The sequence below is a fragment of the Myxine glutinosa genome, chromosome 1, assembly GCF_964187855.1.
Source record: "Myxine glutinosa chromosome 1, kmMyxGlut1.1, whole genome shotgun sequence".
Taxonomy (NCBI): domain Eukaryota; kingdom Metazoa; phylum Chordata; class Myxini; order Myxiniformes; family Myxinidae; genus Myxine; species Myxine glutinosa.
The window spans coordinates 144454355-144598533 of NC_136261.1; the positions used below are offsets into that span (position 1 = coordinate 144454355).

The 144179-nt window shown below is 42.8% G+C and overlaps 3 protein-coding genes across 7 annotated transcripts in view; all 3 read left to right on the forward strand.

Annotated features, from left to right (window-relative positions):
* Positions 1-15265, forward strand: part of LOC137429171 (trans-1,2-dihydrobenzene-1,2-diol dehydrogenase-like) — an 80199-nt gene extending 64934 nt beyond the window's left edge. The window contains exons 3-7 of the mRNA XM_078777839.1: positions 2025-2188; positions 6905-7157; positions 12610-12734; positions 12879-13029; positions 14579-15265. Of these exons, the coding sequence (XP_078633965.1) occupies positions 2025-2188; positions 6905-7157; positions 12610-12734; positions 12879-13029; positions 14579-14700 (815 nt within the window). The 3' untranslated portion in view covers positions 14701-15265. The remainder of the gene's footprint in view (positions 1-2024; positions 2189-6904; positions 7158-12609; positions 12735-12878; positions 13030-14578) is intronic.
* A 10577-nt stretch (positions 15266-25842) lies between these two features.
* Positions 25843-98923, forward strand: LOC144892242 (trans-1,2-dihydrobenzene-1,2-diol dehydrogenase-like). Of its 2 annotated transcripts, XM_078777859.1 has the most exons (7): positions 25855-26075; positions 69170-69281; positions 79635-79798; positions 84498-84750; positions 96267-96391; positions 96536-96686; positions 98238-98923. In XM_078777859.1, exons 1-7 carry the CDS (start codon positions 25980-25982, stop codon positions 98357-98359), a joined length of 1023 nt encoding a protein of 340 aa, XP_078633985.1. In that variant the 5' UTR covers positions 25855-25979; the 3' UTR covers positions 98360-98923. The 2 variants fall into 2 exon arrangements, with proteins under 2 accessions (XP_078633977.1, XP_078633985.1); XM_078777851.1 differs by lacking the exons at positions 69170-69281; positions 79635-79798; positions 84498-84750; ... (1 more) ...; positions 96536-96686; positions 98238-98923 and adding an exon at positions 48662-50136 and having other exon boundaries at positions 25843-26075.
* An 11074-nt stretch (positions 98924-109997) lies between these two features.
* NAT10 (N-acetyltransferase 10) overlaps positions 109998-144179 on the forward strand; it is a 268591-nt gene continuing 234409 nt past the window's right edge. Inside the window, exons 1-4 of one of the 4 annotated variants that reach the window (XM_078777865.1) lie at positions 109998-110087; positions 113028-113056; positions 115389-115512; positions 118689-118780. In XM_078777865.1, the coding sequence (XP_078633991.1) occupies positions 115405-115512; positions 118689-118780 (200 nt within the window). In that variant the 5' untranslated portion in view covers positions 109998-110087; positions 113028-113056; positions 115389-115404. Of the gene's footprint in view, positions 110088-110209; positions 110229-112606; positions 113057-115388; positions 115513-118688; positions 118781-144179 lie in introns of those variants that run through there. The other 3 variants (XM_078777875.1, XM_078777870.1, XM_078777872.1) reach the window with 3 other exon arrangements.

Consider the following 144179-nt stretch of genomic DNA (forward strand, 5'->3'; position numbering starts at 1 on the left):
AGTGATGACGTCATGTATCGCCTGCAAATGAAATTGGAAAGGAGTGGTGTACAACAAGAAAACAAACGGAATGAAAACTAAGTACTCCCTTTCGGCATGTGTCATTGCTGGACCCTTTGGCGCGTGTTCCCGCCGGGACCCTTTAGCACGTGTTACAGCCAGGATCCTTTGGAGAGTGTCAACGCAGGGACCCTTAAGCACGTGTCACCGCCGGGACCCTTTGGTGTGTGTCATCGCCGGGACCCTTTGGCGTGTGTCATCGCCGGGACCCTTTGGCGTGTGTCATCGCCGGGACCCTTTGGCGTGTGTCAACGCCGGGACCCTTTGGAGCGTGTCAACGCCGGGACCCTTTGGAGCGTGTCAACGCCGGGACCCTTTGGAGCGTGTCAACGCCGGGACCCTTTGGAGCGTGTCAACGCCGGGACCCTTTGGAGCGTGTCAACGCCGGGACCCTTTGGAGCGTGTCAACGCCGGGACCCTTTGGAGCGTGTCAACGCCGGGACCCTTTGGAGCGTGTCAACGCCGGGACCCTTTGGAGCGTGTCAACGCCGGGACCCTTTGGAGCGTGTCAACGCCGGGACCCTTTGGAGCGTGTCAACGCCGGGACCCTTTGGAGCGTGTCAACGCCGGGACCCTTTGGAGCGTGTCAACGCCGGGACCCTTTGGAGCGTGTCAACGCCGGGACCCTTTGGAGCGTGTCAACGCCGGGACCCTTTGGAGCGTGTCAACGCCGGGACCCTTTGGAGCGTGTCAACGCCGGGACCCTTTGGAGCGTGTCAACGCCGGGACCCTTTGGAGCGTGTCAACGCCGGGACCCTTTGGAGCGTGTCAACGCCGGGACCCTTTGGAGCGTGTCAACGCCGGGACCCTTTGGAGCGTGTCAACGCCGGGACCCTTTGGAGCGTATCAACGCCGGGACCCTTTGGAGCGTGTCAACGCCGGGACCCTTTGGAGCGTGTCAACGCCGGGACCCTTTGGAGCGTGTCAACGCCGGGACCCTTTGGAGCGTGTCAACGCCGGGACCCTTTGGAGCGTGTCAACGCCGGGACCCTTTGGAGCGTGTCAACGCCGGGACCCTTTGGAGCGTGTCAACGCCGGGACCCTTTGGAGCGTGTCAACGCCGGGACCCTTTGGAGCGTGTCAACGCCGGGACCCTTTGGAGCGTGTCAACGCCGGGACCCTTTGGAGCGTGTCAACGCCGGGACCCTTTGGAGCGTGTCAACGCCGGGACCCTTTGGAGCGTGTCAACGCCGGGACCCTTTGGAGCGTGTCAACGCCCGGACCCTTTGGAGCGTGTCAACGCCGGGACCCTTTGGAGCGTGTCAACGCCGGGACCCTTTGGAGCGTGTCAACGCCGGGACCCTTTGGAGCGTGTCAACGCCTGGACCCTTTGCAGCGTGTCAACGCCGGGACCCTTTGGAGCGTGTCAACGCCGGGACCCTTTGGAGCGTGTCAACGCCGGGACCCTGTGGAGCGTGTCAACGCCGGGACCCTTTGGAGCGTGTCAACGACGGGACCCTTTGGAGCGTGTCAACGCCGGGACCCTTTGGAGCGTGTCAACGCCGGGACCCTTTGGAGCGTGTCAACGCCGGGACCCTTTGGAGCGTGTCAACGCCGGGACCCTTTGGAGCGTTTCAACGCCGGGACCCTTTGGAGCGTGTCAACGCCGGGACCCTTTGGAGCGTGTCAACGCCGGGACCCTTTGGCACCCAGCGATGATGTCATGCAGTGCCTGGAGATGGAATAGGAAAGGAGAGGTGTACAAAATGAAATGAAGGAGGTATTTGTAAAACCTTTGAGAGACATAATATGAAAATGAATAAATTTAAATGACAAATTGATCTGAACCAGCTTGCAGTCATGCTATGATGATGCATACACTCAAATCACAATGTCAAACATGTTTTGCTTTTTCTTGGTTACAGTTGTTTTTGCCGATTCTGCTAATGTCACTGCTGGAGTAACGAAACAAAAAAAGAAGCCATTCTTGTGTTTTGTTTTTTTTGTTTTTTTGTTTTCTGCAGATGTGATTTACATTGGGGTTATCCACCCGAAGCATCTTTCTGTAGGCCTGCAGATGCTTGCTGGAAATAAGCCAGTGCTGTGTGAAAAGCCATTCACCATGAACGTGTGTGAGACACAAGAGCTCATCAATGCTGCACAGGCACGAGGCCTGTTCCTTATGGAGGTGCTTCAAGTTTCGTCTGTCTTTTTGTATTCAGTTTGTCAAAGTTATGCCTCCAAACTGTTGTTGTACACTTACAACTACAGTATATCATGTCCGATCAAGATCGACCCGATGATGATGATGATGATGATGATGATGATGATGATGATGATGATGATGATGATGATGATGATGATGATTATGTGAACTATATCTAAAAACTTTATCTAACTCCATTTTTTTTTTTTAATGAGCTAAAATATTGAAGTGTATCACACGAAGGCCAGTCCAGTAAAGGCAAAGCGTTTAATCACTGTTCAACACTCGCGCGCCAAGCCAGTCGCCATCGCGGAATCGGGCCACTCTTGACTCGATGCTACCCTGATTGAGCTTCAACATACCCCCCTTGAATGTTTGTACAGAACGTTCAACCAATCCATTGGACACACAGCTCCGAGCAAACGCCTTCATTCACACTATTCCAGGGTGTGTCTCATGGAGCATTTCCAGCATTCTAGATCTCCCTGGAGGGGGCACCCCGACACTGCTACTCTACAAGATCACATCATCTTGAATGCTCAGTTCAGATTTACGCAGTGAATATGCCTGGAGCTTTGTATCTGTCGAGACAGGCCAACCATTGGTTATGCAGTGATGCACACGTGACAAAATAGGGTCCTGATTCGTCCACTGATGAATCTCTTCAACCGTTACTGGCGAAGAATTTAAGAATTCCATGAGGAGCACAGAATTTTCTGGAGTGGGTACCCATTTGGGGCTATCCTGTAAAGGCAAACGACTCAAAGCATCAGCATGCCCCAAATCCTTGCCAGGCCTGTACGTGAATGTGCAGTCGTTCGCTGCCAGAATTAGCACCCAACGTTGTATCCTTGAAGAAGCTAATACAGGAACTCCTTTGGTAGCACTGAATAAGGTCTGCAGTGGCTTGTGATCATTGGTGATTTCAAAATGCCGAGCATAAAGGTACGAGTGGAATTTTTTAACCCCAAAAACCACCGCCAGGCCCTCTTTCTCAAGTTGGGAGCATTTTTTTTTTCAGCTGCTGCCAAGCTGTGCGAAGCAAAAGCGACTGGTTTTTCTGTTCCATCTGGCATATGATGGGAACACTGCCCCAACGCCATATGGTGAAACATCACATGCGAGTAGTAGGTCTTTCTTGGTGGCATCATGCCCAAGAACCTTGGAAGAACTTAACAGTTGCTTGGAAGCCCTGAACGAATCATCTTGCTCTGCACTCCACTTCCAAATGGCTTTTTTATTTGGCATAGCAGGAGTGGTGCAAGTACTGTTGACAGGTTGGTTAGAAACTGCCCATAATAATTCAAAAGGCCCAGGTATGACTTCAGTTCAGACATTCCTGGGAACTGGTTCTTTCAACATTGCCCAAACCTTGCTAACTACAGGGTGCAGCCCTTCTGCATCGATCCTCTAGCCCAGATACTGCACCTTCTTGGCCTGAAAAACACATTTTTTCTTGTGCGCAGTCACCCCTGCCTCTGACAGCCTCCGAAGCACTGCCTCCAGATTTTTCACATGGTCAGCCTCTGTCTCCCCTGAAATTAAAATGTCATCAATATAGACACAAACGTGTGGAATTCCCTGTCAGAGTGTCCATACTGCGCTGGAAGATGGAAGGTGATGAGGAGATCCCCAGCGGGAAGTGGGCATATCTGAAAAGGCCGCAGTGAGTATTTATGGTTGTGCAATCCTTTGATGCCTCATCCAAAGGTATTTGCAAGTAAGCACTGTTGAGATCAATTTTTGTGAAAGTCTGTCCTCCATTTAAGGTGGCATACAAATCCTCAATCCACAGAATCGGATAACTGTCTTGTCTTGCTGCTTGATTTACAGTAAGCTTTTAATCATAACCACATATGTGGACTTGGCCATCACCTTTTAAGACAGCACTATTGGAGCTGCCCAGTCTGAGAACTCTACTGGTTCTAAAATTCCTTCTTTCTGAAGGCGTTTCAGCTCAGTCTACCTCCCCCTTCATGGCATAGGGCACCGGCCATGGTTTGAAAAATTTTGGCTGAGATAATGGATCCATATGAATTTTGCAGTCGTGTTCTTCACTCTGCCAATTCCGCACTGAAAAACTTCTGGGTATTGATCCACCACGGGCTTGTGGAATGCTGATATCCCAATGTGACAAATCTCGGCCCAATTCAGCTTGAACACTCTCAGCCAGTCCCGCCCCACGAGACTTGGACAGATACCATCCACTGTCATGAGAGGTACAGTGGATCTCTGGCCACGGTATTGAACATCAACATCAATAGATCCAACCTCTTTGATCAGCTCCCCGGTGTAAGTGCGTAGAACAGCCCCGGATTTGTGCACCACTGGAGCTTGAAACCAAATGTCTTTGAAAGACTTGGCACTCATCACTGAAATGGAGGCTCCGGTATCAATTTGCATTTTAACAATTTTCCCAACGATGACAAAATCTGCTACCAGGGGGAGAATTCCCCTATTTCCAGAACTGACATTACACATGCAATAAACGTCGTCCGAAACCTCCCCATCCTTGACTTCAGAATCATGTTGCACCACATTTGTTTCATGATGCCCTTCCTGTTTCCCAATTGGCTTCCAGGACCTCTTCCTTCTACAAGCTTTAGCAATATGCCCCACAAGGCGACAGTAATTGCACTCGGAATCCTTAAACCGACATTCATCGGGCGAATGAAATGTACTGGAACAGCGGGCACATCAGGTGAAATTTCCCTTTGAACGTTGGCCCATGCTCATGTCGGATGACCCCATTAGACCGGTTGCCTGTGCTGGTTGTACTCCTGAACTGTTTGTACTGGTGGTTGTAGGCCTGAACTTTATGTACCTTTCCTTCCCACACTTGGGGGGGGGGGGGGGGGGAACAGAAGCATTTATTGCCTCAATATCTGTTGCATTTTTAGTAGCAACCTCCAAGCGATGTCCATTGCTTTTCTGAAATCTAAATCCCTTTCTGACAGTAACATCCATTGAATGCTTTCATCTTGGACCCCGCACACCAGTCTATCCCTGCGCATTTCTTCCAGTGTCCCCCCAAACTCGCAGAACTCCAACACGAGCCTCATATCATCAACAAAAGCTGTGATTGATTGTCCCGGTTTCCGAAACATCGAATTGAATTTGAATCTTTGTACAATTGGAGACGGTTTGGGATGAAGGTGTTCATGCATTAGTTCACAGAGTTCTTCGAAGGTTTTGTCAGACGGTTTGGCAGGTGACACACGACTACGCATGAGGCCATACGTTTGAGATCCACAAACACTGAGTAAAACAGCCCGTCGTTTGCCGGCATCTTCCATATCATTAGCGATGAAATACGGGCCGAGCCTCTCAATGTATCGGGCCCAGTCGTCAGCATCTGCATTGAATTCATTCATCTTGCCGAATTGCGCCATGATTCACCCCGAAATAATTCATAGAAAGTTCATGCACTTGCCGATTTATCCTCGTCGCCAACTGAAGTGTATCACACGAAGGCCAGTCCAGTAAAGGCAAAGCGTTCAGTCTCGCCAAAAACGACATAGCATGAGGTTTCAAAAAGTTGTGGACGACTTATGGCAAAAGTTGGTGGATGAGTTGGGTAAGTGACAAGAACAAGCAAATTAGATTTTGGTTCAGGTCTGAATCCAGATCCGGTCTATCATTGGGATACAAAGCGTAATCTATTCAGCCTGGTAAAGGTATGCGCTCCAGCAAGTACTCTTCTCTTTTTCTTTTTTTTGTATACAAGATTGCATACAAAAACATTAATCACAAAAAGACAAACTGACACATAAAACATGAGATAAAGGGAGCGGGAGACCAGATGGGGAAAGAGAGGGAAGCACACAAATACAACATTTGAGAGCAGGGACATCGGGAGATCTGTGGGAGGGAGAGGGCTTGTGGGGAGGAGGCGTGGCAAGTGGGTGGGGGTGGGAGAGGTAAAAAAAACACATGGACACTGCAAGGACTTCCAGGACAGAAGTCGGAATTTCAAAAAAGTGGATTTGGGGTGAATTAACAGGGGGTAGAAAAGATCAAGGTTTTGGATGGGGGAAGATAAGAGATGGTGGTGAACACCTGTTTTAAAGACCTGGAGGGAGGGGTGGGATTGAAGGGAGTGGGGGAGTTTGTTCCAGAGGCAGGAGAAAAGAGGAATGAAAGAGTGAAGGTGAATAGAGAATCTTGATTTTGGCAGTTTCACCAGAAGAGGGTTGCAGGCAAATCTTGTGCGACCTGCAGGAATATTAGGGGGCCAGAGCACAGAGAGAGCTGGGGGAGCAAGGCCCAAGAGGAGTCGGTAGAAGACAGAAAGACCACCAACCTGCCTGCGGTGAGTGAGTGAAAGGCCCTCACAATGAGCTTCATCGCAGGAGATTCCAATGATTCTGAAGGCTGTGGATTCAACAGCGTGAAGCCGAGCGAGGTGTGAGGCAGGAGCACCGGCCCAGAGGGGAGAGCAGTATTCCATTGAGCTGCGGATGAAAGCCTGGTATGTGGTGAGGAGCTCAGGTGTGCCAAGGAAGGACTTTGCACGACGGAGGATGCCCAGTTGGCGACTGGCTTTGGAGGCCAGCTTGGAAATGTGGTTAGGTTATTCTAGTTAAGTTAAGTATGCAGTTAAGTTAAAATTCTAGTCAAGTATGCAAATGTTGCAGAATGTTTTTTAACTCCTCACACCTCTTCCTCACCTTTCTTTATGCACCATGTTTGCTGCAGGCTATGTGGACTCGTTTCTTTCCAGTCTACCAAGAGATATGCTCAGCACTCAAACGTGATGAGATGCAAGATGTCAGACTTGTTCGTGCTGAATTTGGTGCGAATCTTACAAATGTGCCAAGATGCATACAAAAGGAGCTCGGAGGTGGTGCTGTACTAGACATCGGAATTTACTGCCTGCAGCTCATCTCGATGGTCTACAAGGGAGAAAAACCTGAAGAAATTCATAGTACTGGCAATTTAAGCGATAAAGGTATGATTATCTCTTTTCTTTTTTCAAAAAGGTTGTGTTTTCACTCTTGTCTGTTTCTCTTTGGGCAGGATATATCAAAAAGCTGTGGATGGATTTAGCTGAAATTTGGTGGACAGGTTGGGTGTGTGACAGAGCCAAAATTATTAGATTTTGATGAAGATCTGGATCCAGTTCCGGATACTGGAAGTTTTAAGTGATTCTTCACCATTTTATTCATCGGGCTAAACATTATGTATCGCACGATAAATCCAACAGTCATGGACAGATTCAGACTAAACTTAGTGGAGGTTGGGTGTGTGACACGGACGAAGTGATTCTATTTTGGTGAAGATCTGGATCCAGATCCGGATACTGGAATTTTAAGTGATTCTTCAACACTGAGAGACAGAGCTAAAAATGATACATTGCATGATATATCAAAATTTTGGATGGATTCGGACTAAATTTATTGAAATGGTTGGGTGTGTGACAAGGATGAATTGATTCTATTTTGGTGAAGATCTGGATCCAGATCCGGATACTGGAATTTTAAGTGATTCTTTAAAACTGAGAGACAGAGCTAAAAATGATATCTTGCATGATATATCAAAATTTTGGATGGATTCGGACTAAATTTATTGAAATGGTTGGGTGTGTGACGAGGATGAATTGATTCGATTTTGATGAAGATCTGAAACCGGATACGAGAATTTTTAATTTTAAAGTGATTCTTCATCATTGATATGAGAGATGGGGCCAAAAACTATATATATTTTAGAACATGATATTTCAAAAAGTTGTGGACGAGTTATGACAAAACTTGGTTGATTAGTTAGTTAGGCAACAGGAACGAGCCAATTGGATTTTGGTTCAGGTCTGGATTCAGATCTGGCATATCAGTGGGATACAAAATGTAAACTAATGAGATTACCGAAATAATACAAAATGCACAATTTTTTTTAAATAAATGCGTGTAAGACAATATGTATTTATGTACTTGTATATACATGTACAGTGCTCTGCCAGGATAAAAATGATCACCCCTGATTGTAAACGAGCTTTGTTTTGATAACGTGTGAAATGAACACAATCATATTGACTACATAAATCGGTATCATGTAGCATGACCTTTGGCCTCATAGAGTACTTGAACCTTTGAATGCATATAATATAATCAGTTGTATATTCTGTATGACAGCCTGATCCAAATTTTGCTAAATGTGGAGTATTTTGTTGCAGCTCTTGTGTACAACCAGAAACCATCTTTATATATATATATATATACCGGTATATATATATATATATATATATATATATATATATATATATATATATATATATATATATATATATATATATATATATATATATATATATATATATATATATATATATATATACATATATATATACATATATATATACATATATAAATTGTTACGGTTTTTAGAACCTTCACATGTAAATGTAGTAGTAAATTCCCTTATAAATGACCCCTGTGTACATGTCCCCTTAATTGGCTGTTAATTAAAGATTGCACCTTCGTTAGTCCATGTACAAACACGTAGGACACTTTAGGATCTCTCTCTAGTTATATCGTTATTATTTGTTCCAGGTAAGGCTGTGTTTCCAATAGTTGACTCGACGTTGCATCAATCAAATAAGAAAGATCCCCTTTCAATTTTCCCCAATCGTCTCCCGCTCTTCAAGTGCAGTAGCGGTAAGGCAGCGTTCGCTGCCAGTAACAGTTGGGCTGTTTTCTTCGCCACCAAAACTCCATTGCCCACGAGGCCAGGATCGGAGAAGAAGAGGGAGGAGCCGCCAGAGCACGGGTGTGGCACCACCTCGTCATCAAAGGTGGAGTCAGAGAGCCCTTAATGACCAACCAGGGCTCGGTGGGCATGGCTTGATAGGGCGTGGCAAGAAACATCTAGAGAGTTTGAGAGGGTTCCAAGGGCGTGGTTATAAAACCCTTGGCGCGAGGCCCCCACCAGAGAGACGCGGGAGAGGTTCATGAGTGAGGGGGCACGAACAGAGTTTGACAGAGAAGGTACGAGTTAGAGAGTCGGTGAGAAGGCAGGAGAGACGAGCTACGCGGAGCTGCTGCAGGAAGCCCCTGCCGTGTAAGCTGTATACGTGGGGCCGCCGGCTGCTCGCTCCGAACTGTGAACCTGGAGCGGACCTCTCTGCTGCGCATTTGCCCGGACCTTCCTGCCCTGTTGTCCCACCTGAACCTTCTCCTTCCAGCCATTCATTCCTGCCTGCAATTCCCTATTCGTGTGAGTCTGTCTGTATTGTCCTGTGGGTATAAGTAAGCCTGTTTAAGAATTGCACTGTCTTCTTCTTCTTCTGTATATTGCTTTCGTTTCTCCTTTGGTTTTGTATAGTAGTTAATAAATACCTGTTCCTCCTTATTCTTTGGTTTTCATCTACGTTGCATCAATCAAATAAGATAGATCCCCTTTCAATTTTCCCCAATCGTCTCCCGCTCTTCAAGTGCAGTAGCCCCCCCCCCCCCCCTTGCTAAGGGGAGTGCCGTACTCCGATTCCGTAACAATATATATATTTTTTTTTTTTCATAGAAGCCATATATATCTTGTGTATTGCCAGAAGTCGGCTTTGCTATAGCTCCTCAATCATATATTCAGATTTTTTTGATAGCGGTCATGTCACGACTCTACAGCTGCACACATGAAAGAAGATGAAGAAGCCCACTTTGTCTCTTCCAGATAGAGGTGGTTCTGGATGTATGATAGCATGTTGCACCATCTTCCTGAAGGAAATGTGTTCCATATTGGGAAATGCTTTTCTGGTATTATGGTAGGAAGATTTCTTGTATACCTGCAAATGCAGTGCCCTCCATAAGTTTGGGAACAATGAAATCAAATTTGTTTTGACAGTTTGACATTGGGGATGCATTGCAATATCAATCCTGCATCCCCGGACATGTAATGGTGGTGTATCGATGCAGTGCATGCTTTTCCTCCCTCCCACAGGGTTCTTTTTGTTTCCCCAAAAGAAATGACATGTCCTGGGTTGCCATGTAAATACAAATAGTGTCGTGTAAATAATGCTCCCAACCGTCAATGTATAGTTTGCGAATTAATTCCGCAATTCGGTTAATTGTGGGTGCGAATCTGTTAGGCAGAATGGAAGAAATTTGAACAGTGAAGTTGCTGTATACTCAATAAATTTGGATTTGAGATCAAAATATGAATATGAGGCAAGAGTACAGAAAGTTAGCTTTTATTTCTTGGGATTTCTATGCATATATGTTTTATCATTTGAGAACAATGGCACTTTTTATATTCATTCTTCCCATTTTAGGCAAGCATAAGCATAAGAATTGGAACAGATTAACTTTAAGTAAATTATAGTCGTATAAAAGTTCGTATTTGGTTGCACAACCCTTGCATGCAATAACTGCATCATGCCTAATTACATGCCCAGACCAGGAATCGAACTCAGGTCCTCTGGATTCCTGGTCTCAGCATGTAATTTTCCCACATATATCAATTTAATTATTTAATCCTGTTCATTAATCTAATTGCTTCACTACGCCCCCATTGGTGTTTATAATAGAGGACATGGATTTGACCCCCCCCCCCCCCTCCACCCCGTTGGAGAAAGACCCTGTTGTGTTCAGGCCATTTGTGCCCCTATGGTTGGCAGCGAGTGCCCCGGAAGCATTGATGGAAAAAGAGTGGCAATCATATGTGTGGGAAAATTTCATGCTCAGTCAGGGTCGCTCAGATAACTCAGATGGCAGAGCACTGGTACGGTTTTCCAGAGGACCTTGGTTTGATTCCTTGTCTGGGCCTGTAATTTTCCCACATACAGCAATTTAATTATTTGAACCTGTTCATTCATCTAATTACTTTGGTAAAGGTTTATCTTGGTTTCATCTGTTCATGAAACTTTGTTCCAGAACTCTACTTGTGCACATCTCATCGGTTTCTTGCCAAATTCGAATCTAGCCTTTCTATTTTTGGTGCTCATGAGATGTTTGCATCTTGCAGTGTAGCATTTATTATTCTGCTGTCAAATTCCTCTGTTAACAGTCGATTGTGATATTTTCACCTCTGTACTCTGGAGGTTGTTGGTGATGTCACTGAGAGTTGTTTTATGGTTTTTTCTTCACAGCTCTGATTATTTTTCGGTCATCAACTGCAGTTGTTTTCCTTGATTGACATGGCCGTTGTCTATGGCTAAGTACACAAGTGGTTTCGATCTTCTTAAATATATCCCAAATTGCTGTATTTGCTATGCCCAATTTTTGTGCTGTAGTTCTAATTGAATTCTTCTGTTCTTTCAGCTTCCAAATTGCTTGCTTTTCTTGCACATAAATAACAAAATATAAGAGGAGACATTCTGTACTCTTGCCTCGTTTTCATTTTTGATGTCAATTCCAAATATATTGAGTATATAGCAATAATAGCAAATTTGACTTCACTGTTCCAGTGCTTATAGAGCGCACTGTATGTATGTATATATGTATGAATGATCGTTTTAAAGGCCATTTTCCCTGCCAGAGCGGGGGTTAGCCTTGCGGGCCCCATGACAATCATGGTTCCCTGTTTTGAGGCAATGTTTTTATGGGCAGATGCCCTTCCTGACGCCAACCCTTAGTCGCCTCTTACAATGCGCAGGGATACGGTGTACCTATTCTAAACCGGGGTACACACCGGGATCATTCATCCCAGCAAGCTGGTACTCAATTTGCCGACCTCGGAAGGATGACAGGCTGAGTCAACCCCCCTGGTGTTAATTCAGCGATCGACCGGGATTCGAATGCAGGATCCTAGGATCCCAAGCCGGAACCCTAACCGCTAAGCCAACACCAGGCATGTAAAAGAAGGTGGAGCGAGTGGAGTCGGACAAGAAGCATAGTTGCTTTGCGGTCTGGAACAAACATTGGCGAGCAAGAGTCACGAGTGAACTTTGCGTTTCCCAGGAAAGGGATTCCTGCAACAGAGTTGTTATCGCTGTGACAGATTAACCTGCAGGTCAGGTTTTCTGATTGATTCCGAAGAGAATCATTGAAGGGCCGTTACGTCTCGAGAACGGGCCGTTGGCCATTTTGACTCACGCGCTTTTCCGTGTCGAGCAAGGTTTCTTTGCTTCGTCAGCCGTTTTCACCACTTTCAGACGTATCTGGTGTGTGTGTGCAACGTGGCTTTTGAAGAATAATTTGCGGATTGGATTAATTTGAAGATTAATATTTGTATATATATATATATATATATATACACACACAAATACTTGTGTGTGTATATATATATATATACACACACATATACACACACACACACACCTTTCTATGTTTGTATATTCCTCATTATACTTTTATCTTTTAGCATGTTGCAGCCGATGACTTTTTGAATGCCCCATGTAAGTGATTGCATAACTTTTTGTGCAGGAAAATGTATTATATTAATTCACAGCTTTGATAAAAACTGTCTTTCTGTTTCAGGCGTGGATGAGACTGTGACTGTAGTTTTGAAATATTCTGGAAACCGGTTGGGGATTTTTACTTGCAGCCTTCTTGTGCCACTCTCTAATGAAGGTTTCATCTTCAGTACAAAAGGCCATATAAAGGTATTTGTTCACTTTTGATTCTTCTTTCTATCCTCCATGATGTTTAACGTGCATTGTCATTGTTCCTGATGAATCTGCTCATCGCTTTAGTATAATTATATTGCATCACACAGCATTATTGTCTTTACTTCCTGAATGATGCAGATTCCTGCACCAATATGGTGTCCAACAAAAATGGAAACCAGTTGGGGAAATATGGAGTTTCCTTTGCCACCTATTTCTGCAGCAACAAACTTTACGAATGGGTCAGGAATGCGTTATGAGGCAGATGAGGTCAGACGCTGCCTTTTGAAAGGTACTTTATCATAATTATATTTACTTGTATAAACAGATTGACCAAAATAATCTACCTTAATAAAATTTTAAATTATCAACTGAAACGCACTCAATGGAGGTTCTGATTCCCAGAGGGGGCTAACCTATACTGCCCCTGGGCCACGTGTGAGTAAATGCAGTCCTGTACAAATTTTCCTTTCACTTTTCCTTGAGTTTAAAGTTAAACTTGCCCGAGATATTCACAAAAAGAAGCTCTTTGGCAGATTTGGTGATTCTGTTACCCTCATACAGTAATTCTGCCAACAAACAAACAAGAAGACGTCATGTGGAGCACGATACTTGCAAACCCCCCCCCCCCCCCCCAAGAAAAAAAATTCCATTGATACAGCAAATTGTCCATTTCATCTAGATTAAAATTGACAATCTTGATCAATGCTCGGGTCAATAGGAAGAAAAGTGACGATTTTTTTCAGATGAAAAATGATGATTTTGGAAGGTTGACCTTGAGTTGACCTTTGACCTTTTCACCTCAAAAATTGTGAGTTTCCCTATTTAGTGACTCAATGTGCAAATGCTGTTCAATCTTCAAGTCAATCGGATGAAAATTGAGGATTTTTGAAACTTGGCCTATGTTGACCGTTTTGGCCTATGTTGACCTCAAAAATAGCTGGTGGTTGAATTCAGTGACCATATATGCAAATCTTCTAAGAATTTCGAGTCAATCGGATGAAAATTAATGATTTTAGAAATTTGGCCTATGTAGACCTTTTGGCCTATGCTCACCTCAAAAATACGAGGTGGTTGAATTCAGTGACCAAATATGCAAGTTCTCTTCAAATTTAAAGTCAATTAGATGAAAATTGAGGATTTTAGAAATATGGCCTATGTTGACCTTTTGGCCTATGTTGACCTCAAACATACTTGGTGGTTGAATTCAGTGACCAGATATGCAAGTCCTCTTCTAATTTCAAGTCCATCAGATGAAAATTGAGGATTTTAGAAATTTGGCAAAGTTGGTGACCTTTGGCCTATGTTGACCTTTTAACCTTTTGACCCCAAAAACAATTGGCCTCTTACTTATGACGAACTATACCATTTAGTGAAGTTTCGTGACGATCGGTTTAGAATTGTGACCTGTAGGCCGGTGACAGACAAACAAACAGACAGACAGAACCACAAACGCAACCGACCAATATACGAGAAAAATCTTCGATTTTGCAAGTAATAAACACATATGGGAAGACTGCAGTACTCCTGCACTGAGCACAAATAGATTTACCCCTTGCCCCTAACTTTATTCACCATGATTATAACACTGGGGGGGCTAAATGCTTGGGGATCTCATCACATGAATGGTACAATTTATGATAATTTTGAATGCATTAGGAGGCGGCTAAGGCCAGGTGCTGTCTTTTTGAAAGTCTCATCAACAGATAACGAACAGACTGACCAAAATGCTCAACAATATTAAAATTGCAAAATTTGGATCATGCATTCAAACATAAATGACAAATTTTAGTTTTAGTTTATTTTGCAGTGTTTTTTTTGTTTCTACACTATATTTTCAGGACTCAAGGAAAGCCCCACCATGCCGCTGGCTGAGAGTGAATTGCTGAGCAGCATCATGACGAAGGTTTTGACACAGTTGGGTGTCTCGGAGGCGTCTCCCTCCAAGGCCTCAACCGTGTGATACCGGACGCTGTCTGTTTTCTCTTGTTGAGACTAGTCATCTTCAGGGCTACGTAGGGGGGTGCCTGTTCTTTTGAGCCTGTACACAGGTTTTGTGTTTTGAGCCACACCCTTTTACAGGCATCTGTCCTTCATCTTTGCCTTCTTTTTTTGCAAAGTTCTTTAACCTCTTAGATTTGAGTAAATAGTTATGAGTATGTTTTATAAAGAATCATGCTTTCTTGTAGTATCCTTAAATGTTAGCCTGCTTTGGATTGATATATAAGTGCAAGTTAGATTTTAAACAAACATTTTGAAAGTATTGTCTCAAACTTCCGAATTATGCTGTTCAATACGTGTTTTATTATTACTATTTCTGTTTTGCCTTCCTTCTACATGTCTGACTTCTCCACTTGAATCATTCTTCTTTTATTTTTTTTAATCTGTTAGTAGATTTGTGCCGAAAAAGGTGAATGTGATGCTTCTCATAGTGCATTTTTGCCATTCTTCATCTCATCCTTACTCCATGGTTTAAACTGTTCTACACAAATGCTGTTAACATACAATAAAAATACATGTGAACATTGCATACTGGTCCTTCATTTTTGAGAGTTTCCCATGATAATATCTTGTGGAGCTCTTTTTTTCTGTCTGTCTCTGTCTGTCTTTCTGTCAGTCTCTGTCTGTATTTCTGTCTCTCTGTCTGTCTGTCTTTCTCTGTCTATGACTATCTCTATCTACTCTATCTACTCTATCTCTATCTCTATCTCTACTCTATCTACTCTATCTACTCTATCTACTCTACTCTATCTCTATCTACTCTATCTCTCTCTCTCTCCCTCTGGCTCTCGCTCTCGCTCTCCCTCTCGCTCTCTCCCTCTTTCTGTCTCCCTCTTTCTGTTTCTTTCTCTCTCTCTCTCTCTCTCTCTCTCTCTCTCTCTCTCTCTCTCTCTCTCTCTCTCTCTCTCTCCCTCTCTCTCTCTCTGTCGCTCTGTCGCTCTGTCGCTCTGTTGCTCTCGCTCTCTCCCTCTTTCTGTCTCTCCCTCTTTCTGTCTCTCCCTCTTTCTTTCTGTCGCTCTCTCTCTCTCTCTCTCTCTCCCTCTCTCTCTCTCTGTCGCTCTGTCGCTCTGTCGCTCTGTTGCTCTCGCTCTCTCCCTCTTTCTGTCTCTCCCTCTTTCTGTCTCTCCCTCTTTCTTTCTGTCGCTCTCTCTCTCTCTCTCTCTCTCTCTCTCTCTCTCTCTCTCTCTCTCTCTCTCTCTCTCTCTCTCTCTCTCTCTCTCTCTCTCTCTATCTATCTGTGTCTCTCTCTGCCTATCTATATGTGTCTCTCTCTGCCTATCTATATGTGTCTCTCCCTGCCTATCTATATGTGTCTCTCTCTGCCTATCTATATGTGTCTCTCTCTGCCTATCTATATGTGTCTCTCTCTGCCTATCTATATGTGTCTCTCTCTGCCTATCTAGATGTGTCTCTCTCTGCCTATCTATATGTGTCTCTCTCTATGTCTCTATGTCTCTGTCTATCATAAAAAGGATTGCTGTATCTTCTTCCTTCCTCCAAGTAGCATGTCCTTTCCCAGTCAATATTTGAGGCATTTGAAATTCCACTTTGTGTCTATGCTGTGATTTATGACCTAATTGCCTACACTAGCCTCTCATTAATACCTACCCACCCGCCACAATATTCTGCCCCATTTTTGAGTGTCGTAGATTGCTCATTTGCTAGTTGCCTGCCATCCAGCTGTATATTCCTGCACTTGATCCCCAATGGGGTTTAATTCATTTGACCAAAGCTAGGATTCTGGTGCAATGTGAGGGCATAAATAATGCCATTCAGAAAATGTTACTCTTCCAAAGGGATGCAAGTCTGACTGTTGATTTGCATTTAGATAATGGATGTTAAGGAGGTCATGGCAGCTTTTGAAGAGTAGATCTGGTGAGAAGAATAAAGCTTGGCCATAATCTCTTTGTGTTAGCTGTTTAGTGATTTTGCCTAACCTGCAGTAGGATGTGGCCATGGTATGACACAAGTGATCAAATGGTCTTAATCACTGCCTTAACTTTTGATCGTGATTTCACAAAGTCTCACCTGCTTCATAACTTCCACCACCGAAGGTGGACAGCGGTCGTTTTCACACTTGTCTGTCTGTTTTTCTTTGAACAGGATATCTCAAAAGGTTATGGGCGGATTCAGATGAAATTTCGTGGATGGGTTGGGTGTGTGATAAAGACTAATTGATTAGATTTTGGTGAATATCCGGATCCGGATCTAGATACGAGAATTTACCTGCTCCATTACCTCTGCCACCAAACGTGGATGGAGGTTATGTTTTCACCTGCCATTTTGCTCGTTTGTGAGTAGGATATCTCTAAAGTTATGGACAGATTCGGCCAAAATTGGGTAGACAGGTTGGGGATGTGACGAGGATGAATTGAGTCAATTTTGTTGAATATCCTAATCTTACCCCGGTGTACAAACTATCCATTGGACTCTATCCTCACCTGAGTTTTTGTTGTTTTGTCTTGTTTTGTCTTGACCCTGCTTTGGTGATCGGACCGGATAGTATCAGTGCCCATGTTCTCAAATCCTGCTCTACCGTTCATGCCTCCCATCTATCTGCCCAATTCATTTTGTCCTCTTTTAGCTGCTTCCCCTCTGCATGGTTGCCACCAATCATCACTCCCATCCACAGCAAAGTTGCAAAAACCGATCTCACCATCTATAGGCCAGTGAGCTTACTTCCAATTGCAAGCAAGTCTTATAATCCATCATGCTTCTGATGTCATTTTCCTGTTTTCAAACAACCTGATCTCTGACCATCAATGTGGATCCTATCCCAGTCACTTCACTCTGGACATACTTTTGCTCATCTCTCAGCAATGCATGGAGGTCTTCAATGTCATACAAGAGGATAGGGTTGTCTCCATGGACATATCTTTGGCATTTGACAGTGTGGCATCCTGATTTGCTTGCAAAGCTCTCTGCTTATGGCATAGAAGGCCACCTTCATTCCTGGATTTTTACTTCCTCCACTCAGACAGTCAACGTCTTATAAATGGAACCCTCTCCTCTCATCCAGTGGAAGCTGGAATTCCCCAAGGCAGTGTTTTTTGGCCAATACTTGTTCCTCATTTTTATAAATGGCCTTTTGGAAAATTATCTTCCTTTTCCAGACTCCACATTGTATCGTACAGTACACCCATTCCTCTTCTAGGCAGACAACAGCTACATCTTTCTGCTGATCATGAAATGATTAAACTCTGTTCTGATAAATAGAACATGTCCTTCAATCCTGGAAAAGCAAAGAGCATTACTCCATTGAGCTATGGACAAAAGCCTTGTAGACTGAGAGGTCTGTTTTACCAAGGAAAGACCTGGATCAATCGTGTGTGCCCAGCCTGTGGCAGGTGTTGAAGGCGAGCTTTGCTGTGTCGTCGGCCTAAGAAAGGTCATGACTGATGGTGAGGCTAGGAAGTTAAGGAGGCTGAACCTCTTCCCGTGGATGACCAAGGAAATACATGGGTAGGTTCATTGAATGATGCTTTACTTTCCTAGTGCTCCGGGAGGATTATTCATTGAAGAATCGGAGGTTCCCCCGGAAGGCCAACCACATAGCAAAGCTCACCTTCAAAGCCAGCCACAGGATGGGCATACTCTATCGGTCCAGGTCTTTCCTTGGTAAAACAGAACTGCAGTCCACAAGGCCTTTGTCCATAGCTCAACGGAGTAAAGCTCTTTGCTATTCGATGGAATTCCAATAACACATGTTTATTGGATTCTATGGAATCCAAACTTCTCAAAATATCCTGTGACCTCCTGTGATGAGGCCGAAGCACAGGTTATGTTGCCCTCATATGTCAGTAGTGTGTGTTTTCTACTTTCATCATTCTCTATCACCCCTTCAGTCCTCTGACCCTCCCGATCTACTACAGTTTGCACATGTTCTTCCAGTAACTCGCTCATGCTTAAACTTGTAACACCCAGACTACAAACCTCAACTCTTTCATTCCTCACTTCTCCCACATGTGGAACTACATTTCAGAGGCTGTTCAGTCATACATTTCCATCCAGGACATCAAGTAATCAGTACACCATAATCTCTTATCATCCCCAAATCATATCATCCCAAGACCCATGATCTTTATTACCTCTATTAAACATTCTTATCCCAACCATGTTACTTGCTACTTCCAGTATTTCCTCCCCTCCTAATACTTCCATCTCGATTCAAATGTCAGGCCTGGGCAGCCAGTTCATAATAAAAGTGAATCAATAATACATGCGCTGAGTTACCATCCACAACTTAATGGGAAATGGTGTGAGGACGAGAGATATTTGTTATGATGAAAGTCACTTCTATTCTGTATAATCAAGCACATGGTTCTCATCCCTTATGAGATTTATTTTGATGGTCTTGCCAGATTGATGCTTAGGGCTATATTTGTACGTGTCTTCCATTCCATGATTAATTTCCCACCCTTTGACTTGGGGATGGTTTTGACATTTAAAACTGTCATTTCTGACATGAAGACTTCCTTTAGGAGATAGTTATGAAACAAAGCAACAAAAGTATCCTCTCACTAATTTATACAGGCTCTTTTGATTATATTCATGGTAATGCAAATGTGCGCAATTATTACAATTGGTAAAGGATGTCAATATTGGATTAATGTGAGGGTTCTCTGTTGGCACCCAGAATGGAAGGTTTTCTTTGCCTTGATTCTCTTGTTTTCTTGAAGTTCTCTTGAAGAGGTTATATACAGTGTTTTGATATGGAGGAACGAAGAGGTTCTCTTGTTGAGACTGGTCATCTTCAGGGCTAGTGCGTGCGTGCCTATTCTTTTGATCCTGCCCTTGCGCAAGCCGTTTATCTTTCTCTTTGTCTTTGTTTGCAAAATTCTGAAGCTTTGACATTGGAAAGCTAAAGTGAATTTTTTTTCAAAGTTGTCACACAAATCACATTTTTGTTTAGAAAGATATCAATAACACCAGACTTGCCTTCAGACAAGTTTGAAGTGTTCTTTAAAGACAATATGTGGTCTTCAATTGGTTCTCAATCGGTGTTCTTTAAAGTACAATGAGTGTCAGCCACGGTGTTTGAACAAAACTAAATTTTTGTTTTGTGTATACATTAATACGTTTTCTGCCTTCTAATTATCGGAATATTTTTTGAGCAACATCAAAATAATAAATCGTTTTACCAAAAGAAATGTACGTTATGAAACTTACAAAATATTTTAGCTGGTTCACTGTGACCAAAGCAGTTTTTTGAAAGTTCCATCCACACCCTCATTCGACTTTAGTGCGAATTAAAAGTTCTCGTTTCTTTACCATTCAGCTAATCCAATGATCCAATAATTAATCCAAGAGATATTTGCTTGGTAGAGCGTTTTTGACGTTACAGCATCTTCGGAAGCTGTTGTGTGCAGTTCACAGTTGCAATGCAGAAATGTGTTGATTTCATGAAATAACGAGTACTTAAGCTTGTATGAAGGAAAACAATAATTATGGTACAATCTTATGTTAATAATAATAATAATAATAATACATTTATTTTATATGGCGCTTTTCAAGAAGCCCAAAGACGCTTTGACAGAGTACAAAAAACAAGTGCAAAAAGACAAAAATCAATAGGTAAATAATCAAAGCAAAAGGAAGGAGTAGGAGAAGAGATAGTCAGGGGTTAAATGCTGTGGGTTAAATGTTGAATGCAGTGTTGAACAGGTGGGTCTCGAGTGATGTTTTGAATGTGGTGAGTGAGGAGGAGTCTCTGATGGTGTGAGGTAGTGAGTTCCAGAGGGTGGGAGCAGCGATGGAGAAGGCCCTGTCCCCCCAGGATCTGAATTTGGTCCGGATGGGGGGGGGGGGGTCAGGAGGTTGGTACCAGCAGAGCGGAGGTTGCGGGTGGGAGTGTGTCTGGAGAGGAGGTCAGCCAGGTCGGATGGGGCCAGGTTATGGAGGGCTTTGTCGGTCAAGAGGAGGATTTTGTACTGGATTCTCTGGGGGATGGGGAGCCAGTGAAGCTTGTAAAGGACGGGGGTGATGTGGTCACGGGTCCGGGAATGGGTGAGTAGACGGGCAGCGGAGTTCTGAATGTATTGGAGTTTATTGGTGATTATTGAGGGTGAACCATAGAGGAGGCTGTTGCAGTAGTCCAGACGGGAGGTGATGAAGGCGTGGATGAGGGTTTCTGCAGCCGTGGAGGAGAGGGATGGACGGAGACGGGCGATGTTTTTCAGGTGAAAGAAGGCTGTCTTTGTGATCTGTTTAGTGTATTTGTCGAAGGAGAGGGTTTGGTCAAAGATGATGCGAAGATTCCGGATGTGAGGGGAGGTGGATACTGGGAAACCGTCGATGTTGAGGGCAAAGTTATGGGTGGATTTGGTGAGCGGTTTTTGGGCCAATGATGATTATTTCAGATTTATCATAGTTAAGTTTGAGGAAGTTGATTTGAAGCCAGGATTTTATTTCAGTGATGCAGTTTGTCAGGATAGAGTGGGTGGCGGTGGAGATGGACTTGGTGGAGATGAAAAGCTGGATGTCATCGGCGAAGCAGTGGAATTGGAGACCATGACGGCGGATTAAGTGACCAAGGGGGGACAGGTACAGGATGAAGAGGAGGGGGCCAAGAACTGAACCTTGGGGGACACCTTGGGGGAGGGGAGCAGTGGGGGATTTGCAGTTATTGATGGAGATGAACTGGCGTCTGTCAGAGAGGTATGATTTGATCCAAGAGAGGGCAGTGCCGGTAATGTTAAAGGTGGTTTCAAGTCGGGTGAGGAGGATGGTGTGATCGATGGTGTCAAAGGCGGCGCTGAGGTCGAGGAGGATGAGAATGTTGAGGTTGCCAGCGTCAGAGGAGAGGAGAAGGTCGTTGGTGATTTTGAGGAGAGCAGTTTCAGTACTGTGGTTGGAGCGGAATCCGGATTGGAATGTTTCATACAGATTATTGGCAGAGAGGTGATGTTTGAGTTGAGTGGCTACAGCGCGTTCCAAAACTTTTGACAGAAAGGGTAGGTTGGAGATGTCTCTCTGAATATTCAGAGACAATACTATTGTAGTTCAGGCATTTTGTGAAAAATATTTGGTCAACCTTGAACAAATTGCAACTAAAAGTATCTCTGCTGTTTTATACTGCTGAATATGTCCTCCATCAAGTATAAATGATCTTGAGGGAACCTCAAAGGGAAGAAAATGGTGAAATTCACTGGAATATGTCCGCACACAAAAAATGTCATTTTTCCACATTTGAGCATTCTTTAATTAAATAACTGACCAAATACAGCACTGGAGTATCAGGAGGAACCCAAATAGACAAAGATGGAGTCATCAGGACGAACCTGGATAAGATTCTGGTTTTGATTGCTTCGACTCTACCCTTAAACTCTCTCTTCAAACATGTTAAACTCTCTCTTTAAACATGTTAAACTCTCTCTTTAAACATGTTAAACCCTCTCTTTAAACATGTTAAACTCTCTCTTTAAACATGTTAAACCCTCTCTTTAAACATGTTAAACTCTCTCTTTAAACATGTTAAACCCTCTCTTTAAACATGTTAAACTGTCTCTTTAAACATGTTAAACCCTCTCTGAAGGTCTCACTAGACTGTTAGATACTGATTTTTTTTTTTTTTGAAACTGTTGGCAGGCAGTTCGGGTTTGAAAGACTAACATACACTCACATCCGATAGTTGAAAAATGTAATACTATAAGATAACGAAATAAAAAGCAATACTGAGATACATACTGTGTACATACTATTCTTGACATAACAAAAGTCAATAAGTTTGGAATGATGCTTGTATATTTATATTATAAATGATGAAATAAAATACTGAAGTCTATTTGTAATTATTATGTATTACCATTGAACAAACTAGATCAGGGGTTCATTACCTTTTTTGAGTCATGGACCCCTTTGAGAATCTGGTGAAAGCTAAGGACCCCTCCCCAGAAAAATGCACATGAGCACATAAACACAAAATTTTGCATACAATAAATACATTTTATTGCTTAGGAAAATTATTTCCTTCACATACCGTCATAATCAGAATAAAAAAAACAATCTTTACAAAGAATATATCTCACTTTTTTTCATGCAAAAATCAATGACCGTTCCCTGAATAAAATGAAATATATCCAAATTGTGCAAATTAAACAAAAAATAAACTTCAATTCTGCTCAAAAGTACATTTCAGTGAGAAGGCTGTTGTTGTTTGGCTTCAATAAGAAGATGAAATTGGGGAGTGGTCTTTGACAAGGCAACACGCATGTCATGTTTGACATCCAATCGATTTCTACTTTTCGTTTTTATGGTAACAAGTGCTGAAAATCATGACTCGCAAAAATATGTGGTTGCAAACGGAATCAGAGCTCCCACAGCTCGCTTTGCCAGACGAGGGTGGGCTTGTGTCAAGGAACACCAAAATTCTCCAAGACTCTTCGAGTTCAACTCATGTCGTATCATTTCCTTTGTCCTCAGGTCAATGAGGTCATCTTTGGCAAGGTCTGCATCAAATACAGGTTACAGTGCATTCAGAAAGTATTCAGACCCCTTCACTTTTTTCACATTTTGTTATGTTGCAGCCTTATGCTGAAATCGTTTAAATTCATTTTTTCCCTCATCAATCTAATCTCAATACCCAATAACGACAAAGAGAAAACAGGATTTTGGAAAGTTTTGCAAATTCATTAAAAAGAAAAAACTGAAATATCACATTGACATAAGTATTCATACCCTTTGCTATGACACTTGAAATTTAGCTCCAGTGCCTCCCATTTCTCTTGATCATCTTTGAGATGTTTCTACACCTTGATTGGAGTCCACCTTGATTGGACATGATTTGGAAAGGCACACACCTGTCTATAAGGTCTCACAGCTGACGATGCATATCATAGCAAAAACCACGCCATGAGGTTGAAGGAAATGCCTGCAGAGCTCAGAGACAGGATTGTGTGGAGGCACAGATCTGGGGAAGCCTACAAATTTTTTTTTGCTGCATTGAAGGTTCCCAAGAGCACAGTGGCCTCCATAATTCTTAAATGGAAGAAGTTTGGAACAACCAGGACTCTTCCTAGAGCTGGCCGCCCGGCCAAAATGAGCAATCGGGGGAGAAGGGCCTTGGTAAGAGAGGTGACCAAGAACCCGATGGTCACTCTGGCTGAGCTCCAGAGATCCTGCGTGGAGATGGGAGGAACTTCCAGAAGGACAACCATCACTGCAACACTCCACCGATCTGGGCTTCATGGCAGAGTGGCCAGACTGAAGCCAAACAGTTCAATCTTGGTTTCATCAGACCATAGAATCTTGTTTCTCACAGTCTGAGAGTCCTTTTGGTGCGTTTTTGCAAGCTCAAAGGGGGCTTTCATGTGTCTTTCACTGAGGAGAGGCTTCCGTCTGGCATGGATCCCTGTTCATTTTCAACTCGGAAGCAATAAGGCGTCCAAACAAGTCATCCACCTGAACCACGAAATCAAATTTCTTCTGGGTCCATATGAGGTGTACTGATTGATTAATCAACAAGTCCAGAACAGTGCCATGTTCAGCAAGGCCTTCATCACCGCTGTCGGTCTCTCTCTTTCTCTCTCTCTCTCTCTCTTTCTCTTTCTCTTTCTCTTTCTCTTTCTCTTTCTCTTTCTCTTTCTCTTTCTCTTTCTCTTTCTCTTTCTCTTTCTCTTTCTCTCTCTCTCGTTCCTTTTGTCCTCATGTCCTGATCCATTCAATGTACAAGCTCTTCAATGCGCCTCGACTATGTATACAAAAAGTAAACCAGAAAGAATCTGAAAATGCAAAGCCCGTCCGCGTCCGTTTGTATTCAGTCGTCTTATTGTTGTTCTTCTGCATGCTCAAAATATCGAAAACGGTTTAAAAGAAAATACAAAATGAAAATTGATGATTTTATGCAGCCTTGACCTTTGAGCTTAATATCTAAAAAAAATAAGCTTCCAGCTACTGATTGGTGAACCTATTCTGTGACCCAATATGGAAATTCTTGAAATTTCAGGTCAATTGGACGAAAATTGATGATTTTATGCAACCTTGACCTTTGACCATTTGATCTAAAAACAAACAGTCGACTTAAAAAGTGCAGATTACTCCACTTGTACTAGTACTTACTTCACGTGTTTACATTTGTGAACCAATTCAGTGATCCGATACGCAAATTCTTCAAATTACAGGTCAATCGTGTGAAAGTTGGTGACTTTATGCAACCTTGACCTTTTGATCTAAAAACAATGTTTGTAGCTTTTGATTGGTGAATGACTTCAGTGACCCAATATGCAAATTCTTTAAATTTCAGGTCAATGGGGTGAAAATTGGCAATTTTACGCAACCTTAACCTTTGACCTTTTGATGAAAAAAAAAACAATCAGCTTCTAGCTTTTGATTGGTGAAGTAATTCAGCGATCCAATATGCAAATTCTTAAGATTTCAGATCAATCAAATGAAAATTGACGATTTTATGTGATGCTGACCTTTAACCTTTTGACCTTTTGACAAAATAATAAATTTGTCTTCTCCATATTCTTATATTAAAGCTTCGGTGAAAATTAAATGACAAAACTCAAATGGTGAATTGAAATTGCAGGTCATTTGGTTGAAAATTGATGATTTTATTTGACGCTGACCTTTGACCTTTTGACCAAATTATTAATTTGCCTTCTCCCTACCTTCTTTATAAATCTTTGGTGAAAAGTTGATGTCAAAACTCAAATGGTAAATTTAAATTTCAGGACATTTGGATGAAGCATGATGATTTTATGTGACGCTGATCTTTAACCTCTTGACCTTTTGACAAAATTATTAATTTGCCTTCTCTGTATTATCATCATAAAGCTTCGGTGAAAAATTGATGACAAAACTCAAATGGTAAAAAGTTACGGCCCAGACAGACACACAGAAGTGATTGCAAAACCCCGTCTCCTGTCGTGCATGAAAATCTCATTCTTTTGGTGCCCTTCTTCCCTCCCCCCGCCGAAGTTTTGGGACTCGTACAAATTTGTTAAACTTTCCTTAAGAGATAAAGTGATTTTATATAGATCGAGAGTCGGACTCTACCGACATAGAATATGAGAAATCATGCCACTGGAGGTACACAGTCTCCAAGAACGCCTTCAACTTATTTGAAGAAGATTCTGCAATGCTGTTAGGTGACGTGATTGACAGGACAGGAGGCGGGACAATCTGAGGCACGCCCCTGTTTTCACATGGCCTGTCCTATAAACTCGAGAGAACAGAAAGACGATCTCGTCATTCAACGTTCACGTCGTCTCTGCAGAGCAATAATACGTTTGTAAAACGATGCCGGGCCCGACAAGATGGGGTGTTTGTGGTGCGGGGAAAATTAGCCATGACTTCACAACCGTGCTGAGAACCATGTCCGCAGATGAGCACCAGGTAATCGGAAACCCCGAGTTACTTACTCCACTTGTTCACTCAACTCAACGGGACCGAAGCTAGACAATGAATTGTGAAGTTACACGTTGCAATATCAAGTCTATTTGCATGATTCATGAGTGATAAACTTGTAATGCTGCCAGGACATTAAATATCGTGCGCAGACCAAAGGTATTTATTTGCCAAACTTTTAAACAGCTGAACATGATATAAAAATGATGTTATCTCGAAAATGTAACCACAGGATACAATTGACGCACTCGATAAGTTTCAGGTCCACTGCAATTTATATGTATACGGTATACTGGTATATATGTATGTATGTATGTATGTATGTATGTATGTATGTATGTATGTAGGTACGTATGTATGTCTGTATGTATGTATATTTATATATGTTTGTATATGTATGTGTGTATATGTTTGTGAATATGTTTGTATAGATGTATGCATATGCATGTATGTATGTATGTATATGCATGTATAAATGTATATGTATGTATGTATGTATATATATATTTGTGTATATGTATGTATGTGTATGTATGAATATATCTATTTATATATGTATATATACATATATGTATGTGTATATGTGTGTATATATATGTATGTGTATCAAATTAATTGTTTGAATTATGATTGGTGTAAACAATGCCAAAACAGCAACTCAGGTACAGTCATTTATCTATATATCTACATATCTGGGCAGTATCTGTGTTGTCACTGAACTACTCTCTGGAACTTTTGTTTCTGTGGTTGTGAAGTGTTTTTAATAACGTGGTGGTGCGGTTCTGAATTATGTCGTGGTGCGGTGTTTTGAATTACGTGGTGGTGAGGTGTTTTAAATTATGTGGTGGTGAGGTGTTTTAAATTATGTGGTGGTGAGGTGTTTTTAATTATGTGGTGGTGAGGTGATTTAAATTATGTGGTGGTGAGGTGTTTTAAATTATGTGGTGGTGAGGTGTTTTAAATTATGTGGTGGTGAGGTGTTTTAAATTATGTGGTGGTGAGGTGTTTTAAATTATGTGGTGGTGAGGTGTTTTAAATTATGTGGTGGTGAGATGTTTTAAATTATGTGGTGGTGAGGTGTTTTAAATTATGTGGTGGTGAGGTGTTTTAAATTATGTGGTGGTGAGGTGTTTTAAATTATGTGGTGGTGAGGTGTTTTAAATTATGTGGTGGTGAGGTGATTTAAATTATGTGGTGGTGAGGTGTTTTAAATTATGTGGTGGTGAGGTGTTTTAAATTATGTGGTGGTGAGGTGTTTTAAATTATGTGGTGGTGAGGTGTTTTAAATTATGTGGTGGTGAGGTGTTTTAAATTATGTGGTGGTGAGATGTTTTAAATTATGTGGTGGTGAGGTGTTTTACATTATGTGGTGGTGAGGTGTTTTAAATTATGTGGTGGTGAGGTTTTAAATTATGTGGTGGTGAGGTGTTTTAAATTATGTGGTGGTGAGGTGTTTTAAATTATGTGGTGGTGAGGTGTTTTAAATTATGTGGTGGTGAGGTGTTTTAAATTATGTGGTGGTGAGGTGTTTTAAATTATGTGGTGGTGAGGTGCTTAAAATTACGTGGTGGTGAGGTGTTTTAAATTACGTGATGGTGAGGTGTTTTAAATTATGTGGTGGTGAGGTGTTTTAAATTATGTGGTGGTGAGGTGTTTTGAATTACGTGGTGGTGAGGTATAATCGTGTCTGCTGGTTAATGGTTCAAATCCAGTAGTGGACTGAATCGGTAATTGCCTGAGAAACATAACGGCAGCAACGACAATAAATCTCACCACCTGCCTCTCCCCCCCTTTGCCCGATTCGAACCTTTAGCCGATTCAAACGTTTACCGGATTCGAGTCTTTAGCCAATTCAAACGTTTACCGGATTCGAGTCATTTAGCCGATTCAAACGTTTACCGGATTCGAGTCTTTAGCCGATTCAAACGTTTACCAGATTCGAGCCTTTAGCCGATTCAAACGTTTACCAGATTCGAGCCTTTAGCCGATTCAAACGTTTACCAGATTCGAGCCTTCAGCCGATTCAAACGTTTACCAGATTCGAGCCTTTAGCCGATTCAAACGTTTACCAGATTCGAGCCTTCAGCCGATTCAAACGTTTACCGGATTCGAGTCATTTAGCCAATTCAAACGTTTACCGGATTCGAGTCATTTAGCCGATTCAAACGTTTACCGGATTCGAGTCTTTAGCCGATTCAAACGTTTCCCAGATTTGAGCCTTTAGCCGATTCAAACGTTTACCAGATTCGAGCCTTCAGCCGATTCAAACGTTTACCAGATTCGAGCCTTTAGCCGATTCAAACGTTTACCGGATTCGAGTCATTTAGCCGATTCAAACGTTTACCAGATTCGAGCCTTTAGCCGATTCAAACGTTTACCAGATTCGAGCCTTTAGCCGATTTAAACGTTTACCATATTCGAGCCTTTAGCCAATTCAAACGTTTACCAGATTCGAGTCATTTAGCCGATTCAAACGTTTACCATATTCGAGCCTTTCGCCGATTCAAACGTTTACCGGATTCGAGTCTTTAGCCGATTCAAACGTTTACCATGTTCGAGTCTTTAGCCAATTCAAACGTTTCCCGGATTCGAGTCTTTAGCTGATTCAAACGTTTACCATATTCAAGCCTTTAGCCGATTCAAACGTTTACCGGATTCGAGTCTTTAGCCAATTCAAACGTTTACCGGATTCGAGTCTTTAGCCGATTCAAACGTTTACCAGATTCGAGTTATTTAGCCGATTGAAACGTTTACCGGATTTGAGCCTTTAGCCGATTCAAACGTTTATCATATTCGAGTCTTTAGCCGATTCAAACGTTTACCGGATTCGAGTCTTTAGCCGATTCCAACGTTTATCGGATTCGAGCCTTTAGCCGATTCAAACGTTTACCATATTCGAGCCATTACCCGATTCAAACGTTTACCATATTCGAGCCTTTAGCCGATTCAAACGTTTACCAGATTCGAGCCTTTAGCCGATTCAAACGTTTACCAGATTCGAGCCTTCAGCCGATTCAAACGTTTACCAGATTCGAGCCTTTAGCCGATTCAAACGTTTACCAGATTCGAGCCTTCAGCCGATTCAAACGTTTACCGGATTCGAGTCATTTAGCCAATTCAAACGTTTACCGGATTCGAGTCATTTAGCCGATTCAAACGTTTACCGGATTCGAGTCTTTAGCCGATTCAAACGTTTCCCAGATTTGAGCCTTTAGCCGATTCAAACGTTTACCAGATTCGAGCCTTCAGCCGATTCAAACGTTTACCAGATTCGAGCCTTTAGCCGATTCAAACGTTTACCGGATTCGAGTCATTTAGCCGATTCAAACGTTTACCAGATTCGAGCCTTTAGCCGATTCAAACGTTTACCAGATTCGAGCCTTTAGCCGATTTAAACGTTTACCATATTCGAGCCTTTAGCCAATTCAAACGTTTACCAGATTCGAGTCATTTAGCCGATTCAAACGTTTACCATATTCGAGCCTTTAGCCAATTCAAACGTTTACCATGTTCGAGTCTTTAGCCAATTCAAACGTTTCCCGGATTCGAGTCTTTAGCTGATTCAAACGTTTACCATATTCAAGCCTTTAGCCGATTCAAACGTTTACCGGATTCGAGTCTTTAGCCAATTCAAACGTTTACCGGATTCGAGTCTTTAGCCGATTCAAACGTTTACCAGATTCGAGTTATTTAGCCGATTGAAACGTTTACCGGATTTGAGCCTTTAGCCGATTCAAACGTTTATCATATTCGAGTCTTTAGCCGATTCAAACGTTTACCGGATTCGAGTCTTTAGCCGATTCCAACGTTTATCGGATTCGAGCCTTTAGCCGATTCAAACGTTTACCATATTCGAGCCATTACCCGATTCAAACGTTTACCATATTCGAGTCTTTGGCCGATTCAAACGTTTACCAGATTCGAGCCTTTAGCCGATTCAAGCGTTTACCATATTCGAGTCTTTAGCCGATTCAAACGTTTACCAGATTCGACCCTTTAGCCGATTCAAACGTTTACCAGATTTGAGCCTTTAGCCGATTCAAGCGTTTACCATATTCGAGTCTTTAGCCGATTCAAACGTTTACCAGATTTGAGCTTTTAGCCGATTCAAACGTTTACCATATTCGAGCCTTTAGCCGATTCAAGCGTTTACCATATTCGAGCTTTTAGCCGATTCAAACGTTTACCAGATTCGAGCCTTTAGCCGATTCAAACGTTTACCATATTCGAGTCTTTGGCCGATTCAAACGTTTACCATATTCGAGTCTTTAGCCGATTCAAACGTTTCCCAGATTTGAGCCTTAAGCCGATTCAAACGTTTACCAGATTCGAGTCTTTAGCCGATTCAAACGTTAACCGGATTCGAGTCTTTAGCCGATTCAAAAGTTTAAAGGATTCAAGTCTTTAGCCGATTCAAATGTTGACCATATTCGAGTCTTTCGCCCAGTCAAACGTTTACCATTTTTGAGTCTTTAGCCGATTCAAACGTTTACCGGATTCGAGTCTTTAGCCGATTCAAACGTTTACCATATTCGAGTCTTTAGCCGGTTCAAACGTTTACCATATTCGAGCCTTTAGCCGATTCAAACGTTTACCGGATTCGAGTCTTTAGCCGATTCAAACGTTTACCATATTCGAGCCTTTAGCCGATTCAAACGTTTACCGGATTCGAGTCTTTAGCCGATTCAAACGTTTACCAGATTCGAGCCTTCAGCCGATTCAAACGTTTACCAGATTCGAGTCATTTAGCCGATTGAAACGTTTACCGGATTTGAGCCTTTAGCCGATTCAAACGTTTCCCAGATTCGAGCCTTTAGCCTATTCAAACGTTTACCGGATTCGAGTCATTTAGCTGATTGAAACGTTTACCGGATTTGAGCCTTTAGCCGATTCAAACGTTTCCCAGATTCGAGCCTTTAGCCTATTCAAACGTTTACCGGATTCGAGTCTTCAGCCGATTCAAACGTTTACCGAATTCGAGCGTTTAGCTGATTCAAACGTTTACCAGATTTGAGCCTTTATCCGATTCAAACGTTTACCATGTTCGAGCCTTTAGTCGATTGAAACGTTTACCGGATTCGAGTCTTTAGCCGATTGAAACGTTTACCGGATTCGAGCCTTTCGTCGATTGAAACGTTTACCGGATTCAAACCATTACTGCATTCGAACGATTAACCGATTCAGTCCATAACTGGATTCGAACTATTGCCCTATTCGTGTCTAACATTATGTTACTCAGGCCTTTACAGGATTCGAACCATTATCGGATTACCATAGTCCATAATTTACCATATTTACGCATTCACATACTCCTTTTGTACACAGAAATCCACAACATCCCCAATTTTTGTAATGGTTCAACCCTCACTTTGAATCGGGTAAAAGGACATCTTCTAACTTCACGGACAACTGTGCAGGTGATAGAAATAGGACTTTGGAAAAAAGTTAATTCGGATGTAAAGAGTCTGAAAACATCAACATGACACATCAACACGAAGCACGGAGTTTAAACTGTAAAAAGTGGTTCTGAAAGTTGCTTTTCGTGATCTAACGAGTTCGTTGCATTATACTTTGTACACAATACAAACAAATGGAGCATTAAAACAGTTGCTTGAGGGTGTCATTTGGCACCCCATCCACTGCGCGCCTGGTGTGGTCGCCCCCTCCGCCCCTCCCCAAGCCCACAATCACTACACCACTGTGTGTGTGTGTGTGTGTGTGTGTGTGTGTGTGTGTGTGTGTGTGTGTGTGTGTGTGTGTGTGTGTGTGTGTGTGTGTGTGTGTGTGTGTGTGTGTGTGTGTGTGTGTGTGTGTGTGTGTGTGTATATATATATATATATATATATATATATATATATATATATATATAATATAATATATATATATATATATTGTTGCGGATTTGGGGTCGGCGCTCCCCTTACCAAGAAGGGATTAATCCCCTTGTCTTTTAAGCTGGCCATCCCCCGATCCTGGAAGCTATAACGCTCCTTTACCGTCGAGATTGGCCAGGGTGATTGGTCAATGGAGTCCCAAATACCTGAGTGCCAATCCGTCCGCAAAGCAGGGAGATAACTCCTGCTCGGACCGCGGACAAGATGGAAATTGCCGAGCGGTTTAGCAATCCGAAGCCCGAGCCATTAACAAAAGACTAACCGATCCTGAACGGTTCTGAACTCGTGCCACAGGCACTCAATTGAAAGAAAGGACGGAGGAGAGGATCGAATGGAGAGGAAACCAAAAGGTAAGAAAGAAAAAATATGATTTATTACAACAACCAAAGAAGAGGAAAAGAAAGGGAAAGAATATACAGGAAGAAGAAGAAGCAGACACAGGGCAACCTTAACTATACAATCTTACTTAACCCCAGGATGAACAGACAGACTTACATGGGAGATGGTAATCGGTAGGGGAGGAAGGTCCAAGCAGATGGTTTCAGGCGAAGGGATCCCGTCCAGGCTCCGAGTCCGCGGCAAAGAACGGCCGGCAGCTCCACGTGTCGTTTGCGCACGACCGGACCTTTTCATATGCCAGGGCTGGACTGTTGCGTACGTAATATGTGCGCCTGCTGCCTCTCTCTCTCTCAATGTTCATACGTGCCTTTCAAACGAGATCATCAATCACCAGGTGTGCTCCGCGCAGTCCGTAATATTCGAGCTCTCCCCGCCAAGTCCGTACAAGCGATCAATCCCTCGGCGCAGTCCGTTCAACAACGTGACAATCAATCGAGCAGTATTTACACAATCTACACATTTATCAAAACCGTCGCTATGTCCCGTCCCCCATATCTCCCTCTAGTTCCAAATTCATCATCAATCCCCCCTAAGGAGGAAGAGACGGAATAACAACTGTCACCCCCACATCATGATGTGTCTCACCATTCCAAACATTTGCACAAAACATGGTGTGGAGTTATACCACCTTGGTGAGTGGATGCGGATGGTGCGAAGAGACTTTCATCCTAGCTATACTTCTAAATGACATTAACACACTTTACTCTCCCCGGGGTCTTTCCCTGCCAACCCATTGGCCATCTTACACTATGCGGTTCTAAAAACCAATTCCCATTGAACATACTGTGGTGCTCACCAATTTGGGGTCTCACTCCCCCGATTCTACTCCCTGTGCCCTCGCACAATTTCAGGGCTGGGTCGTGTGGCTCCCCTAGCAGGTCTGCTCACCTGCACACCTCCGCCACTGTACGTCACCACCCGAGCTTACCTGCTCCTCACCCTAACCTACCTGGGGAAGGCCCTCTGGCTCCCTTACCCCCTTGGTGCCCTCTCTGGCGTCGGGCTACCCGGGTCCATCCTCCGGATCCTCGGGCCCCATTGAACACTAACTCTGAACTGGCTCCCAGAGCTGACCTGCGGCCTCACCTGGCCGACAGACTAACAGTGGCGGAGTGCCCATTCAACCATTCTTACTAACAGGCCACACGCCCAGCCATTTCATTTCACTTACGCACCAATCAAGCAGTACTCTGCTACTTTCAGCACCACAGATGTCAATATCCACCAAATTTACCTACTCCCTCTACCTACTTTTAAACTACCCTGCCTGGGTATTCGTGAAGGGGGTCCATCCTTCCCCCACTCACCCTTTCGCACCATACACTCCACTCCACGTATTTCACACTCCCACTCCACACCATCCATTCCAGACCATTTATTCCAGACCTTTTTTTTTCCATCCAACCATTCTCACTTGCCACCATGCAAGTCAGTCACTCGATGCACAATCACACCTTTCACAATACTCTGCTCAAGACACTTTCTACACACACACACACACAGCATTCACGAGCAATGCCTCTTTTCAACAAGCTCACCACAAAGAATTTCCATACCAATTCCTCATTTCATTACTCTCACTACAAACACACTGCATCATCTAATCTACCTGGTTTCCCCTCTAACTTAGTGCTCCCCTGTCACCCCTTATACTATTGCACATCCCACGTCGTTATCAACCATCTAATCTGCCCACGTCCCCACTACAGGTATAATGTCACTACTTAAATGTACAGTTACCTATGGTCATTTCCTAGATCCCTAATCATTATCCAAGCCCTCCCTGGCTAGGTTTTCACCGCCATACCCCATAAAACTATAGCTCCTCTGCCCAAAGAGATGTAGTGAATGGTAAAACTACCATCCATCTACATCAGATACCATTTGCCATTATCACTATCACTATCCGTTCACTGTACTATGAGCCTCGGTGCGTCAATGCATTTTCAAAGCTCGGCTTTGCAAAGCCGCATGGTGCATACGGGTGGTCTGTCTCCTGCAGGTTGGGTCCATCCGGCATTCGGATTCAGGGGAGGAGGTTTTGTCGGGCCAAGGCTCCAAGCACCATCCCTACGCAGGGCCTTTCGCTCCCATGCGCGGTGGCCCAGCCTTGCCTGGCCGGAGTGCCGCCACCACAAGGGGGCGCTGCTCGGACCCCTCCTACCTACCCTCGAAGTGGGCCGCCCACTTTGCCTGGCAAAGCGCGGAATCGACCGTACAGGGCGGAGCCCGGCGCGTCTCGCGCACAGCGGTTCTTGAGAAACCGCCACGGCTACGACCTCCGCCGGTCCCCACAGCACACAAAGCCCGTCACACCCCGAGAGCTCGCGTCGGCTAAACGTCGGCTTAAACGCTAACCCGGTCAACGTCGATGCTCGGATTGCATTCTCACACCAGGCGTGTTTTTGTTACACATTCTCGTGCGCCAACGCCTTTCGTACATCCCACGCATTCCCCTCGCGCATCCATTCTCGTCGCACACTCTGTTATCACACACTCTGTTATCACACACTCCTCTGTTACACACCTCGTAACACTCCCGGGTGTGCACTTCTGCATCCACCTACTCAGCGCACACCTACCCACGGGTGTGCAATCCCCCATCGCACACCCAATCACGTGCTCCACAACCAACCCAGGTGTGCACCCTCGCATACTCGCCACAACCAACTCAGGTGTGCATTCTCGCACACTCACCACAACCAACTTGCACTCCGTGTCACTCTCACCCTCACGATCACGCTCCGATGTGCATTCACGCTCGCACTCGGTAACACACTTGCGCTCTGGCGCCGTTCACACACGCGTGCCATTTCCATTCACTTAGCGCACCACAGACCTTCCACAACCGCCCGGGTTACGCTGGGATCCCAAGCGCGCGAAAATTCTTTTTGCGCTAAACACCTTCCCACAAAATCTTTTCGCACCGTATACAGCCCGACTCGCCTTGGTGCTTCTTCTTCCTTGCTCCAACACCTGCAAACTTTCATTGGGGTTAAGCACGGCATCACAATGTGAATACAGACTTTGCGTGCATTCCATTTCTTCCTCCCGCGAGTGCTTTTCTAAGTCCGTCTCTTCCGCCCCAATTTCCACTATTGGTTCGATTTCTTTCTTTTCGACGACCGCTGCCGCTAATAAAATTTTCTCTACTTCGGCGGTCGCTGGCTTTCCCATACCCCGGGTCGCGATTTCTATACCCGTCCACGTGACTTCGCTTATCTCAACTTCGCTCAACCCGCGCTCCTCGAGTCGCGCTACCTCGTCGCGTACAAATGCGACCTCCTCGCTCAACCTGTGGTTAGCCTCCCTCTCCCATTCCCTTGTTTCATATCTGGCTTGCCCCTCGCCAGTCCCTCATTTACTCCCCGGGCTTGGCCATTTATGTCCTCCAATTGGTCCCCTACTTTGCCCTCTAATCCTACCAATTTGACTTCTTGGCCCCCAATTTGGCTTCCCAATTGCTCCCCCATTCTATTTTCCATTTCCTCACTATTAGCCCTCATTTCTCCCATTTCCTTACTCAATCCCCCAACTTGGCTTCCCAATCGCTCACTATTCCTTTCCATCATTTGTTCCATTTCTCTGCTGGATTTTTCAGCCATTTTTGCCATATACCCCATCATCTGCACCATGAAAAGGTCCATATTCACTGGCGCCGCGGACTCGGCTACCGCGGCCATGTGCACGGCGCCGCCATTTTGTGTGCCTGCAACCCCCTCTACCACACCTTCATTATCCTCCTCCATTACTCCCACCTCTTCCCTGGGGTCCTGGGTTGACTCTAAACCTTCTGCTATCTACCCTACTGGCATCCGATCGCCTTGACTATCCATAGCACGATTTTAATTTGGTTTTTAATAAAAATTTCGGCCGCTCGTAATTTTGACAAAAAAAATATTTTAATATAAAAAATTTGGTTCGGGCCCAATCCCACTCCTGACACCAATTGTTGCGGATTCGGGGTCGGCGCTCCCCTTACCAAGGGGGGGGGGTTAATCCCCTTGTCTTTTAAGCTGGCCTTCCCCCAATCCTGGAAGCTATAACGCTCCTTTACGGTCGAGATTGGCCAGGGTGATTGGTCAATGGAGTTCCAAATACCTGAGTGCCAATCCGACCACAAAGCAGGGAGATAACTCCCGCTCGGACCGTGGACAAGATGGAAATTGCCGAGCTCGTCAGTCCATAACTTCTTTGGTTTTCTTTTACTTTTATTAAATATTTGTTGGCAGGCTAACATTAAAGTATCACCCTTTTTATTTTTTAAAGGAACAACCCAAGCAAATCTACTTCTCAAATCAATAACGGTTAAAGCATACCAGTATCCCTTATCATTATTTAGTTCGATTAAATCAGCGGACCATATGTGGTCAGTGTCTTTGGAATAAACCTTCCTTCTTTTAAACTTGGTGATTATAGGTTTGTGTAATTCTTCAGCCAAAAGCTCCTCAGTCTTGATGACATCATTAGAGCCTAATAGTTTTTTGAGGAATAACCAAGACCAAGTTTCAATTTAACACTTATCATTTTTTTTTACAATAAACCTATCAACTTTCTCTCTCAACGTAGGATTTCGTATCAAAGGCAAATTATACAACATTTCTCTGTCTGCTTCATGTTTTTCATCCAATGTAGTGGTATTTCCATAAGCAATTTCATGTTTCATACACACTTCATCAACCCTATTTATAGGTTTAGACCAAGGTTTAGGATTGTCAGCCTCATCTAATCTTTTATCCAAGTTTGTTCCTGGACCACAGAAAGAATACCCTGGAAGGTGTAATTCCCCTGGAATTCCAGTTGTTGTAAATTTACTTCCTGACAGAAACTTTTGTATGTCTCCTCCACTTTTAGGAGAGATGAATTGGCACTTTTTAGAGCCACACACTTCACATATTCCTTTTTGATAAACTCTATTATTTTTAGCTTTAACATAAGATATATTTTTAGATTTAGTTTTCTTTTTACATTTGAGACAATAACTCATTTATTTATCAGAAAAATTCTGACAGAGTATCAAAACCTTTTTGGTTTTTAACATATACATTTCAATCTTTATTTTTAAAACATAAAGAATCCTAAGGAATGCCTTCACTCTCTCCTCCATTTATTTACAAATAAAACTAACTAAAGTCAATAACACCAACATCATCAACCACATAATCTTTGTCTTCTTCATGTAAATCTCCTCGCTGAACTCATCTCAACCATTTTTAAAATCATTATCTTAGTAAGAGTCGTTAATTCTTTATTTTCCTCTTCGGTGCATTGAGATTGATTTATTTGCTGTAATAACACTCAATCTTTTACGAATCTCACTGATTTCCATCTTTTTATATTTTTCCTCCCTCTCTCTTTGCTCACTCTCCTCCTTCTCTCTTTTCTCCCTTTCCTCCCTCTCTTCCCTCTCTCTTTTCTCCCTTTCCTCCCTCTCCTTTTTCTCTCTTTCCTCCTTCTCCTTTTTCTCCCTTTCCTCCTTCTCCTTTTTCTCCCTTTCCTCCTTCTCCTTTTTCTCCCTTTCATCCTTCTCCTTTTTCTTCCTTTCATCCTTCTCCTTTTTCTCCCTCTCCTCCTTCTCCTTTTTCTCCCTCTCCTCCTTCTCCTTTTTCTCCCTTTCCTCCCTCTCCTCCTTCTCCTTTTTCTCCCTCCCCTCCTTCTCCTTTTTCTCCCTTTCCTCCTTCTCCTCCTTCTCTCTTTCCCCCTTCTCCTCCTTCTCTCTTTCCTCCTTCTCTTCTTCAACTCCTTCCCTTGCTACCCTTGAGTTTGAACCCCAAAGAATATTATACATATACTCATCTGGATTTTGAGATATTCTTGTATCAATAATTATTTTTCTCATAATAGGATACCAATAAGATTTGTTGATGATTTATAAAAGTTTTATATTTCATAACTTTGAGAAGTTCATTTTTATTTAATATTTTAAACAAGTCTCTATTTGTGGGTTTAGCAATATCAGTATAACGCCAGTTTTTTATGACAAAAATCCCATGTATATGCTCCAAATCATAAGGTATGTAATACCGAGCACCCTTTTCTTGTAGGTATCCTTGAATACAAAAATTATAATTCTCTTGTAGTCTTCTTCCTGCCATTTATGTATCAGAAATATATGTGAGATTAATATTATGACAGGTAATACCACCCCATCTTCCCACTACCAAATCGGTTTGTATTCCTCGGCTTTCTATCCTTATCTCATTACCTTCCTTCTTTGTCATGCTAACCATCGCTATACTATCATATATTTTTCTTTTCTTAAAATCATGTATTTGTTGTTTACTAATTGTACTTCCACATAAATCCTTATCCTCACCAAGCGGATAATATTCTTCTTTATGAGACTGATTAAAATCATGTAGGTCTTCTAAGTTTATTGAAAAGGACCAATTATACCCTAAATCAGGCATATCATACCCCCATTTATTAATTCGCATATTAACTATATGTCCTTCTTTATAAAATTCAATTGTAAGCAGATAGTTAAATTTAATGAGGAAAGGTGTATGGTCAGTGTTGTGGTTGTGAATTTTACTTGTTTAACAAAACGTGCTGTTTTATTTAAAGATATATATTGTGATAAATCACTGAATCTAATCAAGTCATTCGCATCTGTAGGGTTTGGATAATTGATTAATTTATAAGTATTCTTCATATTAATATTTTTACTTATACTATATTTTTGTCGTTCAGCCTGTGCCTTTGTATAATAATTTGATAAATCAATATCCTGAGAGGATTCTCCAAAGATAGAACCATGTTTTCTGACATGTCATTTATATTAGATTTAAAATGATATCATAAAAATTTTCATTATTGTTGAGTTGAAATAATACATAAAAACATAATTGACCACAACATTTAGAATTAATTTCTTGAACTTGAAATGTTTGATAAACACCATTCTGTAAGAATTGTATTACTTCAACAGGCGGTGGCATACCATAACTATCAAAATAATATTTATCCTGACTATTATGAATATAAACTATATAATTATCTATAATACTATAATAATATAACCTGACTAAAATATTTATCCCAACCCTGGTGTTGGGCTAGCGGCTAGGGTGCCGGCTTAGGATCCAAGGATCCTGGATTTGAATCCCGGTCGATCGCTGAATTAATGCCAGGGGGGTTGAATCAGCCTGTCATCCTTCCGAGGTCGGCTAATTGAGTACCAGTTCACTGGTAATTCCCTGTTTGTCGTAAAAGGCGACAAAAAGGGTTGGCGTCAGGAAGGGCATCCGGCCGAAAAACATTGCTTCAAAAAGGGGACCCAAAAACAACAACAACCACGGTCCCGGAAAAAGGCCAACCCCCGCTTGCGGGGAGAAATGGCCTCTAAAGGTGGTTTTTTTTTTTTGGTTTTTTTAAATGAATATAAACCCAATGAGAACCATTCTGTGTGTCTAAATTCATAATAATATTTTTTGTATTCTTGGACAACTTTGTTAATTCATCTCTCATACAGATTACCACGTTATCAATTTTTAGTTTTTTACAATACTTAGCTAGTTCTATATTTGACGTTGTATTCTTTCCAAATTGTTTAAACCATTTATCCATTTATTTATGAGAAAGATATAATCCATTACCCTGTTTAGTTAGTTTAACACCTGCTTGAGCGATAGAGGAAAGCATATCTCCAACCAACAATCTAGCTTTATCAGGTAGACTTTCAAGTTTTTGAGCAAAATCCACAATTATACCACTTCCACTAATTTATTTCTCCAACTCCTTGTTATGTCTTTCCAATTCTTTTTGGGCTTTTAGTTGTGACTTCCTTTCGTTCGCAGTTTTTACCGCTGCTGAAATACCACCAGTCAATGCTCCTGCCGCACTTAAACCAGCAAATAAAGGAATTAGAAACGCGAGAAATCCTCCCTCTTGTAATGAATATTTCTTTAACATAGGTTTTGTTATTTTAATTTTAAGTGATCCAGCATCATTTAGTGTTTTTACCTGCTCTCTTGTGAGTAAAACATCAATTCTTACTGCTCCTTTTCTTTGAATTGTATTAACATTAATAATACAAGGCTTTTGATTTTGAATACAAGATGTTAATTTATTAAGATTGATTTGATTAACATATACCGGTTCTTTCCTACTCATTTATTTATGAGAAAAAACCTATGTGATATTAATCATAACACCATTATCTGTATTAATCTGTAATTCTGTTTCTTCCAAAAGCAAACAATATGCATTAACCTATTCACTCTCCCCTCTTTCAATGTATAGAGAAGTATCCACTCTATTAGACTTTATAGTTTCTTTTTGAGAACTCGGGTCAATTGCGTAGATCATATAAAGTTTTTGAAACGCAACCATATCCAAAATTGGGTCATTATTACCATTGCTTTCACACACCTTTTGGTAAGACTTGTAGGCTTCCGCATAATCATTTTTTCCCCAATAAATTTCCAATCTATCTCGTGGATAAAATGTGCCATCAAGAGAAACCCGAAGTTGTTTCACCTTAGCATTATCACTCAGCGCATTATTCTTATCAGTACCGTCCTCTCCATCTGGTTTTTAAAAAATGAGCCATAGGTATCGTGGCTTTCCTTGAAGAACCCCCAAATTCCAAGTGTAGGTAGTGTGTTCCAGTTTAACGTGTTGACATCTTCTTTTAAGGTATGATACATTTAGCGGTTTATTTGAGTTAATTCTTCTGTTTAACATCTCTTCCGTTTTAAGATTAGGAGTATATTCGCTGATATACCAACACAAATCATTAATAACAAATTTATTATTATCATCAAAAGCATTTTGAGCCCCAAAAAGCAATCTATTTACATTATCATTCCTTTGTAGTTGAAATCTAATTTTAAGCCCATACAAAACTTTATCATAATCACAAAATCCAAATATACCTTTAAGAGGTACTGCTACGGTAAAACTATTCTCTGCTTTTGCATCATCATTATACATTGCCTTCCTTTGACTCTAACCAGGGTCAGCATTTGTTCCCGTTGACATATCAGGAATAAAACCTTCAACAGCTTCCTTACCCATTCTATCGCTAAACGAATATAGTGTAAATTTCATCATTTCAGATGTAGCAGAGACATAATCAACCGCTTCAACCTCTTGTGTTCCAATATACAGGCGAACACTATCAAACATTTTCCAGAAGAAATCATTTACGAGTGTAGCATTAGTGTTATTCGCAGCCTTAGTGAATTTAAATTTACACAGCAAGAAACTATCAGCGAGATTCAAGTAAGTTTGTTGATTATTTATTTCAAAACTTTTTGTTCCATTTGAATTCCAGTCTGTTCCTGTTTATAGCATTTACCTTAAAATAGTCTTCCTTTTTCGTGGTTTGAAATGATAATTGTATCATCCAAATCATAGATACTATCAATCGCTTCCATACTTGTATTTATATAGCATTAAAATCGTTGAAACCCTGACCCAAGTATTTTAATGATTTTTTGTCGTTCTTGTGAAGATAGTTGAGTTTTACCTTTTTTTATTTCTTTGATTGCTTGTAATTTATGAGACTCTTTTTGAGCATCTTTTATACTCTTTATGGCACCCGCAACTGAGCCCACGGCAGAAGCAGTTGAACCAATTAGGTCTTTATGTTTAAGAATGGTTGAACCAATACCCATTAGAGTATCAATTATCCCATCTCCTTTATTTCTAAATTGATATCCCACACCCCGTTGTCTCTTTGGTTTATAGTATCCTCTACCAAGAAACATACCTTCACCCTTATAGTATGGTGAAAGGAACATCCCATCCCCTGTAATTACTTTATATTTTCCCAACTCGTGTTTTCTCACAATAACCATTATTTATTTAATGAAAAACTTCACGTAGGTGAATTCTGATGGATATAATTTCTTCATTAAAGGAGATCATACGATTATCTTGATCGGTTATCCTAAAATTTGCTCTGTATATGGTTTCTCCTGACACAGGAAAATTGTGGGGTCTCATAGACAAGATTTTTTGGTTCCATATTAAATTTATAACCAATCGGGGTTGAGTATGCGCTGAATGAAAATATTGTATTTGTTCTTATTCCATCGTTATAAGCACCATCAATCAAATCACAATCAATTAATACTGAATTTATACCGGAGGATATTTGAATGACATTATCACTGTAAAACGTTCCGTTAGTTTCAATCTTTTTTGAAGAGAAACCCAATAGCTCTCTAAACGATTTTTCAATCGTGAAATCAACTTTATAATTATTTTTAAGTTTAATAGTTGATTTTGAAGTGTGTTTTTGAATATCTATTACAATATTTTTTGGTTCATCACCTTTTTCTTTCATAAGGCGAGAGACTTCAGAAGATATTTGAGAAATCTCGTAAGCTCCGGGTGAAACTGTTATAGTTTTGTACCCACTTCCTGGATTATAACTAAACTTGTTGTTTTTCTCTGTGATATTAAAAAGTGTATTGTAAGTCTCCATTGACAACAAAGAAGCCTCATATTCTTTTGTGGGGTCAAGTTGTAGTGGGTAAGGGAATGAAGCTGTGTAATCACTCGTTGTGAAATTAAAACTAAGAATTGTGCTTCTCATCTTATTTAATATCTAATAAAATGTCTTTGTATTGACATTTATTAATTATTTTCATATTCATCAACTGATCTAAAATGGCGGATGCTTCATTAAAACAATTGTTTTTTCCAGCCTTCTTACTACCTAACAACAATAATAACCTATTAACTAATTGTGATGGGTCATTTGGAAGAAAGCTAACACCTGAACCAAGCTTACTGAAAGCATCAATAATATGTTTCTCCTTCTCATTCTTCTTACTTTTACCGGCAACAGAAACTCCATAATCAAGTGAGTTTAGTAAATCAATATATACCCTATCTTCCGCATTTTCCATATCAAGTGGTTCATCAAAATATTTTGAACCGCTGAATCCGGAGTTTGTTAGAAGAAACATTAATCTTGGAGTTAATTCAACATTTGGTTGAGCAGAACTTAAGAACACCAATTTATCATTAAATATCAATAACTTTTCTTTCACAAGATGGAACTATGCTGGTTCTTCTGTTGGAATGAGACCTGCTCTGGTTTTTGAACCCGCCAAATATTCATTGTTTTGAAGAGCTTCCACAACATAATTAGGTGGTTGATTTACCTCCTCAAGTTTCCGAAATAATCCTTCATCATCATATATATATATATTTTTTTTGTATACAAGATCGAGGCTCGTGAAAGAGCGAACATTAATCACACAGAAAGACAAACCGACACATAAAACATATAACATCGGGAGCGGTAGACAAGATGGGGAGAGAGGGGGAAGGACACAAACACAACATTTGAGAGCAGGGACCGAGAGACATGGAGACATCGAGAGATCTGAGAGAGGGCGAGGGCTTTGGGGGGGGGGCATGGGAAGGGGGCGGTGGGAGAGGTATAAAACATATGGACACTGTCAGGACTTCCAGGAAAGAAGTTGGAATTTCAAACAAGGTGGATCTGGGGTGAATTAGCGGGGGTAGAAAAGATCAAGGTTTTGGATGGGGGAAGATAAGAGATGGTGGTGAACAGCTGTTTTAAAGACCTGGAGGGAGGAGTGGGATTGAAGGGAGTGAGGAAGTTTGTTCCAGAGGCGGGAGAAAAGAGGAATGAAAGAGTGAAGGTGAGCAGAGAGCCGAGATTTCGGCAGTTTAACCATCAGAGGGTTGCTGGCAGATCTTGTGCGACCTGTAGGAATATTTGGGGGACAGAGCACAGAGAGAGCTGGGGGTGCAAGGCCGGAGAGGAGTCGGTAGAAGACAGAAAGACCACCTACCTGCCTGCGGTGAGTGAGTGAAAGGCCCTCAGAGATAGCTTCATCGCGGGAGATTCCAATAATTCTGAAAGCTTTGGTTTCAACAGCGTGAAGCCGAGCTAGGTGTGAGGCAGGAGCACCGGCCCATAGGGGAGAACAGTATTCTCCGGAGAACAGTATCCGGCCCATAGGGGAGAATATTCTAATTCTCCAAGTTCTTGCCCCGTCATTTGACTAAATCTTTGAGCATTTGAAGTTTTTTTGGAGTAAATTCTACTGTGGGAACTGTAGGTGAAATCGTTTGAGTTTTTAAAAGTGGTTTAAAAAATTTCTCTTGTTTCTTTCAAAGGCTTCTTCACCAGTTAGTTTCTGTCTCCGTTTCTTCTTTATCTCTTCCTGATGCTTTACAACTTTTGAAACCAACTCTTGATGTTCTTTAAACTTTCTTGCTCTTTCTTCGGTATTCATCTTCTGTATTTATTTATTGAAAAATATCATTTAATGAATTGTAAAGGTCAATGGGAAAATTTTCCTTTTCTTCGTCATTATAGTAAATGTGTTGAAATAAATCCTTTTCTTTAAATATTTCATCGAATTCTTTATTGGTATTAATACGAGTTGTTATTTCTTCTTCACTAATACTTGTATCTCTGCTTTTCATACATTTGCGTTGAGTCTCCTCATCGATATCAAAACCGAATGATAAAATCTTAACTCCATCACCACACAAATGTTTAATAATTTGTCTCATTCCTTCAGGATTCGTTTCTAAAATCCCAAGACCGTTAGATTTTACTTTATTTAACTCACTCTTACAATGTGAATATTTTGTAGAACCAAGAGAGACCTCCTCAAATATTTGACCTTCGTTCCTCAATCGCATATGTTTCTCCATTGAAATGTAGTAATAATCTTTCCCTTCTACTTCTCCTGGTCGCATTGCCCTGGTTGTAGTACTTACAAAACGAATCATAGGGTGTTTTTAAAAAAAACTTACAATCTTTTCATTTTTACTATTCACGAGTTTAGATTTATGAAAGTTCTTTCCTGAAGCAGATTTACCCACAAGATTAATAATAATAGTTGTCATTTATGTGTGTAAAATATCAGTTCGTATCTCATCTTGTTTCACAACAACAACAACAACAACATGCATTTTAAAGGCCATTTTCCCTGCTAGAGCGGGGGTTAGCCTTGCGGTCCCCATGACAATCTTCTCCATTTTGCCCTATTTTCTGCATCTCTCCTTGTTAACCCCCTTGCCCGCATTTCTTCTTCCACCATCTTTAGCCAAGTCTTTTTCGGTCTTCTCCGTCCTCTGCTTCCTTCTACATTCATTTCCATCACTCTTCTCAACCAGTCACTTTCATCCTTCCTCAACACATGACCAAACCATCTCAACCTGTTCCTCTTCACAGCATCAATCACAGGCTCTATTCCCATCATCTTTCGCAATTCATCATTTGTCTTCCTCTCTCTCAACGATACTCCACACATCCACCGAACCATTCGCATTTCCACCCTTTCCAACCTTCGTTGCTGCTCTACGTTTATTACCCATGTCTCGCTCCCATAAATCATAACACTTCTCACACATGCAGCATACACCTTTCCCTTCAGCTTCAACGACACTCCCCTCATCATCAGCACGCCACCCAGTTCCCGAAACTTCTTCCATGCACATCTCACTCGAGCAACCGTTGCCGAGTCTGATCCACCTTCTCCATTCAGCATGTCTCCGAGGTAGCAAAATGTTTTCACACCTTCCAGCTTCACGCCATCTCCAAGATCCAACTCAACATTTCCTCCATCTGCAGCTCCCTCTGTGCACACCTTACATTTGAATGTAGCTGCCACACTGGTTAATGACCCTCTCAGACCACTACATTTTTGATGAACCCACTCAGCGCACATTGTACATTGAATGGAGTTCACTCCGACACCCTTCCGACACACAGCACAGGGCCACTTCCCAGTTCTTTCCACCTCACCACATGCTTTACCACTTGCCATCACTTTCGTCTTTCCGATATTCACCTTCAGACCTTTTGTCTCCATACATTCCATACATTCCTTCCACTTGTTTCACAACAATATATTTATATTTTCCAATCGTGTGTTTCATATAATAATAATAATAATAATAATTCATTTATTTTGTATAGCGCTTTTCCAGAAGCCCAAAGGCGCTTTGACAGAGTGGAAAACATAATGCATAACAATACATGAAAACAACAATTGCAAAAAGACAAGAATCAATAGGGAAATATTTAAAGCAAAAGGAGGGAGAAGGAGAAGAGATAGTCAGGGGTTAGATGCTGTGGGTTGAATGTTGAATGCAGTGTTGAACAGGTGGGTCTTTAGTGATGTTTTGAATGTGGTGAGTGAGGAGGAGTCTCTGATGGTGTGAGGTAGTGAGTTCCAGAGGGTGGGAGCAGCGATGGAGAAGGCCCTGTCCCCCCAGGATCTGAATTTGGTCCGGATGGAGGGGGTCAGGAGGTTGGTACCAGCAGAGCGGAGGTTGCGGGTGGGAGTGTGTCTGGAGAGGAGGTCAGCCAGGAAGGATGGGGCCAGGTTATGGAGGGCTTTGTATGTCAAGAGGAGGATTTTGTACTGGATTCTCTGGGGGATGGGGAGCCAGTGAAGCTTGTAAAGGACGGGGGTGATGTGGTCACGGGTCCGGGAATGGGTGAGTAGACGGGCAGCGGAGTTCTGAATGTATTGGAGTTTATTGGTGATTTTTGAGGGTGAACCATAGAGGAGGCTATTGCAGTAGTCCAGACGGGAGGTGATGAAGGCGTGGATGAGGGTTTCTGCAGCCGTGGAGGAGAGGGATGAGCGGAGACGGGCAATGTTTTTCAGGTGAAAGAAGGCTGACTTTGTGATCTGTTTAGTGTATTTGTCGAAGGAAAGGGTTTGGTCAAAGATGACGCCAAGATTCCGGATGTGAGGGGAGGTGGATACTGGGATACCGTCGATGTTGAGGGCAAAGTTATGGGTGGATTTTGTGAGCGTTTTTGGGCCAATGATGATTATTTCAGATTTATCACAGTTAAGCTTGAGGAAGTTGATTTGAAGCCAGGATTTTATTTCAGTGATGCAGTTTGTCAGGATAGAGTGGGTGGCGGTGGAGATGGACTTGGTGGAGATGAAAAGCTGGATGTCATCGGCGAAGCAGTGGAATTGGAGACCATGACGGCGGATTAAGTGACCGAGGGGGGACAGGTAAAGGATGAAGAGGAGGGGGCCAAGAACTGAACCTTGGGGGACACCTTGGGGGAGGGGAGCAGTGGGGGATTTGCAGTTATTGATGGAGATGAACTGGCGTCTGTCAGAGAGGTATGATTTAATCCAAGAGAGGGCAGTGCCGGTAACGTTAAAGGTGGATTCAAGTCGGGTGAGGAGGATGGTGTGATCGATGGTGTCAAAGGCAGCGCTGAGGTCGAGGAGGACGAGAATGTTGAGGTTGCCAGCGTCAGAGGAGAGGAGAAGGTCGTTGGTGATTTTGAGGAGAGCAGTTTCAGTACTGTGGTTGGAGCGGAATCCAGATTGGAATGTTTCATACAGGTTATTGGCAGAGAGATGATGTTTGAGTTGAGTGGCTACAGCGCGTTCCAAAACTTTTGACAGAAAGGGTAGGTTGGAGATGGGTCTGAAGTTGTTTAGGGTGTCAGGGTTTAGACCAGGTTTTTTTAGAATGGGGGTAACAGCAGCAATTTTGAGGGAAGGTGGGACGATGCCTGTAGACAGGGAGGAGTTTAGTGTTGCAATGATAAGTGGAGAGAGAGCAGGGAGGGAGGCCTTGACAAAGCTGGAGGGGATGGGGTCAAGAGTGCAGGTGGCAGTTTTCATTCCTATGAGGAGTTCAGAGAGGTCAGTAGGGGAGATTGGGGAGAACCGAGACAGGGGATGGCAGGACAAGGGGGGGCAGGTGGTTGGAGGGGGAGCGGGTGTGGCGGTCGTCAAGCTGTTGTAGATGTTGTCAATTTTGCGTTGGAAGAAAGAGAGGAAGGAGATGCAGTTTCATATAATTTTCAAATTCTTTTTTACTACATAACGTAGAGCAATTATCTCTCCAAAAATTATTTACATCTATTGAATTTAACTTAAATAAAATAAAAGTATTGGCATTGTTTCTTATTGAGCGCCAAGGGAGTTGAAAATATGACTGACTAAGATAAATACAATTACATAGTAAGGGAAACATATGAAAATCTGTTAACTAAATTGTTACCAAAACGTTTCTTCACCAACATGTTTGCAAAGATGTGTAATAACATGTATTAAAATGTTGAAGGTCAACTCCCGTGGGAAACCCAGAAAAAAAGCTGTTGAATTCGGGTACCGAAAAATTATTTTCGAGAATTTTTATTTTTTTAAATCGGCCCTTAAGTAACTTATGAGGGGCCAAATAAGGGTTTTTCATGATTATGAGTTGATTGTTAACATTTATATTTCACCACAGACACTCCTTTGTGGAAAAATAATTTCTAAATATATCTCATTTTCTACTTTGCAGGACATGGAGTCTAGCAATATGGATGAAGACGTTACTCCACCTGTGCTCAATTGCTTCATCTGTGCACGCTCGGATACACCAGCTGAAAGGCTCATACAGGCAACTCCAAAGGGATACTCAACTTTATTGAAACAAGCAGAAACTGTCGAAAATGTTACTGTTGTGGAACGTATGAAGGAGGCTCAAAAGGAAGGAAAACTGAGGTACCACCAGAAGTGTAAAAATGATCTGTACAACAACTTTGTTGCAACCACCAAGAAGTCAGCTCAAGCATCAAAGGCAGAGAAAGAGTCATCAAAGTTGAAGAGAAGACGCACTACTTGTGAGTTCAGTTCATCAACTGGCTGCAGTTCTAGAAGATCACAGTCAGTTGACCTCCTGTATAAGGATGTATGCATTCTTTGCAACCAACCAGCCCAGCTCTACAAAAATAATCCAGCACAAGCTAGAAAGAAATACAGAGTGCCAGATAATTTGACTGCAGATACACTGAAGGCAAGCTTGCTGAAGACAGCACGGAGTCGCGGGGATGACTGGGGCACTGAAGTCACTGGACGCCTGGAAGGGATCAACGACTTGGTAGCAGAAGAAACACTGTACCATTTGCGATGCAAACTTATGTTTGCGAGAGGTGACAGTTTGTCCAAGACTGATGAGGAAGGAAAAAGGAAGAGAGGACAGAGGAGTATTGATGAGGAGCGAGAGGCAGTTTTTATTGAATTCTGCGAATGGTTAGACTCAGAATTAGAGCATGGGGTAATGAACATGGACCAAGTCCATGAAAAGCTGCAGGAGTTTGATCAGTCACCAGAGAAGAGCCTTTCTTATTCAAAGCATTGGCTAAAGATAAAACTTCTAGAGAAATACGAAGACACCTTGTATTTCACAACACAGGAAAGAAGGGCAGATGTACTCTGTCTAAAAGATGGCACCGACAATATTCTGCGAGGGCATCATGCTAATCTTGACCATGGAGATGAGAAGACTCAGATCATAAAGACGGCACTCAAGTTCATATCCAATGATATTGCCTTGATTGATTTAGGTCCAAAGTCATACCCCACCACACACAGTATGACTGACATCGATAGTCAGCTGACACTTGTTCCTGCAAGCCTTCAGATGTTCTTGAGACCAATTGTCAAGACGGACGAAAGAGTTGCCGTTTGGGGGCAGAATTTTATAAGGCCTGTCGACCTCGGTCTGGAGTATTGCCACACCAAATGGGGCTTGTCATACAACTTGATCATAGATTTGGGTCAAAATGGATGCTCAACAAGTTCCACCGGCTGGGATACACTGAGTCTTACACGGAGACACAAAACTACAAATACTGCTTCCTTAATAGTAGGAGTGGAGATGATGTTCCAGATACTTCTGGCACTCTTGACACCATTGTGGAGGAAACCGATGAACAGATCAATGATGAGGTTGCGGTGGATGCTGCGCTTGAGGATCAATCAGTGATGACAGCCAAAGTGCCAGCCAGTGAAAGTGAATTGTCAAGTAATGATCAGGTGGTCTTTATGGAGGTTGGGGAAACAAGCAATGCAGTCACTCAGTTTGTTGGAGACAATATAGATTTAAACATTGTCTCTATTCACGGAAACACTCCCTTTCACTCAATGGGTTGGATCGAAGTCACCTCTCCGGCACCACCTTTGCCAGATCCACAGACAACAGCAGCTTTCCCCCGGGTGAAGTTGAAGGCACTCGACAAAGCTAAGATCCTGAGAGGAACTGAAGTAAAGATTATTCCATTTACGAACAGGAAACAGATAGGAACGAACGCGATCATGTTTCTCCCCCTCGCTGAGCTTTCCTCCTCCCTGGCTCATGATCAGCCACTCCTCACTCCAGGTGACACACTCTGGGCAGCGAAGTAATTAGGTGTGCATGGGTATGAGCCAGTTCCAACACTGGACCCCAGGGCTCCTGAGGAGCTATTGCAGTTCACGAGCTGTAATCGTCATGGAGATTGCAGCAACCGGCGATGCAGCTGCAAGAAGAATGGGGTCACGTGCATCTCGGCCTGTGGAGTCTGTAATGGCATTACATGCAGAAACTGTAGTCATGATGTTGTTGAGTCTGAAGAAGACATAGACAATGACTGTTGAAACTTCTGACATTGTGAATGAAAAATAACTCTTGAGTATTATATATGTATGTGAAATAAAAGCTACTTTGTGTGTAAATGTAAAATGGAAAATATAAATGTTAACAATCAACTCAGAATCATGAAAAACCCTTATTTGACCCCTCATAAGTTACTTAAGGGCCGATTAAAAAAAAAAAAAAATTCTTGAAAATAATTTTTCGGTACCCGAATTCAACAGCTTTTTTTTCTGGGTTTCCCACGGGAGTTGAACTTCAACATTTTAACACATGTTATTACACACCTTTACAAACATATTGGTGAAGAAATTTTTTGGTAACAATTTAGTTAACAGATTTGTGAAATATCTCATAAAATGCCCTTACTATACAAGAAGAATGTCTCCCTCTTGTATAGTAGCTATCCATTACTGTTTGGTTTCTCTCATTTACACAATCATCAAAGATAACGAGGTTCTTTTTTGATTTATCTAAATCTTGAGGTGAAGGTATATCATCCGTATTATCACTGAGAATACAAGTTATGGGTTTTGGTTTCGATTTTGATTTCTGTGTATCACAAAATAATTGTATTATATCTTCAATATTATAATCATTTAGTTTGTTTTGAAGTTTAAATAAACCGATAATGTCTTCCTTTTTAAGACCCGCATTAAAACCCTGTGAGAGTAGTTGATACTCGGGTTGAAAACTTGACTTTGTAAAAATTATGAAATTATCATAATCAAAAAAATTAGGGCCAAGGAGCATCCTTAAAAGTAAACAGGTTTTTCCACATCCGCTTGAACCAACTATTAGACATCTCAATGAATTTGGAATGTTTTTATGGTCATTAAATTTTATCTTATTTTCCCAAACGGGTAAAAAATCATTCATTTATATATTTGGAAAACAAGTCATCAAACTTTTTTTGAGCTATTTTAGAAACTCTATATTTTATCCTGAGTTCGGGTTTAATTTCAAAATAATTCATTATTTTATTTATGTAGTATCTTGTATCAACATTTCCATTAAAATTATTTTGAATAATAAATATCATTAAACCCTTATACATTTCCTCAATACAAATAGTCTCTTCCCTTGAAAGAAATGGTGTATTATCATCACAATACTTAACATTCATCTCTCTTATTAATCTTGTAAAGTAATTCATTTTTGGTTCTAATTTAAGAGTTATATATATTTTTATTTATTTATTATTATTAATTAAAATTAAATCACAGAAAATACATTGTTTATATGAACCCTCATTATTAAGCCCTATTCTATCACAAGCTGGACAATTCTCTAATTTATCATATGGAGAGTCTGGAAATTCTAAATATCCTTCTATCATATTTATATAGTAAATGTTTACTTAAACTAAACGCAAGTTTATTAGCTAATAAATACAATGTTTCAAAACACAAAAGACAAATTTCAATCGATCTCTACTTCGGTACCAGCAGAAAAATATGTCAAAGATGTTAAATTGAACAAAGATAAATATGGAAATTTTTGGATTAAACCAGTTATGGAGAATAACATGTGTCCTTTTATTAAATTTATGGGACAAGTTATGTTAATTAATAACTCTATTAAAGTAAATTTGACAAAAGTTTCTCCACTACTACTGGCAATTTACTCAAAGCTTGAAAAGATCATTGATAAAGAAGCTTTGAAAATGAATGATAAGACCATCAACAATTCTAGAGGAAACATTTGTATATTCTTTAATAGACCCAAAGATGTGGGTGAAATTAATAATATGAATATTAGTGGTGAACTATCATTCCGTACCCTGATTATTAGAGATTATTTGAAAATAACATTTAATGTTAAAAATATTGTGGTTATTAGTTCTAATGAAAGAAAATATATAGATATTGATGGAAGTTTAATGCTATGTAAATGAGTGATATTGTCAGTCAATACTCTGAGAGTCTAGGATCTGAATATGATACTGAGAGTCTAGGATCTAAAGATAGTTATGATACTCATAGTTTGTGTTCAAATGATAGTTATGAGAGTAGTTTTATTGATGATGATAGTGAATCAATGAGTGATAGTGATAGTGATAGTGATTTTAGTGATGATAATTCAGTGTACACAAATGATAGTGTTCTCATTGAACTTAGATGATAGTGATGATGATGATGATTTTAGTGTTGAATTTTGTGATTAAAAAGCGCTTTACTTTTAGTATACCTGTAAAAAGGTGTTTTACTTTAAGTATAGTTTCATATATATAAAAAGCCTGTAAAAAGGCACTTTCTTCGAAGCACAGTTTCTACTATAAGTGTTTTACTTTAAGCACAGTTTCATCTTTAAAAAGCCTCTAAAAAAGCACTTTGTTTTAAGTATAATTTTACGATATAAATATGATCAAAGCAACGTATTGTGACGTTTGTGAACAAAAATATAAACAATACAAAAGACACCTTAAAACTAACAAACACACATTTAATCTACTTCACCTACTAGCTCCTATTCAGAAGGAAACAAAACACTGTTCTGTCTGTCATAAAAATATCCTCAAGAAAGGCTTCGAAAGACATCTTAAAACAAATCTACATTTATCAAATTTTATCACAACTAAAAACTCTGATGGTGCATTCAAAGGACATATTAAAATAAGAGTCTTTAACTTCAAACCTCCTGAACCAGAGTCTATAGTTGATGCTGTAGAAATAGTTAAACCTGCTGTTCAAACGTTGATTGAAAAAACACTAAAAGAAATGAAACCACTTAAATTTTATATGGGAGTAAAATTAGAAATGACAAAGGACGAAGGAGTTATAGATACACCCTACATGAGAACTGAGCCACACTTTATATCTTCATATCAAGATTTTAAAACATCAGGAGTCTCTGATGAACTTATTAAACAACAGCAAGATGTGGATAATTCAATCGTAGGAAGTGGATTCAATATTGGAAAAATTATTTACATAGACATTCATATTCTTAAATCAGATCCTCCAAAAGCTTCTTCTTACATTGATTTACCCAGTGTTATCAAAAATAGAAAAGCAGTTATCAATATCAAAAATAAAGACAATAAATGTTTTCTCTGGTCTATTCTAGCACACTTACATCCTCCATATTTTCATGATGAAAGAGTATCTCATTATAAAAAATATGAGAATACATTAAATACGAAAGATCTAAAGTTTCCTATGGCTTTAAATGATGTTCCTAAATTTGAAAAGATGAATAATTTATCAGTTAATGTTTATGGTCTAACAGAAACAAACAACATTCAGGTTTTAAAGCTTTCTGACAATAGTAAACAAACTCATATTAATCTTCTTTTTTTTAATTCAGAGGAAAATTCACATTATACATACATCAAAGATATTGCTAAATCAATAAAACCACAATTATGTAAAAGAACAAATAAAATATATATTTGTTTGTGTTGTCTTAACTTCTTCCATACACAAGAAAGATTAGATAAACATTCAAATTATTGTGGTGATCATAAATCAACGGTAATCAATATGCCTAAAGAAGGCTCAAAGATCACTTTCAAAGATGAAAATAAAACAATAAAACATCCATTTGTTATATATGCTGATTTCGAAAGTATTCCAGAAAAAATAGATACTGCTTCTCCAGATCCAAAAGAATCATACACAAATAAATATCAAAAACATACTCCTTGCGGTTTTTGTTATTATATCAAATCATCCGTTGGTGATAAATATAACAAGTTAGAGGAGTATAAAAAAAAAAAAAAAAAAAAAAAGTTAGAGGAGTATAGAGGCTCAAATACCCCAGAGGAGTTTGTGAAACGACTAGAAAAAGACTGTGTCCGATTAACCAAGATAATGAGAGAAACCAATAAACCAATGTCCTTGACGAGTGAGGAGAAAAGGGAATTTAGAAAAAACAATGTCTGTCATATTTGTGAGGAAAAAATTGGTAAAGGTTTAAAGGTTAGAGATCATTGTCATCTCACTGGTAAATATAGAGGTCCAGCTCATCAAAGTTGTAATATTAATTATAAACTCCCCTCTTTCATTCCCGTCTTTCTTCATAACAACGCTCATTATGATACGCATCTATTTATTAATGAACTTTAAAAGACATCTGGACACATTTCAGCAATTCCTAACACGGATCAGAAATACATTTCATTCACAAAAACAATTCACACATCTCCTATTACTCATATCAGATTTCTTGATCCATTTAAATTCATGGCAAGTCCATTGGCTAACTTGGTTCAAAATCTAAAAGAGTTTCCATGTCTTTCAGAGTATTTTTCAGATGAAGATTTACTAACACAAAAGGGAATTTACCCCTATGACTATATGGACTCATTTGAGAGATTCAATGAAACACAACTTCCTTTAAAAGAAAATTTCTATAACAAATTAGGTCAAGCAGCCATCAATCATCTGGACTGGTCTCCCATCTCTACCGCCTCTGACATCAACTCATCCTGGGAATTCTTTCAAAGTAAATTGCTCTCTCTCATGCACAGATTTATACCATCTCGTCTTCAGTTGTCATACCCTTCCTCCCGTCCATGGTACACGGAATCTTGTGGTGAGGCTGTTGCCCTGAAACAACTTGCTTTCGTCTCCTGGAAAGCAAATCCAACGGAAGGAAATCTCATTTCCTTTCACAAAGCCCGAAACAAGTGTGTGTCCACCCTCAGGAGAGCCAGGAAACAATATCTCACCATTCTCAAGACCGAACTCTCTTATCTGTCTCCCTCTTCCAAATCCTGGTGGCGTCTGGTCAAATCTGTTTCTGGTGTTTGTTCCCCCTCCATCCCCTCCCTCACCTCAAACGGCTTAACGGCTGACTCCGCACGTGAAAAAGCTGAATGCCTCAACTCTGTGTTTGCCTCTAAATCTTGTGTCCCAAACCCATCCCTCTCTGTACCCACCGTACCCAGTCGTACCCAGCTGCTCCTGGACTCTGTGTCCTTTCCTCCTGACAAGGTGGAAAAGTTTCTGGCAACCCTCGACTCTGATTCTGCAACTGGTCCTGACGGCATCAGCCCACGGGTCCTAAAATCATGTTCTTCTGCACTTTCACTCCCTCTTTCTGTTCTCTTCACCCTCTCTTTTGCTCAAGGTCATCTGCCATCTGCTTGGAAATCAGCCAACATCACCGCTTTGCACAAAAAAGGTGCAAAAACAGATCCCAGCAACTACAGACCAATCAGCCTTCTCCCAATTATCAGCAAAGTCATGGAATCCATCATTGCTTCAGATATTAAATCTTTCCTCTTCTCCAATGGCTTGATCTCTGATCATCAATTTGGTTTCAGACCTGGTCACTCTACTCTGGACATGCTGCTTCTGCTTTCTCAACAATGGATGGAGGTCCTCAACGCCAAACAGGAAATTAGAGCTGTCTCCCTTGACATTTCACGTGCCTTCGATACGGTCTGGCACCCTGCCCTGCTCTCCAAACTCTCCTCCTTTGGTATCCATGGAAATCTCCACGCATGGCTGGCGGACTTCCTCTCTGGTCGTAGTCAACGTGTGGCCCTGAATGGGTTTCTCTCATCTCCTCTTCCTGTTCAGGCTGGAGTTCCCCAAGGTAGTGTTCTGGGCCCTGTGCTTTTTCTGGTCTTCATCAATGATCTCTCTGACTCTCTTGAAAATCCTCTCTATCTCTTTGCTGACGACCCTACTCTCTGTCGCTCCATTCCTCATCCCTCAGATCGGCAGTCTGCAGCCTCCTCACTCTCTGCAGACCTGGACAAAATCACAGACTGGTCAAACAAGTGGAACATGTCTTTCAATCCTGACAAATCTCACACTCTTACAATGTCTCTCCGAAAGGACCGACTGGACAACCCTCCCATCTACTTTCTCAACAATCCTCTCCAAGAAGTTCTGTCACTCAAGCTTTTGGGTCTCACTATCTGCCATGATCTTTCTTGGGAAAACCACATTTCCAAGCTGGCCTCCAAAGCCAGTCGCCGACTGGGCATCCTCCGTCGTGCGAAGTCCTTCCTTGGCACACCTGAGCTCCTCACCACATACAAGGCTTTCATCCGCAGCTCAATGGAATACTGTTCCCCCCTCTGGGCTGGTGCTCCTGCCTCACACCTTGCTCGGCTTCACGCTGTTGAGGCCAAAGCTTTCAGAATCATTGGAATCTCCTGCGATGTAGTCAACGCCGAGGGCCTTTCACTCACTCACCGCAGGCAGGTTGGTGGTCTTTCTGTCTTCTACCGACTCCTCTCCGGCCTTGCTCCCCCAGCTCTCTCTGTGCTCTGTCCCCCCAATATTCCTTCAGGTCGCACAAGATCTGCCTGCAACCCTCTTCTGGTTAAACTGCCAAAGTCTAGGCTCTCTGCTCACCTTCACTCTTTCATTCCCCTTTTCTCCCGCCTCTGGAACAAACTCCCCCACTCCCTTCAATCCCACTCCTCCCTCCAGGTCTTTAAAACAGCTGTTCACCACCATCTCTTATCTTCCCCCATCGAAAACCTTGATCTTTTCTACCCCCGGTAATTCACCCCAGAGTCCTTGCAGTGTTCATATGTTTTAATCCTCTCCCACCTCCCCCCAAGTCCTCCCGATGTCCCTGCTCTCAAATGTTGTGTTTGTGTCCTTCCCCCTCTCTTTGTGTCCTTCCCCCTCTCTCCCCATCTTGTCTACCGCTCCCCTTGTTTTTTGTGTTTTGTGTGTCGGTTTGTCTTTTTGTGTGATTAATGTTAGCTCTTTCACGAGCCTCGATCTTGTATACAAAAAAAAAAAAAAAAAAAAAAAAAAAAAAAAAAAAAAAAAAATTAAACAACAGTCATATATCTGATAAAGATTATGTACACGCACAAAATGTTTGGGAAAAATATAACATCAAGAATCTTGGCGAGTATCACGATTTGTATCTCAAAACTGATGTGCTTTTATTGGCCGATGTATTTAAAGCCTTTAGATCTGTTTGTCGCACTGGATATGGATTGGATCCTGCTCACTACTACACAGCACCTGGATTGGCTTGGAGCGCGATGTTGAAAATGACAAAACAAGATTTGGATTTGATACCCGATGTTGATATGCTTTTGATGATTGAAAAGGCAAAAAGAGGTGGAATTTCACAAGTCTGCTCGAGCAGATACGCAAAAGCAAATAACAAATATCTTCCAAATTATGATTCAACGAAAGAGAGTTCTTACTTGATGTACTATGACGCAAACAACTTGTATGGCTGGGCAATGTCTCAAGCTCTTCCTTATGGAAAACTTAGATGGGTAAAGGAAAAAGACTACAAAAAGGTTTTACAAGATGTATGTATCTCTACACAAAAAGAATTGGATGATTCAAAGGTTGGTTATTATTTTGAGGTCAATTTAAAATATCCTGAAGAACTTCATATCAAACATAAAGATCTTCCATTTGCTTGTGAGAAAAAGTCCAAAGAAAGAATGGTTGAGTGATTATCAACAATCGTTTGATATAGGTGAATCAACAGAAAAATTACTTACTACATTATATAAGAAGAAAAATTATGTTCTACACCAAAGAAATTTGCGACAATATTTATCAAAAGGTCTAAGAGTAGAGAAGATCCATTGGGTTCTAAAGTTCAATCAAAGTCATTGGCTAAAGGAGTATATTGATTTTAATACACAAAGAAGAACAGAGTCAAAAACAGATTTTGAGAAAGACTTTTATAAATTGATGAATAATGCAGTCTTTGGTAAGACCATGGAGAATGTGAGGAAAAGACAAAATATCAGACTATCAACATCTTGGGAACAAGCATCAAAATTAATTAATAGACCGAGTTTTACTAGAGCTGAGGTCTTGACTGAGAACTTTTGTGCGATCCATTTGATTAAAGAGAGTATTGAAATGGACAAACCTATTTATATTGGAACATCAATTCTTGATTTATCAAAGTCATTAATGTATGATTATTTTTATAATAACTTGAGGAAGAAATATCAAAATGATGTTAATCTACTTTATATGGATACAGATAGTTTTATTTTGAAAATTAATACTAACGATGTTTATTCAGACATGAAAAGGGACATTAATATCTATGACACTAGTAATTATAGTCCAGAGAGTGAGTTGTTCTCTTCTAAAAATAAAAAGGTGATTGGAAAGTTCAAGGATGAATTAGGAGGAAATGTTATGAGTGAATTTGTGGGATTGAGGTCAAAGGCTTATGCTTATAAATAGGGGAAGGCAGGGCAAGTTGAGCCAGTTTTTGTTATTGGAATGTTAGGACTGAACTTACTGATGATCTTGCACAAATGAGTATCTTGCCTTCTAATTTAATCCTTGGGAAACATTTTGTAGCTAGTTCTTACTTTCTATCCCCACACTGAAAGTCACTGTGACCTTTGAAAAAACGGAGGCCAAATGGCTCAACTTGCCCCGCCTGAGGGGTAAGTTGATCCAACCTCTGGGGTAAGTTGTACCACATAGGGGTAAGTTGATCATTGCCCCAAATAAAGATAACTAAAGTAGAAAACCATTGTTTTGCCAGGAAAATATTTAATGTTGTAAAGTTCTACAACACTGAACGAAATGATTACCTTGTGGTCATGGTTATAGTAATCAGTTACGAACAAATTGAGTCACTCTCAAAGAAAAACAAGATTGTCAACTGTGGTAAGAAAAGTCAACTCAATCCACCTGTCACAGTTTCAAGTCACAATTAAACAAAAAGTATCCAAAATAGTTGATCATTGCCCCAAATAAAGATAACTGAAGTACAAAAATTGGTCTGCCTGAAAAATATTTAATGTACTTGTTACAACACTGAACGAAATATTTACATGTGCCTTGTGTTCATGGTTATAATTCGATGTGGCAGCTGGATTGAGTTGAAAACAGCTGCCACAGTTTTAAGTCACAATAAAACAAAAGTGTCCCAAATACACCCAGAAAGGCCAACAGTCAGTCTGTGGCAGGCAATTAAGGCACAATATCTTGCTCATCAATGCCAGCTTCATAATTTGGATCTGGAACTAAAACTAAAACATGTCAGAAATCAAGTCAATTAAGCTGCCAAATTGACGAGTCACAATTGAACACAAGCTGTCCAGAACAACGGGCAGAACTGCCAACGCACTTAGGCTGTGGCAGCTTACGCCCGATGTCTTCCAGTTCAAATCCTGCTTCATCCTTTGGGTTTGGAACAAACACTGGGTTGTCAGATCCAACTTTTCCAGCAACCTTCTGCAGGAAGACACCTTCAAACTGAAATTCCTCTCCATTCAGTACATCAACCCGAGCAATGTAATGCACAAATCTTGATTTGCCAGCACATTTGCCCGAGCTTTGCTCGGAGCACTTGAAATGGCAGCACGGCAAGGAATGCTCCCCGGGGAGTGGAGATGGTACACCCAGTGTGGTGCAGGCTCGCAATGTATCCAATGACCAGGGTAATAATATGGTATTCTGTAAGCGCTTTGAGCCTTTGGGGAAAAGTGCATTATAAATGCTAATTATTATTATCTCCACCAACATGAGTTGGCAAGTTGAGCCATGGCTCAACTTGCCCCGTATGTTCTGGCTCAACTTACCCCAGTCTGAACTTTCTGAGATGTCTCCACATACACACATATTCTATGCATCCATCGTATTAAAGTCTATGACAAGAATGGAGACACATACCTGGACTAACAATTGTCATCTGATATCCATATTATATCTATGCTGCATATGGAAGAAACGTGAACTTACCTGTTTTACACCTTTTTACTTTTATGGCTGAAAATTGGATTTTTCCCTCTGCAACACTGGTTTCTGTTTCAATTTAGAAAACAATATGGCAGAATTTGGAGTTATGCAATGGGGCATCTATAGATGGCGCCACCACAAAGTCTGACTCATTCATAACTGGCTGGGAGGTGGTGGCCCAACTTACCCCTATGCTCAACTTGCCCCGCCTTCCCCTACATTGTGAATAATGTTGAAAAGACTGATAACAAGTTAAAAGGTGTAAAGAAAAATGTTATTAAAGAAACAATAAACTTTAAGCATTATTATAACTGTTTAACAACAAAGAAAGAAGAGTTTAGAAAGATTAATGGAATAAGAAGTTATAAACATCAATTATATTCAGAAGAGGTGAATAAGAAAGCATTGGGGGCTTTTGATGATAAGAGGTTTATTTTAGAAAATGGAATTGATAGTCTCCCTTATGGTTATATAGGTATATAAGTGATAAGTTAAAAAGGGGGTTAGGGAATTTAACGGGCTACCGCCGCCTTTTTTACTATTACATAAATGATAGAACCAAGTATCAACCAGACTAAAGAGTGGAGGTGTAATCAACCTTGGTATATAAATGGAAAACATAATGAATGTGAAAAATATCAAATAAGACTTATTGAAAAGGCAACTGGTAAAAAAGTTCACAAAACAAATAAGAGAATTAATTTAAATACTGGTGAGTTGGGTGAAAAAGATGGAAATATTTTTGAGTGGACGGAAAACTTTGATGGTTATCAGGAAAATATATACTTTAATTTAAAAATGGTGTGTGGGAGAGGAGGAGGTCAAGCAAGAACATTGAGGGAGGTTTATCATTTTATCAGAGCTCAGTTAAAATATCTTGAAAAAGAACCAAACTCAAACCTCTTCTTTAATAATATATTAGATGGTGAAAAGAGTTGTAGGAGAATTAAATTATTTCCTACACATAAACAAATATTTGTAGGATCATTGTTTCAGTGGTCTACTAAACAACAATGATCATTGATAGTAAGAGTAAAAGGCCCATAAGACCAAGGGGGTCAGGAATAGAGGTGTTAAGGGGAAATGAAGAAAAGTGATGGTGAGAGGAAAATTTACATGTAAGTGAATGGAGATTTGGGGCTGTCCAAGGGAACAACATTTATCATCTACTCCCGCCCCCCGTGGCGAGCCACGGGCTTGTAGCCTTACTTGGGCATGGAGGTGAACAGCCCCGCCCCCCGTGGCGAGCCACGGGCTTGTCTCTTCTCGGCGACCCCGCCCTTCTTGTCCAAACAGAGCATGGAGCACATATACACTATGACGGTGAAAGCTGCTTCCAAACCAGGCCCAGTTGAGAGGGCGCGCACCCCACGCTTGTCCAGCGGTTTTTCACAGAGAGGGAGCGTTTGGCTGGGAAATGCAATCCTTGAAGGGGACCTATCTTATGTCATTTGGTGCAATGCAGTCAATTAATGGGAAACACAGCCTTAAACTAATACACATAATAAGGAAATAACTATTCAGAAGGGTATATGATTTTCTACGTGCATGCGATGGATTAACTAAGGGGACGACCTTTGATCTTTACACTTAACGGAGGTATTTACAAGGATCATTACACTATTTACAGAGGGTGATATTTACAACAATTACAGGATTCTCAAATCCGCAACACTGCACCCTCATCCTCCAGGCACGTCCCGGGCCTATAAAACTTTAAGTTAGTGTGGCACGTAGGTGTAATTCCCTCTACAATTAACCTGACCCTGAGTGTGACAGTTTTAAAACACAAATAAGTATGTCCCTCTGCTGCATTGCACCCTACCTAACAGATTCACACCCACAGGATAACCAAATTGCGGAATGGTTTTCAAACTAAACATGTACGGTGGGGAGCATTATTTGCAAGTGACGCTGATTGTATTTACACTGCAACCCAGGACCTGCGATTTTTCTTTTCTCGGGGGGGGGGGGGGGGGGAAGGGGGGGAGGGAGACAGTTTGCCCTGCATCGACGCACCAGAAAGCACCAAGAACGCAACAAAACACCATCAAGCACCACAAAGCACCCTTTGGTGCACAGTCATCACAGTTCATGAACTAGAACGGGCACTCGGTAGAGCGCATACCTTCGCCGCAGCTACTGTTCTGTACTTGGCATGGGAGTGTAGGGAACAGAACAGTGAACAGTTTGGTGCTGATTTCATGCAAATCGGATAAGAATTGACCGAGTTATGACAAAAAACGCTCATTTTGCAAGGTCGTGACCCCCCTGACCTTTGACCCCCAACCGCTAACAATGGTAATGTCTTCACTGGGTCATGTCGTATATCACAAGATCGAGCATTGAATTCTGAACATTTTGGCATTAGTTGCATGCCAATTGGATAAAAATTGACCGCGCTATGGTAAAAATACGATTTTGACCTTTTCGTGACCTTGACCTTGACCTTTGACCCGATTGCTCCCAAAATCTAATCAAATGTGTCCCGTATAATAACCAATCATCCCACCAAATTTCATGCAATTCGGTTGAATACTTTTTGAGTTATGCGAATAACATACACACACACACACACACAGACATACAAATAAATACACAGCGATCAAAACATAACCTTCCGCTTTTGCGAAGGTAATAAAAATAAAAACAAACCCTTGGTGGTGTCTTGCTCTTCGGCTCCCTCTGCTGGCTATTGTTCTCTTCCTGATGTTGTCTTTCTTCTTTGCTGGCGGCCTATTTGCAATAATAAAAAGGCACACAATGCGTCCATCTTTTATTTATTTATGGCCCACAGGGCCGACTATGTGTGGTTCACCTGTGGCATAGGTGCCCTGTGACCAAGGTCCGCCAGCAAGATCTCGGGCCTTCATGGCCGGTTCCAGCAGAGGGGCCATGCCCCAACCCATGGGGTCCATCAGTGGTGCAGGGGGGCCCACAGGGGCCGACTATGGGTGGTTCACCTGTGGGCTTGGTGCCACCTCACCGGGTCCGCAAGCAAGATCGTGGCCGGTCCCAGCCGAGGGGCTATGCCCCAACCCGTGGGGTCCATGAGTGGTACTCAGCCACAGACATGTGGTCCATAAGTGGTGCTTGGATGCAGGCAGCTGGTTGCGAGGATTCGGGCACACCGACGCGGCCCCCCTGCACGCTCCCCTCAGTGCCCAGAGAGCACGATCCATGGGTCAGGGAAGGAAGACAGAGAAGACAAGTGAGTGAGGGGTAAGGGCGCAAGGGTACACAAAAAATCTACACATTACTAATTCGTCGCTACTGTCACGGCTTCCCCATATTTCCCCTATACCAAATTCGTCACAATCCCATTAATCCAAAATTTGCCATCACACAATTCATCATCAGTCACTCCTAAGGAGGAAGAGATGGAATTACGCACAATGTCACACCCACGTCATGATGCGTCTCACATTCCAAACATTTGCACAAAAATAATAAAAACAACAAACCATGGCACGGTGTGGAGTTTTGTCACCTCAAGTGAGTGGATGTAGATGGTGCGAGGAGATTCTTAATCCTAACTATCCTCTAAATGACTTTAATACACTTTACACTACCCGGGGTCTTTCCCTGCCAATCCATTGGCCAACTTACTCTATGGGTTCTACCAACCAATTCCCATTGACCAAACTGTGGTGCTTCATCAATTTGCAGTCTCACTCCCCCGGTTCAACTCCCTGTGCCTTTGCACAATTTCAGGACTGGGTCGTGTGGCTCTCCCAGCAGGTCTACCCACCTGTACACCTCCACCACTGCAGTTACCTCCGAGCTTACCTGCTCCTTACCCTAACCTCTCTAACTGGGGAAGGCCCTCTGGCGCTCTCCCCACTCGGTGCCCTCCGTGGCACTGGGCTACCCGGGTCCGTCCTCTGGATCCTCGGGCCCCATCCACAACTCTAACGGCTCCCAGAGCCCACCTGCGGCCTCACCTGGCCGACATCCTAACAGTGGCGGAGTGCCCATTTAACTACACACACTAACAGGCTACACGCCCAGCCATTTCCACGTCACTAATGCACCCATCCAAACACCATTCTTCCAACACGCACCACAGATGCCAATATCCAACCACAATTTACCTACTCCCTCTACCTAACTCTTAAACTACCCTCCCTGGGTATTCGTGATGGGGTCCATCCTCCCCATCCACTGCCTTCGCACCATCCACTCCACTCCACAGTTTTCACCATACTCACTCCACACCATCCATTCCATACTCCATATATTCCAGACTCCATGTATTCCACACAACCATTCTCCATACACCTGTATTTGCACACCTGTGCCATCACACCTGGTGCCTCCTGCACTCTCCTTCCTCCCAGGCTTCTTCAATCATTCAATACAGTGCACAACCACAATTGTTCCTCATGCACTGCTCCATACACTTTCACGCTCAATACAACTCACAATCGCACTTTTCACCATACACTTCTAACTCTGCAAACCATTGCCTCAGGCGCCCAGATTTTCCCACGTTCACACACACATCCTTCCCGAGCATTGCCTAGCAATTCCTCATTTGCTCGATATCAAGATTCTCACACACACACACGGCATCATCTGATCTACCTACTCCCCTCTGAAACTCGCACTTCCCAGTCGCCCCTTATATTATTGCACTCCCTCGTTGTTATAATCCAAACTAATCTCTCTATGTCCCCGACAACCTGTCCAATGTCACTACTTAAATCTCCAGTTACCTATGGTCAATCTTCTCTAGATCCCTATCATTTTATCCTAACCCTCCCTCGGCGAGCTGACACTGCCAAAAACCCCATAAAACTATAGCTCATGTGCCCCGTTTGTGTGAGGGATGGCAGAGTTGCCATCCCACCACATCGGGCATCTCCTACTATTAATTTTGCCCATCCAATTTCCTGCAAATCAAAATTTGCCAATCACTGACAAGCATTCTACCAATCATTTGCCAATCATCAAATTTTGCCAATCACTTCTGCCAATCCTATTCACTATTCTAAATTTCGGATCAAAAACACTATCATCATCATCACAGTCCGCTATATCTGAGCCTCGGTGCGTCGTTACCTCATTAAAATTCGGCTTCGCAAAGCCGAGAAATGAATTCGGGTGGTTTGGTCGCCTGCAGGTTGAGTCCGTCCGGCATTCGGTTCAAGGGAGGCGGTTTGCTCGGCCCGAGATTCTATGGCCCATCGCGGCACGGAGCCTTCCGGTCTCCCGCCCGAAGGCCCGATCTCACCCGGCCGGAACGCCGGCCCCATGAGGGGGCGCCGTCCCGACCCTTCTTACCTGCCCTTGAACCGGACCGGTCGCCTTGCCCGGCAAGGCCCGGACTCGACCGTGCGGGGCGGGGCCAGGCCCGAATCGGCAACGATGCTTCGAAGAGAAGCGACGCAACACCGATCCGCGCTGGGCCTCGCATCCAACAAAGCACACCGCGCCCCGAGTGCCCACGTCGGCTATCCGTCGCCCTAAACGCTGCCCCGTTTAACGTCGATGCCTTACTCGCCTGCTTACACGCATACGCGACCCTTTTCACACTCACAAAACCCGGAGTCTCGGCGCCTCCAGTGCATCCCACACACTCCGTCCATTCCACCACCGCACTCCCTGTTACACACCACACCTCTCGCGCAACCCCTTGCGCACTCTCGCCATTCGCACACTTCCTTAACACACCTCGTGCACCGTCTTGCGCACTCTCCCTCGGTACGCACTCCGTACCACTCATGGGGGTGCACTCTTGCATCCACCCACTCACGCGCTCCGATGTGCCCTGCCGCACATGCGCCACAACCAACTCAGGTGTGCGTTCTCGCAATCCAGATGTGCATTCCTTCTTACCTGCCACAGCCCACTCGTACTCCGTGTCACTCTTACTACCACACTCTGTCATGCGTTCACTCTCACTCTCGACAGCACACTCACTCCTCGGCGCGCACTTTTTCCTCACAAGCGTGCCATTTCCACTCACAGGGTACCCTTCACCAACGCCCGGATGCTTTCTCGATCCCAAGCGCACGAAAATTCTTTTGTCACCAAACATCCTCCTGCAAAATCTCCCCGCACAATACACAGCACGACTCACCTGGGTGGCTTCTTCTTCTTCTTTGCTCCAACATCTGCAAACTTTCATTTGGGTTAAGCACAGCATCGTGATGTGAACATGGACTTTGTACAGGCTCCATTTCTTCCTTCAATTCCTGGGCTACCTCCGTCGTCTTTTCAATTTCAATTCCCGCTACTTGTTTTTCTTTATTCACCTCAACGACTGCTGGCTTTAATAAAATTTTCTCTACCACAGCGTTCGCCGGCTTTTCCAAACCCCGGGTCGCGATCTCTATACCCGTCATATTACCCGCGCTTTGCTCCGCCTCGCTCAACCAGCGCTTCTCGACCCGCTTTACCTCGTCATGCACCCGTGTGCCCCTCCCGCTCAACCTGCGGTCAACCTCCCTCTCGGCTTCCCTCACCTCATATGCGGCTTGCCCCCTCGCCAACCCCTCATTAATTTCTTTAATTTGGTTTCCCAATTGCTTTCCATTGGCCCTCATTGCTCCTATCATTCTGCTTTCCATTCCCTCCATTTGGCTTCCCATTTCTGCCCTTGATTTGTCCCCCTCTATTCTCAGCATCGCGGTGAATTGCGCTACGAAGTCCCCCACATCAAAGCCTGCTGGTAGTGGTACAGCGGGCGCGGCTACCGCGCGCTCGTGCGAGGTGCCATTTTGTGCGCCTGAAACCTCGTGCGCGAGGGCGCCATCTTGTGCACCTGAATCCTCTGCGACCACATCCTCATTGCTCTCCTCCTCTCTCTCCCCCATATACATTTCCCTGGGGTCCTGGGTCGCTTCTACCCCTTCTATGTCCCCCACCGGCACCCGATCGCCTTGACCATCCATGGCACGATTTTTTAAATTTAGAGTGTAAAATAAAATTTTGGCCACTCGTAATTTGAGTGCGCTAAGCGTACTTCAGGTCCGAATCTCGCTCCTGACACCAATTGTTGTGGCCAATAGTACAATTGGTGTCCAAAATTTGGGCTAAATAAATTTAGTCCCAGGTTCGAATCCCAACTCCTGACTACCAATTGTTGCGGATCTCACCCCCGGCCCCTTTTCCTCTTACCAAGGGGGGATTAGTCCCCTTGTCTGCGACTGACCGACGTGAGTCCTGAAGCTCCCCAGCTCCCTCCAGAGAGGCAGGTGAGCAACCTCGTTCGAGACCGCGGACAAGATGTTATTTGCCGAGTGGATTGGCAGCCACGGCTCGAACCATTAGCAATACTACACCCGATCCTAAACGTTGGCCAAATCGTGCCACAGGTATTCAATGGGGAAATCACTAAAACGAAACGGATGTAAAGGAAAGAAGGCAAGGTAGGAAGAACAGGGATTTATTACTAACTATTATGTACAAGACCAAAGAAACCTAGGAAGAAAGAAAAATACGAAAATAAAGACAGAAGGAGAAGAAGACACAGTGCAATTCTACTTATACAAGCTTAACTTATTCCCAGGGACAACACAGACTAACAGACGACATTCAGACTTACCCGGGGATGATGACAGGAATGGCAGGAGGTTCGTTCATCTGGCGAGGTTCCGTTCCGACCCACGACTCTCTCTCTCTGTCGGTAAAACTGGGATTCTCCTCTCCAGTACCTCGAACCCAGCTCCAGCCTCGAACCCAGCTCAGCAGCACGCACCCCGCTCTCGTACCAGTTCTCGTACCAGCCAAGTAGCATGTCCTCTCGCATGTCCTCTACTTGCGCGATTGTCGCACGCATATATCAAGCGGGGTCGTGACATGCCCTCGGCCGTTTGGGTACCGCCCCCGTGCTCTGTTTTGGTGGCCTTGTATGGCAATGCCACGGTCTTGTTACCTTATTTGGGTATGGAGTTGAACAGCCCCGCCCCCCCCCCCCCCCCCCGTGGCGAGCCACGGGCTTGTAGCCTTACTTGGGCATGGAGGTGAACAGCCCCGCCCCCCGTGGCGAGCCACGGGCTTGTAGCCTTACTTGGGCATGGAGCTGAACAGCCCCGCCCCCCGTGGCGAGCCACGGGCTTGTCTCTTCTCGGCGACCCCGCCCTTCTTGTCCAAACAGAGCATGGAGCACATATTCACTATGACGGCGAAAGCTGCTTCCAAACCAGGGCCAGTTGAGAGGGCGCGCACCCCACGCTTGTCCAGCGGTTTTGCACATAGAGGGAGAGTTTGGCTGGGAAATGCAATCCTTGAAGGGGACCTATCTTATGTCATTTGGTGCAATGCAGTCAATTAATGGGAAACACAGCCTTAAACTAATACACATAATAAGGAAATAACTATTTAGAAGGGTATATGATTTTCTACGTGCATGTGATGGATTAACTAAGGGGACGACCTTTGATCTTTACACTTAACGGAGGTATTTACAAGGATCATTACACTATTTACAGAGGGTGATATTTACAACAATTACAGGATTCTCAAATCCGCAACAATATATATATATATATATATATATATATATATATATATATATATATATATATATATATATATATATATATATATATATACCGCAGTTGATTCCGCTGCTGAAACTGCCACTCCTGGTGGCCCTTGTCAGCCTGGACTGGAAGTGTTAACCTGGACCAAATAAGTCGCCTCCTGATATGGAAGATAATGATGATCAAAATGTGACTGACTTTGGCTTTTAGTGTAACTTTTTTTTTTTTTTTACTCCTGCTTACAGGTGGTTGCTGTTGCAGCTAGGGATGTCGGCAAGGCGAAGTCTTTTGCTCAGCTCTATGGAATTCCAAAGGCCTTTGGCTCATATGCAGAGCTGGCACAGGACCCAGATATTGGTAATCCATTAATCCATCAATTGACCTTTTGGAGTCTACAACGTTGGCACACCATTTGTGACCAAATACACACAACACACATACATTTGATTATAATGAATAGATGTTTGTTTTGTTGATGTTCATGTGAACTTTTTTTTTTTTTTTCTTTCATTCAGTACAGGGAATGTGTTTTATAGAAGTAGCATTTTATTGCCCATCTTAAATCCTGTCATACATACATAATGGCACTCGGTGGAGCACATACTTCCTTCAGGCTGAACAGTTTACGTTTTGTATCACACTGATACAGTCACCGGATCTGCATCTGGACCTAAAACAAAATCGAATTGGCTTGATTTTGTCACCGACCCAACTCATCCACAAAGTTTTCTTGCAATCCGACCACAAATTTTTGATATACTAGACGGATTTATGAAAAAAGGCCATGTAATAAGCTTCTAGGTGCATTTTGGGGTAAAAGTTGTAAAGTTAAAGTAAAAGAGCTGCATGTGTATACATGATATATAAATGCTTGTTCAAATAAATTGTCCAAAAATGGCAATTTCGTGGCCATTTTGTTTATGCTAATTAGCAGATCAAAAACTCAAAATTCGGCTTGGGAGCCGGGTTAATCGAATTCAGCATACGCTAATTATGTTAAAAAGTGAGGTTCACAACTTTTAACCCAAAAATGCACCCATCATTTACATTTCTCAGAAATCCGTCTCATCTATCGTGGTGGAAAGGGCCATGTTATTAACTCACCATTTGTGGGGTATATAGAGTACTATATATCTTCACTCAGTTCTGTCAGTAAACCTTATTTCATGGATGTCAGGATTTCTCTAAATTTATTAATTTAGTGTTATTAACAGCATTAGCGACTGTTTAAAAAGCTAAGCATACGTGTTTGTGGTTTATAATATTTTTACTTCCTGTAGAAGCCGTTGCTCACACAGAAACACCATTATATAAACATTATTAAACACGTTATCACTGCAGGAAAAACGCCTTGGGGAAGTGGGACATTGTTAGTATTAATATTGTTTTGTAATAATATTAATAATATGTGATTATCATTAATTTTGTTATTCAAAGTGTCTTTGGAAAAACGCCACAATAAATCTTTTTATTTGGAAAACCGCCACGATAAAGCTAACTTAAGACTGCTATACACCACAACACGCAACCCATTGATGGCAATGGTGGGGAAAACCCACTCGGGGGAGAAAACTCCCCTGGGTAGGGGGGCAAATGAATGTGCTACAACCTTCATTATGTAACCCTTAGTCATCCTGTCAAGTTTGGTTGAGATTGGATATGTAAGGATGGAATGTATTGGCGTCAAAAATTCATCAGACAGATGGACAGACACTAAATGGCATATTTTAGTATGATTGTGTTAATATATCGTTTTTGGCCCTATCTCGCAATGGTGAAGAATCACTTCAAAAATTCCAGTATCTGGATCTTCAAAATCTAATAAATTAGTCCTCGTCACACACACACAATCTGTCCACCAAGTTTCGTCCGAATCCATCCATAATTCTTTGAGATATCCTGCTCAAAGCCAGCCAAACAACCAAACAGGGATGAAAACATAACCTTTGTCCACCTTTGCTGGAGGAGGTAATACATTTGATAAAGGAACATTTTCACGTTTACTTGTAACCAATAAAAAAATGTAAAGCAAGTTTCAAAGAATGTTTCCTTGGTTTCTGAAAGTCAGATATGTTTGCTAACACAACACTTGTTGCTTTAATGGTTAGAGCATCCACTCTGAGTTTGGGACGTCAGCAGTTCAAACCCCGGCCAAATCGTGCAAATACTGTGCTTCCCAAATGGTATGCTTCATTGCTTGACGTTCAGCATTTACAGACTTGGCATTTAATATGGAATATTTTTTTTGTGGGGGTGAACTTTCTTTTCAAGATGACTTAGAACCAAAAGTTCATTGGAATTATGTTGAAATTATTCTAGATTTTGTTAATGTGACCTTTAAAAGAAACAAAAACCACATTTGACATTTCGAAGCAAATAAATTGATCCTTGAAAGTGATGTAAACTGATATCGAACTCAATTCATGGACAGTACTGTGTTAAACTTCTGTACGTTTTCCAGAAGTATCTCTTTATTTTGCACATTAGCCAAAAAAAATTTCAACAAAAGCTAAATTATGACTGGGATTACGGACAGTAACATTACAGTTCAGTACTTCGTGTAACCCCCACCAGCATTCAGGAGAGCATGTACACGTCGAGGCATGCTGTTCACGAGATTTGCCAAGGTTTGGACAGGAATCGCTTGCCATGCAGTGACAATAGCCTGCTGCAATTCACGCACAGAGGTAGGCTGCTGGTCCAAGTTGTCGATTTGACACGTTAATTCTGCCCACAAGTTCTCTATCGGATTCATATCCGGGGACATGGCAGGCCACTCCATATGCTCGACACCACGGTCAGCAAGAAAGTGTTGGATCATGCGAGCACAATGAGGCCGTGCATTGTCATCTTGGAAGACAAAGTTTCCTCGAAAGGCTGCACGAGCAAATGGAAGCAATGTTTCTTCCAGAATGACCCTGTACTTGAACTGGTTCAGGTTTCCATTCAGAACAACCAGGTCAGTTTTGCCCCCTGCATGAAAAGCAGCCCAAACGGTCACCCCACCACCTCCAGCTTGGCCTCTTGGTACTAAACAATCTTCGTTGTGGGCTTCATGCACTTGTCTGCGCACTCGGATGTGGCCATCTTGACGATAGACCAGAAATCTAGACTCATCACTGAAGGTCACGTGATTCCAGTGTCCTGGCCGCCATTGACGGTGCTCTCTGGCCCACTGCAATCGATGCTGGCTGTGTTGTCTGGTCAGGCGTGGCTTTCTCAGGGGACGCCTGGCACGATAGCCTGCTTGAATCAGTCGTTGGTTGACCAGCCTTCTGGATACAGGCACAGTTGTCAGTTGCTGCCACTCAGCCCTAAGCCGATTAGCTGACTTGGTACGGCCATTGCAGACTAACCGGTGCAGCTGGCGATCATCTCTCCTTGTGGTTCTGCGTGGACGTCCTGGCCTCGGTATTGGAGTAGGGACACCCCTCTGAGCATTTCCTTTCAGGATCTTTGACACCTGACCTTGAGTGATGCCATACTGCCGAGCAATAGCACGCTGTTTCATGCCAGAATTTCGTAAAGCCACCACTCCATGACAAACAGCATTGTCAAGTTGACGGACCATCTCCAGAGGAAGCCGCAATAACTTTTGTAGATGTGCAGCAGTTGTTTTCCACTAATACAGAACGCAACAACCCTTATATACCCAATGGTGAAGCCAATCATCAAATGTACCTTTCCTTACATTTTGTCATGCCACCTATGATATAATCCTGTTATTGACTTCTTGCTGCGAAAGACAATCAGTGACATGGTTCTTTCAACAAAGACATCACCGAAGGGTAAAAGAAACTCACCAGATTGATATACTGAGTTCAGAAAGTAAACCTGTCAAGAAAAAAAAATATTCCATATTAAATGCCAAGTCTATAAAAGGTTAAGATCATGGACAATCCCAATAGGTTGGCTTCCATGGGGAGTCGGAATATATATATATATATATATACATATATATATATATATATATATATTATATATATATATATATATATATATATATATATATATATATATACATATATGTGTGTGTGTGTCGTCTCAAAATTGCCGATGTGACTTTTTAAAATCTGGCCCTAAATTTAATCTGTCTGATTGATCCTGTTGCGGTTGTCCTGTCCTTCCTTGTGTATTTGGGAATGCATATTTTTGTGCGTATATTTTCCAACTCCTGGACTTATTTCATTACCTTAACATTTTCTGTTTTGTTTATTGTTGTTGTTTATATATATATATATATATATATATATATATATATTATATATATATACATACATACATACATACATACATACATACATACATACATATATATATATATATATATATACATACATACATACATACATACAATATATATTATATATATATATATATATATATATATATATATATATATTGTTGTGTATATGAGGATTGTATTTTTTTTATTGTGTGTTTTATTAATATTGCTTATTCTGGACCCTCCTGCCTCCATTTATGTATAAAGGTCAAAGGGCGTTTCCGTAGTTAGTCCATAAAACATACATGCAGGACACGATATATCTTTTTTGACAGTTATATCCTTATTATGTGTATTAGTGTAAGGCTGTGTCTTCCATTAATTGAAATACTCCATTGCACCAGTGAAAGAGATAGATTCCCTTCATTCCCACTCCCAACACTTCCATTCCCCCCTTCCCGTCAATTGCAATTCGCATTGCCAACTGCATGTTGGGCGGTTTTCCCTTCATCCGCCATTGACCACGAGGCAGGGTTGGGGGAAGGAAGGCGGGTCCCCACCTCGTCAGAGAGGGGAGGAGTGATCCAGCCCCACTCGACCAACCATGAACAAGGGGTTTGGCTTGAGAGGGCGGGGAGAGAACGTTTGGGGGAGGTTCGCAAAGGTTGAGGGGCGGGGCCTATATAACCCACAGCGGGGGCGTTCCCAAGGGAGATGCACTCTGAGTTGGTCTGAGTCGGTTGCCAGAGGGAGTTGGTGGTCAAGAGAGAGTCGTGAAGTCAGTCAGTGGAGTCGGTGGTCAGTTGGTTGCGGTGAGGAGTCGGTGGTGAGGAGTGAGATAACCAAGAAAGAGTTGAGGGTTTGGACCAGACGAGTCGGACAAGGCCTGGCAAAGCACGCGACGTACACAGCAGCCAAAATAGCAGCGTGGGCCTGGCTTGAACGGCGGCTGCTAAACGCGCCGGTTGTGCTGCGGGACCCCCTTGGACCTCCCTCTCCCTCCAGTCATCCACCTCCTGCCTTTCCACCCTTCTTGTATACGTGAGTTTGTTTTGTTTGTTCTGTCCCTGGGTATTTAATTAAGTCTGTAGGTAAGCTAGTATTTTCCCTGTGTCACCTGCGTCTTATGTGTTGTAAATAAACTTGATTGCTCCTTTTTGCTTATGTGTGTAAATAGTAAATAAATTCAGTAGCATTTCCAACCTTTTTGTCTTCTTTTTCTTCTTCACATCCGTGTCGCCTTTGTCTTTTCCCTATTGACTAGCTGTGGTGCGATCCGGCCAAAGTCCTGGGTGAATCGGGTGAGTCAGGGATCCTGTAACGGTCGCGGTTGAATACACCACCGCTCGGTCATCATAACATCTAAACCGCGATCTGTAACAATATATATATATAAATTCTTTTGACAAACTAAATACATTTTAATGTAGCTCTTGCTCTCAGCATTTCGGCTAGAGGAAAGTTGACTTTCAGAATGTGGATCTTTAAAAACAAAAATTGTGATGAGCAAACAGTATTAAATTTGGCATTAGCAGAACACAGGAAATCTGATCTGCTTGACACACCAGCAGTTTTGGAGTGATCTTGCTTGGTTTGGAAGAGACTAGTGTGATTCTGGTGAATTGAGTTACAAATCAGATCAGAACTCACTCATGGAGCTGAGACAAAATAAGTCAATTGCAGTATGAACTGGCACCTACCAGTAGGTTAGACAAAGTGAAAACATGGCAGGTTACCCAATCTCTGAAGGTTATTATTATTTTGTATACAGCCTGTGGCTGCTGGTTGCATCATTGCTGGGAGTGCGGCGGGGGCCGCTAATACATGCCTCCTGTTTCCAGTTAGCGAGTACTCGTTTTGCCAACCTTAGAAGGATGACAGCCTGAGTCAACGCACCTGGTGTTATTTGACGGGAAGACAGGGGCTCAAACTCAAGACCCTAAGATCTTAAGCCAGCCACCTTAACAGTTATTGATGATTTCGAAGCAATATGTTTTTTCCCTTTGGAATAACTAACTTTCCAGATGTATGTAATCCTACTACCTTTACAATATTGGATTTGAACAACCTATAAGATACTACCTATAAAGGTAGGTTTGAAGCAACAGCCTCGAGGATCCTTACTATTACACCAAATTTTGATATATTGTTCATAAATATATGAGGCTCATTGAGAATCCTGCACTTGGAGAGCAATATCAGACTCTGTGGCATTTGAGTGCCCACTCTGAGACTGGGAATTTAGTGGTTCGAGTCTGACGGTGGCCAAGTCATATCAAAGACTTGAAAAATGGTATATGCTGCTTCCTCGCTTGACACTCGTTATTTTGGAGGATAGAGCATGGATGATAGGATATACATCGTGGGTTGCCATCCCATGGAGAGAGAATGAGGAGATTTCTTCTCAATTGCCCTGCTGACTGCAGAGAGAAAAGAGCCCAAATGGGAAAGAAAATAAATAAGTACTTAATAAATCGATAAAGATTCATTAATCAATTAATTGATTCATCAAAAAAAAACAATATTCTTTTTGCCAAAGCAGATGCTCACTATTTTGTCGAAATTTAAGCTTCCACTCTTGAAGGCTGGCCTAGATATCACCTGGACAAACAAACAAATAAAAAAACAAGAAAGAAAACGATCTGGGTGAAAATCGGAATCGGAGTGAAAGAACATCATCACCAGGCCCCCTTTGGTTCCCAGTGATGACGTCATGTATCGCCTGCAAATGGAATTGGAAAGGAGTGGTGTACAACAAGAAAACAAACGGAATGAAAACTAAGTACTCCCTTTCGGCATGTGTCATTGCTGGACCCTTTGGAGCGTGTCAACGCCGGGACCCTTTGGAGCGTGTCAACGCCGGGACCCTTTGGAGCGTGTCAACGCCGGGACCCTTTGGAGCGTGTCAACGCCGCGACCCTTTGGAGCGTGTCAACGCCGGGACCCTTTGGAGCGTGTCAACGCCGGGACCCTTTGGAGCGTGTCAACGCCGGGACCCTTTGGAGCGTGTCAACGCCGGGACCCTTTGGAGCGTGTCAACGCCGGGACCCTTTGGAGCGTGTCAACGCCGGGACCCTTTGGAGCGTGTCAACGCCGGGACCCTTTGGAGCGTGTCAACGCCGGGACCCTTTGGAGCGTGTCAACGCCGGGACCCTTTGGAGCGTGTCAACGCCGGGACCCTTTGGAGCGTGTCAACGCCGGGACCCTTTGGAGCGTGTCAACGCCGGGACCCTTTGGAGCGTGTCAACGCCGGGACCCTTTGGAGCGTGTCAACGCCGGGACCCTTTGGAGCGTGTCAACGCCGGGACCCTTTGGAGCGTGTCAACGCCGGGACCCTTTGGAGCGTGTCAACGCCGGGACCCTTTGGAGCGTGTCAACGCCGGGACCCTTTGGAGCGTGTCAACGCCGGGACCCTTTGGAGCGTGTCAACGCCGGGACCCTTTGGAGCGTGTCAACGCCGGGACCCTTTGGAGCGTGTCAACGCCGGGACCCTTTGGAGCGTGTCAACGCCGGGACCCTTTGGAGCGTGTCAACGCCGGGACCCTTTGGAGCGTGTCAACGCCGGGACCCTTTGGAGCGTGTCAACGCCGGGACCCTTTGGAGCGTGTCAACGCCGGGACCCTTTGGAGCGTGTCAACGCCGGGACCCTTTGGAGCGTGTCAACGCCGGGACCCTTTGGAGCGTGTCAACGCCGGGACCCTTTGGAGCGTGTCAACGCCGGGACCCTTTGGAGCGTGTCAACGCCGGGACCCTTTGGAGCGTGTCAACGCCGGGACCCTTTGGAGCGTGTCAACGCCGGGACCCTTTGGAGCGTGTCAACGCCGGGACCCTTTGGAGCGTGTCAACGCCGGGACCCTTTGGAGCGTGTCAACGCCGGGACCCTTTGGAGCGTGTCAACGCCGGGACCCTTTGGAGCGTGTCAACGCCGGGACCCTTTGGAGCGTGTCAACGCCGGGACCCTTTGGAGCGTGTCAACGCCGGGACCCTTTGGAGCGTGTCAACGCCGGGACCCTTTGGAGCGTGTCAACGCCGGGACCCTTTGGAGCGTGTCAACGCCGGGACCCTTTGGAGCGTGTCAACGCCGGGACCCTTTGGAGCGTGTCAACGCCGGGACCCTTTGGAGCGTGTCAACGCCGGGACCCTTTGGAGCGTGTCAACGCCGGGACCCTTTGGAGCGTGTCAACGCCGGGACCCTTTGGAGCGTGTCAACGCCGGGACCCTTTGGAGCGTGTCAACGCCGGGACCCTTTGGAGCGTGTCAACGCCGGGACCCTTTGGAGCGTGTCAACGCCGGGACCCTTTGGAGCGTGTCAACGCCGGGACCCTTTGGAGCGTGTCAACGCCGGGACCCTTTGGAGCGTGTCAACGCCGGGACCCTTTGGAGCGTGTCAACGCCGGGACCCTTTGGAGCGTGTCAACGCCGGGACCCTTTGGAGCGTGTCAACGCCGGGACCCTTTGGAGCGTGTCAACGCCGGGACCCTTTGGAGCGTGTCAACGCCGGGACCCTTTGGAGCGTGTCAACGCCGGGACCCTTTGGAGCGTGTCAACGCCGGGACCCTTTGGAGCGTGTCAACGCCGGGACCCTTTGGAGCGTGTCAACGCCGGGACCCTTTGGAGCGTGTCAACGCCGGGACCCTTTGGAGCGTGTCAACGCCGGGACCCTTTGGAGCGTGTCAACGCCGGGACCCTTTGGAGCGTGTCAACGCCGGGACCCTTTGGAGCGTGTCAACGCCGGGACCCTTTGGAGCGTGTCAACGCCGGGACCCTTTGGAGCGTGTCAACGCCGGGACCCTTTGGAGCGTGTCAACGCCGGGACCCTTTGGAGCGTGTCAACGCCGGGACCCTTTGGAGCGTGTCAACGCCGGGACCCTTTGGAGCGTGTCAACGCCGGGACCCTTTGGAGCGTGTCAACGCCGGGACCCTTTGGAGCGTGTCAACGCCGGGACCCTTTGGAGCGTGTCAACGCCGGGACCCTTTGGAGCGTGTCAACGCCGGGACCCTTTGGAGCGTGTCAACGCCGGGACCCTTTGGAGCGTGTCAACGCCGGGACCCTTTGGAGCGTGTCAACGCCGGGACCCTTTGGAGCGTGTCAACGCCGGGACCCTTTGGAGCGTGTCAACGCCGGGACCCTTTGGAGCGTGTCAACGCCGGGACCCTTTGGAGCGTGTCAACGCCGGGACCCTTTGGAGCGTGTCAACGCCGGGACCCTTTGGAGCGTGTCAACGCCGGGACCCTTTGGAGCGTGTCAACGCCGGGACCCTTTGGAGCGTGTCAACGCCGGGACCCTTTGGAGCGTGTCAACGCCGGGACCCTTTGGAGCGTGTCAACGCCGGGACCCTTTGGAGCGTGTCAACGCCGGGACCCTTTGGAGCGTGTCAACGCCGGGACCCTTTGGAGCGTGTCAACGCCGGGACCCTTTGGAGCGTGTCAACGCCGGGACCCTTTGGAGCGTGTCAACGCCGGGACCCTTTGGAGCGTGTCAACGCCGGGACCCTTTGGAGCGTGTCAACGCCGGGACCCTTTGGAGCGTGTCAACGCCGGGACCCTTTGGAGCGTGTCAACGCCGGGACCCTTTGGAGCGTGTCAACGCCGGGACCCTTTGGAGCGTGTCAACGCCGGGACCCTTTGGAGCGTGTCAACGCCGGGACCCTTTGGAGCGTGTCAACGCCGGGACCCTTTGGAGCGTGTCAACGCCGGGACCCTTTGGAGCGTGTCAACGCCGGGACCCTTTGGAGCGTGTCAACGCCGGGACCCTTTGGAGCGTGTCAACGCCGGGACCCTTTGGAGCGTGTCAACGCCGGGACCCTTTGGAGCGTGTCAACGCCGGGACCCTTTGGAGCGTGTCAACGCCGGGACCCTTTGGAGCGTGTCAACGCCGGGACCCTTTGGAGCGTGTCAACGCCGGGACCCTTTGGAGCGTGTCAACGCCGGGACCCTTTGGAGCGTGTCAACGCCGGGACCCTTTGGAGCGTGTCAACGCCGGGACCCTTTGGAGCGTGTCAACGCCGGGACCCTTTGGAGCGTGTCAACGCCGGGACCCTTTGGAGCGTGTCAACGCCGGGACCCTTTGGAGCGTGTCAACGCCGGGACCCTTTGGAGCGTGTCAACGCCGGGACCCTTTGGAGCGTGTCAACGCCGGGACCCTTTGGAGCGTGTCAACGCCGGGACCCTTTGGCACCCAGCGATTATGTCATGCAGTGCCTGGAGATGGAATAGGAAAGGAGAGGTGTACAAAATGAAATGAAGGAGGTATTTGTAAAACCTTTGAGAGACATAATATGAAAATGAATAAATTTAAATGACAAATTGATCTGAACCAGCTTGCAGTCATGCTATGATGATGCATACACTCAAATCACAATGTCAAACATGTTTTGCTTTTTCTTGGTTACAGTTGTTTTTGCCGATTCTGCTAATGTCACTGCTGGAGTAACGAAACAAAAAAAGAAGCCATTCTTGTGTTTTGTTTTTTTTGTTTTCTGCAGATGTGATTTACATTGGGGTTATCCACCCGAAGCATCTTTCTGTAGGCCTGCAGATGCTTGCTGGAAATAAGCCAGTGCTGTGTGAAAAGCCATTCACCATGAACGTGTGTGAGACACAAGAGCTCATCAATGCTGCACAGGCACGAGGCCTGTTCCTTATGGAGGTGCTTCAAGTTTCGTCTGTCTTTTTGTATTCAGTTTGTCAAAGTTATGCCTCCAAACTGTTGTTGTACACTTACAACTACAGTATATCATGTCCGATCAAGATCGACCCGATGATGATGATGATGATGATGATGATGATGATGGTGATGATGATGATGATTATGTGAACTATATCTAAAAACTTTATCTAACTCCATTTTTTTTTTTTAAATGAGCTAAAATATTGAAGTGTATCACACGAAGGCCAGTCCAGTAAAGGCAAAGCGTTTAATCACTGTTCAACACTCGCGCGCCAAGCCAGTCGCCATCGCGGAATCGGGCCACTCTTGACTCGATGCTACCCTGATTGAGCTTCAACATACCCCCCTTGAATGTTTGTACAGAACGTTCAACCAATCCATTGGACACACAGCTCCGAGCAAACGCCTTCATTCACACTATTCCAGGGTGTGTCTCATGGAGCATTTCCAGCATTCTAGATCTCCCTGGAGGGGGCACCCCGACACTGCTACTCTACAAGATCACATCATCTTGAATGCTCAGTTCAGATTTACGCAGTGAATATGCCTGGAGCTTTGTATCTGTCGAGACAGGCCAACCATTGGTTATGCAGTGACGCACACGTGACAAAATAGGGTCCTGATTCGTCCACTGATGAATCTCTTCAACCGTTACTGGCGAAGAATTTAAGAATTCCATGAGGAGCCCAGAATTTTCTGGAGTGGGTACCCATTTGGGGCTATCCTGTAAAGGCAAACGACTCAAAGCATCAGCATGCCCCAAATCCTTGCCAGGCCTGTACGTGAATGTGCAGTCGTTCGCTGGCAGAATTAGCACCCAACGTTGTATCCTTGAAGAAGCTAATACAGGAACTCCTTTGGTAGCACTGAATAAGGTCTGCAGTGGCTTGTGATCATTGGTGATTTCAAAATGCCGAGCATAAAGGTACGAGTGGAATTTTTTAACCCCAAAAACCACCGCCAGGCCCTCTTTCTCAAGTTGGGAGCATTTTTTTTTTCAGCTGCTGCCAAGCTGTGCGAAGCAAAAGCGACTGGTTTTTCTGTTCCATCTGGCATATGATGGGAACACTGCCCCAACGCCATATGGTGAAACATCACATGCGAGTAGTAGGTCTTTCTTGGTGGCATCATGCCCAAGAACCTTGGAAGAACTTAACAGTTGCTTGGAAGCCCTGAACGAATCATCTTGCTCTGCACTCCACTTCCAAATGGCTTTTTTATTTGGCATAGCAGGAGTGGTGCAAGTACTGTTGACAGGTTGGTTAGAAACTGCCCATAATAATTCAAAAGGCCCAGGTATGACTTCAGTTCAGACATTCCTGGGAACTGGTTCTTTCAACATTGCCCAAACCTTGCTAACTACAGGGTGCAGCCCTTCTGCATCGATCCTCTAGCCCAGATACTGCACCTTCTTGGCCTGAAAAACACATTTTTTCTTGTGCGCAGTCACCCCTGCCTCTGACAGCCTCCGAAGCACTGCCTCCAGATTTTTCACATGGTCAGCCTCTGTCTCCCCTGAAATTAAAATGTCATCAATATAGACACAAACGTGTGGAATTCCCTGTCAGAGTGTCCATACTGCGCTGGAAGATGGAAGGTGATGAGGAGATCCCCAGCGGGAAGTGGGCATATCTGAAAAGGCCGCAGTGAGTATTTATGGTTGTGCAATCCTTTGATGCCTCATCCAAAGGTATTTGCAAGTAAGCACTGTTGAGATCAATTTTTGTGAAAGTCTGTCCTCCATTTAAGGTGGCATACAAATCCTCAATCCACAGAATCGGATAACTGTCTTGTCTTGCTGCTTGATTTACAGTAAGCTTTTAATCATAACCACATATGTGGACTTGGCCATCACCTTTTAAGACAGCACTATTGGAGCTGCCCAGTCTGAGAACTCTACTGGTTCTAAAATTCCTTCTTTCTGAAGGCGTTTCAGCTCAGTCTACCTCCCCCTTCATGGCATAGGGCACCGGCCATGGTTTGAAAAATTTTGGCTGAGATAATGGATCCATATGAATTTTGCAGTCGTGTTCTTCACTCTGCCAATTCCGCACTGAAAAACTTCTGGGTATTGATCCACCACGGGCTTGTGGAATGCTGATATCCCAATGTGACAAATCTCGGCCCAATTCAGCTTGAACACTCTCAGCCAGTCCCGCCCCACGAGACTTGGACAGATACCATCCACTGTCATGAGAGGTACAGTGGATCTCTGGCCACGGTATTGAACATCAACATCAATAGATCCAACCTCTTTGATCAGCTCCCCGGTGTAAGTGCGTAGAACAGCCCCGGATTTGCGCACCACTGGAGCTTGAAACCAAATGTCTTTGAAAGACTTGGCACTCATCACTGAAATGGAGGCTCCGGTATCAATTTGCATTTTAACAATTTTCCCAACGATGACAAAATCTGCTACCAGGGGGAGAATTCCCCTATTTCCAGAACTGACATTACACATGCAATAAACGTCGTCCGAAACCTCCCCATCCTTGACTTCAGAATCATGTTGCACCACATTTGTTTCATGATGCCCTTCCTGTTTCCCAATTGGCTTCCAGGACCTCTTCCTTCTACAAGCTTTAGCAATATGCCCCACAAGGCGACAGTAATTGCACTCGGAATCCTTAAACCGACATTCATCGGGCGAATGAAATGTACTGGAACAACGGGCACATCAGGTGAAATTTCCCTTTGAACGTTGGCCCATGCTCTCATGTCGGATGACCCCATTAGACCGGTTGCCTGTGCTGGTTGTACTCCTGCACTGTTTGTACTGGTGGTTGTAGGCCTGAACTTTATGTACCTTTCCTTCCCACACTTGGGGGGGGGGGGGGGAAACAGAAGCATTTATTGCCTCAATATCTGTTGCATTTTTAGTAGCAACCTCCAAGCGATGTCCATTGCTTTTCTGAAATCTAAATCCCTTTCTGACAGTAACATCCATTGAATGCTTTCATCTTGGACCCCGCACACCAGTCTATCCCTGCGCATTTCTTCCAGTGTCCCCCCAAACTCGCAGAACTCCAACACGAGCCTCATATCAGCAACAAAAGCTGTGATTGATTGTCCCGGTTTCCGAAACATCGAATTGAATTTGAATCTTTGTACAATTGGAGACGGTTTGGGATGAAGGTGTTCATGCATTAGTTCACAGAGTTCTTCGAAGGTTTTGTCAGACGGTTTGGCAGGTGACACACGACTACGCATGAGGCCATACGTTTGAGATCCACAAACACTGAGTAAAACAGCCCGTCGTTTGCCGGCATCTTCCATATCATTAGCGATGAAATACGGGCCGAGCCTCTCAATGTATCGGGCCCAGTCGTCAGCATCTGCATTGAATTCATTCATCTTGCCGAATTGCGCCATGATTCACCCCGAAATAATTCATAGAAAGTTCATGCACTTGCCGATTTATCCTCGTCGCCAACTGAAGTGTATCACACGAAGGCCAGTCCAGTAAAGGCAAAGCGTTCAGTCTCGCCAAAAACGACATAGCATGAGGTTTCAAAAAGTTGTGGACGACTTATGGCAAAAGTTGGTGGATGAGTTGGGTAAGTGACAAGAACAAGCAAATTAGATTTTGGTTCAGGTCTGAATCCAGATCCGGTCTATCATTGGGATACAAAGCGTAATCGATTCAGCCTGGTAAAGGTATGCGCTCCAGCAAGTACTCTTCTCTTTTTCTTTTTTTTGTATACAAGATTGCATACAAAAACATTAATCACAAAAAGACAAACTGACACATAAAACATGAGATAAAGGGAGCGGGAGACCAGATGGGGAAAGAGAGGGAAGCACACAAATACAACATTTGAGAGCAGGGACATCGGGAGATCTGTGGGAGGGAGAGGGCTTGTGGGGAGGAGGCGTGGGAAGTGGGTGGGGGTGGGAGAGGTAAAAAAAACACATGGACACTGCAAGGACTTCCAGGACAGAAGTCGGAATTTCAAAAAAGTGGATTTGGGGTGAATTAACAGGGGGTAGAAAAGATCAAGGTTTTGGATGGGGGAAGATAAGAGATGGTGGTGAACACCTGTTTTAAAGACCTGGAGGGAGGGGTGGGATTGAAGGGAGTAGGGGAGTTTGTTCCAGAGGCAGGAGAAAAGAGGAATGAAAGAGTGAAGGTGAATAGAGAATCTTGATTTTGGCAGTTTCACCAGAAGAGGGTTGCAGGCAAATCTTGTGCGACCTGCAGGAATATTAGGGGGCCAGAGCACAGAGAGAGCTGGGGGAGCAAGGCCCAAGAGGAGTCGGTAGAAGACAGAAAGACCACCAACCTGCCTGCGGTGAGTGAGTGAAAGGCCCTCACAATCAGCTTCATCGCAGGAGATTCCAATGATTCTGAAGGCTGTGGATTCAACAGCGTGAAGCCGAGCGAGGTGTGAGGCAGGAGCACCGGCCCAGAGGGGAGAGCAGTATTCCATTGAGCTGCGGATGAAAGCCTGGTATGTGGTGAGGAGCTCAGGTGTGCCAAGGAAGGACTTTGCACGACGGAGGATGCCCAGTTGGCGACTGGCTTTGGAGGCCAGCTTGGAAATGTGGTTAGGTTATTCTAGTTAAGTTAAGTATGCAGTTAAGTTAAAATTCTAGTCAAGTATGCAAATGTTGCAGAATGTTTTTTAACTCCTCACACCTCTTCCTCACCTTTCTTTATGCACCATGTTTGCTGCAGGCTATGTGGACTCGTTTCTTTCCAGTCTACCAAGAGATATGCTCAGCACTCAAACGTGATGAGATGCAAGATGTCAGACTTGTTCGTGCTGAATTTGGTGCGAATCTTACAAATGTGCCAAGATGCATACAAAAGGAGCTCGGAGGTGGTGCTGTACTAGACATCGGAATTTACTGCCTGCAGCTCATCTCGATGGTCTACAAGGGAGAAAAACCTGAAGAAATTCATAGTACTGGCAATTTAAGCGATAAAGGTATGATTATCTCTTTTCTTTTTTCAAAAAGGTTGTGTTTTCACTCTTGTCTGTTTCTCTTTGGGCAGGATATATCAAAAATCTGTGGATGGATTTAGCTGAAATTTGGTGGACAGGTTGGGTGTGTGACAGAGCCAAAATGATTAGATTTTGATGAAGATCTGGATCCAGTTCCGGATACTGGAAGTTTTAAGTGATTCTTCACCATTTTATTCATCGGGCTAAACATTATGTATCGCACGATAAATCCAACAGTCATGGACAGATTCAGACTAAACTTAGTGGAGGTTGGGTGTGTGACACGGACGAAGTGATTCTATTTTGGTGAAGATCTGGATCCAGATCCGGATACTGGAATTTTAAGTGATTCTTTAACACTGAGAGACAGAGCTAAAAATGATACATTGCATGATATATCAAAATTTTGGATGGATTCGGACTAAATTTATTGAAATGGTTGGGTGTGTGACAAGGATGAATTGATTCTATTTTGGTGAAGATCTGGATCCAGATCCGGATACTGGAATTTTAAGTGATTCTTTAACACTGAGAGACAGAGCTAAAAATGATATCTTGCATGATATATTAAAATTTTGGATGGATTCGGACTAAATTTATTGAAATGGTTGGGTGTGTGACGAGGATGAATTGATTCGATTTTGATGAAGATCTGAAACCGGATACGAGAATTTTTAATTTTAAAGTGATTCTTCATCATTGATATGAGAGATGGGGCCAAAAACTATATATATTTTAGAACATGATATTTCAAAAAGTTGTGGACGAGTTATGACAAAACTTGGTTGATTAGTTAGTTAGGCAACAGGAACGAGCCAATTGGATTTTGGTTCAGGTCTGGATTCAGATCTGGCATATCAGTGGGATACAAAATGTAAACTAATGAGATTACCGAAATAATACAAAATGCACAATTTTTTTTAAATAAATGCGTGTAAGACAATATGTATTTATGTACTTGTATATACATGTACAGTGCTCTGCCAGGATAAAAATGATCACCCCTGATTGTAAACGAGCTTTGTTTTGATAACGTGTGAAATGAACACAATCATATTGACTACATAAATCGGTATCATGTAGCATGACCTTTGGCCTCATAGAGTACTTGAACCTTTGAATGCATATAATATAATCAGTTGTATATTCTGTATGACAGCCTGATCCAAATTTTGCTAAATGTGGAGTATTTTGTTGCAGTTCTTGTGTACAACCAGAAACCATCTTTATATATATATATATATATATATATATATATATATATATATATATATACATATATATATACATATATAAATTGTTACGGTTTTTAGAACCTTCACATGTACATTTAGTAGTAAATTCCCTTATAGATGACCCCTGTGTACATGTCCCCTTAATTGGCTGTTAATTAAAGATTGCACCTTCGTTAGTCCATGTACAAACACGTAGGACACTTTAGGATCTCTCTCTAGTTATATAGTTATTATTTGTTCCAGGTAAGGCTGTGTTTCCAATAGTTGACTCTACGTTGCATCAATCAAATAAGAAAGATCCCCTTTCAATTTTCCCCAATCGTCTCCCGCTCTTCAAGTGCAGTAGCGGTAAGGCAGCGTTCGCTGCCAGTAACAGTTGGGCTGTTTTCTTCGCCGCCAAAACTCCATTGCCCACGAGGCCAGGATCGGAGAAGAAGAGGGAGGAGCCGCCATAGCACGGGTGTGGCACCACCTCTTCATCAAAGGTGGAGTCAGAGAGCCCTTAATGACCAACCAGGGCTCGGTGGGCATGGCTTGATAGGGCGTGGCAAGAAACATCTAGAGAGTTTGAGAGGGTTCCAAGGGCGTGGTTATAAAACCCTTGGCGCGAGGCCCCCACCAGAGAGACGCGGGAGAGGTTCATGAGTGAGGGGGCACGAACAGAGTTTGACAGAGAAGGTACGAGTTAGAGAGTCGGTAAGAAGGCAGGAGAGACGAGCTATGCGGAGCTGCTGCAGGAAGCCCCTGCCGTGTAAGCTGTATACGTGGGGCCGCTGGCTGCTCGCTCCGAACTGTGAACCTGGAGCGGACCTCTCTGCTGCGCATTTGCCCGGACCTTCCTGCCCTGTTGTCCCACCTGAACCTTCTCCTTCCAGCCATTCATTCCTGCCTGCAATTCCCTATTCATGTGAGTCTGTCTGTATTGTCCTGTGGGTATAAGTAAGCCTGTTTAAGAATTGCGCTGTGTCTTCTTCTTCTTCTGTATATTGCTTTCGTTTCTCCTTTGGTTTCTTTGGTTTTGTTTCGATGTTAATAAATACCTGTTCCTCCTCATTCTTTGGTTTTCATTCTCGTCCGATCGTCTTCGTGTTTTCCCTATTGAGTACCTGTGGCGCGATTTTGGCAGAACCGCTTATGAATCGGGTTAGTCCTTTGCTAACGGCTCGGATTCCGGATTGCTAAACCGCTCGGCAAACTCCATCTTGTCTGGGTTTCGAGCGGGGCCATCCACCTGCTTTGTGGAGGGATTGGCGGAGGTGTCCGGGAATCCTTTGACCAATCACCTTGGCCAATCCCATCCCACAAAGGAGCAGGATGGGTCCAGGAACGGAGACGGCCAGCTTAACAAGACAAGAGGATTAACCCCCCCCCCCCCCTTGCTAAGGGGAGTGCCGTACTCCGATTCCGTAACAATTGGTGTCTGGGTGTGGGATTTGACCCGAAGTACGCTTAACGCACTCAAAATTACGAGCGGCCGAAATTTTGTTTCAGACCAATTATTTAAAGTCGTGCCATGGATGATCAAGGCGTTCGGATGCCGGTGGGGGTAGAAGAAGAGGGGTTAGAGGCAACCCAAGACCCCAGAGAGGCAGTGGGAATAATGGAAGAGGAGAGCCATGAGGGTTCGGTAGCGGAGGTTGGAGGCGCACAAGATGGCGCCCCGCACATGACGGCGATAGCTGAGCCTGCAGCACCAATGGGCTGGGTCCATTTTCTGGCACAAATGAGGGCGTCTATGGAAGAGTCAAGGTATAATTGGAAAAGGGACGCCATGTCAGACGAATCCGGGTGTGATCTGGAAAGATTGAGGGAGGAAGCCAGGTGTGAAGTGGAAGAACGGATAGCAGAGGCAAGAAGGGATAATAAAAAAATGATGGAGGACATGAGGCGCAAGTCGGGCGAAAAGGTTGCGGTGGTACGCAACGAGGTAGCGCGACTTGAGGAGCATGCAGAGAGCGATGTGGAGCAAAGGGTAGCCAAGTTGACCAGGGCTATAAGGGACAAGACGCGAGATGTAGAAAAGCCGACGACAGTCAAATTTGATTTAAAAAATGTCGGGAGCACCGGGGAAGGTTGAATTTGAAGACGAAATTTTATGGGTGCCGACGGTCGAGGTAGAGCAAAGCACAGCCGGGTGGACCGGGGTAGGGATCGCGACCCAGGGTATGGGAAAGCCGGCAACCACCGAGGTAGAAAAGGAAATTTTATTCGGACCAGCGGTCGTCGAGGGAAAGAAAAAAGAAATTCAATTCGAATCATTCGAAGCAGTAGTGGAAATTGGAATTGGAGAGACGGCAGAATTAGAAAAGCACCAGCAGAAGGGAGAAGTGGATAATGTACAAAGTCTGAATTCACATCCTGATGCCGTACTTGCTAATCCTTATAAAGATTTGCAGGTGCGCGTGGAGAGGAGGATCCCAAAGGTGAGTAAGGTGGTATATGGTGCTAAGAGGTTTTGCATGAGGATGTTTGGTGCGAAAATTATTTCCGCGCGCTTAGGATCCCAGCGTACCGCGGGCGTTTGTGGGAGGTCCGTTGGGTGCTGTGTGAGAGAAAATGGCACGCGTGTGAGGAAAAAGTGTGCGTCGAAGAGTGAGTGTGTTACAAAGTGTGGGAGTGATACCGGGTGCGAGAGCGAATGCACGTCGGAGGGTATGTGTGAAACAGAGTGTACGGAGTGTGACACGGAGAGTGAGTTGGTGGTGGAGTGGGTGCGAGAATGCACGCTTGTGATGGACGGAGAGAGTGTGCGAGAACGCACACCTGAGTTGGTGGTGGCACGGGTGCGGGAGAGCACAATGAAGCGTGTGATTGGGTGTGCAGAAGAGTGCACACTCGTGGTGAGTGTTACGGAGGACGTAACGGGGGAAGAAAGGTGTGTGAACGACGAGTGTGTGCAAGAAGGTTTGCGAGAGGAGTGGTGTGTAACAGGGTGTGCGAATGGTGGAATGGATGCGCGAGAGTGTCTGGTGAGCGTTATGAGTAGACCGGAGTATGGAGCGAAAGAGAACGAAAGGAACGAGTGGTGTGAGAATGCAAAGCGAGCATCGACGTTAAACGAGATAGCGGTTAGACTGACATTTAACCGACGCGAGCTCTCGGTCCGTGCCGGGCTTTGGGTATTGCGGGAGCCGGTGGAGATCGGTGCTGCGTCGCTCTTCGGAGCATCGTGCACGATCCGGGCCTGGCCCCGCCCCGCACGGTCGAGTCCGGGCTTTGCCGGGCAAGGCGACCGTTCCGGTTTGAGGGAAGGTAGGAGGGATCGGAACGGCGCCCCCTTGTGGTGGCGGTGATCCACCCGGGCAAGGTTGGCCCATCGCACTTGGGAGCGACAGGCCCTGCGTAGGGATGGTGCTTTAAATCTCGGCCCAACCAAACCTCCTCCCCTGAACCGAATGCCGGACGGACTCAACCTGCAGGCGACCAAACCACCCGAATTCATTGCTCGGCTGTGTGAAGCCGAGTTCTAATGATGCATGGACGTACCGAGAGGCTCAAGTTTAATGGACTGTGATGATAATAGTGTTTGGATTCGAAATTGGGAATAGTGAATAGGATTGGCAGTAATGATTGGCAAATTTGATGGGCAACAATGATTGGCAGTACTAATTGGCAAATTTGATTGGCAGAAAATTGGATGGGCAAAATTGATAATGGGAGATTCCCAATGTGGAGGAATGGCAACTCTACCATCCCTCCCATCAACCCCGGGCACATGAGCTATAGATTATGGGGTTTGGCAGTGTAAGCTCGCCGAGGGAGGGTTTGGATAATGGATTAGGGATCTAGAGAAATGACAGTAGGTAACGGTAGGGTTAAGTAGCGACATGATACCTGTAGTAGGGGATGTAGGTAGATTAGTTGGATGATAATGACGAGGGAGTGCAATAGTATAAGGGGCGACGGGGAAGCACGAGTTTCAGAAGGGAGTAGTTAGATCAGATGATGCTGTGTGTGTGTGTAGAAAGAGTATTGAGCAGAGTATTGTGAGTGTGGGTGAATGGCATTGTAGTGAATGAAGAAGCCTGGGAGGAAAGGAGGGTGCAAGAGCCAGCAGGTGTGTGTGAGCACAGGTGTGCAAGTGAACAGGTGTATGGAGAATGGTTGAATGAAATAATTGGAATGGAGTATGGAATGGTTGGTGTGGAGTGAGTGGTGTGGATAACGTGAGTGGAGTGGTTGGTGCGAAGGGAGTGGATGGGGAAGATGGACCCCTATCACGAATACCCGCCGGGGAGGGTAGTTTAAGAGTAGGTCGAGGGTATAGGTAAATTGTGGTGGATATTTGGCATCTGTGGTGCGTGTGGTAGAATGGTGTTTGGATGGGTGCATTAGTTAAGTGGAAATGGCTGGGCGTGTGGCCTGTTAGTGTGTGTGGTTAAATGGGCACTCTGCCGCTGTGAGGATGTCGGCCAGGTGAGGCCGCAGGTGGGCTCTGGGAGCCGGTAGAGTTGTGAGTGAGGCCCGAGGATCCGGAGGACGGACCCGGGTAGCCCAGTGCCAGAGAGGGCACCGAGGGTGTAAGTGCCAGGGAGGGCCTTCCCCAGGTAGATAGGTTAGGGTAAAGGAGCAAGTAAGCTCGGAGGCAACTGCAGTGGCGGAGGTGTGCAGGTGAGTAGGCCTGCTAGGGGAGCCACACGACCCAGTCCTGAAATTGTGCAAAGGCACAGGGAGTTGAATCGGGGGAGTGAGACCCCAAATTGGAGAGCGCAACAGTATGTGCAATGGGAGTTCGGTGTTTCGAACCGCATAGTGTAAGACAGCCAATGGTTTGGCAGAGAAAGACACCGGGTAGTGTAAAGTGTGTTAATGTCATTTATAAAGTAGTTAGGATTAAAAAATCTCCTCACACCATCTACACCCACTCACCGGAGGTGACGACAGTGCTCCACGCCATGCCATGGTTTGTTAATTTTTTTGTTGCAGATGTTTTTGGGAATGTGAGACGCATCAAGACGTGGGTGAGACATTGTGCTGGTTGTTCCATCTCTTCCTCCTTAAGAGGGATTGATGATGAATTGGGTGATGGCAAATTTGGTTAGAAATTGGGATTGGTACGAATTTGGATGAGGGGAGATATGGGGAAGACGAGACCATAGTGACGGAATTTGTAAATGTAAATTGTTGTGTAAATACGGGGTAAGGGGCGAGGGTAGAGTAGGTGACGGGGGGGCGGGGGGGTGACGTACGTTAGGGACGAGCTTTCACCACTCGATCTCCAGGCGCACCTCACCTCTGCATTGCCTTGTGTTGATGTGTACCCTTGCGCCCTTGCCTTCGCTGACTCTGCTTTGTCTTCCTCCCCACCCATGGACCGTGCTCTCTGGGCACTGAGGGAGAGCGTGCGGGAGCCGCATCTGTGTGCCCGAGCCGCCGCTGTCAGCTGCCTGGATCGATGGACCACCTTATGGACCGCACGTCTTGCGGCCAAGCACCGCACTTATGGACCACGGTACTGTGGCCGAGCACCACTGATGGACCCCACGTGTTGGGGCCTGGCCCCTCTGCTGGGACCGACCACGATGGCCCAGGAAAGTTTGCTTGCGGACCACGATAAGGTAGCCCCTTTTTGCCCTACAGGTGGACCAACCATAGTTGGCCCCTGTGGGCTATAAATAAAAAATGGACACATTGTGTGCCTTTTTTATTATTGCAAATAGGCAGCAAGCCACCAAGAACGACAACATCTGGAAGAGACATCGGCCAGCAGAGCAGGAGCTGACAAGAAACAAGACCATCAGTTTGTTTTATTGTGTGTGTGCTTATTATTATTTTTCAAATGTAGCACTGGATGGTGCTTGATGGTGCTTATTGGTGCTTTGGTGCTCGCATGCTCGGGGATGCATTGCAATATCAATCCTGCATCCCCGGGCATGTAAAGGTGGTGTATCGATGCAGTGCATGCTTTTCCTCCCTCCCACAGGGTTCTTTTTGTTTCCCCAAAAGAAATGACAGGTCCTGAGTTGCCATGTAAATACAAATAGTGTCGTGTAAATAATGCTCCCAACCGTCAATGTATAGTTTGCGAATTAATTCCGCAATTCGGTTAATTGTGGGTGCGAATCTGTTAGGCAGAATGCAACGTAGCAGGCGGGACATACTTAATTGTGTTTTAAAACTGTCGCACTCAAGGGCAAGGTTAATAGTAGAGGGGTATTACACATGCGTGTCACATTAAGTTAAAGTTTTTTTTCAGCCAGAGACGTGCCGTGAGGAATGAGGGTGCTGTGTTACAGTTTTTCGAACCTTCACATGTAAATTTAGTAGTAAATTCCCTTATAGATGACCCCTGTGTACATGTCCCCTTAATTGGCTGTTAATTAAAGATTGCACCTTCGTTTTTCCATGTACAAACACGTAGGACATTTTAGGATCTCTCTCTAGTTATATCGTTATTATGTGTTCCAGGTAAGGCTGTGTTTCCAATAGTTGACTCTACGTTGCATCAATCAAATGAGATAGATCCCCTTTCAATTTTCCCCAATCGTCTCCCGCTCTTCAAGTGCAGTAGCGGTAAGGCAGCGTTCGCTGCCAGTAACAGTTGGGCTGTTTTCTTCGCTGCCAAAACTCCATTGCCCACGAGGCCAGGATCGGAGAAGAAGAGGGAGGAGCCGCCAGAGCACGGGTGTGGCAGCACCTCGTCATCAAAGGTGGAGTCAGAGAGCCCTTAACAACCAACCAGGGCTCGGTGGGCATGGCTTGATAGGGCGTGGCAAGAAACATCTAGAGAGTTCGAGAGGGTTCCAAGGGCATGGTTATAAAACCCTTGGCACGAGGCCCCCACCAGAGAGACGCGGGAGAGGTTCATGAGTGAGGGGGCACGAACAGAGTTTGACAGAGAAGGTACGAGTTGGAGAGTCGGTGAGAAGGCAGGAGAGACGAGCTGCGCGGAGCTGCTGCAGGCAGCCCCTGCCGTGTAAGCTGTATACGTGGGGCCACCGGCCGCTCGCTCCAAACTGTGAACCTGGAGCGGACCTCTCTGCTGCGCATTTGCCCGGACCTTCCTGCCCTGTTGTCCTACCTGAACCTTCTCCTTCCAGCCATTCATTCCTGCCTGCAATTCCCTTTTCGTGTGAGTCTGTCTGTATTGTCCTGTGGGTATAAGTAAGCCTGTTTAAGAATTGCACTGTCTTCTTCTTCTTCTGTATATTGCTTTCGTTTCTCCTTTGGTTTTGTATAGTAGTTAATAAATACCTGTTCCTCCTTATTCTTTGGTTTTCATCTACGTTGCATCAATCAAATAAGATAGATCCCCTTTCAATTTTCCCCAATCGTCTCCCGCTCTTCAAGTGCAGTAGCCGCCCCCCCCCCCCCCCTTGCTAAGGGGAGTGCCGTACTCCGATTCCGTAACAATATATATATTTTTTTTTTTCATAGAAGCCATATATATATTGTGTATTGCCAGAAGTCGGCTTTGCTATAGCTCCTCAATCATATATTCAGATTTTTTTGATAGCGGTCATGTCAGGACTCTACAGCTGCACACATGAAAGAAGATGAAGAAGCCCACTTTGTCTCTTCCAGATAGAGGTGGTTCTGGATGTATGATAGCATGTTGCACCATCTTCCTGAAGGAAATGTGTTCCATATTGGGAAATGCTTTTCTGGTATTATGGTAGGAAGATTTCTTGTATACCTGCAAATGCAGTGCCCTCCATAAGTTTGGGAACAGTGAAGTCAAATTTGTTTTGACAGTTTGACATTGGGGATGCATTGCAATATCAATCCTGCATCCCCGGACATGTAAAGGTGGTGTATCGATGCAGTGCATGCTTTTCCTCCCTCCCACAGGGTTCTTTTTGTTTCCCCAAAAGAAATGACAGGTCCTGGGGTGCCATGTAAATACAAATAGTGTTGTGTAAATAATGCTCCCAACCGTCAATGTATAGTTTGCGAATTAATTCCACAATTCGGTTAATTGTGGGTGCGAATCTGTTAGGCAGAATGGAAGAAATTTGAACAGTGAAGTTGCTGTATACTCAATAAATTTGGATTTGAGATCAAAATATGAATATGAGGCAAGAGTACAGAAAGTTAGCTTTTATTTCTTGGGATTTCTATGCATATATGTTTTATCATTTGAGAACAATGGCACTTTTTATATTCATTCTTCCCATTTTAGGCAAGCATAAGCATAAGAATTGGAACAGATTAACTTTAAGTAAATTATAGTCGTATAAAAGTTCGTATTTGGTTGCACAACCCTTGCATGCAATAACTGCATCATGCCTAATTACATGCCCAGACCAGGAATCGAACTCAGGTCCTCTGGATTCCTGGTCTGAGCATGTAATTTTCCCACATATATCAATTTAATTATTTAATCCTGTTCATTAATCTAATTGCTTCACTACGCCCCCATTGGTGTTTATAATAGAGGACATGGATTTGACCCCCCCCCCCCCCACCCCCGTTGGAGAAAGATCCTGTTGTGTTCAGGCCATTCGTGCTCCTATGGTTGGCAGTTAGTGCCCCGGAAGCATTGATGGAAAAAGAGTGGCAATCATATGTGTGGGAAAATTTCATGCTCAGTCAGGGTCGCTCAGATAACTCAGATGGCAGAGCACTGGTACGGTTTTCCAGAGGACCTTGGTTTGATTCCTTGTCTGGGCCTGTAATTTTCCCACATATAGCAATTTAATTATTTGAACCTGTTCATTCATCTAATTACTTTGGTAAAGGTTTATCTTGGTTTCATCTGTTCATGAAACTTTGTTCCAGAACTCTACTTGTGCACATCTCATCGGTTTCTTGCCAAATTCGAATCTAGCCTTTCTATTTTTGGTGCTCATGAGATGTTTGCATCTTGCAGTGTAGCATTTGTTATTCTGCTGTCAAATTCCTCTGTTAACAGTCGATTGTGATATTTTCACCTCTGTACTCTGGAGGTTGTTGGTGATGTCACTGAGAGTTGTTTTATGGTTTTTTCTTCACAGCTCTGATTATTTTTCGGTCATCAACTGCAGTTGTTTTCCTTGATTGACATGGCCGTTGTCTATGGCTAAGTACACAAGTGGTTTCTATCTTCTTCAATATATCCAAAATTGCTGTATTTGCTATGCCCAATTTTTGTGCTGTGGTTCTAATTGAATTCTTCTGTTCTTGCAGCTTCCAAATTGCTTGCTTTTCTTGCACATAAATAACAAAATATAAGAGGAGACGTTCTGTACTCTTGCCTCGTTTTCATCTTTTGATGTCAATTCCAAATATATTGAGTATATAGCAATAATAGCAAATTTGACTTCACTGTTCCAGTGCTTATAGAGCGCACTGTATGTATGTATATATGTATGAATGATCGTTTTTAAGGCCATTTTCCCTGCTAGAGCGGGGGTTAGCCTTGCGGGCCCCATGACAATCATGGTTCCCTGTTTTGAGGCAATGTTTTTATGGCCGGATGCCCTTCCTGACGCCAACCCTTAGTCGCCTCTTACGATGCGCAAGGATACGGTGCACCTATTCTAAACCGGGGTACACACCGGGATCATTCATCCCAGCAAGCTGGTACTCAATTTGCCGACCTCGGAAGGATGACAGGCTGAGTCAACCCCCCTGGTGTTAATTCAGCGATCGACCGGGATTCGAATGCAGGATCCTAGGATCCCAAGCCGGCACCCTAACCGCTAAGCCAACACCAGGCATGTAAAAGAAGGTGGAGCGAGTGGAGTCGGACAAGAAGCATAGTTGCTTTGCGGTCTGGAGCGAACATTGGCGAGCAAGAGTCACGAGTGAACTTTGGGTTTCCCAGGAAAGGGATTCCTGCAACAGAGTTGTTATCGCTGTGACAGATTAACCTGCGTGTCAGGTTTTCTGATTGATTCCGAAGAGAATCATCGAAGGGCCGTTACGTCTCAAGAACGGGCCGTTGGCCATTTTGACTCGCGCGCTTTCCGTGTCGAGCAAGGTTTCTTTGCTTCGTCAGCCGTTTTCACCACTTTCAGACGTATCTGGTGTGTGTGTGCAACGTGGCTTTTGAAGAATAATTTGCGGATTGGATTAACTTGAAGATTAATATTTGTATATATATATATATACACACACAAATACTTGTGCGTGTATATATATATATATATATATACACACACATATGCACACACACACACCTTTCTATGTTTGTATATTCCTCATTATACTTTTATCTTTTAGCATGTTGCAGACGATGACTTTTTGAATGCCCCATGTAAGTGATTGCATAACTTTTTGTGCAGGAAAATGTATTATATTAATTCACAGCTTTGATAAAAACTGTCTTTTCTGTTTCAGGCGTGGATGAGACTGTGACTGTAGTTTTGAAATATTCTGGAAACCGGTTGGGGATTTTTACTTGCAGCCTTCTTGTGCCACTCTCTAATGAAGGTTTCATCTTCAGTACAAAAGGCCATATAAAGGTATTTGTTCACTTTTGATTCTTCTTTCTATCCTCCATGATGTTTAACGTGCATTGTCATTGTTCCTGATGAATCTGCTCATCGCTTTAGTATAATTATATTGCATCACACAGCATTATTGTCTTTACTTCCTGAATGATGCAGATTCCTGCACCAATATGGTGTCCAACAAAAATGGAAACTAGTTGGGGAAATATGGAGTTTCCTTTGCCACCTATTTCTGCAGCAACAAACTTTACGAATGGGTCAGGAATGCGTTATGAGGCAGATGAGGTCAGACGCTGCCTTTTGAAAGGTACTTTATCATAATTATATTTACTTGTATAAACAGATTGACCAAAATAATCTACCTTAATAAAATTTAAAATTATCAACTGAAACGCACTCAATGGAGGTTCTGATTCCCAGAGAGGGCTAACCTATACTGCCCCTGGGCCACGTGTGAGTAAATGCAGTCCTGTACAAATTTTCCTTTAACTTTTCCTTGAGTTTAAAGTTAAACTTGCCCGAGATATTCACAAAAAGAAGCTCTTTGGCAGATTTGGTGATTCTGTTACCCTCATACAGTAATTCTGCCAACAAACAAACAAGAAGACATCATGTGGAGCACGATACTTGCAAACCCCCCCCCCCCCCCCAAGAAAAAAAAAATTCCATTGATACAGCAAATTGTCCATTTCATCTAGATTAAAATTGACAATCTTGATCAATGCTCGGGTCAATAGGAAGAAAAGTGACGATTTTTTTCAGATGAAAAATGATGATTTTGGAAGGTTGACCTTGAGTTGACCTTTGACCTTTTCACCTCAAAAATTGTGAGTTTCCCTATTTAGTGACTCAATGTGCAAATGCTGTTCAATCTTCAAGTCAATCGGATGAAAATTGAGGATTTTTGAAACTTGGCCTATGTTGACCGTTTTGGCCTATGTTGACCTCAAAAATAGCTGGTGGTTGAATTCAGTGACCATATATGCAAATCTTCTAAGAATTTCGAGTCAATCGGATGAAAATTAATGATTTTAGAAATTTGGCCTATGTTGACCTTTTGGCCTATGTTCACCTCAAAAATACGAGGTGGTTGAATTCAGTGACCAAATATGCAAGTTCTCTTCAAATTTAAAGTCAATTAGATGAAAATTGAGGATTTCAGAAATATGGCCTATGTTGACCTTTTGGCCTATGTTGACCTCAAAAATACTTGGTGGTTGAATTCAGTGACCAGATATGCAAGTCTTCTTCTAATTTCAAGTCCATCAGATGAAAATTGAGGATTTTAGAAATTTGGCAAAGTTGGTGACCTTTGGCCTATGTTGACCTTTTAACCTTTTGACCCCAAAAACAATTGGCCTCTTACTTATGACGAACTATACCATTTAGTGAAGTTTCGTGACGATCGGTTTAGAATTGTGACCTGTAGGCCGGTGACAGACAAACAAACAGACAGACAGAACCACAAACGCAACCGACCAATATACGAGAAAAATCTTCGATTTTGCAAGTAATAAACACATATGGGAAGACTGCAGTACTCCTGCACTGAGCACAAATAGATTTACCCCTTGCCCCTAACTTTATTCACCATGATTATAATACTGAGGGGGCTAAATGCTTGGGGATCTCATCACATGAATGGTACAATTTATGATAATTTTGAATGCATTAGGAGGCGGCTAAGGCCAGGTGCTGTCTTTTTGAAAGTCTCATCAACAGATAACGAACAGACTGACCAAAATGCTCAACAATATTAAAATTGCAAAATTTGGATCATGCATTCAAACATAAATGACAAATTTTAGTTTTAGTTTATTTTGCAGTGTTTTTTTTTGTTTCTACACTATATTTTCAGGACTCAAGGAAAGCCCCACCATGCCTCTGGCTGAGAGTGAATTGCTGAGCAGCATCATGACGAAGGTTTTGACACAGTTGGGTGTCTCGGAGGCGTCTCCCTCCAAGGCCTCAACCGTGTGATACCGGACGCTGTCTGTTTTCTCTTGTTGAGACTAGTCATCTTCAGGGCTACGTAGGGGGGTGCCTGTTCTTTTGAGCCTGTACACAGGTTTTGTGTTTTGAGCCACACCCTTTTACAGGCATCTGTCCTTCATCTTTGCCTTCTTTTTTTGCAAAGTTCTTTAACCTCTTAGATTTGAGTAAATAGTTATGAGTATGTTTTATAAAGAATCATGCTTTCTTGTAGTATCCTTAAATGTTAGCCTGCTTTGGATTGATATATAAGTGCAAGTTAGATTTTAAACAAACATTTTGAAAGTATTGTCTCAAACTTCCGAATTATGCTGTTCAATACGTGTTTTATTATTACTATTTCGGTTTTGCCTTCCTTCTACATGTCTGACTTCTCCACTTGAATCATTCTTCTTTTATTTTTTTTCATCTGTTAGTAGATTTGTGCCTAAAAGGTGAATGTGATGCTTCTCATAGTGCATTTTTGCCATTCTTCATCTCATCCTTACTCCATGGTTTAAACTGTTCTACACAAATGCTGTTAACATACAATAAAAATACATGTGAACATTGCATACTGGTCCTTCATTTTTGAGAGTTTCCCATGATAATATCTTGTGGAGCTCTTTTTTTCTGTCTGTCTCTGTCTGTCTTTCTGTCAGTCTCTGTCTGTATTTCTGTCTCTCTGTCTGTCTGTCTTTCTCTGTCTATGACTATCTCTATCTACTCTATCTACTCTATCTCTATCTCTATCTCTACTCTATCTACTCTATCTACTCTACTCTATCTCTATCTACTCTATCTCTATCTCTCTCTCTCTCTCCCTCTGGCTCTCGCTCTCTCCCTCTCTCCCTCTTTCTTTCTCTTTCTCTCTCTCTCTCTCTCTTTCTCTCTCTCTCTCTCTTTCTCTCTCTCTTTCTCTCTCTCTCTCTCTCTCTCTCTCTCTCTCCCTCTTTCTTTCTGTCTCTCTCTCTCTCTCTCTCTTTCTCTCTCTCTCTCTCTCTCTCTCTCTCTCTCTCTCTCTCTCTCTCTCTCTCTCTATCTGCCTATCTATATGTGTCTCTATCTGCCTATCTATATGTGTCTCTCTCTGCCTATCTATATGTGTCTCTCTCTGCCTATCTATATGTGTCTCTCTCTGCCTATCTATATGTGTCTCTCTCTGCCTATCTATATGTGTCTCTCTCTGCCTATCTATATGTGTCTCTCTCTGCCTATCTATATGTGTCTCTCTCTATGTCTCTATGTCTCTGTCTATCATAAAAAGGATTGCTGTATCTTCTTCCTTCCTCCAAGTAGCATGTCCTTTCCCAGTCAATATTTGAGGCATTTGAAATTCCACTTTGTCTCTATGCTGTGATTTATGACCTAATTGCCTACACTAGCCTCTCATTAATACCTACCCACCCGCCACAATATTCTGCCCCATGTTTGAGTGTCGTAGATTGCTCATTTGCTAGTTGCCTGCCATTCAGCTGTATATTCCTGCACTTGATCCCCAATGGGGTTTAATTCATTTGACCAAAGCTAGGATTCTGGTGCAATGTGAGGGCATAAATAATGCCATTCAGAAAATGTTACTCTTCCAAAGGGATGCAAGTCTGACTGTTGATTTGCATTTAGATAATGGATGTTAAGGAGGTCATGGCAGCTTTTGAAGAGTAGATCTGGTGAGAAGAATAAAGCTTGGCCATAACCTCTTTGTGTTAGCTGTTTAGTGATTTTGCCTAACCTGCAGTAGGATGTGGCCATGGTATGACACAAGTGATCAAATGGTCTAAATCACTGCCTTAACTTTTGATCGTGATTTCACAAAGTCTCACCTGCTTCATAACTTCCACCACCGAAGGTGGACAGCGGTCGTTTTCACCCTTGTCTGTCTGTTTTTCTTTGAACAGGATATCTCAAAAAGTTATGGGCGGATTCAGATGAAATTTCGTGGATGGGTTGGGTGTGTGATAAAGACTAATTGATTAGATTTTGGTGAATATCCGGATCCGGATCTAGATACTAGAATTTACCTGCTCCATTACCTCTGCCACCAAACGTGGATGGAGGTTATGTTTTCACCTGCCATTTTGCTCGTTTGTGAGTAGGATATCTCTAAAGTTATGGACAGATTCGGCCAAAATTGGGTAGACAGGTTGGGGATGTGACGAGGATGAATTGAGTCAATTTTGTTGAATATCCTAATCTTACCCCGGTGTACAAACTATCCATTGGACTCTATCCTCACCTGAGTTTTTGTTGTTTTGTCTTGTATTGTCTTGACCCTGCTTTGGTGATGGGACCGGATAGTATCAGTGCCCATGTTCTCAAATCCTGCTCTACCGTTCATGCCTCCCATCTATCTGCCCAATTCATTTTGTCCTCTTTTAGCTGCTTCCCCTCTGCATGGTTGCCACCAATCATCACTCCCATCCACAGCAAAGTTGCAAAAACCGATCTCACCATCTATAGGCCAGTGAGCTTACTTCCAATTGCAAGCAAGTCTTATAATCCATCATGCTTCTGATGTCATTTTCCTGTTTTCAAACAACCTGATCTCTGACCATCAGTGTGGATCCTATCCCAGTCACTTCACTCTGGACATACTTTTGCTCATCTCTCAGCAATGCATGGAGGTCTTCAATGTCATACAAGAGGATAGGGTTGTCTCCATGGACATATCTTTGGCATTTGACAGTGTGGCATCCTGATTTGCTTGCAAAGCTCTCTGCTTATGGCATAGAAGGCCACCTTCATTCCTGGATTTTTACTTCCTCCACTCAGACAGTCAACGTCTTATAAATGGAACCCTCTCCTCTCATCCAGTGGAAGCTGGAATTCCCCAAGGCAGTGTTTTTTGGCCAATACTTGTTCCTCATTTTTATAAATGGCCTTTTGGAAAATTATCTTCCTTTTCCAGACTCCACATTGTATCGTACAGTACACCCATTCCTCTTCTAGGCAGACAACAGCTACATCTTTCTGCTGATCATGAAATGATTAAACTCTGTTCTGATAAATAGAACATGTCCTTCAATCCTGGAAAAGCAAAGAGCATTACTCCATTGAGCTATGGACAAAAGCCTTGTAGACTGAGAGGTCTGTTTTACCAAGGAAAGACCTGGATCAATCGTGTGTGCCCAGCCTGTGGCAGGTGTTGAAGGCGAGCTTTGCTGTGTCGTCGGCCTAAGAAAGGTCATGACTGATGGTGAGGCTAGGAAGTTAAGGAGGCTGAACCTCTTCCCGTGGATGACCAAGGAAATACATGGGTAGGTTCATTGAATGATGCTTTACTTTCCTAGTGCTCCGGGAGGATTATTCATTGAAGAATCGGAGGTTCCCCCGGAAGGCCAACCACATAGCAAAGCTCACCTTCAAAGCCAGCCACAGGATGGGCATACTCTATCGGTCCAGGTCTTTCCTTGGTAAAACAGAACTGCAGTCCACAAGGCCTTTGTCCATAGCTCAATGGAGTAAAGCTCTTTGCTATTCGATGGAATTCCAATAACACATGTTTATTGGATTCTATGGAATCCAAACTTCTCAAAATATCCTGTGACCTCCTGTGATGAGGCCGAAGCACAGGTTATGTTGCCCTCATATGTCAGTAGTGTGTGTTTTCTACTTTCATCATTCTCTATCACCCCTTCAGTCCTCTGACCCTCCCGATCTACTACAGTTTGCACATGTTCTTCCAGTAACTCGCTCATGCTTAAACTTGTAACACCCAGACTACAAACCTCAACTCTTTCATTCCTCACTTCTCCCACATGTGGAACTACATTTCAGAGGCTGTTCAGTCATACATTTCCATCCAGGACATCAAGTAATCAGTACACCATAATCTCTTATCATCCCCAAATCTTATCATCCCAAGACCCATGATCTGTATTACCTCTATTAACCATTCTTATCCCAACCATGTTACTTGCTACTTCCAGTATTTCCTCCCCTCCTAATACTTCCATCTCGATTCAAATGTCAGGCCTGGGCAGCCAGTTCATAATAAAAGTGAATCAATAATACATGCGCTGAGTTACCATCCACAACTTAATGGGAAATGGTGTGAGGACGAGAGATATTTGTTATGATGAAAGTCACTTCTATTCTGTATAATCAAGCACATGGTTCTCATCCCTTATGAGATTTATTTTGATGGTCTTGCCAGATTGATGCTTCGGGCTATATTTGTACGTGTCTTCCATTCCATGATTAATTTCCCACCCTTTGACTTGGGGATGGTTTTGACATTTAAAACTGTCATTTCTGACATGAAGACTTCCTTTAGGAGATAGTTATGAAACAAAGCAACAAAAGTATCCTCTCACTAATTTATACAGGCTCTTTTGATAATATTCATGGTAATGCAAATGTGCGCAATTATTACAATTGGTAAAGGATGTCAATATTGGATTAATGTGAGGGTTCTCTGTGGCACCCAGAATGGAAGGTTTTCTTTGCCTTGGTTCTCTTGTTTTCTTGAAGTTCTCTTGAAGAGGTTATATACAGTGTTTTGATATGGAGGAACGAAGAGGTTCTCTTGTTGAGACTGGTCATCTTCAGGGCTAGTGCGTGCGTGCCTATTCTTTTGATCCTGCCCTTGAGCAAGCCGTTTATCTTTCTCTTTGTCTTTGTTTGCAAAATTCTGAAGCTTTGACATTGGAAAGCTAAAGTGAATTTTTTTTCAAAGTTGTCACACAAATCACATTCATGTTTAGAAAGATATCAATAACACCAGACTTGCCTTCAGACAAGTTTGACGTGTTCTTTAAAGACAATATATGGTCTTCAATTGGTTTTCAATCGGTGTTCTTTGAAGTACAATGAGTGTCAGCCACGGTGTTTGAACAAAACTAAATTTTTGTTTTGTGTATACATTAATACGTTTTCTGCCTTCTAATTATCGGAATATTTTTTGAGCAACATCAAAATAATAAATCGTTTTACCAAAAGAAATGTACGTTATGAAACTTACAAAATATTTTAGCTGGTTCACTGTGACCAAAGCAGTTTTTTGAAAGTTCCATCCACACCCTCATTCGACTTTAGTGCGAATTAAAAGTTCTTGTTTCTTTACCATTCAGCTAATCCAATGATCCAATAATTAATCCAAGAGATATTTGCTTGGTAGAAGCTTGCAAAGTATCCCCTCCTCTCTCAACCTCCCCCACTCCCTGTACCATTCCTCTCCCTCCCCCCCCCCCCCCCACATCCCTGTATCACCCCACTCCCCTCTCTCCACCACCCTCTCTCCCTACCCTGTCTTCTGTCTTTGCCACTCTCCTGTTCTCCCCTCTCTCTCCCTCCCTTCCTTCACATCCCACTCCCTTCCTTCCTTCACATCCCACTCCCTCGCCCACTCCCCTGTCTCTCCCCAACTCCCCTGTCACTCCCCCACTCTCCTCTTCCTCCCCTCACATCATGCTCCCTCTCCCACACCCTGTCTCTCCCCCACACCCTGTCTCTCCCCCACACCCCTCTCGCCACTCCCTGTCTTCCCCCCCCACACCCCTCTCGCCACTCCCTGTCTTCCCCACTCCCTGTCTCTCTCCCACCCACTCATATCCTGCTCACTCCCCGACTCACCTCTCCTCTCGACATGTCTGTGCTCTTCTTCTTCTTTTTTGAGGTTTAATGGCGCTTTCAGAGCCGCGAGGCTCTATATACGCCACGCACCCTAACATCCAAACAAACCAACCAGGAGGTTAACACGAGAAAAACTAGAGACTCTCACTGCTAACCCCGTCTCTTTGATAAACTTTAAAACTGTTCTACAAAACCCAGGATGTTTCAGATCCAGCCAGCAAAAGGCTTCCGGCAGACCTGACCACGTGATCCCCATTCCGCGGACAGAAAGCTGAAGACGAGATCTAGCATTACTATAACGCGGACAAAAGGAAAAAACATGGTCCAGATCTTCGGGAACCTTACACCGATCGCACCACCCCGAGGGATGGCACCCGATCCTGTGAAGATAAAAATTGAGAAAACGATGTCCAATTCTAAGTCGAGATAAGATAGACTGCTCCCTGCGAGGGAGCCGGGGAGACGACCCCAAGGACACGATCGATGGATGCACCTTGTGACACCACCTCCCCTTAGGGGAGGAGTCCCACTGACTTTGCCATATAACATTAATTTTCTGTTTAATTAAATTAGAGAGGTCTGCCTGGCCTAGCGGAACCGGGGTTTCGAAATCCAGATTGAGGGCGCGTTTGGCCGCCTGATCACACACTTCGTTGCCTGCAATGCCCACATGGGCCGGGACCCAGCATAGATCGACGACCGTGCCCCTCCAATGGGCCAAACTTACGAGGTGAATTACCTCCAGAACCAATTTGTTCCTACTGCCAGGCTGGAACGACCTCAGCGCTATCAGAGCCGAGAGAGAGTCGGAAAATATGACCGCGCTGAGGGGATAAAAGTCTATAATCCATTCAAGAGCCAAAACAATTGCATAAACTTCTGCTGAAAATACCGACAGGTGGTCTGAAAGCCTGAAAGCCTTGGTCACCTTCACATCAGGGATGCAGAAGGCAGTCGCAGTACGGCCAAGACCCGGATCTTTGGAGCCATCTGTATAAGCATGGAGAGATTGACTCCAGAACTTGTGAATGAATTCCACAGCCATGTTACTTGTCGCGACGGGATTGTCCCTGTCTGTCATACTCTGTAAATCCAAGTGATTTCTTGGAACCACGAGGGTCCAAGGTGGCCATAGGGACACTTTATTGGCTGTGTTAACCGGGGGGAGGTCCAACCCCAACCCGTTGACCACCCTAACACACTTGAGACCAAAAGGGGGAAGCCGACGGAGATTACCGAGAGCATGATACTCCCAGCAATCCAGGAACAGAGAACTGCCAGGATGATTTACCCCAAAGGAAATGCATTTGGACCAGTATTTGAGAATAGACACTTCCCATCGAAGTGACAAAGGCAGCTCACCCGCTTCAACCAGGAGAGCACACACTGGAGAGCTTTTAAAGGCACCAAGACATATGCGGAGAGCTTTGGACTGAACTCCTTCCAACCTCCTCCGGATGGACAGGGACATGTCCCAAAAGGCTTGACACCCGTAATGAAAGTGCGAACGTATTAGAGCTCTGTACAAGATAAGGAGGCTATCCTGGTGGGCACCCCAAGAAGTACCCAAGATACAACGGAGAAGGTTGAGACCCTTCAAGCACTTAGCTACAAGTTTGGCACAATGGGCATTCCAGGTTAAGCCCTTATCAAAGATCACCCCCAAAAAGGGGACCACCGGAGAGACTTTTAGGGCCGTGCCATTGACTGTTAATCTGACGTCCTCAACCTTTCTCTTGAGAGTAAAGATTCCAAGCTTAGACTTAGGCCCAGAGATGGCAAAACCCCATTTTGCAGCCCACTGCTCAATACTGACAACATCAGCCTGAAGGTGCTTGGAGATGAACGCACAGTTCCTGCCCCGAACCCAGATAGCTATATCATCGGCAAACAAAGACGAATTGCCCCGCACCCCTGGAAGAGAGGCAACATCATTTATCATTATGTTGAAAAGGGTGGGACTAATACAACTACCCTGAGGAATACCCTTTTTAGTGAGAAACACGGAGGACAGAGCAGCACCAACACGCACTTGAAAAGATCTGCCAGACAGGAAATCACGGACCCACCAGAAAAGTCTGCCCCTGATGCCTAACTGGTGAATCTTAAACAGAAGACCGTCCCTCTAGACAGAATCACAGGCCTTCTGAATATCAAGGAAAACCCCCAGCACCGACTCGCGGACGATGAAAGCCTTCCTAATGTCATTCGCCAGAGAGACTATTTGATCTGAAGAGGACCGACCCCTCCTGAATCCACTCTGACATCTATTAAGCAGATTATTCTTTTCTAAGTAAAATATCAGGTGTTCATTAACCATCTTCTCCATAAGTGTGCTAACAACAGAAATAAGAGCTATAGGGCAGTAAGAGGATGGATCTGTAGGATCCTTACCAGGCTTTAGAACAGGAATGATTATGGAATGCTTCCACACACCAGGGAGCCTACCTGAAGCCCAGACTTTATTGATCAACACCTGAAACACTTCCAAGACACTATCATCCATGTGCTTGAACATGGAGTGAGTGAGCGAATCAGAGCCAGGAGCACTATTCTGGGACTTGGAAATGACCTGCTTTAATTCACCCAGAGAGAAATCCATGTTAAGCGGGGAGTTAGCCGGGCTCACATCACAGAGAATGTCTTTGTGCTGGGAGACAAACTGACGCTTGGCCTCACCTGACTCCGAATCGACAGGATCATCACCTGACTGATCTGAAAAGAAGGACGCTAAAGCAGAGGCCTTCTCCTGGCTTGAATAAACAGGGGCGTTATTGCTGACCAACCAAGCTATCGACCACCCTCCACCATTCCTACCATACATACTTCTAACCCTACACCAAACAGAACGAATGGAGGTGTCCGGATTAATAGACGCACAAAATGCTCGCCAAGACTCTGACTTGGCGCGTTTAATTACCCGCTGAGCTTGAGCTCTTCTTTTCTTGAACTCGATGGCATCTTGAAGCAGCAAGGATTTCCTAACTTTTTTAAAGGAAGACTTTCTGGCCTTAATGGCCCTCGCGCATTCCTCATTCCACCAGGGAACTTTAATTCTCTGACCGATCTGACCTTTACAAGTGGGGATAGACTCGAGAGCACTGCGATAAACTCCTTTGACTAAACTATTACTGAAGATATCAGGATTCTCGTTAAATAATTCAGGCTTGACCACCTCGGAGCAACATCTGGAGAACTTACCCCAATTAGCCCTGGAGAGACTCCAAGAGGGAGGCCTATCCAACCCCTCCACATCTCTCTCCAATTTGAGGTGAGTGGCCACCGGAAGGTGGTCACTACCCAGACTGTCTGGAAGAACCCTCCATTCTCACCTTGCTGCAAGTGAGGCAGAGACTATCGTGAGGTCAAGAGGGGAAAACCGACCAGAGCCAGGATTTATGAAAGTTCCACTACCATCATTCAGTATTACTAAGTCAAGGTCGTCCATCACCTTCTCCACACAAGAACCATTACTGTCCGTGAGCTTAGAGCCCCATAGAGTGTTGTGGCTGTTGAAGTCACCGCACCAAAAGATTGACCCTTCGCACTTGCATAAAACCTCTTTAAGCGCAAGAACATTCAAAGAGAGACACGGATTATAAAAGTTAACCACTGAGAAGGTCTCACGAGGGCTAGGAAATAAAACCACATTACACTCCAACTCCACATGACAATCAATAACCCTATGAGAAACTCCTGACCTCACAAAAACCCCACATCCCCCCCCCCCCCCCCCCACTGCCCCTAGCTCTATTCCTGCGAATTAACAAATAATTTGGAATCCCATATGAAATGTGGCTCTTTAACCAAGTTTCTTGGATGCATATTATATCTGGTTTTACTATGAGATCACTTAAAAATTTAATAAACTCAACCGTGAGCAGGTAAACTTTTCGCATTCCATTGAAGGAGCCTCAGTCCTCAAGAAAGGGGGGGTCTTTCTGAGGCCTGGACTTCGACCCGCTCCTCTTGTGCCCCAACAGAGCGTGGATCTGACCAATGGAAAATTCCTCCCAACCCAGATGCTTAGCCGCGGCAACCGACACAGCACGGATTTTGTCTGTTCGACTAGACGCTACTGCAGAGCAGTTGATAGATTCGGAAATAAACGCAATAAACGCGTCTTTAGAAATATTTAAATCTGACTCAGATTTGGCTCTCTCTGATCGACACTCGACTCGCTCAGTTTCAGTCTGGACTCCTACTGTTTTGGTAGCGACCTTCACCGAGCCAATGGGATTAGAGTTACGCAAACCTGCATACGCGGCAGGTTTAGTCCCAGAAACTTTCGAAGCGGCTTCAGCGCAAGTTAATTTTTCCTTTACCTTTACCTGCTGAATTAGCGCTGCCTTTTGAAAAACCGGGCAGCCTCGGAAAGCAGAGCTGTGCGCCCCACCACAATTCCCACAATGCATTTGCTCACTCGGGCAAGTGCTACGCTCATGATCGCCATTGCATCTGCTGCAGTGTACCTTGCCCCGACAAGCTGAGGCCGTATGCCCAAACCTCTGACACTTGTAGCATCTCAGAGGAGCCGGTATGTAATCTCTTACCGTGAAGGCCAAATAGTCGAGCACTACCTTTGATGGAAGGCAAGAACCACTGAAGGACAGCAAGACAGATAAGGTGTTCACCTTCTCTCCATCCCTGAATGTGGCAAGACGGCGAGCCTCAGTCACTCCACTGGAGGCCAAGTAACTCTTAATCTCTTCAATTTATATGGATGAATCCACCCCATAGATGACACCACGACATTCTCTCATGTACTTCGGGATTTGACACGAAACACAGACCTCCCCAAAATGGGTTGCTTTCAACACCTTGTCCCTTTGCCTGGCTGACTTGCACTCAAGGAGCAGGTCGCCCGACCGAAGCACTTTCGCAGACACTACTTCCCCGAACTCTTTCTTTATGAGCTCTGCCAACTTTATAGGGTTGGACGGACCCACACGATTAGGCCTCTCAACGGCCGCCACAATGACCACAAACTTATCGAGCGAATCAACGGGGTTGCCAGAGGCCTGGGAGAGGGAAGCCCTACGCTTGGGCTTCCCAACTGAGGACACCTCATCAGAGGACACCTGGCCTCCCCTCTCTCTCTCTACCGAGGTTTACTAACAGATTTAAAAGACCCCTCCCCATCCTCTCCCGAGAGACTATCCATTTATTCCTACTAGCGGGAATTTAATCTGGACCGGGAATCAATCCCGGAAGTGCGAGCGACGAGACCGCAACGAATACGAAACGAGGATCACGCAGCCCGATCCGTTGAATCCACCATAAGCCCTCCCTCAACCCGATCCCAAAAATCCGCGGGCTCCCCAAACCTCCTATCAATGTCCACCTGCAGCCTCTATTCCAGCCAAACCCTTTCACAAGTCTGTCGGTGCTTTAACATTTTTAAACGATTTTAATTTCCTTTTTACGCTTTTTTTTTTTTGCTTTCGCTAGTCAGGCATTTTTATTTGATATCCGATGTACCGTGCTCGTCACAGTTTTACAGAGCGTCCTGTGCCGCCAAAGCTGTGTGTGTGTGTGTGTGACGTGTGTGTGTGACGTGTGTGTGTGTGACGTGTGTGTGTGTGTGTGTGTGTGTGTGTGTGTGTGTGTGTGTGTGTGTGTGTGTGTGTGTGTGTGTGTGTGTGTGTGTGTGTGTGTGTATGTATGTATATATATATATATATATATATATATATATATTGTATATATATATATATATATATATATATGTATGTATGTATATATATATATATATATTGTATATATATATATATATATATATATGTATGTATGTATATATATATATATATATATATATATATATATATATATATATATATATATATATATATATATATATATATATATATATTCTTTTCTTTCGGTTTTCTTTATACGGTATTCTTCATTTCGGCGATTCGCTCTCGCTGGGGTGTATATCAAAAAGTCGTGAGTTCGGCTGGTGCTGTTCATCGGCTCACCTTTTCATTTCCCTGCCAAAAAGCATTTTAATGGGATAAATACATTATCATGTAAGCACCATGTTATTTAACGTTTTATCAACATTCACGTTGTATATTGAACGGATTAGCGAAGCAGAATGAAGTGATTCCGGAAGTTGGCCAAATTCACACGTGTTTCCCCAATCAATCTCTCGCGTGTAGTAAGTTTTCTCATCTTTCTCACCTATTACCTTTTTCTCTCTTTCGAAGTTCTCAATGTGTGCAGCAGTTGAATTTGTCGATGTGCATGTCCTGGATTTCTCTTATTCCCGTTACGGAGCTGCCATTTAGGAATCACCAAAGTGCTGGTTATATTATTATTATAACCCGTGATGTATTTCATCGGTGGCTGTGCGCATGCTATACGCCTATGGCTATAGTGTATAGTGCTATGGTGATGGACTCGTGGCGATACGTAAACGGTGTTTGGCATGTAGTTGTGTGATACTGATACCTGGTTTTGTTAAGGTTGTTTAGGGTTAACCTGTTTAGGGTTTAAGGTATAATATTAATAGGTGTACAAACTCCACAATGATGCGAAATGAATCAATGCGTTGATGTAAGCTGCCGAAACATGAGGCAGACCTCCAATAATTCATTACACCACAGTGTAAATGTGTGTACCATGTGCGCCAATATTTCATTAAATATATAATATATTGTACTTTAAAAAAAATTTTATTTTTATTTTTATAGGGCTACATGGTCTAGGCTTGTGGAAGAGCTCGGACACAGAACAGATCAGGACCCAACATAGCAAAGGGAACAAACAGCAGGTTGGAGGTAGAAGGGTCCAGGGAGACGGACAAACGAGGGATGCAGGATACGATGAAGGGTAGGGGAGAACGCAAGGGGTGGACAAGATGGATGTGTGTTGTATATGTGTGTATAATGTATATGTGTATAATATATACTGTGTGTTGTATGTGTGTATAATATTGTTTTGTGGGGTAGTGATATGTAGAGTCAGGTAGATTTGTGTAGGTGTCATGTATGCTCAGACTGTCGTGAAGAAGAAGAACCACCACCATGTAGTAAGTAGAGGACCTGTTTAGCCCGGATGTCGGATTAAGGTGTATCTTCGTCCCCATTACGAGGAATGGGGCATGTTAACTAGTTATAGTGTTACGTGCTCCTCCCCAACCCCCTGGTCACGGTGTACCTCCGAGCCCCGAGAGGAGTCACTGCAGAAAAATGTTTTATTCTGTATGTCAAAGATCAATGGTGAAGCCACACCAATTGTTACTCACAAACAAATATTGTATTAAGATCACACAAGAATAACTACAACAATAATATGAATCAAAAGTACAATCAATATCCTATGATGGTACCATCAGTTTTGTAATATATAACTCACTGTGCTCCAAGTGAGTGAAACAAGAACATCCCCAATGTCTCTAATCCCCAGCTTCAAGCCAACTTCGATCCGCTCCAGCGATTGACAGATCAATGTCAAATCGAGACCAGAATCCCGTTCGGATGACAAGTACAGTCCCGCTGTCAAAGCTGCGCAAAGGCGCCCTCAAGGCAACTGGGAAATCCAAAGACGCCCTCCAGGCGACTGGGGAATCACACCCTTGGGTATGGACGTTTCACGCCTCCAAATCGGTGACACGCAGACTTTCCACTCAAAAGCCATGTTACACACACACACCCCAGATCGACTTCTGAATGCGGTGAAAATGGTCGAAACGAGACGAAACCGTAAGCGAAGCGCAAGTCCTGCGCGAGTCCAAATGGCCGACGGCCGGGTCTCGTGGTGCAAAGGCATGACGATGATTCTCTCCTGAATCGATCGCAAAACCTGACACTCAGGTTAATCTGTCACAGCGATAACCACTCTGTGATAATCCTTTCCTGGGAAACCCGAAAGTTCGCTAGTGACTGTTGTTCGCCAACGTTTGCTCCAGACCGCAAATAGCTCGGCTCCTTCTTGTCCGACTCACTCGCTCCACCTTCTTTTCTCTTCTCTTCCTCTTCGTCGTCCGGTTCCCGATCCGGTTTCCTGTTTCTTTTTAACGCTAACTTTTTCACCTTTTGAAAACAGTTTGCATACACAATAAACCTTTTGAAAACAATAATAGTACATGGAATCAAAAATGTCCACAGTGGATGAAAACCACCACAATGGAAGTGATGAATCCGTAACAATAGGGATTGTGTTAATTCCCCTGTTAGTCAAACCTCTGTGATCTATCCTTTGTTCTTAATGGCACCGTGCCATAGACACTAGGAAAAAGTGCCCATTAAACCACACTTAACAATAAAAAAAACCAACAGGAAGCCAGGCATCAAGCACTAGGGCTGACAACCCCGACTTGGCAGACACACATAGCTCAGGCAGGCCGAGAGCCACACCTGGAAGGACAGTGATTGGGTGCGAGTTGACCAACGGGAAGGCCGGAGTAGGAAGGGACGCGCACTGATTGGTGAAGGAAGGACGGAGCAAGAAGCAGCGTGTTGATTGGCAAGGTGCAACTGATGATATCAGAAGCAGACTGCGTGTGGATGGTGGAGAGCTGAGCATGCAGTGGTGGCGTGCGGGTTTATTGTTCGAGATTCACAGATGACGTCACGAGATGGCCGATAAAAGAACACGCTGAACGACATCTTGCCCTTGGTATCGGACTTTGGGAAAGACGCTTGAGCGCTGACAATTCTCCCCCCTGTCTTAAAGTTCTGGACCTCTGTTCTGGCGGAAGCGGTTGTGGGCCGGCATCGTATCCTCGTTCCCCCGTTCATCTGACGTGAGGAGGAAGAGCCGCAGACAGAGAGCTGCAGTTTTGGGGGGCCTTCATCGAGGCCTTGTGGGGCCTGTTTCGCGCCAACGTGCGCACAACGCTACCAGCGCCCCGGACCCGTTCGCAGACCCTGACAAGGTTCAAGCCGATTGAAGCTAAGTGCAAATAACCACACATTTTTATTTTCCAGGTTATCCTTCCCTTCGTCTGTGTTTCTAAGTCTGGTGAGGGAGCGCTCCATTTAGGACTTTAGTTATCGTTGCGCTTTTCTTTGTCCCGGCAATCTGTTTTCATAAACCCTTTTGTTATTTTCCCTCTACATTTTAAATCCGGTTTCGTTTGTGTTACTTTTTGCAGGGTGAAGACTGCCCAGCAGGATCGCTCAGGTAAGTGCTTCAGCTTCCTCCCCTCCCCTTTCTTCCTCCGGTGTATATGGTAAAATCCGCATTTGATCATTGACTCTGAGTTAAAGCTTGCGTTTGGCCTTCCGTGCTACCCTGCGGTATTTACCAAGGGTAGTCACATGACAATATATACTGTGTTGTATATGTGTGTATAATATATATTGTGTGTTGTGTATGTGTGTATAATGTGTATGTGTGTATAATGTATATGTGGGTATAATGTATATGTGTGTATAATATATACTATGTTGTATAATATATACTGTGTTGTATAATATATACTGTGTGTTGTGTATGTGTGTATAATGTATATGTGTATAATATATACTGTGTTGTGTATGTATGTATCATGTATATGTGTGTATAATATATACTCTGTGTTGTGTATGTGTGTATAATATATACTGTGTGTTGTATATGTGTGTATAATATATGTGTGTAATGTGTAAGTGTGTATAGCCTGGTGTTGGCTTAGTGGTTAGGGTGCCAGCTTGGGATCCTCGGATCCTGAGTTTGAATCCCGGTCGATCACTGAATTAACGCCAGGGGGCTTAACTCAGCCTGTCATCCTCCCGAGGTTGGCAAATTGAGTACCAGTTCACTGGTAATTCCCCGTGTGTCGCAAGAGGCGACTAACAGGGTTGGTTGCGGGAAGGGCATCCGACCATAAAACATTGCTTCAAAAAGGGGACCACGGTGCCCGAAAAAGGCCAACCCCCGCTCTGTGGGGAAAAATGGCCTCCAAAGGTGGTTATATGTGTGTATAATGTATATGTGTGTTGTATATGTGTGTATAATATATGCTGTGTGTTGTAGATGTGTGTATAATGTATATGTGTGTTGTATGTGTGTATAATATATACTGTGTGTTGTATATGTGTGTATAATGTATATGTGTGTTGTATATGTGTGTATAATGTATATGTGTGTTGTATGTGTGTATAATATATACTGTGTGTTGTAGATGTGTGTATAATGTATGTGTGTTGTTTATGTGTGTGTAATGTATGTGTGTATAATGTATATGTGTGTTGTATATGTGTGTATAATGTATATGTGTGTTGTATATGTGTGTATAATGTATGTGTGTTGTATATGTGTGTATAATGTATGTGTGTTGTATATGTGTGTATAATGTATATGTGTGTTGTATATGTGTGTATAATATATACTGTGTGTTGTATATTTGTGTCTAATGTATATGTGTGTTGTATGTGTGTGTATAATGTATGTTTTTTTATATGTGTGTGTAATGTATATGTGTGTATAATGTATACTGTGTGTTTTATATTTGTGGATAATGTATCCTGTGTGTTGTATATTTGTGTGTTTCATGTATATGTGTGTAATGTATATGTGTGTAATGTATATGTGTGCATGTGTATAATGTATATGTGTGTATAATGTATATGTGTATATGTGTGTTGTATATGTGTGTATAATAACATTTATAACTTTTGATGCACTCATGACAGAAACAAACTGTAAATTGCATATGAAAGCATAATTCATCAAGTTTTGTTAATTTTAATGTTGTTAAATCCACAATTCCCCTGGGTTTCTTGATGAGTTGACATTTTCTGATGAGGCAACTTCTATATTGGTGGTAAAGTCAACCACCACAATTACTGCATTTGGTGGACAGAAAAACCTCAAAGTTTGGCAACATTAATGATACTCACCAAATAAGTTGATGTCTGGTATTCCCTCACCCATCACTGGTCCTTTCATTTTTTGCAAGAAGGAACCGCCAATGGTGAACATTGCTTTGCAAGGTCATATAATTTATTTGGTCTCAACGATAATGATGAAATCTTTTCCATTTCAATTTATATCAGCAAGACTTGGCTCCCTGCCACTATGGTTTGAATTTGGTTTGGTTTGGTTTTTGAATGATGTCTTCCCAGAAAAGCGGATCAGTAGACATAGAGCAATCGCTTGGCCACATCGTCCCCTGACCTGTCCCCCTCGTCCCCTGACCTGCCCCCCTCATCCCCTGACCTGCCCCCCTCATCCCCTGACCTGTCCCTATTTGACTACATTTTATGGGGCATTGTAAAACTGTTGTTTACTGATCAAAACCAAATTATTTGGATGAACTTAGGGATGCTATCACAAATTCAATTCATAAAATTACTCAAGAATGTTTTCAACAAGTTTGAAAATTGGATTATTTGAAATTGAAAAAATTAAATATAATTCATCCTTTCATGCTTGGGTCAGTGATTATTTTTACTTAATATTGTTTTACACTACAGTAATTGGTTCTTTGATAATAACAAGTAATGTGGTCACGATGATGAAAATTTTGCAGAGAGTAAAGCGAAGCAATGTCAAGGAAGAAAGTGGACAACCGGATCCGTGTCCTCCTCGAGAATGGCGTGTCCCTCCACCAGCGCAGCATGTTTGTTGTTGTTGGAGATAAAGGAAGGGATCAGGTAAGAATACTTCAAAAATAATTATGCCACTTAATGTGTTCTAATGTAAAACTCTTCTTTATGGGTTTGTAATGGTGTTTATGTTCTATCGCCTTGTCAAGTCACACATTAAGCTTGTTTTATATGGAGTTTCATCCTGGGTTCCCTGCGCCATGCAGGTTCCCAAAAATAGGGAACCCTATTTTTAACTGAACTTAAACTGAAACATGATATTGATATTGCTATATTATTATAATTCTAATATTCTAACAGTAAGGCAATGGTAAACCACCCTGTATAACCTTTGCCACGAAACTGCTTCATCAGCACCAATGCATTGTAAAGGGTATGGGATATGAAAACGATATTGTTGCGCTGAAAAGCTTTAAAAAAAAAAATTGACATTGGTCTCATTTTTTATACAGCTCGGATTAATAGAAATAGAAAAAAAAACTCGCCTACTGCTCGTTGTGGACACTGGAGGATCTTTAACGTCCTCCAACTAATGCTGGCAGACAAGTCACCCATTTTAACATCCGTCTGAGGGACGGCACACACATTGATTTCTCCTGTCTGAGACACCAGGATGACAGTTTGTATCTGTGCCGAGATTCAAACCTAGACTAGATAGCTCAAAGGTGAGTGCAGCAGATGCCTCCAGTGTCTCGGCGATTCTGCCAGCCTGTTTCAACTGCTTGAAAGTCTCGACACAAAGTGAAAATACAAATTTTCTTTTGGGTTTTACCCGTCACTTCACTGAATGGGTTTGATCAAAAGTCATCGTGTTGTGCTTCACAACCGTATTGCATGTCTACCTGAGTGTCACTGAGGATGTAAAATGAAGTAAAACATGCAAAAAAGGATATTTGATAACACGTAATTGTTGTGGTCGTAGCTGTGGTTATTGTTGCTTGTGTGTTCCTTCCATGGACTCCTGTATATATTTTCTATTGCTTAAATACATATTACCATACCAGTAAAAAGCCCGTCACATATTATGGTTGAGTTGGAACTGTTTATTCGACAGTGCAGCCTAATGAGCGTGCCGAAGTGTTGAGGCCTCAGCCTCGTGTCAGGTGTGCTTATAGCTTCCTTATTTATTAGACATCATACGGATGTAAATTAACAATGTTTTTACTCTGCACATGTTGCACATCATGTGCAGTGAATTTCACCTGCCTGCGCCTTGTATTTATTGTTGTTAAAAAAAAAAAAACACTTTTGTACACCACCCTTGAAGCTTGGTTTTCATGCCACCATCTAAAATTCCAATAGAAGAGACATAATTACTTTTTTATGGAAAATGTTTTTCGAGTTTTTCTTTAAAAAATAGACCGAAATGAACACATATCCGTGTTAAAAGATTGGCCTTTAAAACCTACCCTTATGAAGGGCGACAGAATGAAATGAATGAATGAATGATCGTTTTAAGGCCATTTTTCCTCGCTAGAGCGGGGGTTAGCCTTGCGGGCCCCATAACAATCATATAGAAACACATCTGTAGAAACACAAATATACGGTATATATAAATTTGTGTGCTCCCACCGTGGCCTTAAGGGTTTCTGTTGTCATAGAAAAATCAATCTTACCATTGCAACCACTACATTTGGCTCCCATTCCTGCATCTTCTTCATCAATCCTGGAAAGTGGGGCTTTTAAAACATGCATCTTTATGATTAAATGGACGTGAATGTTTGTTTCAAGTAAACAGATTGTTAGCTTTCCGAAGAAGTATAATTAATTAATAGCTTTGCACCGGTACCATTTTTTCGGTCATCTCATCTCGATTCTCGAAGAGATGAACTTATAAAATGGGGTGTGATGTCTGGATGTCTCTCCGTTTGGTTGTCCGTTAACTTTTTCCTATTTTTGCTACTCCTCCCTTGTCACCCGGCTGAATGTTATGAAACTTGACAAATGGATACAAGGCAGTATCCCGCCCAATCGCTCAGCTTTTTTTTTTTTTTTCTGATTTTGCCTCATGTGGGCTCCCAAGGGGGTTACCCCCTGAAACTTCGGATCCCTACTCGTCCCTTATTTACGAACCGATTGTTCTGAAACCCAATACGGGCTTTATACTCGATGGTCTGTAGGATTGCTCGGTCTTAAGATTTTTCGATTTTGGATCGAGGTTTCCAGGGGGTTCCCCCAAATCAGCAGAGGTCTGAACTACAACCTCAAGAGATGACCGTCAGCCCACTCGGGGCTATTTATTATTGTTCTACGACAGCAGGAACCTTTTAGAATGAAGCTTCTGGCACACGCACATGCACATACACCTCTCCTTTTAGTAATGGACTGGCACATTACATGTAGGGTGATTGCATCACCCCTGTAGTGATACACATACACATACATACACACACACACCTGTGGCCAGTTATGTTTTGGCTGAAGAAACCCTCCCCTTAAATCTGTCGCCTTCCCCCTCACTGTCTCCCCTCCTTCCCCTCACTCTCTCTCTCCCCTTCTCTGATGATGCATCCAGCAGCCACAGGATGCGTATGAAACAACAACTGTCACTCCTCCTTCCCTAATTCTGTGCCCCCCTTCCTCTGCCCCCCTCTCCTTTCTTGCTCTCTCTCTCTACCCCTCTCCCTCTCCCCCTCTCTTCTCTCCGCCTTCTCTCCTTTCCCCCTCCCCGCTTTGCGCCCGACCAGAAACGGTTATTGAAATGTGTCTTGCCTTTTAAAATGTTAATATCTGTACGATTTTCTTCCCGTTTTTTTTTGCGACCGAGTCTTATGCCATCTCAGCGACTATGGAAATGAAATTAGATATGGAATTTCAGTTGGGATAAATGGCCTCTAAAGGTGGTTTTTATAAAGCCATGAGAGTCGGTGCGAGCCTTACAAAAGGCGCCTATGAAACCTCAGACCTATACGGACTCACGGAATATTGAAATATGGCAATTTATTGAAAGAACATAAATTGTGGGTGGAGTCATGTCGGGTGAACTCTCCAACCAATGGGTGGAACTCAAACGCATGCATGCATGGATACACGGACACATACACGGCTCGTTTTTAGTATAGAATGACTACAGATGATCATTGGGTACACATTTGGATGGAAATGCACATATGCATTCTGGTTAAAATTAATGTCATTGAATGACTGATTAATTTCAAATTGATGAAATGTATTGGCATTGTACCTCTTAAAATGATTTCTGTCATAATGCATGTTTATTCCAGGTGGTTATCCTTCACCACATGCTTTCCAAAGCAACTGTGAAAGCTCGTCCAACAGTGCTCTGGTGCTATAAAAAGGAGCTTGGCTTCAGCAGGTGCGTGCTTGAAAAGATGCGTCGAGGACACCACACCATTCATTGTTTCACATACTTCCTGCTTTGTGAGCCAAAAACAAGACTTGCTGTATACACTTTTGCTTTCATCATGCTTTGGTCATTTCTGATTTGCTTTGCATCCAAGGTCTTGTTTTTGTCACAAAATAGCTGAAGCTGTGGTGATATCTTGGCTTATAAATGTTTTTTTTTTTTTTTTTGTGTGCAAGATCGAGGCTCGTGAAAGAGCTAACATTAATCACACAAAAAGTCAAACCGACACACAAAACACAACAAACAAGGGGAGCGGCAGACAGGATGGGGAGAGAGGGGGAAGTACACAAACACAACATTTGAGAGCAGGGACATCGGGAGGACTTGGGGGGAGGTGGGAGAGGTATAAAACATGAACACTGCAAGGCCTCTGGGGTGAATTAGCGGGGGTAGAAAAGATCAAGGTTTTGGATGGGGGAAGATAAGAGATGGTGGTGAACAGCTGTTTTAAAGAAATGAAGGGAGGACTGGGATTGAAGGGAGTGGGGGAGTTTGTTCCAGAGGCGGGAGAAAAGGGGAATGAAAGAGTGAAGGTGAGCAGAGAGCCTAGATTTTGGCAGTTTAACCATAAGAGGGTTGCAGGCAGATCTTGTGCGACCTGAAGGAATATTGGGGGGACAGAGCACAGAGAGAGCGAGGAGTCGGTAGAAGACAGAAAGACCACCAACCTGCCTGCGGTGAGTGAGTGATCTCATTGTGATCTCATTGATCTCATTGATCTCATTGATCTCTCAGTGATCTCATTTTCCCATTTTCCCAGAGAGACAGAAAGACCACCAACCTGCCTGCGGTGAGTGAGTGAAAGGCCCTAGGAGTTAACTTCATCGCAGGAGATTCCAATGATTCTGAAAGCTTTGGCCTCAACAGCGTGAAGCCGAGCTAGGTGTGAGGCAGGAGCACCAGCCCAGAGGGGGGAACAGTATTCCATTGAGCTGCGGATGAAAGTCTTGTATGTGGTGAGGAGCTCAGGTGTGCCAAGGAAGGACTTCGCATGACGGAGGATGCCCAGTCGGCGACTGGCTTTGGAGGCCAGCTTGGAAATGTGGTTTTCCCAAGAAAGATCATGGCAGATAGTGAGACCCAAAAGCTTGAGTGACAGAACTTCTTGGAGAGGATTGTTGAGAAAGTAGATGGGAGGGTTTTCCAGTCGGTCCTTTCAGAGAGACATTGTAAGAGTGTGAGATTTGTCAGGATTGAAAGACATGTTCCACTTGTTTGACCAGTCTGTGATTTTGTCCAGGTCTGCAGAGAGTGAGGAGGCTGCAGACTGCCGAACTGAGGGATGAGGGTTGAGGGATGAGGAATGGAGCGGCAGATAGTCGAGTCATCAGCAAAGAGATAGAGAGGATTTTCCAGAGAGTCGGAGAGATCATTGATGAAGACCAGAAATAGCACATGGCCCAGAACACGACCTTGGGGAACTCCAGCCAGAACAGGAAGGGAGATGAGAGAAATCCATTCAGGGCCACGCGTTGCCTACGACCAGAGAGGAAGTCCGCAAGCCATGAGTGGAGATTTCCATGGATACCATAGGAGAAGAGTTTGGTGAGCAGAGCTGGGTGCCAGACCGTATCGAAGGCACGTGATATGTCAAGTGAGACAGCTCTGATTTCCTGTTTGGCATTGAGGACCTCCATCCATTGTTGAGACAGCAGAAGCAACTTGTCCAGAGTAGAATGACCTGGTCTGAATCCAAATTGATGATCAGAGATCAAGCCATTGGAGAAGAAGGATTTGATATCCGAAGCAATGATGGATTCCATGACTTTGCTGATAATTGGAAGCAGGCTGGTTGGTCTGTAGTTGCAAGGATCTGTTTTTGCACCTTTTTGTGTAAAGCGGTTATGTTTGCTGATTTCCAAGATGCTGGCAGATGACCTTGAGCAAAAGAGAGGGTGAAAAGAACAGAGAGAGGGTGAGATCGAGTGGCAGAGCATGATTTTAGGACCCGTGGGCTGATGCCGTCTGGTCCAGTTGCAGAATCAGAGTCGAGGTTTGATAAAAACTTCTCCACCTTGTCAGGAGGGAAGAACACAGAGTCCAGGAGCAGTTGGGTTCGACTGGGAAAGGTGGGAACAGAGAGAGATGGGTTTGGGACGCAAGATTTTGAGGCAAACACAGAGTTGAGGCATTCGGCTTTGTCACGTGCGGTGTCAACTGTGTAGCCATTTGAGGTAAGGGAGGGGATGGAGGGGGAACAAACACCAGAAACGGATTTGACCAGACGCCACCAGGATTTAGAGCAAGGAGACAGGTTTGAGAGTTCAATCTTGAGTGTGGAGAGATAGTGCTTCCTGGCACTCCTGAGGGTAGACACACACTTGTTTCGAGCTTGGTTTCCACTTGGAATTCCACTTGGAAGCAGTTTCATTCTTGTTCCTCTTGATTCTTGTTGAACATTTGTTCTTTTTTTTCTTTACTCATTGCTAATTAATTAATTGTGCATTTCCTCTTTTATTATTCCAAGTTTTAGGATTAAGGCATAGACTCCCAAATGGTAACCATGTATTTTCGACATGTTCCTGCACATAAGTACATGTGGTTAAGGAAAAGTTGGCTGATGCGGCCCACCTGGGTGGATGGATTGAGTCTTTATAGTGTTCGCGGCTTGAGAATGTCTTAGCCTATAACCCCATGTGGAACCATGCAGGGTCCAAGTAGGTGGTCGGGGCATAACAAAAAAAATGCTTATAACACAAAAATGTGTTGAAACATCCACCTTAGTCTCGCCCCAAAGGGGATTTGAGACGATTGCAATGCCCCTGTCTGTCTATCTGTGTGTGTTCGCGTCTATATATTTTTTCACTTTAAAAATGTTTTTTCTCTACAATCGCTTGTCAGTTCAATGCAAAACTTTATACAAAGGAAAGATTCTCCATGAATAATGTTTTTTTGCTAACTCTGATTGCATAAGTTACATGGTATGGCAGCAGTAGTGTATATATGTTGCTTCTGGGACACTCTCATTTTCCCATTGACTTACATGTTAATTTTCCTCTTAACCTCATTGCCCATTAACACCTCTATTTCTCCCACCCTAATCTTTATGAACCTTTTGTCTATAGTACCTATCCTTAATGTTGTTTATTAGACCACTCAAACACTACAAATATTTGTTTTCCCTTATAGACCTATAATCCTTCTTCTACATATCATCTGGCAGATTATCTTTGACCCACTCAAACATCGACCCATTCACTTACATGTTAATTTTCCTCTCACCTCTTTATGAACCTTTTAGCCTTTTGACACCTATCCTTAATGTTGTTCATTAGATCACTCAAACAATGATTCCCCCTTGGTCTTATGGTACTCTTACTATCAATGATCCCGAGTAGACCACTCAAACATCGATCCTACAAATATTTGTTTTTGCGTAGGAAATAATTTAATTCTCCTCCAACTTCCTTCACCATCTAATATATTATTAAAGAAGAGGTTTGAGTTTGGTTCTTTTTCAAGATATTTTAACTGAGCTAAGATAAAATGGTAAACCTCCCTCAATGTTCTTGTTTGACCTCCTCCTCTCCCACACATCATTTTTAAATTAAAGTATATATTTTCCTGACAACCATCAAAGTTTTCCGTCCACTCAAAAATATTTCCATCTTTTTTACCCAACTTACCAGTATTTAAATTAATTCTCTTATTTGTTTTGTGAACTTTTTTACCAGTTGCCTTTTCAATTATACCTATTTGATATTTTTCACATTCGTTATGTTTACCATTTATATACCAAGGTTGATTACACCTCCACTCTTTAGTCTGGTTGGTACTTGGTTCTATCATTTATATAATAGTAAAAAGGCGGCGGTAGCCCGTTAAAATCCCTAACCCCCCCCCCCCCTTTTTTACTTATCACTTATATACTCATATAACCATAAGGGAGACTATCAATTCCATTTTCTAAAATAAACCTCTTGTCATCAAAAGCCCCCAATGCTTTCTTATTCACCTCTTCTGAATATAATTTATGTTTATAACTTCTTATTCCATTAATCTTTCTAAACTCTTCTTTCTTTGTTGTTAAACAGTTATAATAATCCTTAAAGTTTATTGTTTCTTTACACCTTTTAACTTCTTATCAGTCTTTTCAACGTTATTCACAATGTATTTATAAGCATAAGCCTTAGACCTCAATCCCACAAATTCACTCATGACATTTCCTCCTAATTCATCCTTAAACTTTCCAATCACCTTTTTATTTTTAGAAGAGAACAACTCACTCTCTGGACTGTAATTACTAGTGTCAGATATTAATGTCCTTTTTCATGTCTGAATAAACATCATCAGTATTAATTTGCAAAATAAAACGATCTGTATCCATATAAAGTAGATTAACATCATTTTGATATTTCTTCCTCAAGTTATTATAAAAGTAATCATACATTAATGACTTTGATAAATCAAGAATTGATGTTCCAATATAAATAGGTTTGTCCATTTCAATACTCTCTTTAATCAAATGGATCGCACAAAAGTTCTCAGTAAAGACCTCAGCTCTAGTAAAACTCGGTCTATTAATTAATTTTGATGCTTGTTTCCAAGATGTTGATAGTCTGATATTTTGTCTTTTCCTCACATTTTCCATGGTCTTCCATTTCCATGGTCTTTCCATTTCCACTCTTACCAAAGACCGCATTATTCATCAATTTATAAAAGTCTTTCTCAAAATCTGTTTTTGACTCTGTTCTTCTTTGTGTATTAAAATCAATGTACCCCTTTAACCAATGACTTTGATTGAACTTTAGAACCCTATGGATCTTCTCTACTCTTAGACCTTTTGATAAATATTGTCGCAAATGTCTTTGGTGTAGAACATAATTTTTCTTGTTATATAATGTAGTAAGTAATTTTTCTGTTGATTCACCTATATTAAATGATTGTTGATAATCACTTAACCACTCCTTCTTTGGACTTTCCTTTTCACAAGCAAATGGGAGATCTTTGTGTAGGTTATGAAGTTCCTCTGGATATTTCAAATCGACCTCAAAATAATAACCAACCTTTGAATCATCCAATTCTTTTTGTGTAGAGATACATACATCTTGTAAAACCTTTTTGTAATCTTTTTCCTTTACCCATCTAAGTTTTCCATAAGGAAGAGCCTGAGACATTGCCCAGCCATACAGGTTGTTCGCATCATAATACATCAAGTAGGAGCTCTCTACCGATGGATCATAATTTGGAATGTACTTGTTATTTGCCTTACCATATCTCTTTGAACAGACTTGTGAAATTCCTCCTCTCTTTGCCTTTTCAATCATCAAAAGCATATCAACATCGGTTATCAAATCCAAAGCTTGTTTTGTCATTTTCAACATCGCACTCCAGGCCAATCCAGGTGCTGTGTAGTAGTGAGCAGGATCCAATCCATATCCAGTGCGACAAACAGATCGAAAGGCTTAAAATACATCGGCCAATAAAAGCACATCAGTTTTGAGATACAAATCGTGATACTCGCCAAGATTCTTGATGTTATATTTTTCCCAAACATTTTGTGCGTGTACATAATCTTTATCAGATATATGACTGTTGTTTAATTTGTTATAGAAATTTTCTTTTGAAGGAAGTTGTGTTTCATTGAATCTCTCAAATGAGTCCATATAGTCATAGGGGTAAATTCCCTTTTGTGTTAGAAAATCTTTATCTAAAAAATACTCTGAAAGACATGGAAACTCTTTTAGATTTTGAACCAAGTTAGCCAATGGACTTGCCATGAATTTAAATGTATCAAGAAATCTGACATGAGTAAAAGGAGATGTGTGAATTGTTTTTGTGAATGAAATGTATTTCTGATCCGTGTTTGGAATTGCTGAGATACTTCCAGAAGTCTTTGAGAGTTCCTTGATAAATAGATGTGTATCATAATGAGCGTTGTTATGAAGAAAAACAGGAATGAAAGAGGGGAGTTGATAATTAATAGTACAACTTTGATGAGCCGGACCTCTATATTTACCAGTGAGATGACAATGGTCTCTAACCTTTAGACCTTTACCAATTTTCTTCTCACAAATATGACAGGCAACCTTTGGCTGTCTAAATTCTCTTTTTTCTTTACTTGTTAAGGACATTGGTTTATTGGTTTCTCTCATTATCTTGGTTAATCGGACACAGTCTTTTTCTAGTCGTTTCACAAACTCCTCTGGGGTATTTGAGCCTCTATACACCTATAACTTGTTATATTCATCACCAACGGATGATTTGATATAATAACAAAAACCACAAGTAGTATGTTTTTGATATTTATTTGTGTATGATTCTTTTGGATCTGGAGAAGCAGTATCAATTTTTTCTAAAATACTTTCAAAATCAGCATATATAACAAATGGATGTTTTATTGTTTTCTTTTCATCTTTGAATGTGATCTTTGAGCCTTTTTTAGGCATGTTGATTACCGTTGATTTATGTTCACCACAATAATTTGAATGTTTATCTAATCTTTCTTGTGTATGGAAGAAGTTAAGACAACGCATACAAATATATATTTTATTTGTTCTTTTACATACTTGTGGTTTTATTAATTTTGTAATATCTTTGATGTATGTATAATGTGAATTTTCATCTGAATGAAAATATAGAAGATTAATATGAGTTTGTTTACAATTGTCAGAAAGCTTTAAAACCTGAATGTTGTTTGTTTCTGTTAGACCATAAACATTAACTGATAAATTATTCAACTTTTCAAATTTAGGAATATCATTTAAAGTCATCGGAAACTTTAGATCTTTCGTATTTAATGTATTCTCATATTTTTTATAATGAGATACTCTTTCATCATGAAAATGTGGAGGATGTAAGTGTGCTAGAATAGACCAGAGAAAACATTTATTGTCTTTATTTTTGATATTGATAACTGCTTTTCTATTTTTGATAACACTGGGTAAATCAATGTAAGAAGAAGCTTTTAGAGGATCTGATTTAAGAATATGAATGTCTATGTAAAAATTTTTTCCTATATTGAATCCACTTCCTACGATTGAATTATCCACATCTTGTTCTTGTTTAATAAGTTCATCATAGACTCCTGATATTTTAAAATCTTGATATGAAGATATAAAGTGTGGCTCAGTTCTCATGTATGGTGTATCTATAACTCCTTCGTCCTTTGTCATTTCTAATTTTACTCCCATATAAAATTTAAGTGGTTTCATTTCTTTTAGTGTTTTTTCAATCAACGTTTCAACAGCAGGTTTAACTATTTCTACAGCATCAACTATAGACTCTGGTTCAGGAGGTTTGAAGTTAAAGACTTATTTTAATATGTCCTTTGAATGCGCCATCAGAGTTTTTAGTTGTGATAAAATTTGATAAATGTTGATTTGTTTTAAGATGTATTTCGAAGCCTTTCTTGAGGATATTTTTATTACAGGCAGAACAGTGTTTTGTTTCCTTCTGAATAGGAGATAGTAGGTGAAGTAGATTAAATGTGTGTTTGTTAGTTTTAAGGTGTCTTTTGTATTGTTTATATTCTTGTTCACAAACGTTGCAATACGTTGCTTTGATCATATTTATAGAGCAAAATTATACTTAAAGTAAAACACCTTTTTAGAGGCTTTTTTAAAGATGAAACTGTGCTTAAAGTAAAACACTTATAGAAGAAAGTGCCTTTTTACAGGCTTTTTATATATGAAACTATACTTAAACTAAAACACTTTTTCACTCAGAATCATCTGAGTCATAACTATCACATGAATACTCAGAATCATACTCAGTCATCAATAAAGCTACTCTCATAACTATCATTTGAGCACAAATTATTAGCATCATAACTATCATCTGAGTTCAATGAAATACTATCATCACCATCGTCCGAGTTCAATGAAATACTATCATCACTATCGTCCGAGTTCAATAAAATAGTAAAATCTTCACTGCTGTAATGACTCATATTTAATTAGCAGGAAAAATATTCCCATCAATATCTATATACTTTCTTTCATTAACAGATTCAATCTCTACATTTTTAATATCAAAAGTTATCTTTAAATAATCTCTAACTATCATAGAACGAAATGACATTTCACCAGAAATATTAACATCATTTATTTTACTTAGATCTACACCCTTTGGATTATTAAAGAAAATACAAATGTCTCCTCTAGAATTATTAATGGTCTTATCATTCATTTTCAAAGTATCGCGATCGATCACTTTTTCAAGCTTTGAATAAATTGCCAGGAGTAGAGGAGAAACTTTTGTTAGATTTACTTTAATGGATGTCTTTCCAGGTATAGTTAGAGCTCTTCCTTTAAATGAAATAGAGGGGCTCATGTTATTTTCCATAACTGGTTTTACCCCAAAATTTCCATATTTATCTTTGTTCAATTTAACATCTTTGACATATTTTTCTATATCTTCCACCGAAGTAGAGATTGATTGAAATTTGTCTTTTGTGCTTTGAAACATTGCATTTATTAATGAATAAACTTGCGTTTAGTTTAAGTAAAAATTTACTATATAAATATGATAGAAGGATATTTAGAATTTCCAGACTCTCCATATGATAAATTAGAGAATTGTCCGGCTTGTGATAGAATAGGGCTTAATAATGAGGGTTCATATAAACAATGTATTTTCTGTGATTTAATTTTAATTAATGATAATAAAAAAAATAAATATATATATCACTCTTTTAAATTAGAACCAAAAATGAATTACTTTACAAGATTAATAAGAGAGATGAATGTTAAGTATTGTGATGATAATACACCATTTCTCTCAAGGGAAGAGACTATTTGTATTGAGGAAATGTATAAGGGTTTAATGATATTTATTATTCAAAATAATTTTAATGGAAATGTTAATACAAGATACTATATAAATAAAATAATGAATTATTTTGAAATTAAACCCGAACTCAGGATAAAATATAGAGTTTCTAAAATAGCTCAAAAAAGTTAGATGACTTGTTTTCCAAATATATAAATGAATGATTTTTTTACCCGTTTGGGAAAATAAGATAAAATTTAATAACCATAAAAACATTCCAAATTCATTGAGATGTCTAATAGTTGGTTCAAGCGGATGTGGAAAACCCTGTTTGCTTTTAAAGATGCTCCTTACCCCCAACTTTTTAGATTATGATAGTTTAATAATTTTTACGAAGTCAAGTTTTCAACCCGAGTATCAACTACTATCACAAGGTTTTAATGCGGGTCTTAAAAAGGAAGACATTATCGGTTTATTTAAACTTCAAAACAAACTAAATGATTACAACATTGAGGATATAATACAACTATTTTGTGATACACAGAAATCAAAATCAAAACCCATAACTTGTATTCTCAGTGATAATACAGATGATATACCTTCACCTCAAGATTTAGATAAATCAAAAAAGAACCTCGTTATCTTTGATGATTGTGTTAATGAGAGAAACCAAACAGTAATGGATAGCTACTATACAAGAGGGAGACATTCTTCTTGTAATTGTATTTATCTTAGTCAGTCATATTTTCAACTCCCTCAGCGCTCAATAAGAAACAATGCCAATACTTTTATTTTATTTAAGTTAAATTCAATAGATGTAAATAATTTTTGGAGAGATCATTGCTCTACGTTATGTAGTAAAAAAGAATTTGAAAATTATATGAAACACACGATTGGAAAATATAAATATATTGTTGTGAAACAAGATGAGATACTAACTGATATTTTACACACATAAATGACAACTATTATTATTAATCTTGTGGGTAAATCTGCTTCAGGAAAGAACTTTCATAAATCTAAACTCTTGAATAGTAAAAATGAAAAGATTGGAAGTTTTTTTTTTAAACACCCTATGATTCGTTTTGTAAGTACTACAACCAGAGCAATGCGACCAGGAGAAGTAGAAGGGAAAGATTATTACTACATTTCAATGGAGAAACATATGCGATTGAGGAACGAAGGTCAAATATTTGAGGAGGTCTCTCTTGGTTATACAAAATATTCATATTGTAAGAGTGAGTTAAATAAAGTAAAATCTAACGGTGTTGGTATTTTAGAAACGAATCCTGAAGGAATGAGACAAATTATTAAACATTTGTGTGGTGATGGAGTTAAGATTTTATCATTCGGTTTTGATATCAATGAGGAGACTCAACGCAAACGTATGAAAAGCAGAGATACAAGTATTAGTGAAGAAGAAATAACAACTCGTATTAATACCAATAAAGAATTTGATGAAATATTTAAAGAAAAGGATTTATTTCAACACATTTACTATAACTAGGGCATGCCCGTACTATATATATATCTAAAATTATATCCCCCCCCCTCTATTTACATGAAATGGTTTGGTCCATTCGCAAAGCCAAAGCGAACGGCTTGCGAGTACGGTGACAATCCCCCCCCTCTATTTACATGAAATGGTTTGGTCCATTCGCAAAGCCAAAGCGAACGGCTTGCGAGTACGGTGACAATCCCCCCCCTCTATTTACATGAAATGGTTTGGTCCAAAGCGAACGGCTTGCGGAGTTTGGTAAAGAAATCGCCATAGCTCGGTAACTACTTGTCCGATTAATATGAAACCTTGAAAAGGCACATCCTCAGGTCCCCAGCAATATACCTGGCAAGTTTCAAGTATATCGGACCCGTGGTTGTCGAGAAACAGCGGTCACAGACAAACACACAGACACACAGACACACACACACACAGAGATTACTGGAATTATAGATAGACTAGGGCATGCCCGTACTATATATTGTTACAGACACGACTTTGATGTTAAGGTGGGCCGAGCGGAATGGCGGTCGTGTCCGCACAAATTACCCGATTGTACTCGAACGTCGACGAAGTCGCGCTACGCTGGCTCAATAAGAAAAAGAAGACACCCGGCTGGATTACAATCACACAATACGACACCAACGTTTCGATTCTCAAGTATATTCGTACGGAAAAAGGTTAGATTACAGGGGCTAGAGGTATATTACAGGAAGACAGGCACTTAGACACACTCTTATATTAACCCCGGACAGACGACAGACACACGGGACAAAATGCTGACTCACACGGGGGTTGATGAAAAGGAAAGGCAGGTCGCGATGGCTCAAGGTGCACTCTTGGCTCAAGGCAGAATCGACTCGGTCCGGTCCAGAGATGCGGGGAGGTATCGTCGCGCTGGGGGTGGCGGTGGCTTCTCTCTCCAGTCTCCAAGCTGAGGCGCATCTCACGTCACGTCCGGCAAGCGGCTGCGTATATCCGGCGGGGAGTGACACGCCCTCGGCTCGTTAGCTCCGCCTCGTGGAATCGGCACGTTGCTTCTCATTGGGTGCGTGCGGGGGGGGTTACTGGCTCCGCCCCTGACGAGGAGCTGACAGCCAGCCCCTTCGGGGTAACCCCGTGGAGCGCATGGTCTGGAGCTAATCGAGCCGGTGTGAGGACGCATCCTCCCCCGCTCCGCCGCCATCTCCTCTGTTGTTGTTGTAATTGTTGTTGTAGTTGTTGTTTGGGGAAGAAGATGGGAGGAGGTATGGGAAAGGTCCTAAACTCACTACTAATGCCATATAATCACATTCTGGTGCAACGAAGAGTCATAATTAATGGAAACGAGGCCTTAACTGACATAGATTAAGAATAACTAGGAAGATGTCCGAAAGTTGTCTACGTGTGGTGCGGTGGACCTGGGCACGACATTTAATGGGGGAATAAGGGGAAGGTCGGCTCTACTGATTGTTATTTACATGCAATGGGACTAGGGAATGGGGGATTGGGGAAAGTTGGGGAGTATCGGAGAAAATAGGGGAATATTTACAAGCGGATATGGAGGCCAAATTCCATATTCGCAACATTGCACCCTTCTCTACCCTCGGGGCGTCCCGACCCGATAAATTTTTACCTACTTTAGTGTGGCACGCAATGTAGTTCCCTCTACTATTAACTCTACCCTGAGTGCGACAGTTTTACAGATATTCACAAATGAGTAAATATGTCCCCCTGCGACGTTGCACCCTTCTCCTCACAGAAACACACCCACAGGATAACCGAATCCGGAAAGAATTCTCAAACTAAACATACAGCCGGTAGGGAGCATTATTTACAAGACTACGCTGCTATTTACACTACGATCCAGGACCTGTTTTTGGAGGAACACATGCAGATGTTATGCATAGAGAGAGCGCGCTTGCCAACATCGATACACCAACCCACGAGTGCTCTGTGGCCGACGGCCTTTAATAACGTGCAGAGCACCCTTTCCCAGCATCAAAAGCACCACCCCACCACCAATCGGTGCAGTCACCATTGTTCAATGATTAAAAATAAATGCGACAACCCCTAACCCTGCAGGTGTCTCTTGCTCTTCTTGTGGTGCACTTGGTGTTAATTAACAGTGGTTCACCTTTATGGCATAGGTGCCACGTTGACCCATAGGTCCTTCCACGGGTGGTGCTTGGCCGCAAAAGAGCTGCGGTCCATTGTGGGTGGCCACAAACATTGCGGTCCATATGGTGTATCGATCCAGGCAGCCAACAGCGAAAGTGCAGGCCCACAACTGCGTAGCCAGCACCTCTCTCTCCTCTCTCTCTACCCCAAAGCCAGATCCTCGGAGGTGGGAGACAAAAGAAGAAACAAGTGAGTAAGGTGGTAAGGGCGCAAAAGTGCACGCAATATAAGGTAATGCACACTGGGGGCACATGGGAACCAGGTGAGACAGGTACGTTCCTATCGTACGCCCCCCCCCCCCACCAGGTAACCTACATGGCCCCTCCCTTACCCCTTACTGTATCCACAAAACACAACACTACCCATAAACATCTACTTTACAAATCAACAAACATCCCTACTGTCTTCCCCGTTCCTCCCATAAACCAAATTCGTCTTCTCTCCCTCCTAACCAATCAAATTTGCCATTTTCAACTCTCATCAAAATTTGCCATCTCCAACTCAACATCATAATTTGCCATTACCAATTCATCATCAGTCCCTCCTAGGGAGGGAGAGATGGAATCACCCCAATGTCTCATCCACGTCGTGATGCGTCTCACAAATCCACACAGCGATTCATCTCCTGCAACAGAACAAAGAAAACACAGGTGTGGAGTCATCATCATCACCACAGGTAAGTGGCTGCGTATGGTGCGACAGGTTCATCAATCCTAACTATTTCCTAAATGACTTTAACAACTTTACACTACCCGGGGTCTTCCTCCGGCCAAACCATTGGCCCTCTTACACTATGGGTTCTAAAAACCAATTCCCATTGGCCAAACTGTGGTGCTCTTCAATTTGGGGTCTCACTCCCCCGATTCATCTCCCGGTGCCCTCGTACAATTTCTGGGCTGTGGCGTGTACCTCTCCCAGTGGGTCTACCCACCTGCACCCCTCCACCACTGCAGTTGCCTCCGAGCTTACCTGCTCCTTACCCTAACCTAACTACCAGGGGAAGGCCCTCTGGCTCTCTCCCCACTCCGTGCCCTCTCTGGCACTGGGCTGCCCGATCCACACCCGGGATCCTCAGGCACCCACTCACAACTACCGGCTCCCAGAGCCCACCTGCGGCCTCACCTGGCCGACATCCTCACAGTGGTGGAGTGCCCAACCAACTACACACACTAACAGGCTACACGCCCAGCCATTTCCACAACACTAATGCACCCATCCACAACACCATTCTGCAACCGCACCACAAATGCCAATATCCAACCACAACTTACCTATACCCTCTACCTAACACTTACACTACCCGCCCCGGGTATTCGTGAAAGGGGTCCACTCTTCCCCCATCCACATCTTCGCACCATGCACACCACTCCGTACCACTTACTCCAACTCTCTCCACACACCTGTACTTGCACACCTGTGCTCTCACACTTGGTGCCACCTGCACCCTTCTCTCCCCAAGCGCATTCGCGCTGATCCACACACTCACTACTCATACACTGCTCCACACACCTGTCCAATTGCACACCTGTGCAATCACACCTGTTCCATCCTCACACACACGGCATCATCTCAGCTAACTACTCCCTTCTGAAACTTGCGCTTCCCAGTCGTCCCTTTAAACTATTGCGCTCCCACGTCATTATCATCCACACTAATCTACCTGCGTCCCCACTACAGGTATCAGTCACTAACTAACCTTAACGTTACCTAAGGTCATCTTCTCTAGATCCCTACACACAGTATCCTAACCCACCCGGGCTAGTTTTCACTGCCATACACCCCATAAGCTATTGCTCCTTTGCCCCCCACATGGGAAGGATGGCAAGGATGCCATCCCACCACATCGGGGGCCTCTCACTACCAATTTTGCACATCAAATTTCAACAAATTAAAAATTTGCCAATCATCTGCCAATCACTGTACCATTACCAATCATCACTCTGCCAATCCTTTGCCAATCATCAAATTTCGCCTTTTTCTAATTTCGGGGCCAAAACACTAACCTCATCACCCAGTCTACTCACTACTGCCTCTCGGTGCGCCAATCCCTGTCCAAAGCCCGGCTTCGTAAAGCCAAGCAATGGATGCTGGTTGTTCTGTGCCAGTGGCTGGCTGCATCCTGCCTTCGGTGCAGGGAAGGAGGTTTACCCGGCCCGAGATCCCACGCACCTTCTCGGCACGGAGCCATCCAATGCCCCGATCTCGACCTGCCGGCACGTCTCACCAAAAAGTGGTCGCCATGACGACCCTTTCTATCGGGCTGCCAGCTCCGCCTAGTGGAGCCTGGACGCGGCCGTTCAAAGCGAGGCCCGGCACGCACCGAGGGCCTGCTTCGGCTAAAAGTCGCTCTAACCTCTAACCCGTGTAACGTCGATGCTTCACCTGGACGCTTACACCCCGTGGCCCGTTCCTTGCTCACACATCCAGCCGTGCCCATGCTCCTCGTACCTTTCCTTACACACCCAGGTACACTCATTCCACTCACAGCCTTGGTCACACACCTGACCACCGAACATTTTGGCACACATTCGTTCGTAGCACACCTCACCAAAACACCTCTTCGCGCCCCCTCCTCGGTCACCTCCTCTGTGACAATCACAGGTGTGCCCTCATTCGCACACCCAACCACGTGCCTCACCACCAACTCCAGCGTGCATTCCCACTCACGCTCTACCATTCCAGGTGTGCATCCTTCCATCCCAGGTGTACATCCTCGCTCACCTGTCACAACTAACTCACTCTCCTTACTCTCACCACCACTCTTGACAGCACACTCTTTCCCCATGCACCTGTCCGTCACACACCTTTCTCGCGCACACTCTCCCGTTACACCCTCTGTAACACTCACCACAGGTGGACACTCTTCCTTACTTCTGACAGCGCACTCTTTCCTCATGCACCTGTCCGTCACACACCTTTCTCGCGCACACTCTCCCGTTACACCCTCTGTAACACTCACCACAGGTGGACACTCTTCCTTACTTCTGACAGCGCACTCTTTCCTCATGCACCTGTCCGTCACACACCTTTCTCGCGCACACTCTCCCGTTACACCCTCTGTAACACTCACCACACCGCGCTTCCACGTGCTCCCTCGCACACGCGCTACGACCGACTCACTCTCGCCAGCACACTCACTCCTTGGCACGCACTTTTTCCTCACACACCCCAGAGTCGGATTTTCTCGCACACCTCCTTTTTCGCACACCAGACCTGTCGCACACTTCACCAACGGCCTCTCACGAACACCCGGGTCCATCTCGACCCCCAAGCTCCTTAAATCCCCTGGCGCATCATACGCACGACCATATTGGTCACCACTTACACCGGGTCCTCTTCCTCTTCGCTTCTCCTCCATCACCTGCGAATCCCTCATCCGGTTAATGAGCACATCATCACGATCCAAACACAGACTTTGGACCAATTCTTTTATCTCCTCTTTTATCTCTTTCTTATCCCCTCTCCGTCGCTTCTTAATTTCGCTCATCCCTTCTTCCACTTCTTCTAATTTCTGCTTCACCTCTTTTATTCCCCGGTACGTCTCCTCAAGCTCGTCCTCCAAGGCTACCTTGACCGTTTCCAGGTGCGTCCTCACCTGCCGGTCCTTCGTCTCCATTACCTCTACCACCTCGTCCAACCTCGTTGTCAGTCCCTCACGTACCATCTGACATTCCCTCTTTGTCGCTATCAAGTCATCTTTTAGTTCTTTCTGTGTCGCCTTTAAACCTCCTAATACCGCAGTGTTCCTTTGAACCTGCTCCACTAACTCCGTTTGTCCCACTGTCAGTTGTTCTACTCCCAGCGTCAACTCCTCTATACCACCTTGCAATTTTACAGTCCCCTTTCTCACCTCTTTCTCCATGCGCTCCTTACAGTGCCTCACCTCCTCGCGCACTCCTCCGACCTCCTCACTCACTCCTCTTCTGATCTCCTCTCCCATCACTTGCATCTCCTGCCCAGATGCCACCCTCATCTGCTCCATTTCCTCCCTGTGAGCATCCAGTTTGGTTTCTACCCCCATTCTGACCCCCTCTATCTGCTGCCCCATTTGGTTAACTTCCCTTTCCGCTTGGTCCCTCATGTCCCTCAATTTGCCTTCCATGGTGTTTTCTAACCCCTCTAACCCTTTTTGCATCCCTTCCATTTGATTCTCTTGAGCGGCCATTCTGTTTTCTACCCCCGTTAACCCATGTTTCACTCCCTCTATCTGATTCTCTTGAGCGGCCATTCTGTTTTCTACCCCCATTAACCCATTTCTCACCTCTTTTATCCCGTTGTCTAACCCCTCAAAATTATTGTCTAACCTCCCAAATTTCTTGTCTAACTCCTCAAAATTATTGTCTAACCTCCCAAATTTCTTGTCTAACTCCTCAAAATTATTGTCTAACCTCCCAAATTTCTTGTCTAACTCCTCAAAATTATTGTCTAACTTCCCAAATTTCTTGTCTAACCCCTCACCAGTACCCCTCGCTTCGTCCCTCATTACCCCCATTTGGCCCTCTAATCGCTCACCCTGAGCATCCATCCGGTTCCCCATTTGTCCCATACTGCTTTTCAAACCTCTAATTTGGTCTCCCAATTGCTCACCCATTTGTTCCATAAGGGCCCTCATTTGCAACATAAAAAGGTTCGGATCCACCAGGGGCGCTGCCACGGTCGCGGGCGTGGACGCCGTGGCCACCTCGTGCGTGACAACGCTATTTTGCGACCCTGCCGCCCTCACTGCTTCACTCTCCTCCTGTCCCTCATTTTGGTCCTGGATCGACCCTACCTCACTCTCCTTTACCGGACCCCAGCCGTCTTGATCCGCCATAGCGCGACTTGCAAAATTCGAGTTTCGTAAAACAAAACAAATTTCGGCCGCTCCAAATTTTGACCAAATTTTTTTTTTCCTCTATTCGTTTTTTTTTTTTTTTTTCAAAATTTGGTCGGGCCTCGAATCTCACTCCCGACACCAATTGTTACAGACACGACTTTGATGTTAAGGTGGGCCGAGCGGAATGGCGGTCGTGTCCGCACAAATTACCCGATTGTACTCGAACGTCGACGAAGTCGCGCTACGCTGGCTCAATAAGAAAAAGAAGACACCCGGCTGGATTACAATCACACAATACGACACCAACGTTTCGATTCTCAAGTATATTCGTACGGAAAAAGGTTAGATTACAGGGGCTAGAGGTATATTACAGGAAGACAGGCACTTAGACACACTCTTATATTAACCCCGGACAGACGACAGACACACGGGACAAAATGCTGACTCACACGGGGGTTGATGAAAAGGAAAGGCAGGTCGCGATGGCTCAAGGTGCACTCTTGGCTCAAGGCAGAATCGACTCGGTCCGGTCCAGAGATGCGGGGAGGTATCGTCGCGCTGGGGGTGGCGGTGGCTTCTCTCTCCAGTCTCCAAGCTGAGGCGCATCTCACGTCACGTCCGGCAAGCGGCTGCGTATATCCGGCGGGGAGTGACACGCCCTCGGCTCGTTAGCTCCGCCTCGTGGAATCGGCACGTTGCTTCTCATTGGGTGCGTGCGGGGGGGGTTACTGGCTCCGCCCCTGACGAGGAGCTGACAGCCAGCCCCTTCGGGGTAACCCCGTGGAGCGCATGGTCTGGAGCTAATCGAGCCGGTGTGAGGACGCATCCTCCCCCGCTCCGCCGCCATCTCCTCTGTTGTTGTTGTAATTGTTGTTGTAGTTGTTGTTTGGGGAAGAAGATGGGAGGAGGTATGGGAAAGGTCCTAAACTCACTACTGATGCCATATAATCACATTCTGGTGCAACGAAGAGTCATAATTAATGGAAACGAGGCCTTAACTGACATAGATTAAGAATAACTAGGAAGATGTCCGAAAGTTGTCTACGTGTGGTGCGGTGGACCTGGGCACGACATTTAATGGGGGAATAAGGGGAAGGTCGGCTCTACTGATTGTTATTTACATGCAATGGGACTAGGGAATGGGGGATTGGGGAAAGTTGGGGAGTATCGGAGAAAATAGGGGAATATTTACAAGCGGATATGGAGGCCAAATTCCATATTCGCAACAATATATATCGAAAATTATATCCCCCCCCCCTCTATTTACATGAAATGGTTTGGTCCATTCGCAAAGCCAAAGCGAACGGCTTGCGAGTACGGTGACAATCCCCCCCCTCTATTTACATGAAATGGTTTGGTCCATTCGCAAAGCCAAAGCGAACGGCTTGCGAGTACGGTGACAATCCCCCCCCCCCTCTATTTACATGAAATGGTTTGGTCCAAAGCGAACGGCTTGCGGAGTTTGGTAAATAAATCGCCATAGCTCGGTAACTACTTCTCCGATTAATATGAAACCTTGAAAAGGCACATCCTCGGGTCCCCAGCAATATACCTGGCAAGTTTCAAGTATATCGGACCCGTGGTTGTCGAGAAACAGCGGTCACAGACACACACACATAAACACATACACACACACATACACACAGAGATTACTGGAATTATAGATAGATGACAAAGAAAAGGAAAATTTTCCCATTGACCTTTACAATTCATTAAATGATATTTTTCAATAAATAAATACAGAAGATGAATACCGAAGAAAGAGCAAGAAAGTTTAAAGAACATCAAGAGTTGGTTTCAAAAGTTGTAAAGCAACAGGAAGAGATAAAGAAGAAACGGAGACAGAAACTAACCGGTGAAGAAGCCTTTGAAAGAAAAGAAGAGAAATTTTTTAAACCACTTTTAAAAACTCAACAAACGATTTCACCTACAGTTCCCACAGTAGAATTTACTCCAAAAAAACTTCAAATGCTCAAAGATTTTAGTCAAATGACGGCGCAAGAACTTGGAGGATTAGAATATGATGATGAAGAATTATTTCGGAAACTTGAGGAGGTAAATCAACCACCTAATTATGTTGTGGAAGCTCTTCAAAACAATGAATATTCGGCGGGTTCAAAAACCAGAGCAGGTCTCATTCCAACAGAAGAACCAGCACAGTTCCATCTTGTGAAAGAAAAGTTATTGATATTTAATGATAAATTGGTGTTCTTAAGTTCTGCTCAACCAAATGTTGAATTAACTCCAAGATTAATGTTTCTTCTAACAAACTCCGGATTCAGCGGTTCAAAATATTTTGATGAACCACTTGATATGGAAAATGCGGAAGATAGGGTATATATTGATTTACTAAACTCACTTGATTATGGAGTTTCTGTTGCCGGTAAAAGTAAGAAGAATGAGAAGGAGAAACATATTATTGATGCTTTAAGTAAGCTTGGTTCGGGTGTTAGCTTTCTTCCAAATGACCCATCACAATTAGTTAATAGGTTATTATTGTTGTTAGGTAGTAAGAAGGCTGGAAACAACAATTGTTTTAATGAAGCATCTGCCATTTTAGATCAGTTGATGAATATGAAAATAATTAATAAATGTCAATACAAAGATATTTTATTAGATATTAAATAAGATGAGAAGCACAATTCTTAGTTTTAATTTCACAACGAGTGATTACACAGCTTCATTCCCTTACCCACTACAACTTGACCCCACAAAAGAATATGAGGCTTCTTTGTTGTCAATGGAGACTTACAATACACTTTTTAATATCACAGAGAAAAACAACAAGTTTAGTTATAATCCAGGAAGTGGGTACAAAACTATAACAGTTTCACCCGGAGCTTACGAGATTTCTCAAATATCTTCTGAAGTCTCTCGCCTTATGAAAGAAAAAGGTGATGAACCAAAAAATATTGTAATAGATATTCAAAAACACACTTCGAAATCAACTATTAAACTTAAAAATAATTATAAAGTTGATTTCACGATTGAAAAATCGTTTAGAGAGCTATTGGGTTTCTCTTCAAAAAAGATTGAAACTAACGGAACGTTTTACAGTGATAATGTCATTCAAATATCCTCCGGTATAAATTCTGTTTTAATTCATTGTGATTTGATTGATGGTGCTTATAACGATGGAAAAAGAACAAATACAATATTTTCATTCAGCGCATACTCAACCCCGATTGGTTATAAATTTAATATGGAACCAAAAAATCTTGTCTCTTTACCTGTGTCAGGAAAAACCATATACAGAGTAAATTTTAGGATAACCGATCAAGATAATCGTATGATCTCCTTTAATGAAGAAATTATATCCATCAGAATTCACCTACGTGAAGTTTTTCAATAAATAAATAATGGTTATTGTGAGAAAACACGAGTTGGGAAAATATAAAGTAATTACAGGGGATGGGATGTTCCTTTCACCATACTATAAGGGTGAAGGTATGTTTCTTGATAGAGGATACTATAAACCAAAGAGACAACGGGGTGTGGGACATCAATTTAGAAATAAAGGAGATGGGATAATTGATACTCTAATGGGTATTGGTTCAACCATTCTTAAACATAAAGACCTAATTGGTTCAACTGCTTCTGCCGTGGGCTCAGTTGCGGGTGCTATAAAGAGTATAAAAGATGCTCAAAAGGAGTCTCATAAATTACAAGCAATCAAAGAAATAAAAAAAGGTAAAACTCAACTATCTTCACAAGAACATAAAAAAATCATTAAAATACTTGGGTCAGGGTTTCAACAATTTTAATGCTATAAAAATACAAGTATGGAAGCGATTGATAGTATCTATGATTTGGATGATACGATTATCATTTCAAACTCCACTAAAAAGGAAGACTATTTCAAGGTAAATGCTGTAACAGGAACAGACTGGAATTCAAATGGAACAAAAAGTTTTGAAATAAATAATCAACAAACTTACTTGAATATAGCTGATAGTTTCTTGCTGTGTAAATTTAAATTCACTATGGCAGCGAATAATACTAATGCTACACTCGTAAATGATTTCTTCTAGAAAATGTTTGATAGTGTCCGCCTGTATATTGGAACACAAGAGGTTGAAGCGGTTGATTATGTCTCTGCTACATCTGAAATGATGAAATTTACACTATATTCGTTTCGTGATAGAATGGGTAAGGGAGCTGTTGAAGGTTTTATTTCTGATATGTCAACGGGAACAAATGCTGACCCTGGTTATAGTCAACGGAAGTCAATGTATAGTGATCATACAAAAGCAGAGAATAGTTTTACCGTAGCAGTACCTCTTAAAGGTATATTTGGATTTTGTGATTATGATAAAGTTTTGTATGGGCTTAAAATTAGATTTCAACCACAAAGGAATGATAATGTAAATAGATTGCTTTTTGGGGCTCAAAATGCTTTTGGTGATAATAATAAATTTGTTATTAATGATTTGTGTTGGTATATTAGTGAATATACTCCTAATCTTAAAACGGAAGAGATGTTAAATAGAAGACTTAACTCAAAGAAACCACTAAATGTATCATACCTTAAAAGAAGATGTCAACACGTTAAACTGGAACACACTACCTACACTTGGAATTTAGGTGTTCTTCAAGGAAAGCCACGATACCTATGGCTCATTTTTAAGAAACCAGATGGAGATGAAGGTACTGATAAGAATAATGCGCTGAGTGATAATGCTAAGGTGAAACAACTTCGGGTTTCTCTTGATGGTACATTTTATCCGCGAGATAGATTGGAAATTGATTGGGGAAAAAATGATTATGCGGAAGCCTACAAGTCTTACCAAAAGGTGTGTGAAAGCAACGGTAATAATGATCCTATTTTGGATATGGTTGCGTTTCAAAAACTTTATACAATCTACGCAATTGACCTGAGTTCTCAAAAGGAAACTATAAAGTCTAATAGAGTGGATACTTCTCTATACATTGAAAGAGGAGAGAATGAAGAAGTTGATGCTTATTGTTTGCTTTTGGAGGAAACAGAATTACAGATTAATACAGATAATGGTGTTATGATTAATATCACATAGGTTTTTTCTCATAAATAAATGAGTAGGAAAGAACCGGTATATGTTAATCAAATCAATCTTAATAAATTAACATCTTGTATTCAAAATCAAAAGCCTTGTATTATTAATGTTAATACAATTCAAAGAAAAGGAGCAGTAAGAATTGATGTTTTACTCACAAGAGAGCAGGTAAAAACACTAAATGATGCTGGATCACTTAAAATTAAAATGACAAAACCTATGTTAAAGAAATACTCAATACAAGAGGGAGGATTTCTCCCGTTTCTAATTCCTTTATTTGCTGGTTTAAGTGCGGCGGGAGCATTGACTGGTGGTATTTCAGCAGCGGTAAAAACTGCTAACGAAAGGAAGGCACAACTAAAAGCTCAAAAAGAATTGGAAAGACATAACAAGGAGTTGGAGAAACAAATTAGTGGAAGTGGTGTAATTGTAGATTTTGCTCAAAAACTTGAAAGTCTACCTGATAAAGCCAGATTGTTGGTTGGAGATATGCTTTCCTCTATCGCTCAAGCGGGTGTTAAACTAACTAAACGGGGTAATGGATTGTATCTTTCTCATGAATAAATGGTTTAAACAATTTGGAAAGAATACAACGTCAAATATAGAACTAGCTCAGTATTGTAAAAAACTAAAAATTGATAACGTGGTAATCTGTATGAGAGATGAATTAACAAAGTTGTCCAAGAATACAAAAAATATTATTATGAATTTAGACACACAGAATGGTTCTCATTGGGTTTGTATTCATAATAGTCAGGATAAATATTATTTTGATAGTTATGGTATGCCACCGCCTGTTGAAGTAATACAATTCTTACAGAATGGTGTTTATCAAACATTTCAAGTTCAATAAAATAATTCTAAATGTTGTGGTCAATTATGTTTATATGTATTATTTCAACTCAACAATAATGAAAATTTTTATGATATCATTTTAAATCTAATATAAATGACTTATGTTGGAAAAGATGGTTCTATCTTTGGAGAATCCTCTCAGGATATTGATTTATCAAATTATTATACAAAGGCACAGGCTGAACGACAAAAATGTAGTATAAGTAAAAATATTAATATGAAGAATACTTATAAATTAATCAATGATCCAAACCCTCCAGATGCGAATGACTTAATTAGATACAGTGATTTATCACAATATATATATTTTAAAGAAAACAGCACGTTTTGTTAAACAAGTAAAATTTACAACCACAACACCTGGTTATACTGACCATACACCTTTCCTCATTGAATTTAACTACCTGCTTACAATTGAATTTTATAAAGAAGGACATATAGTTAATATGCGAATTAAGAAATGGGGGTATGATATGCCTGATTTAGGGTATAATTGGTATTTTTCAATAAACTTAGAAGACCTACATGATTTGAATCAGTCTCGTAAAGAAGAATATTATCCGCTTGGCGAGGATAAGGATTTATGTGGAAGTACAATTAGTAAACAACAAATACGTGATTTTAAGAAAAGAAAAATATATGATAGTATAGCGATGGTTAGCATGACAAAGAAGGAAGGTAATGAGATGAGGATAGAAAGCCGAGGAATACAAACCGATTTGGTAGTGGGAAGATGGGGTGGTATTACCTGTCATAATATTAATCTCACATATATTTCTAATACATAAATGGCAGGAAGAAGACTACAAGAGAATAATTTTTGTATTCAAGGATACCTACAAGAAAAGGGTGCTCGGTATTACATACCTTATGATTTGGAGCATATACATGGGAATTTTGTCATAAAAAACTGGCCTTATACTGATATTGTTAAACCCACAAATAGAGACTTGTTTAAAATATTAAATAAAAATGAACTTCTCAAAGTTATGAAATATAAAACTCTTATAGAAATCATCAACAAATCTTATTGGTATCCTATTATGAGAAAAATAAATATTGATGCAAGAATATCTCAAAATACAGATGAGTATATGTATAATATTCTTTGGGGTTCAAACTCAAGGGTAGCAAGGGAAGGAGTTGAAGAAGAGAAGGAGGAAAGAGAGAAGGAGGAGAGGGAGAAAAAGGAGAAGGAGGAGAGGGAGGAAAGGGAGAAAAGAGAGAAGGAGGAGAGGGAGCAAAGAAAAATGGAGGAAAAATATAAAAAGATGAAAATCAGTGAGATTCGTAAAAGATTGAGTGTATTACAGCAAATAACTAAATCTCAACGCACCGAAGAGGAAAATAAAGAATTAACGACTCTTACTAAGATAATGATTTTAAAAATGGTTGAGATGAGTTCAGCAAGGAGATTTACATGAAAAAGACAAAGATTATGTGGTTGATGATGCTATTGACTTTAGTTAGTTTTATTTGTAAATAAATGGAGGAGAGAGTGAAGGCATTCCTTAGGATTCTTTATGTTTTAAAAATAAAGATTGAAATGTATATGTTAAAAACCAAAAAGGTTTTGATACTCTGTCGGAATTTTTCTGATAAATAAATATGAGTTATTGTCTCAAATGTAAAAAGAAAACTAAATCTAAAAATATCTCTTATGTTAAAGCTAAAAATAATAGAGTTTATCAAAAAGGAATATGTCAAGTGTGTGGCTCTAAAAAGTGCCAATTCATCTCTCCTAAAAGTGGAGGAGACATACAAAAGTTTCTGTCAGGAAGTAAATTTACAACAACTGGAATTCCTGGGGAACTACATCTACCTGGATATTTGTTCTGTGGTCCTGGAACAAACCTAGATAAAAGATTAGATGAGGCTGACAATCCTAAACCTTGGTCTAAACCTATAAATAGGGTTGATGAAGTGTGTATGAAGCATGATATTGCTTATGGGAATACCACTACATTGGATGAAAAACATGAAGCAGACAGAGAAATGTTATATAATTTGTCTTTGATACGAAATCCTACATTGAGAGAGAAAGTTGATCGGTTTATTGTTTAAAAAATGATAAGTGTCAAATTGAAACTTGGTCTTGGTTATTCACCCTCAAAAAACTATTAGATTCCAATGATGTTATCAAGACTGAGGAGCTTTTGGCTAATGAATTACACAAACCTATAATCACAAAGTTTAAAAGAAGGAAAGTTTATTCTAAATACACCGACCACATATGGTCCGCTGATTTAATCGAATTGAATAATGACAGGGGAT

What these genes read in the sequence shown, in the direction of transcription:
- LOC144892242 (XM_078777851.1), top strand. Translation starts at nt 25,980, where the DNA reads ATGCCGGGCCCGACAAGATGGGGTGTTTGTGGTGCGGGGAAAATTAGC. An exon ending in TGTCCGCAGATGAGCACCAG is followed by an intron (nt 26,076 to 48,661) that starts GTAATCGGAAAC and finishes TCTACTTTGCAG; the next exon opens with GACATGGAGTCTAGCAATAT.